The sequence below is a fragment of the Neophocaena asiaeorientalis genome, unplaced genomic scaffold, assembly GCF_003031525.2.
Source record: "Neophocaena asiaeorientalis asiaeorientalis breed wild unplaced genomic scaffold, Neophocaena_asiaeorientalis_V1.1 scaffold671, whole genome shotgun sequence".
Lineage (NCBI taxonomy): Eukaryota > Metazoa > Chordata > Mammalia > Artiodactyla > Phocoenidae > Neophocaena > Neophocaena asiaeorientalis.
Window position 1 is genome coordinate 348861 of NW_020175533.1, and position 144179 is coordinate 493039.

The window sequence follows — 144179 nt, forward strand, 5'->3', positions numbered from 1 at the left end:
ATTTATTTTTCTCAATTGTACATTTCACTTCTATACTAGGAAACATTTATTTTGCTTCAGTCTCCACCATTAGAACTTAAGACCCATAGAATCAGGAGTTTTGTCAGTTTCATTCTTCGCTAGATCTCCAATAGTTAAAATAGTGTTCAGCACTTAGTAGCTGCTCGATAAATATCTGTTGAATAAATTGTCACTCATACAAAATTGATATAACGTACATATTCTGGAACTTACTTTCTCATTGAAGGATATATCTTAGATATATTTTCATATTGGTACATACAGATCTCCCTCATTCTTTTTAACTACTATATAATTCTCCAGAGTGGTATGAACCCTAGTTTATTTAGTTTTTCGTTAATAGACATTTGAATCATTTCCAATTTGTTGCTGTTAGCAACAATAACATGTAACAGCATATCTATCTTCATGAAATTGTGGTTTTCTTATAGGACTTAAAATTTATTTTGAGATTTGTCCACTATATTTATTGCAAATATTTGTTTATTGCTTATACTTTCACTTTCTGAATGTGTTAAAACTTCAAACTGAAAATACATCTCGAGTGTCCCCGAGGCGGGAGGAGCCCGAGAGGGCGCGGGCCCCGCATGTGAGTGACTGGGGCCCGAGGCCGGGAGAGGGGAGGCAGCTTCGTGACAGCCTCGTCACCGCACCCGTCTATGACATCCTCGCGCAGCCCACCTTTCGGGGCCACTGCCACTCCTGTCCCTGCGCTGACCCCTTTTCTGAGCCTTTGGCGTTTTGCAGACTGACGGCATCCTCCTGCAACTCCCCCGGGGTCGATTCCCTTGTGACTTTTCCTCTTTTTTTTCTTGGCTCTGCCGGGGTGAGCAAAGCGAGTTCGACCCTAATTGAACTTGTTTCGCGGGCGTCATAAGCAGTGTCCAACACAGCGGTGCTAGCGAAGTCTAGATTTCACTGCCCTTTTGACAGATTTCTAATTTTTTTCTTTTTGGTAGGTTGAGAGTAGATTCCCCGCCCCCCCTCCGAAACATCTTTTTCTAATAATTGTTAGGGAGAGAATGCTTTTTTAAAGTGTGATCTTGGTATATGATAAACATGGCATCTCGGATTTCAGAAAGGAATATGACTTGGTTTATTAACCCAAGTAAATGAGCTGTTTGTAATCTCCTTTTAGAACAAGGAAAAAAAAAAAAAAAAAAAAAAGAAAATACATCTCTCTTTCTATCTCCCACTGCCCCTTACATATCTCAGAGATAGTGCATATAAAGCTTATGTAACGGAAGCAAAAGTTTCATAAAACATACCCTTTACTACATTCCATATACTTTGATACCTTCTGTTCTATTCTATTCTATGCATTTCATTTCATTAAAAAATGCTTGTAGAGACCCTCTAAATTGATATCAAATCACTAGTTCATTGAGACCCACGGTTTGAAAAGCTCTGCCCTCTTCTCCACTACCCTGGGATGAACTAATCTATAGAAGCAGGCACCCATTTGAGTTTCCCTGTCTGGCAAGCTGGTAGCCTGTTAAAACTGGAGACCTACCATGTACCTCAGCCCAATTAAGTAAGGTCTAGCTCTTATCCATCTTTTTTCCAAGAGTTGAGACCCAGCTACTATACCTGCCAAGAATGAACAGATGGTGTCAAACTAAACCACTGCTACAGATGGCAACCACCTGACTTGGAATGTCAGTGTTTGCTGCCATACCTTACCTACCAGGTTGGTATTAGCCCCACTCACACCCCATCTGCCTAGATAAACAGGGATATCATTTTAAGACTGTTTGCTTACTTCCAGTTGATACTTAAGGGAGGTCACTCTGTCAGATGGGAATTGTTTCCAGGCAATGCTAGCACTTAAAGTCAGGAAGGGACAGGATCATAACTTTCCAAGTTCACTTTATTCAAATCCCTGCCCAGCCTGAGTCTGGGAGTGCAGGGTGGCAGCAGTATGGGAATGCGCTGCTGGGATCCAGGTAAAGAGTTGGGACTCTAGCCAAAGGGACCAGAATCCAGGGCAGAAATCAGGGCAAACAAGAGGAGGTCAAGTACAGACGACTAAGCATGGCATGTTGGGGTATGCGGTAGCACAGTTACACTTGGGTTGCTAAGGCCCACTTGAGACTCACAACAAATGACACGATTGTGTCTAGGCCCCACCAGCTGATGGAGCTAGGCTCCTGCCTTGATCAAGATCAGCTCAGGAACAGGGTGACCCTTAGCATGTATATTAGGGGCATCCAGGCCTTGAACTGAGAGTGACAGGTCAGGCAGGGACTCATAGGAAATAATAAGAAAGATTCCTTGACTTCTACATTAAAGCTGGGAAAATAACTCCTCTCCTGGGCATTTGACTCAGGACCTGTGAGGTGATCATACTGGGTAAGCAATTTTAAATGCAAATTGATATGATCAGGATTGGAAGAACAGATCAGATCAGATTTCTCAATTAGGAAAAGAAGGAAAGAAACACGTTCTATTCTTAGAAAGAATTTTCTGATGGGTAAGTTTACTCATTCACTCACTCACCCACCCATTCATTTATTTATCATGTGGGACACACTTTGCTTTCATTCACTTTTGCACTGTCAGATATGCACACTTTCATATTTTCTCAGTCTCTCTGGACGTTACGGGCAGATGGGCAGGTATAAGGTACTTGCCCAACTTAAATATGCAGATTTCTCAGGCAGCATTATTTGACTTTAGTGTCAGTGGGCCCCTGAAGACAATTGAAAAGTGCTCAAAAGTCAGTTCTCATGAGAAGTAAATTTGTTTAATTGTGTTTTTCTCTGTTGGGTAGGTAACTCCTTTTACGGCAGCAAAATACAGATAGCGATAAATGACAAGCTCCTGAAAGTAGATTGTAGGAGATGAAAATATTCAACACCTAAACCCAGATGTCAGCAGAGATGACATATGTCCTTCAAGATGTAAGAAAGGGCCGGGCCCTTACCCCACTTCCTGCCTGCATTCTGAGGAGGCCGCACTGCACCCTGCCATCCTCAGGTAGCAGGGGCAGGAAGCTCATATTGTCATGCTCACGGCTTCAGTTCTCGTTTCCAATGTGTTGTTTTCATCTCCCCTTTGGCAGCTCTTTCCTCCCTGTGTTGTTCTGTCCGACCCAATATGGAGCTCACTTCTCTTGCTCTCTCTCTCTCCTTCTCTCCCCCACCTCCCAAATCTCACATGAGACATTTGAGTATGCGGTAGAGTCCACTGCAGACTTATCCTACATCCCTTCTTCCTCTACCTTTTGGCTCCCCAACTAAAACTCATGGACCTTCAGTCTGTGGGTGGGGGAGATGTTGGTGTTTGCTTGGTCTCATTAAAGCTCCCTAAAAGCTAAAAGAGAGTGGCCCTTTCTGCAATTAACAGCACCCAGTAACTGGTAGATGTTTTGACCTCTCAATCTTTCTTTCTTTCTCTTCTTATATCAATTAGAACAATTCATGCCACCCCATAAAAGGGGAAAAAATGGTCAGTTGGGTTTAAAACATACTTTAAAAATCATTATGCTAATAATATGGACAAACCCTATTTAGCTGTCAATGGATTGGATGTGGTCATAGTTATAATACTGTTTAAAAATACATAAAATTTTAGTATAGACAACTGCAAAGAGGAAAACAAAAATTGGCGCATAAATTTCCCAGATTGCCTCTGTTGATATAATACCCAGATTTTGATGATTTTTCTGCTACTTTCCTGTTCCAAGCTTGCTGGAATTATAGGGTACTCATTGGTACAAGGAGAAATGACACTTTGACCAAGAACCCTGACCAGGATCTGTCAATGGGACCCAAAACACCAAATCACAAGTCAGGAGCTGGCTAAGGTAAGGCAACAGAATAATTGAAGGTAGAACGTCTATGAGGAAAGAGTGAAATTAAAGGTGGTCCAGGACCAGAATTCAAGACAACCATAGAAGATGCCAGGCCCAAGAAAGGACAAGCATGGGAATCAAGATCCACTTGAAACTCTTAGATCTGAGCAGGAAGACTTGCAAAGAGACTAGGGAGGAGAACCAGAGTGGGTGTTACAGATCCAGATGTTGTGGCAGGAAGCGGTTGTCACGGCAGAGCTCTACTAGAGGCCCTCAGGTTTTCCCTATGGGTGAGCCTCTGCTGGTCCACAAAGCTTGGGCCTTGGTAGACAGCTTGCTGGTGCTACATTCAGTCAGGAGGCAGTCACTGTGGTTAGTGGAGTCCAGGATCTCCTGGCTCTATGAAATGATATTGGTAGATTTATAATAGGATCAGGCCAGCCTGGATCATTAAGGGTGGCTAGGAGGTCAGTCTGTATTCTTCAGTCTTTGAGGCCTAGGTGAGGTTGAAGGTCAGGAAGCCAAGAATAGCAACTGTTATAGACAATTTGAGTTGAAGTTTCTGTTACTTGCATCTAAAAGCACCTTAACTAATCGTGTGTGTGAACACATGTGCATATGTGTATTTTAATGTATATAGATGTATGAAACACATTCTGAATGGCTTTAGAAATGTTAAAGGATGTTATCATAAACGAGATTATGAGTGATTTTATTTTTTGCCTTTTCTCTCTCTTCTTTTTCTTTTTAATCTTTTTAAACAATGAACTTATATATATCAGCCAAGGTTCCTACAAACAATAGAGGCTAACCGACTCTGATGTAAGTGGAAAAGGAACTTATTTAAAGGATATTGAGAACTCACAGAACCACCTGGCAGTCTGTAAAACCAAGTTTAGGAGGAAGGCAATAACCAGGGACCCCAAACTGCACCTGGAACCATTCTGGTAAGGACACTACTGTTGCTGCCACTAACTCCTGGCCACCAAAGCTCACAGTGCTGCCTAGCTTTAAGTGCTGGATACCACTGCTGCTGACTAGAAGCTCTTCCGCCTTCACCTGTCACCAAAATGGACACATGCCTCTTTGTGACAATAACCGCTGCTTCAAAGTCCAGGGAGTTCACATTTGTTTGACATTTGTTTGATCTTAGAGCACTCTCCCATGCTCAAGGACAAAGAAGCTGGAAAGTGAGAATCTGCACTTCCACTTTCTATAGTGGAAGGCAAGATTTGCTCCCATCAAGACTCATAGGTAGGGAAAATATAGAAAGCAAAAAGTAATAAAGCAAAACAAAGCGAAAAACCCAACCCGTACCAAACCAAAGCAAACCAAACCAAAATAAAAGTCTAACATCAATGTAAGCACTTTAAGAAATACCACTATTTTTGTAAATAGGAAAACTAGATGCACAACATATTTTACACATTTGAGGAAAAAATTTATGAAGTCATCTGAATTTATGTACCTTTCATATTTGAAACACATTTATCTCACATTTTCTGGTTTTCTAACCAAAAGTTCAATTCAGAATACCTGCCATTTTTACAATCTCTCTGATGAATTTATTGTTACTAGAAGCTATTTATTCTAATGTACCAATAGGTAAATTATATATAGTCTGATGTTTTAAGCAGCTGAGCTTCCTATAAGCATGGTTAAGGGAATCACAAAGAGTGCTTCTCTACTCAGTATTTTTTTTTAACATCTTTATTGGAGTATAATTTCTTTACAATGGTGTGTTAGTTTCTGCCTTATAACAAAGTGAATCAGCTATACATATACATATATCCCCATATCTCCTCCCTCTTGCATCTAACTCCCACCCTTCCTATCTCACCCCTCTAGGTGGTCACAAAGCACCGAGCTGATCTCCCTGTGCTATGTGGATGCTTCCCACTAGCTATCTATTTTACGTTTGGTAGTGTATATATGTCCATGTCACTCTCTCACTTTGTCCAGGCTTACCCTTCTCCCTCCCCATGTCCTCAAGTCCAATCTCTACAGCTGTGTCTTTATTCCTGTCCTGCACCTAGGCTCTTCAGAACTTTTTTTTTTTTAGATTCCATATATATGTGTTAGCATATGGTATTTGTTTTTCTCTTTCTGATTTACTTCACTCTGTATGACAGACTCTAGGTCCATCACTCAGTATTTTTTTTTTGCCATCAAAAATATAAATTTTTTAATTGTCAAGAAAATATGTACTTGGTACATTCACTAGAATTAGCAATAACTATATTTAAACAAGCAATTTAGAACAAGATTCAAATAAATCAAGTTGGACTTATTCCAGGGATGCAAGTGTGATTCAACATTCGCAAATCAATCAGTGTGCAACACCACATTAACAAAAGGAAGGATAAAATTAACACAATCAATTCAATAGATGCAGAAAAAGCATCTGACAAAATTCAACATCCATTCATGATAAAAGCTCTCATCGAAGTTTGTATAGAGGGAACATATCTCAACGTAATAAGGCCATTTATAACAAACCCACAGCCAACATCACACTCAATGGTGAAAAGCTAAAAGCCTTTCCTCTAAATTCAGGAACAAGACAAGGATGCCCACTCTTACCACTTCTATTTAACATAGTATTAGAAGTCCTAGCCACAGCAATCAGACAAGAAAAAGAAATAAAAAGTGTACAAATTGGAAGCAAAGAACTAATTGTCACTATTTGCAGATGACCTGACACTTTATATAGAAAACCCTAAAGTCTCCACCCTGAAACTATTAGAACTAATAAACAAATTCAGTAAAGTTTCAGAATACAAGATTAATATAGAGAAATCTGTCACATTTCTATACACTAATAATGGACTATCAGAAAGAGAAAGTTAAGGGGAATTCCCTGGTGGTCCAGTGGTTAGGACTTGACGCTTTCACTGCCAGGGCTTGGGTTTAATCTCTGGTTGGGGAACTAAGATCCCCAAGCTGTGTGGTGCAACCAAAAAAAAAGAAAGAAAAAGTTTAAAAAAACTAAAAATGGAATTACTATATGATCCAGCAATTCCAATTCTGAGTAGAAATCTAGAAAAAAATGAAAACACTATTTCAAAAAAATACTTGCACCCCAATCTACATAGCAGCACCATTTATAGTAGCCAAGATATGGAAGCAACCTAAATGCCCATCAACAGACTGAATGGATAAAGAAGATGTGTGTACACACACACACACACACACACACACACACACACACACACACTGGAATGTTAGCCATAAAAAAGAATGAAATTCTGCCATTTGCAGCAACATGGATGGACCTAGAGAATATTATGCTTAGTGAAATAAGACAAAGAAAGACAAACATCATACAATGTCACTTATATGTGGAATCTAGAAAATAAAATAAACAAGCATAAATAACAAAACAGAAACAGCCTCACTGATACAGAAAACAAACCAGTGGTTACCAAAGGGGAGAGAGAAGGGGGAGGGGTAAATTAGGGGTATGGGATCAAGAGATACAGACTACTCTGTGTAAAATAGGTAAGTAACCAGGATATATTGTATAGCACGGGGAACTATAGCCATTATCTTACAATAACTTTTAATGGAATATAATCTGTAAAAATACTGAATCACTATGCTGTACACTTGAAACTAATACAATATTGTAAATCAGCTATACTTTAATAAATAGCATTTTAAAATTTATCAAGAACATTACAGGGGACTTCGCTGGTGGTCCTATGGTTAAGACTGCCTTCCAATGCAGGGGGTACAGGTTTGATCCCTGGTCGGGGAGCTAAGATCCCACACGCCTCACCGCCAAAAAACCAAAACGTAAAACAGAAGCAATATTGTAGCAAATAAAATAAAGATTTTAAAAATGGTCCACATCAAAAAAATCTTTAAAAAAATATGTATTCAATATTCACTAAAATTAGCAATAACTATATTTAAACAAGCAATTTAAATCAAGATTCAAAGAAATCCAAAGACCTAGGTACAATATTTGTCTTTATCTGCTTCAGATTTTCTCTCCTATATTTTCTGAATACAAACACCAGAACAATTTTCTTTAAAATGCCAATTTCATCATGTCATTCATGTGCACAAAATCTTTCAATATCTCTCTGTGCCTTTAGGAAAAATCCAGACTCCTGAGCTGGCATTAAGACTTCTCTTCAATGTGGCAGTCCCAATCTATCTTTCCAGCTGTATCTCCCACTTCCATAGTTAAAGCCAAACGAGCCAATGAACAAGCCTTATGCTTTCCTGCCTCCAGGCTCTGTTCATACAGTCTTCTCCATACACTAAGCTTTCACCAGCTCTTCCTACCCATATCAATTTTACTTATCTCTAAAAACCGGGCTCATACCTCATGTTCTGTGCAGAGACCTCTCTGACTCTCAGCTTAGTTGAATCAATACTTTGAATTCCTATAGCAAAAACCATCCAACTATCCAGTTTAAAATTTTAATTAATTTATGGCTGCATTGGGTGTTCGTTGCTGCACGCAGGCTTTCTCTAGTTGCAGCGAGTGGGGGCTACTCGTTGTTGCGGTGCACAGGCTTCTCATTGCAGTGGCTTCTCCTGTTGCAGAGCACAGGCTCTAGGTGTGTGGGCTTCAGTAGCTGTGGCTCATGGGCTCTAGAGCACAGGCTCAGTAGTTGTGGCGCACGGGCTTAGTTGCGCCGTGGCATGTGGGATCTTCCCGGACCAGGGCTCAAACCTGTGTCCCGTGCATTGGCAGGCAGATTCTTAACCACTGCGCCACCAGGGAAGTCCCAGCTTTCCATTTCTTAATGGTGATGTCAGGTTGTATCGCCATTTGTTACCACTAAGCATCAAAGCAGGAGATTGTAAATTTTAAAATAATTAACTGAAGCAATTTTAAGATTCTCTCCCACATTAACACCACCCTCCATCACTTGAGTCCCAATAGGCTTTCTAGATGGGGAGCTACCTTTCTGCACTGGTGATTACACATAACCATGGGTCTGCCCAGGTGTGTGTCTCACTGTATGATTCTAAGTGCGGTATCCCATCATTCACTCAGCCTGCCTTTTCACCTAGTACTCAGGGATCATGTTGGAGGCCCAGAGGCTTGTAAGACATTGAGAACCCCATGCAGAGATAAAGGCATGAGGGGGGGGCCTTTGAGATGACTCTAAATCTATAATGGGCATAGTTACCTATGGGGTGGAGATACTGGGGAAGGAGTTACAGTTTGTATGTAGAGACATGCAGGAGGTAACACCAAAACTTTCAGAACAGATAGGGGTAGAAGGATGGATGGGAAAGATCACTCTGTAACAGAAAAAACCTTGTTTGGGAAAACACAAGAGACCACCTCCACCCCAATCCTAGCTTAGGGACTCCCAGAAATAGGTGGGTGGACTTTGAGAGTGGTCAGATTTCTCAAAATTGAAGGTGACAGCAAAGCCTGAGAAATGCCATTTTTACCATTACTGTGACTCTATTTTATTTCAGACAGGTGTGGCCTGGGACAACATGGGTTATATTCAGATATGTTTGTCATTTTAAGGCACACAGGAATGATAGAGAGATAAAAATACCTGTATTTAGGTGAAGGGGTTATGGGTAATTTTTGTGGTTTTACAACAAAGTTTAAATAAAGAATAAAAAGTTTAATAACAACTATATATAGTTATTATTAAGCTGTTACCACACAATAAATATTAAAAATTAAAATGTTATTAAACTGTTACCATAAAATTTTACATATAAAATATACATATTCATATATATGTATGTATGTAAAATGTATACACATTGTTCACATTGGTCTGGGAACAGTTTCTGACAGGACACTTCATGGGTCAGTGACAGCTTCCACACGAGGGACTGTTGGCAGATTCTGTCAGGAAAGCCAATGGGTTGGAGACAGAGGAAGAAAGGGTTCTATTAGGACCTGAGTGGGAGAAAAGGGGCAAGCAGTCACTTCCTGCATACCAAGAGAAAGATAAAAAGGAGAAAGGAAACAATACAAGCTCTCTACACTCAAGGTCAGCTCAGGGTAAAATTGGGTTGTAAACAGAATAGGTCTTCAGTTCCAATCCCATTCTATTTTTATCTCCTTGGATCTCATTTTCTTCCACTTCTACTTTGTATCTTTATTAAAACTTATGAAAGTATGCTTCCTTTCTTTGCCCCACTTAGTTCTGTTTCTTGGAACTTGCTTAGCACAACAGCTCATTCTCTGCCTGTCTCCTGAGGACAGTTCTGGCTTTATTGTCAAGTCTGCACAATGCCTTGCAGGCCCTCAGGAGAGTCCTCACATTAAGCTGGCCATGAACAACACACTGGCTGCCTAACCCCCAGGCTGCCACCTGCTGTCCTGCCCTATAGATGTTCCTTTACCAGGGATGCACCCTGGCAATCTGTATACTTTCATGAATGGCATGGCCTCCTTTCCCAGGTGGACTCAATTCCTATCATCCCTGAGAACATGTTCTGCTCTGACCCCTTACTCATCTGACCTCCAGAAGGCCTGGGAACAGTGTGTTGCCCCAATTACAGAAAGCAGAGTGTGGTTGAGGTCAGCCCCAGGCCATCCTTGCTGGACTACTACCCTGTGGAGGATTCCTGGGGTTGACCACGGTTTAGTTAGGGGCCTCTTCAGACTCCATGAATATCACTCAAGTAAGCCCAGGCTGTAACTCTCCACAGGTCCCATGACTCCCTCACTCCCACCCCAAGTGGTCTGCTAATTCTCAGACTTGTTTGATACAGTTACTGAGAAAACCTCACCTGGACTGCAGTGGTTCTTCAATGCCTGTGAGAAAACCTTCATTTTGTCTTTACCTGGTCTATACGCTATGCCAGGTGACCACAGGTATCATGGCCTGGTTAATGTTGAAGAATATTCTGAAAGCCTGACAGAGACCATAGTCTGGGGTACAGGTTGCCACCAGTTGGGGCTTTATAGTTAACTCCTAATAAACTAAAGAAGTGTCCCGGCTGTTTAATGTCTGAACATTGCCAAATAACGGGCTTTCTGTTAAACACCTAAAGCGTGCAGAATTTGACTAATCCCACTGTGACCCTGACTTTTTGCGATGAGACAGAGCACCCCAGAGTTTACACAGACACCACGCCCACTATGAAATACTGTGGCCTCAAGGTATGCTGTAGATCAGTCTTCTTACACTTTATTGTGCATGTAAATCACCTGGGGATTTTTGTAGAAATGTAGATTCTGATCCAGCAGAACTGGGTGGGGCCTGAGATTCTGCATTTCTAGCAAGTTTCCAGGTGATATTAATACTGCTGGTCTGAGGACTATACTTTGAGTAACAAGACTCTGAAGGAAGCAGAGCAGGTGGAAAATATTCTAGGACATAATTCCAAATTGTGTCCTTCTATGGACAATTTTCTTGCAGCTAGAAAGGAAGTCAGCTTTGAGACAGACGGAAATGGCCTTCGTCCACTTGGCCACTTCTCCCAGACAGATGACATTTCCTTGTAAGCAAGCAGAGATAAGGGAACTGATTAGCGTCCAAAAGGAACCCAGCCATATGTCAGCATTTCCACACCACAGCGCATATACCTCCTCAAATCCTCACCTAAACACACCCCATTCCTCACCCACCCACCTAGTGATTCAGTTCTTTAGGCCCTAGGACAGGGCAGAAGAGATGACATGAAATTGCCCAGTGACTGGATAATGCTTAGTTCTGATAGCTGGGATTTTCAGAGAAGGTAACAGGGTTCTCTTCTCTTCAGTCTCCATCTGCTGTCCAGGTGGTGGTTGGCAGCTCGCTGGGCTGGGCATGATGAAAATCAGAAATGAATAAAACCTTGTCCCTGCTCTCTAGACACTTGCCATCGAGTAAGGAAGACACATGGGCAAATAATGATGGAATGATGAGTTAACGCTTTATAAGTCTTATGACAAGTAACTGTTTTGAACATATCTGGTGAAAGGGTGGGTCTAAGGTTTGGGAAAGGATGTAGAAAAGGCTTCACAGAAGAGGGGCATGGGAGCTAGGACTTTTCCAGGTGGAGAAGGAGGCACGGGAGGGTAGCCTAACCGGAGTATCCTGACAGGGCTCCTTGAGAGGAAGGCTGGGAAGAGAGGGCAGCTCCAAAGAGGAGTCCCTGGGACCAAAGTTTTCCAAAGCACACAACATAAGGAAGGCTCCTGCTTACTTATCTCCTACTGAGGTATAAGTGTTTTCTCTTTTCATTTTTAATGTTTCTCTGATTTTAGAAGTATTTCTAGTAAAGTTAAGGTAGATAAGAAAGAGTTGATTGCTGTAATGAAAGGGTGTTTATGAGCTTCTCAAAGATCTTTGTCCCAGAAAGACATGCAAGTCAGACTGCAGTGCTCCAGGAACAGGCCTGTTATCCAGGGCTACCTGCAACAGTGGAGAGGGGTATAATTGCCATGTAGTGGCCCAAACCCACACGTGTGAGCTCCATTCGAGGCATCTGTAGTCTCTTCAGGTGTGGAATCATTATGGCCTCTACAAGTCATTTAGCATAACTTCCTCTATCCTCTTCCAGGGCCTAGCCCCTTAGTTTGCTTACTGGAGAATATTGATTCAACTATGAAAATATCAAATGGGCAGTATACACAAGAAATTAATTCATACTAAAGTGTAAAGAATTACTGAAAACATGTCAAGCGGCGGATGCTGCGCCCATGCCTAATTTGATGGAGGAGAGGAATTGATGGCCAAGCCGTGGAGGGTAGGAAAAGCGGTGGGGTGGGGATGGGGGAATGGGTCCTCCCTGAGAGAAGAAACAAATACAGGAAGAGGCTGCTGGAGCAGCAGCTGCCTTTGATTTTACTTGTTTACCTTCTCCTGGGAAGGGGCAAACAGAAGCTACTCATGATACTATTTTTAGAGCTATTTTCAAACAGTGTGGCTAGAAAGGGTTGCTGTGCTCTTTGGCTATGAAGAATGTTTAGCATGCCTAATTTTCTTCCAGAAGGGCTTTGTCCCCGGGTGCACCAGCAACGTTAAACACTCTGAAGTGTTTAATCCATATCAGTGCCCCCGAATGATGTGAGGTGTCTCCTTTGGCACCGCGAGGGGCCCTGGCATGGCCTTCTTCTGGTGCCAGCAGGGGGTGGTCTAAATTACTGTTTTCCCCAGACTCCACTTCTCCAGGGTCCCTTACTATTTGCCAAATCCTTACATTACTCAGAGACCAAGGGCTCCTTTTAGCCTCCGAAGAAGGTCATTTCGGATGAGGACGCTATAGCGAGGTAGAGCCGTTACAGAGTAGGTGAGAGAGAGGCCAGGGAGGCTACGACAAGGAAGCAGAAGGGGCAGGGACCAGGGATTTGACAGCCAGACATCCTGGCTTCTTAGGACCTGCGCGACCATTTAGGCAAGTTAGCTCATCTCCCCGGCCGGCCTTAGTTTCCTCTTCTACAAAATGGAGGTTAAAAACAATTAGTGTTATTGTGAAGATTTAAAGGAGAAGAAGAAAGTTAAAGCAGAGAGTCTGGCACCTAGTAGGTGCTCCATCATTTCCTTTCAATGCCTACCTTCAAATCTCCCTTCTAGTCACCGCATTTCCTCCGCCGCTTCTCTTTACTTCTTGTTGGAAGGGTACCTCAGTCTCCTGTGTTGAGCCAAGATCCCCGCCTTCTAGGAGTTCTCATTTGGTGCTAAACAAAAGGATGTGCTACAGCTGAGACTTTGGCGCGCCGCCAGGGGGCGGGGCCTTCTTTCAGAATGTCCAGCTCTGGCTTTGGAATCACTTCCTCCCTCCCAGGCTCTGGGGCTGTCAGGGGCCCCTTACCAAAAGGGGTGGGTGGCTCAGTCTGAGCGAGAGATGCTCTTTCCTGGGGCACTGATTCTTTGGTGCCCTTTCCAAAGGGGGTCTTTTCACCTTCTGAGCGTTAAAACCTCGGAGGTCTAGGTTAAGCATCTAGGCTTGAGGGGAAGATCCCAGAGAGATCCTCAGCTGCTCTTAGTTTGGGCTGGGATTTCTCATATTTAAGTAAGGTAGAGGCCTCTCTTTTTAATTTGGTAAAATAGAAATAACATAAAATCTACCATTTTAACCATTTTAAGTGTTAAATTCAGTGGCAGTAAGTGCATTCATATTGTTGGGTAACCATCATCACATCTCTCTCCAGAAATCTTTCATCATCCCAAACTGAAATTCCACACCCATTAAATAATAACTCCCCATTCCCCCTTCCCCACAACCCCTAGTAACACTATTCTACTTTCTGTCTCTATAAATTTGACTATTCTAGGTACCTCACATAAATAGAATTATAAAATATTTGTCCATTTGTGAATGTACAGGCCTCTTTTTTTTTTTAAGCGGTACGCTGGCCTCCCACTGCCGCAGCCCCTCCCGTTGCTCCGGACGTGCAGGCCCAGCGGCCATGGCCCACGGGCCCAGCCGCTCCGCGGTACGTGAGATCCTCCCGGACTGGGGCACGAACCCACGTCCCCTGCATCAGCAGGCGGACTCTCAACCACTGCCACCAGGGAAGCCCTGTACAGGCCTCTTTTAAAGGAAAAATTATACATTACAGATAAACTCGGTTGCCTATTCTGATGTTGCATACACATATGTATGTGTAAAAGTAGGTATAGAATCCTATGTGTACAGCTCTGTTTACAGGTTAGGCAATTAGAAAACCAAATCATCAAACTGAACCTAAAAATCCACAAAATTCTATACAATTATTATTATTTTTTTTTCGGTACGCGGGCCTCTCACTGCTGTGGTCTCTCGGGTTGCGGAGCACAGGCTCCAGACGCGCAGGCTCTGCGACCATGGCTCACCGGCCCAGCCGCTCCGGGGCATGTGGGATCTTCCCGGACCGGGGCACAAACCCATGCTCCCTGCATCGGCAGGCGGACTCTCAACAACTGCGCCACCAGGGAAGCCCTATATAATTAAGTTTAATGTGAGAGATGATATTTTGTTTTAGCAAAACAAAAGTTTTAGACCCAAAGTTGTTTAAAAATAGAAAACGTTTTGGTTCTGGGTCCATGTTTAGTTTTTGTCTGCATTTTGACTTCATTTTAATGCAGAGAATAACTGTTTGCATAAGTATGTTATAGGGAATGTCACTAGTATCATCAAAGCTTGGTTTGATAGTTCAGAATAATCAGACCACACACTTAACCATAATGATGCCAGCAAGCAAGTCTTGAAGACCAATTTTAAAGAAGTTTTACTAGATAATAATGTAAAATTATCTTTGTTTACAGATAAGATTAGCATTGTGATGTTATTGAAATCTGAATTAAAGGAGGCATCTAATCTAACTCTTATAGCGTTGGGAATGAAAAAAAATCCTTTATTGTAATTACTTACTATACTTGCTGCTAATGAACTGTTGCAAGTTGGTACATACAAAGATAAACTCTGAGCATTAGAATCTGAATATGAAATCATCTGCTATGGCAAGGTCTTCTTGAATCCAGCATGCTTATAAAACTGTTTGAATCATCTATTGCTATGAAATAAGCCATCCCAAAATTAGTGGCTTAAGACAGCAACATTTGTTTTGCTCAGAAATCTTTGATTTGGGTTGAGGCTTGGTGGTGACAGCTTGTGTCTGCACCCTAGGACTTACCTGGGGGGGCTTGAAGACTGGGGGCTGGAATCATCTAATGCAGAGGTTGGTAAACTTTTTCTGTAAAAGATGAGATAGTAAATTATTTTTGCCTTTGCAGACCATATAGTTTCTGTTGCAACTACTAAACTCTGCATTATAGCACAAAAGAAGCCATAGACAAAAAAATGGGTGTGGTTGTATTCTAATAAAACTTATAAAAACAGGCAATAAGTCAGATTTGGCCTACAGGTAAAAATCTGCTAACCCCTGATCTAAAAGCTTGTTCACTCATGTGCCTGGCAGTTGACGCTGGCTTCTGACCCTTATCTGGGTCTTCCAGCCAGAATACCCACGTGTGGCCTCTCCATGGGGCCTGAGCTGTGTTCCAAGGGCAAGTGTTCATAGAGAAAGAGCCAGGAGGAAGCTCTATCTTTTTCATGACCTAGCCTGAGAAGCTATGCAGCATCACTTCAACCACGTTCTATTTGTTGAAGCAGTCACAAAGGCCCACTGAGGTTAAAGGGGAGGAAATATAGACTCTACCTCTTAAGGGGATAGTGACAAGGTTCTGGAACAGCATTTAGACCAGGAATATCGCTGAGCCCATTTTTGGACAATACAATCGTCTACATTTACTATCTGCCATGTGATGATTCAATTCTCCCACTAGTTTTTTTACATTCAAACCATTTCAAAATCCTCGCTTATACAGCAAGCTCTGACGTCATTTGAGCTTCATTTATTATGAAAACATTCACAAGCACAACCTTTGGTACTGAAGTTTCATGGAACATTCTAAAAGTCATCCAGATGATTCAAAACAAGCTAAAATTTGCTTTTATATTATCACTAAAATAAAAAGCCAAATTTCAAAAAAATCTCAAAGAGATCTTGAAAATATCTTCTCCATTTGAGAAACACTAATTCAAGCCTTAGGCCACAGGGGAAAACAAATTCCTTCCGGCCTTTACAGGATCCAGTCCAACTTCCCGGAGTGAAGGTCGAAAGTCCTGTAATTATAAGCTGTGTGCATTTGCTGCCAGAGTCCTCTCCCCAGAGCTCCCGGGGGAAGCTGTAGTCCAAGGATTTGGTCTCATTCCCTCAGAGACACTACTAACAGCCCCTCATTGTTTTTAACCATTTTCACTTGCACTGTGGTTCTTCAGCAGCCTCTTCACAGCAGTGAAAATGTTCTCTCCTTTATTATTGGCTGGAATTTGGATTGATATGCCTTAGCTTTCTGGATCATCTTCCAAAAGTTTCTCTTAGGGTTTTGCTTGGTGTCCAACCTGGAGAACTGAACATCTGCTCTAGATGGAAGAGAAAGCATGGGAACTCTTTCCTGTGTAACCATCTGACTTCTTTTTTTTGATTATCTGAACAAACAGATCTTAAGAATGCTGCCCCACTTTGACAAAGCCTTGCTAAGATCTTCATTCAACACTTTTAGTGGTGAAAAAAGACATGGGAAGCATGTCTTCAGGTCTGGAATACCCCCAATTCAGAGAATCTGAGGTGGTTGGACAGAGATGCCGTATCTGAAGTCTGTAGGGAACGGTGTAAGCACATAATAGAGCTCAGTGAGCGTCAGGCAGGATGGAGGTAACGGCTTACACCTCTCACATCCATGTGTCTTGTTTCTGGGTTGTTGGATGTTGAGCTTTTCACAGTTGGTCCAGGGACTGAGGGCGGGTGACTCAGCTGGTGTGGAGGTTTGGAGACCTTTACTGAGCAGCTGGAAGGGAAGTAGCAGCATATCCTGAAGGTGGGAAGACACTTGGTTAAAGCTAATTGCTGTTTCTATTGCATTTGGTAACTGAGAGGCTGAGCTGTGGGCCCTCCTTTTCTCCTGTACATCTTGGTAAGGGGTCTCTATCTTAAGATGCTCTCCCTCTTTCCTGCTGTTCATTCCCCTACTGAGAGCCAGACCTTCTCTCTGTGACTCATGTAGTTGCTGTAGAGATAATTCTGATGTCAGAAGCAGAGGCCATTGATGTGAGAGGAAGAAAGTAATGACTATTCAGAAACAAGTCTCCTCTCATCATGCAAATACCCCTAATTAAGAAATCTAGACAGATTCTGTGTCATGGAAACATAATTTCCATTGACTCAGAGAATTCCAGGAATTGCTGTAGGCTATCAACCTTTCTTGATTTCCTGAGTTAAATGGCTTTGCCTTCACTCTGGGTTTTCTTGAATAAAAGTGAATTCAATCTGACATTTGTGAAATAGCTTGCATGTGCCAGGAATGGTCCTAGTAACCTGAGAGATAGGTATGAACAAAGAGTTCCTGTCCTCAAGGAGCTTACAACTGAACAAAATAATCTTTAAGTGGTAAACTCTGTGGATCCTGATAGAAAGGTGAAATCTTTGTTTGGACACTGTAATGGGTTGAATTGTGTTCCTCCAAAATTTGTATGTTGAAGCCCTAACCCCCATACCTCAAATGTGACCTTAACTGGAGATAGGGTCTTTACAGAGGGAATTAAGTTACAGGGAGGTCATTAGGGTACACACTAGGGAGAGAGGCCTGGAACAGATCCCTCACAACTCTCAGAAGGAATCTTGCTGACATCTTGATTTAGACTTCTAGTCTCTAGAACTGAGATAATAAATTTCTGTTGTTTAAGTCACCCAGTATGTGGTGTTACCACAGCCCTAGCAAAATAATATAGACACTCAGTGGCCCCCTTCTGCTTTTGTACAAGCTGGTGAGGAAAACCCTGGGTGGATGTAAATTAAATGTTTGTGGAATTTGCATTTACTAGACATTTGATAAATTCACTCATTGATTTATTTATTCATCCATTTCCTATCTCTTTACCCTGGTTTAATTATTTTTTATTACACTTACCACTATCTGGGAAATTTTATCTTTTACTTACTTGTTCACTGTTTCTCCACCTGCTTTATGATAGAAGTGCAATAAATATTTGTTGTATAAGAATTTATCCTCTCTCATTCCCTTCCCTCTCTCTCTCTATTAATATTTAAGCACCTCTTATGTCTATTGTGTACACAGCATTCCATGCTTATCCCTGTCAGAGCATAAAGACATTCAAAGAATGGCTCTTGGACTTCCCTGGTGGCGCAGTGGTTAAGAATCTGCCTGCCAATGCAGGGGACACAGTTTCGATCCCTGGTCGGGGAAGATCCCACATGCCGCAGAGTAACTAAGCCCGTGCACCACAACTACTGAGCCCAAGAGCCACAGCTACTGAGCCTGCATGCCACAACTACTGAAGCCCTCACACCTAGAGCCCATGCTCTGCAACAAGAGAAGCCACAGCAATGAGAAGCCCGTGCACTGCAATGAAGAGTAGCCCCCACTCACCACAACTAGAGAAAGCCCACGTGCAGCAACGAAGACCCAAAGCAGCCAAAAATAAATTAATTAATTAATTTTAAAAAATGGCCATCTCTCAAACCACTAAAATAAAAAAAAAGAATGTCTCCGAGGAGTTTGTCATTTCGGGAGAGGGATGAATATCCATGCGAGGGGCTGCACGCCTCACATGAGTGAGTGTGTGCTGGGCAGCTGTTGGATCATTACTGTTGCAGAGGGAGGGCGAAGTGGGCTCTGGTGTGCGGGAAAGGGTCACGGAGGAAGAGGGACCTACACCTGAGATGAAGGGAGAGAAGTGAAGAGAGTAAGGGGAGAATAGATTGTTTATAATCCATCTACCTTCCTAACCCCTGCGGTCTATGCTTAGGAAGGGGTAGGATTGCTCCAGGCCAGGAGTTGGGCAAAGCGTAGGGATGGAGATGGTGGCAGGACCCAGAAGCTTCATTCTGGTGCCCCAGGAGATCAGAGCCAAAGCCCAGGGGCTCTCAACTCTGGCTACACATGAAAATCACTTTGGGAACTTAAAATACTAATGTAAAGACCCTACCTTGATCTGGGATGTCCTGGAAATTATAGGCAGGACTTCAGATGGAAGAAAGTTTTTAGCATGTGGCTTGAGAGCAGTGGCTTCTGTATGCAAGACTCAGGCCACTTTGGGCTAGTCGTGAGACTCCTGTAGTTCCAGAGTGACAGGGATAACTGTTGGAAATAAGACATCTGGCTGCATTCCACTGGTACGGCCCGGCCTCCTTTTCCTGAGTGTAAAAGTGCCTGCTTGTGACATCAGAAGAATGTGTTGACAGATCGGTATCCTGTGTCCGACTCTCCATTATATTTTATGGTGGGAGCAGTAGCAACAACAGCAGAAACAACCTGGTGTCCCTTTTTTTAAGGATCCTTCAGCTTTCTGTAGGTGTTCATAGATGGGAACAATCCAGAGGACTGGCTTTCACCGCTGCTGATTTTTATTTGTTTGTTTTGAGGATGTTGGGGAAATTGGGTCCAGAGTTTTAGGGATCTTACTACTTGGGTCCTGTTAGCTTGATTTCTTCCGGCATTATCTGCAAGCCTCTATCATAACGCTTGGCATGTAATGGACTCTCAACTAATGAGACAGCAGAGATCCTCTGAAATGCTATACTTCAAGTACAGTCTGAGAGAAAAACACTGCAAACTCCTGTTTGTTTGCTCAAGACCCACTTGGTACAAACAGAAAGGTGGGAACAAAGAGAGAGTTGGTCAGTCTTCAAAATAAACCTAGAAATGTTGATTGAGATCTATGAGGCATCAGGCACTGCGCAAGATATTGTGGACGTGCAATGATAAACTGGACATGGCTTTTGACCTCCAGTCCCTAATAATCTAGTAGGAGAAGCAAGAAATGAACATGTGAAAAGTTAACAATGAAGGACTTATATAACAGCTCAAGATAATAAATTCCGAGACCAGTTGAAACTGGTCAGAGGAACGCAAGGTCACTTTAGGCTGGGGTGGTTAGAGGGAGGGAGGGGCTGGTGTGAACAAAAGTGAGAGCCTGAGGTGGGTGCTGGCATGCTCTGCATAACGTACTGTAAACCCATTTGGCAGGAACCAGGAGGGGAGTTTTAGGCAAGTTGAGAATGGGGGAGGGTTGAGATCCATAAGCGAGGGCCTCGAATCCGAAACCAAGGTGACAGTTCATCCTGCAGGAAGTGGGAACAATGAAAGTTTTTCAGCAATGTAGAGACTTGGGTGGAAGAGATTCTATGGCCCTCCCCCAGTCTCTGCAGAAGCCCTGTGGTCTGCACCACTTCTAGTCATCATGGGGTCTTCTGGGACCCTTGCCTAGCATCATCTTTTTCTCCCACTTAAAGGGCATGACACTTGAGAAAACACTTTCAGCTTGGAGGACTTGGTTTTGTCTTTTTAAACAAGGGACTTGCTTGTTTTCAATATCCCGTGTGTTTGGCATTAACTTCCTGAAGGGGGCAGGAGTGACTGGGTAGCTTTAGAAAGTTCCCTTCCAGGGAGTGGCAGGACGTATTTAAAGTGATGAAAGGGAAAAACCTACAACCAAGATTACTCTACCCAGCAAGGATCACATTCAGATTCGATAGAGAAATTAAAACCTTTACAGACAAGCAAAAGCCAAGAGAATTCAGCACCACCAAACCAGCTTTACAACAAATGCTAAAGGAACTACTCTAGGCAGGAAACATGAGAAAAGGAAAAGAACTACAGTAACAAACCCAAAACAATTAAGAAATGGTAATAAGAACATACATATTGATAACTAATGTAAATGTAAATGGATTAAATGCTCCAACCAAAAGACATAGACTGGCTGAATGGATACAAAAACAGACGCATATATATGCTGTCTACAAGACCCACTTTAGACCTAGGGACACATACAGACTGAAAGTGAGGGGATGGAAAAAGATATTCCATGCAAATGGAAATCAAAAGAAAGCTGGAGTAGCCATTCTCATATCAGACAAAATAGACTTTAAAATAAAGACTGTTACAAGAGATAAGGAGGGACACTACATAATGATCAAAGGATCAATCCAAGCAAAAGATATAACAATTATGAATGTTTATGCACCCAACATAGGAGCACCTCAATACATAAGGCAAATGCTAACCATGAAAGGAGAAATTGACAGCAACACAATAATAGTAGGAGACTTTAACACCCCACTTACACCCATGGACAGATCATCCAAACAGGAAATAAATAAGGAAACACAAGCTTTAAATGACACAAGACAATAAATGCTGGAGAGGGTGTCAAGAAAAGAGAGCCCTTTTGCACTGTTGGTGGGAATGTAAATTGATACAGCTACCATGGAGAACAGTATGGAGGTTCCTTAAAAAACTAAAAATAGAACTACCATACGAGCCAGCAATCCCACTACTGGGCATATACCTTGAGAAAACCATAATTCAAAAAGATTCATGTACACAACGGTTATTGCAGCACTATTTACAATAGCCAGGACATGGAAGCAACCTGGGCGTCCACTGACAGATGAATGGATAAAGAAGATGTGGCACATATATACAATGGAATATTAGTCATAAAAAGAAACGAAATTGAGTTTTTTGTAGTGTGGTGGATGGACCCAGAGTCTGTCATACAGAGTGAAGTCAGTCAGAAAGAGAAAGACAAATACCGTATGCTAACACATATATATGGAATCTAAAAAAAAAAAGGTTCTGAAGAACCTAGAGGCAGGACAGGAATAAAGACGCCAACGTAGAGAATGGACTTGAGGACATGGGGAGCGGGAACGGTAAGCTGGGATGAAGTGAGAGAGTGGCATGGACACATATACACTACCAAATGTAAAACAGATAGCTAGTGGAAAGCAGCCGCATAGCACAGGGAGATCAGCTCGGTGCTTTGTGACCACCTAGAGGGGTGGGATAGGGAAGGTGGGAGGGAGACGCAAGAGGGAGGAGATATGGGGATATATGTATACATATAGCTGATTCACTCTGTTATAAAGCAGAAACTAACACACCATTGTAAAGCAATTTTACTCCAATAAAGATGTGAAAAAAAAGAAAGCTCCCTTCCAGCCGTGAACATGCTGTTCAGTGACTCAGCAATGGAGGGTTTTGCAATAGGCTTACAGAACCGGACCGGCTTGCTTTTCCTAAGGAAACCTTGGTGTCCTGAGAAAACCTCAGTCTGGGTCCCTGCCCTGCCAGGTTGAAATTCCTTCTGTCTTCTGGTAGCACGCCTGTAGCACATGCTCTGGAACCAGCGTTGGGGTGTCCTAAAAGGGCTTTGGAATCAAGTCAGATTTCAGTTAAACTTTGGCTCTGCCTCTAACGAGTTGTGTGACTTTGGGCCAGTTACCCAACCTCTCCCAGTTCCAGTTTCCTCATCTGTAAAACAGAAATAACTACCTTGTGGGGTTGTTTTAAGTCTCGAATAAGACAAGTATTAAGTGGCACATAGTAGGTACCCTATATATTTTTGTCTATTTTAAAGTGCATAATATTTCTGTAAAGGAAAATAGTTGTCTTTGGCTCCACCCTAAAAAATCAGATTTCCTGACTTTCAACTGTACTTTTCCCTAGGCCTGCCCTAATATTTGAGTCCTACAGGTGGATGTTCACCCCACAGTAAGTGAACCTGACCTAGAAGGGGTTCAGGGAGAAATTTCTGCTGTCCTAGAAGTGGGCTGAAGGGGTTCAGGGAGAAATTTCTGCTGTACTACAAGTGGGCCATCCTCACGTTACCAGATCTGTTTAGAAGACCCTTCCATCAGGAACAAATTGAACACAGGAATGGGAAATTTGGAATAAAGCAAGAAAACATAAAGAGGCTTTTAAAATATAAAGCTGTGTTTCCCAAACAACTTTCTAAGACAAACACTTATATAATGTTTACTATGTGCCAGGCAGAGTTCAAATCAATAATTAATATTAACTTATTTAACCCTCATATCTGTATGAGGTAGGTGTTATTATCCCAGTTTACAGTTGGGGAAACTGAGCTACAAAGAGGTTATGCAACTTGCTGAAAGTCACACAGTCACATGAGTGACTCTAAGCCCTGGCAGTTCATGGGGAAAATTACTGTACAAAATTTAGTGGAGAAGAGAGCCCATCTGAAATGCCTTCTTTTGAGAAAGGGTCCGGGCACTATCACAGAGCATTTAAACTTCAGTGAATCAACAGCACTGTAGTTCAGTCCGCGATGAGACATCTAAGCCCTGCTTCCCAGGTGACCTCAGCTCTTATGAGTGGCCTCCCTGGGGTCCCCCTTGAGACAGTTCTGGCGAGGCCACTCTTTTCTTGATTTCTTTTGACAAACATCTGCTGAGCATCAACCCATGCACCAGGCACAGTGCTGGGTGCTGGGGACACCCAGATAATTATAACAAGTTGCAGGCTCAAGAAGCTCATGGTCTAGCGGCAAAGTAGAGAAATGAACCAATGGTTACATATACACTAAAGAAAGGGCTCTGCAAGGGTTTCCCTGCCCTTCTTCATAGAAGTGAGCCCCACTTTCTCTCAGCTCAGACCGGAACCAGCACATTCATTTACAAGAGAGGCAATGTCCACGGACAAAGCTAAGCAGGGTGCCTTTGGTTCTCTGTCTTCCTCCTTCACCCCATCTCCCTCATCTCTCTCTCAGTTTTCTGCACTTCTTGCCCTCCTTCCCTCCTTTTTCCATGCCCTCTTGCTTTTCTCATAGTCACCCACAGACCTTTCCAGGGCCCTTCCCAAGCACTTATTCTCTGAAACTACATGTCTATTTAGACATCCAAAGGTAAGTCAAAGAATGAAAAGGGTTGGGAAGCATTGACCCCAGATCTTGTCAAACTCGTAACAGGTTATTTTGCCTCATGACACTGGCATTTCTTTTCTCTTTGTGACCTTGATAGTGAACCGAACATTCTAAGATGTTCCCTTATTCAAATGCAGTTCGGCTGGGGATGCTAACATCAGAAACAATTCACGGAGGAAGAGATCAGAGTGGGTACCAGATGTGAGGAAGAGCAAAGCTTGAGGACAAGTAACCTCTCTCTTGCTTTCAGTCCCAAAGCTGCCATCTCTGCATTAAGACCTCCCTTAACAAAGCCCAGAGGCTGTCACTGGGAGACATGCAGCAGCCAGAGGGAACAGAGACAACTGTTTTGTTTGGGGCTCTGGGAAAGGGGACTCAGGAAGATGATGGTGAGAAAGATGAACAGACTGTCCTCCTGCTAGTACTGCTGGCTACTTAGTTACAAGCCTGTGAGGAAAGCATCTTTAAGAGAACACCTTTAACACAGTAACTTTGTTTCTCTTCCAGTAACTCTGTCACTCTACCTCACCTCCCTCTAAGAGACGTAAAGTACTGTCTTTTTCAGAATTCAGTTACTTCTGGGTTCTTCAGTGATGTTGTTTCTTGCTCTTACCTCATCGAAAGGCAGTGAAGCCAGATGGCTCTGCCTCCCTTTTTGCTGCATTACAGGTTCTCTGCCTTCCTTTGTTTGTCTTCCTCTGTTTCACCCACTTATCTGCCCAGAAATCCATCCATCAAACATTTACTGGGCTCATACTCTGTGCAAAGCTCTCTGATGGCTACTCTTGAGGATACAAAGATGCAGAAGACACACTCAGTGCTTTCAGGAACTTGCAATCTGTGAAGGAGACACATCTAAATATAATAAAATAAATATAGACACAGAAGAGATTTTTGTGGAATGTGCATTGACTTTTCTCTTTACCGTTTTCAAAGTGAAATGGTTCGTTAAAAACATGCCTCCTACATCTGATGCTCTTTTCTCCTGAGCTCCGGGGAGGCCAAGTTGATCCTTTAAGGAAAGAGAGTTTGACCCGGGCCAGAGACAGGGGCAGACTTTGGGATCAGGATGGACACCTCCAACCCTAAGATTTCAATCAGCAAAGCAATATATACTTGGGTAAGAAGCAGGCTGGGCTTCATGCCAGACCTTATGACCAACAAAGACAGGCATAGCCCCGATGACAACAGCAGAGGCAATGTTTACTTCTCTAGGATTTCTTTGCACCAAGTTTCTGCCCTTTCTTCAAGAGCGTAACAATCAAGAGCAGGCCAGAAGTCATGGCATACTCATCCTTCCAAGAATTTCATCACTGGATTAGCTGGTCTTGAGTAAAAGATCTAGGGAAGAAGCTGGTGAGGAGTGGGTGCGGAGGTAGTACACAGCAATAGATTTGGAGACAGTTTTCTGGGGCAGGAAGTTGTGGTGCTTGGCATACAGTTTTCAAACCAAATGATAAATAAGGAAAATATAGGGTAGATTCTCCATCTTTTCAACAAAGTCTAGCAAGTGTTACAAAGTTATTCTAGGAAAAATGGATGCTAGAAGCTTCTATACAACTAAGTGTGAAGCATGGTCCCCAAAACATCTTTCTTCATTTAACTAGGGGATGTCATTTTTACCTGGGAATGCTCTACCTGAGCCTTGAGGGATGAGTCATTCACAAGATGCACAAAGAGGGGAAAGAAAGTCTAGATAGAAGAGAGATGGAGATGTGGAAGGGCTGGGATGAGGGAACTGAGGGTGTAGGAGCAGAGGGAGTGAGAGAAGCACTGCCAGGTTTAGAGCCTGCATATTCCACACTACTGAACAGTAGGCTGCTAGCGGTGACATACTGGGAGGAAAGGAGCTGAAGGAGGTGAAGCCCGACCACAGGATCCCCAGTGGGTGGGAAGAATTGAGGGTCTCCAGAGTTTCCTCTACCCACTGGGGCAGGTGTTTCTGGGATAGGAAGCTGCACGGGGAGACCACAGAAGAATCTGTTACAAATGGAGGTGTGGTAGAAGATACACCTGGAACCCAGGGTAAGCCAGCAGCAACTCTAATGGCTGCTGCATTTCCACTCCTTTGGGTGGTTCAGTCTTGTCTGTGCCCCTCCTCCCCAGCCCCAAACTACAATTTCTCTAGAGACTTGCCTTGAGAGCCATTTCTTTTATTAAGGTCTCACTTGGACAGCATACAAACGGCACAAGCAGAAACTACAAGCCCACACGCAGAATAAATTATGATATTTGTATTTAAAAGTAGACAACAGAAGAAGCTGTGTTACCAGGAGGGCCTCTTGGTCCAGTGTCTGGAGATTCACAAGGTGTCAGCAGCCACCAAGAGTCTGTGATACATCTTCTGTGAGACATTTAAAGCCATGTGCTCCCCTCCAGACATACCTAATGAGGCCCAAACTCCTGCACACAAGCATGTGTACACACACAGATGCACGCACAAGTGAACGGGCAGGGAACAGCCTGTAAACAACAACTAGCTCAGCAACAAGTGACGTGGACCCAGCTGTGTTCTCCGTGTGGCTCTGGCAGCAGATGAGATCCTGGCACTTATCTTTCACCAACTCCCCGGCTGCCGTGGGAGGCGTGAGTGGGCCCGAGGCAGTGAGGCAGTGGAGGGCTGCTTCCCGAGGTGAGGGGCCCAGTTTTGTCATCCTGGACTGCAGGGTGAGTGCACTGCAGCTTCCTACACTACCCCTGCTTTGCTGTCTGGCCTGCCATGCTCTGCCCGCCACTCCCAGAAGAACAAGGGAAGAGATGTGCCCCAGGGAAGTCTATCCACTTGGAGTCCTGTGAGCTGTGGCCAAGTCTCACATGGGCCTCTCCATGGGCCCCTCTCCAGCAATGTGACGCTGGGGAAGCTACCTCAGTTCTCTAAGCCTCATCATCTCCATCTGTAAAAGTGGGAACGAGAGTATCTACTTCATGGGGTCATCATAAGGAATTACCAGTACTTGATATTTCCAAGTACCATGCTAGACTCAAGGTAAATGTTCAAAACCTGTTTTCTTTCCTACCTTCTCCCCCATTTCTTCCTTTCTATTTTCCCATTTTCTGTTTTTAGGTTTATGTAGCCATCAGTGGCCATGTAGCCCTAGTTGGCCTCCTCTTGACCAATAGGGCCTCCCCAACCTCAACAGAGATTGTCAGCGCGTGCTTCCTGCTATTGCAAAACTGCACCACTGACAAAGTCAACGTGGTGGGCCTCCGGTGCCATCTGAGCCCAGGAGAGAGATCTGGGTCACCTGTGGCCCCATGGACACGTGACTCTCTCAGGGATGATGCTGAGGTGCCACAATGGTATAAAGACATGAACACCAAATGGAGGTGTACAGTTGGCTCTGAGCTGAGTCTGGCTGGAAGCTGGGACCTAGGGGTGGTGCTGTTCACAAAGCTGAGCAGAAACAAAACAACCCCCTGCCAAGAGTGGGCCACCCAAAGACGCAGGAGATGTCTTCCTAGCAGGTCTGCCACCAAAAAGCCAGTCTGATGGATCACAGTTCACAACTCTGGTTCTGCAGAAATTTTCCTTCCATTTCTCCATCTGTCTGTCCACCCAGCCATCCATCTGGTATATATGAAGAGTTCTGTACATTATAGGCTGACCAGGACAGAAGACCCTCTGTGCTCATTTAGCACCTTTTATCCAAGGGTATCCTTTATGGGCACTCGGCTGGAGTCTTTTACAGGAATGCGGTGAGGTAGGAACAAGACAGGCAATACCCCTCTTTGTATAGATCGAGAAGTGCTCCAGGTACCACAGTGCTCAAGCTAGCATAGCTGAAACATGGTAAGGGCCGGTCCAATGCAAGGCACTGGTCTATTCCCCGAAGGCCACAACAGGCCATGGTATGGCTTGTCCCGGACAGAGCTCTATGTCCAGACTTGCTCTGCTGTTCACACCAGTGTGGGTTTCAAGTCATCTTTGAAGTTCACGACAGGCTTCGAGCGGGCCCACAGCTTTTCCCAGGAAGCCAGCCTCCCAGCAGGCTCAGGGTCGCTGTCTGACGAGCCACTGTCACTGGAATCAGAGGAGCTCTGGAAGCAGATTTCACAGTAGGGCCTGTGGCAGCAGCAGAAGAACTCATCCGAGCTGCTGGATTCTGTGTCGAGGTAGCTGTGTGGAGGAGACAGGGAAGGGCAGCCTGGGGGCGCTGGGGACCGCTGCAGCCGCTGCTCAGGCAGGTCCGGCGAGGCTCTGGCTCGGCGTGGGGCAGCCGGGCACAGCACCCGGCCAGGACCAGAAGGCTGGTGAGAAAGGGCTGCGCGGCTCCCTTCGGCTCCCTGGGGCTCTGTCTGGCACTGTTTGCTGCCCTCCGGGGAGTCTGCCTTGCCTTGAGGAGCTGGGAGCAGTAAAGGCTTCCCAGAAGAGGGTCTTGCTACTCTGGAATCTGCAGTTTGGGGGTCCAGGCAGGGGCTGTCCCTGTCCTGCACATTTCGCCCAGTGCGTGCCCCAGAATCAGCCCTGTTTACCCGACGCCCCACAGAGGAGGGCACAGAACCTGGCAAGTGCGAGCGAGCCCGCTGTGCCGCGCCCCTTCTCCTCACCATGTACGGGCTGAAGCCCAGCTCCTTGGAGAGGGGCATCTTCTGGGGGCTGCGGCAGGCACTGCTCTTCCAGGGCTGCTGGGGACAGGATGGGGGACAGGGGACGGGAGCCTCAGGGCTCAGGCCCAGATCTTGGAGGACTTCCTGAAGCTTCTCCCTGATCACTGAATTCACCCTTGACGGTCGCGCTTGGGGCGCCTCTGAGTTCTCCAGCTGCCCCTGTCTCTGGGGAACAGAGCCTTCTCCACCTGGCGTGAGACCCTGCTGGAGGGCCATGGGTACCTGGTCTCTTCTCTCCACACCCTGGCTTTGCTCAGCCCGCGGCTTCTGGCTGCAGCCCAAATTTAAATGGTCAGAAAAGTCTTGGGAGGCAGCAATTTTCTCCTTCTGCCCTGGGGAGGGGCTGGTGTCCTCCACAGGCCCCTTGACGCCTTGTACACCTGAGGCGGGTGCTGAGGTACTCTGCGGGTCCTGGGTGGCCGGGCTGGTATCACTCAGAGAGTCAGGGAGACATTTCAAAGACCCTTGAGCTGCTAGGCTATGGGGAGGGGCTGCAGCCAGGATGTCCTTGCTGTGGGAAGAGGCAGACGGGACAGCCCCTTCGGGGGGGTCATAGGTGCACTCAGCTGACATCAGCCTCACCAGCTTCTCTTTGGCGTTGTTTACTTGTTCTTGCAGGCTTTCAATCACGGCATTTTTCTGTAAAACAAAAGCAAAACCATCAACAAAAGATGCTGCTGAGGGCTTTCACACTGTCTCCCATGGTGGAGAAAGGGTGGCATCAGAAGACGTTGGTTTAAATCCCAGTTTCTCCACGTATTAGCTGGTGATCTTAGGCTCTGAGGAGGTCCCTCCTTGAGGTGAAATGAGATGATGCATACGAAGCATTTGGCACAATAGCTGCCATGTGTGCTCAGTAACGGTTTACTATGATTTACTGTTGTATGATCTTAGTCTCCCCATTCATCCCCAGACTGTGGCACTGTCTGCGAGAAGGGCGGTCAGGGGAGGCACAGTCCAGCTGCCTGCTGGCTGCTGCAGCACCCGCTCAACTCTGCTCAGAACACAGGGGCTCCGGTCACTCTGCAGGACACCAGTCAGAGCAGTGTTGTGGATGGCCCAATTCTGGGTATATCATACTTCTGCAAAATACAGATGACCCTGAGGCATCTCTGAAGGGGATGACGGAACAGGGAAACAAGCATTTTGCCACTTGCTAAATAAACAGCCTAGAAAATGGGAAGAACAAGAAGGATGGAGATTCCTGGGCCAAAGTGAAAAGACTGGAGCCAGGGGTGGGGGGTGCGGTTTAGTGGGGAATGAGAATCTCAGGTTGGTGTTATCACCTCCCTTGGCTGGAACTTGTGGGTAGGAGGCCAAAGCTACCAATGTGGCACTATCAGCTGTCGGTATCTCCCAAAGGAGTGCAGGCATCAGAATTACTGGAGAAGCTCAAAAAAAAAAAAAAGGATTATTGGGCCTAAGTCCCTGATAGCTTGATTCAGTAGAACTAGAAGGGAGCCCAGAAGATAAATGAAGTTGGGCAGTTCTGCTAGTGAGCTGCCTACCTGCTGCATGGCTGTCAGTTGATAAACAGGCAGGGCCCGGGAGGCTGGCAGGTGACAGCTGCAGAGATGTGCCTGTTCTAACTGCAGGACCATGGGGCATGAAGTAGGAGGAAGAGTAACAGCAGTGGGTGTGCCCTGAGCATCCTTCGTCTGGTTTAGACCTGATGTCCACCTTCTGGAATTTCTGATGTTCAAAAGCAGTGGAGCAGGAGAGAGATCATCGTGGGGGAGCTGATGGGTCTTGGGGCAGATGACACGGGGTCGAGAGTTTGGAGAAGATAATAAGAAGTGCTTGTCCAAATACCAAAATGCTGCCTCTTTGCTGTCATCCTCTTTCGAAGCTGAGGATGAGCATTTGGGTGTCCATTTATTATGCCCTAGAAGTAAAAGGATGTTTCCCTCCTTTCGGATTCCTGATGCAACTTGCCTATGAATTGAATTTGTGGTTTCTTCTCAAGTAGATATGGAAGAGTTGCCCAGAAGTGAACCTTTGAGGGAACAGTAAACTAGGTAAACTAGTCCAGCAAGAGTCTTCTGGCAGCAACTCCAAGGCAAACCTACTGCTCCCTACTTATAAGCAGGAAGGTGATCTTTCTGATTATTGGTACTCCCAGTTTCATCCCGGTTTAGACTTCTCTTATCCTCAGGAGAGAGTTCCGAACCAGCGAGCCACTGGAGAATAAGCGGAAGGACTTGCAGCTGAGCACCTGCCCGCTCATTCTCCCTTTTCCTCAGCCACAGGGCGGTAAGGGCTGGGCGTTGCCGCGGAAGTGTAGGTGACTCAAGGACTCGCCAGGAGCAGAGTGGGTGAGTAACAGGAAGACATTCACTCAGGCTCTTCATGATATCTGGGTGGCGCCAGGTATCTCTCTGAGCATCTCACGGGGGTGACTGCGCTGGCTGCGCTGGAGGGACCCCACCTCTCTTCCTCCTCACCGCCCTTCCTCGTGAAGCCCACCTGGTACATTCTCACGCTGGCTTCAGGAGGCCCTACCGCCTCACAGAGCTGGGAGGGGGCCGTCAGCTGATGACAGCTACCCCAGCAAGTGAACTCTGAGTGCTGCCTTTTTTTCTTTTTTAAACATCTTTATTGGGGTATAATTGCTTTACAATGGTGTGTTAGTTTCTGCTTTATAACAAAGTGAATCAGTTATACATATGCATATGTTCCCATATCTCTTCCCTCTTGCATCTCCCTCCCTCCCACCCTCCCTATCCCACCCCTCCAGGCGGTCACAAAGCACCGAGCTGATCTCCCTGTACCCCCACTATGGAGAACAGTATGGAGGTTCCTTAAAAAACTACAGATAGAACTACCATATGAGTGCTGCCTTTTTGTGCCTTATCCACAAATTCCTTAGAGTATAGGAAAACAGTATAAACCTTGAGTTGGGAATACTACTCTTCTCTAGCAAACCAAACACCTGAAGCTGGCTGGTGACAGATTTAGAAAGGTCAGCCTAAGCAGTAAATCTCCCTTCTTACAGAAGAGGAAGTGGGACTCTGTTTTCACCATGGCCGCATAGTAATCAGCGTGGTTGGCCACGGTGAGACCAAAATCCGACTGACCATGGCAGCTGCACTGAAACGAGCTTATTAATGATCACTTTGGGCACACCCAGGGAAGCAAAACATCCACAGGCATGTTTCCTAAGGTGCAGGCCACAGGGAGAAATGGAATCTCCCCCTCTTTCTGTGTTTCAAGGAAGAAAAGTAAAGGCGAGTTTCCTCTGCTGCAGAGCGTAGAAGGGAGGTTCTTCAAGATCTGGGAAGCTGGCCTCCACACAGCTGGGATGTCAGGGGTGGGTGCTGCCCCAAACAGCCTTTGGGGACCATTGCCATGGGGAAAGGGAGGCAAGAATGAGAAGATGGGCTGCCCAGATGGTGCGAAAGTGGGAGGAGGACACTGGGGCAGCAGAGGGGCTGCAGAGGAGGGAAATGCAGCCGAGAAGCTGGGGTTACGGAGGCACGAGAGATCCTTGTGCTCATCCACTGGGCAGTGCTGGAGCTGGGGATTCAGATACCAGAAACTCTCTAGGCCTGCCGCAGGGCTCTGGGATGGGCTGCTCTGGGAAAGGTGTTCAGGTGTGGGGTGTCGGGGACAGGAGTCCAGCATTTTACTACCTAAGCATCTGCTCCCTATTAGGGCCCTGCCTCTGCAGACTCAAGGCATCTTTTTGGTAGAGCGGATTCAGTCACTGCATGGGAAACAGGGTAGCATGGCAGGAGTACAAAAAGAACGTCACAAATTACCATAAGGCTAAAGAGTCAGGCCACTTGGCTGTTCCAACATTAGCTGATTGTGAATGAAAACCATCCTGGGTGTTCTCGCCAAGTTTCTGGCCTTCTGTTTAGCTGAAAAAAAAAATGTTTCTTTGAAGACTTCAGAGAGTATCAATGGCAATGCTACTCCCTTGCCAGGTGGGAAGAAATCTGGCTCTGAAAAAAGGTCCTGAATGCTTGATAAATAGTAAAGAAATAGTAAAGAAAGGACAAGTATTACTCTGATGGAAAAAAAGGTCCAGAACCAAGGGAATGGTGCGAGGGACTGAGGGTGCCTGGGGAGCTGAATCCCTTCATTGGTTACGTTCCTTAGGTCCCCATCACACCATCCTTTCACATAGGGACTATTGGCACCCAGTGTCAGTCCAATATGAAAAAGCATAATTTCCCATATAGCACCTACTCAGGTATGTTCTCTACTAAAACAAAAATATGGAATATAATTTAGTTAGTATGAAAAAACTGGCTAATTCCTCTGGGCCCCATGCCTCCTCTCTGAGGCAGTGCAGCCTCAAGCTTTCCCATGTGCTTTCTTCAAGCCCACATCACTCTGTCCAGTTCTGGGAGAGGTGCCAAATCTGGCTGAAGAACAGAGAAGAAAGAGGACTGGGGGCTCCCTTGTCTCTGCCTTGGTGCTACTGCGATATTCAGAAGCTCTATTCATCCTTCCTCCCCATCTTTAGACACCTCTTAATTTTCTGGGCTGGTAGGATGACTGAGATTTCTAGTTAGCACCTGGAAAAGACAGTAAGGAGCCCCATAGGATCTTGGAAACAAGGGCACTACTCTATGTAAAGAAAGAATGTATCACACAGCAGAAGCTAGCATCCACTACTCCTCAGGGCCTTTACAATGCTGTTCCCCACACTTGGAATGCTTTTCCCTGCACTCTTTGCCTGGATAATTTGTAGTTAACCTTCAGCTCTCAGCTCAGAGAGTCTTTTCCAACCCCTCTAAATTAGGTTCCCTTGTCCTCACCACTCTTTCTTCCCACTCTGATTTTTCCCTTCATAATTCTTATCACCATTTGTAACTATATGGCTACTTGATCCGTATCTATTTCCTCCACTACACTGTGAGCTCCATGAAGGTAGGGACTCTGTTTGTTTTGTTCATCAGCACTTAGCACAATGCCTGGCACACATCTGTCCAATGAATGAATGAAGTGGGTGAGGGTCAGCAATGGGAGGGGCACTGGGGAAATGTTGAGGTTTTGCTTGCTGCTAAGGGAGACCAGAATGGCTAGGAATTGGGGAAATGGGAGGAGGAGAAAGAATGTTAGCAATGAGGCATATGGGGCCCACCAATGCATGACTGGAGTTCTTTATAGAGAATCCAGCAGGCAGGGTCTCGCTTACTTCTGTGAGGAGTCTCTCCATGGAGTTTTTCTCTCCTCTAACGTGGCAACTCTGCTCCTCACCATACTGGGTGTGCAAGCTTTTGCTGGGAGTGCTGAAATATTTGGCCATGCGTCTGATTGTTTGGTTTTCCTCTTCAAATGCCTTCCATTGCTTCAGCTGTTGGATAAAAGAACACATGTTATTTATTTAATTACACACCCAGAAACACATTCTCTCACTCTTCCTCAAAAACACCAAGGAATGACAGTATCACAGATAAATGCACAAACTATTCTCTCCTCAAAATGTACTTTACTCTGGAAAGTTCACAGACAGCAATGACAGAAGGTTTAGAGAATGTAAAGGTCATATCATTTAAAAAATGCCAAAGGAAGAAGATGACAGGTTGATGAAACAGAACCATCGGCTGGACCCATCTACCAACCCACTGCTGGACTGGGCAAAGAAAACCAGAGCTGAGGTGGACTTCTAGAGGCACATTCTCAAGCCAGAGTTTAGGAGCTGTAACAGGGTTAAGCGATCTAAACACTGTACTTCAGATGACGCTGGTTTTAGTTGTATGCAGCTGTTCTTAATTATTCTCATGTGTTGAGCGATGGTGTGCTTACTGCTATTGAAAGCCCAGGCCCGGGCATCCCTGGTGGTGCAGTGGTTGAGAGTCCGCCTGCCGATGCAGGGGACATGGGTTCGTGCCCCGGTCTGGGAAGATCCCACATGCCGCGGAGCAGCTGGGCCCGTGAGCCCTGGCCGCTGAGCCTGCGCGTCCGGAGCCTGCGCTCCGCAACGGGAGAGGCCACGATAGGGAGAGGCCCGTATACCGCAAAAAAAAGAAAAAGAAAACCCAGTTCCTTCTAGAGGACTCTTTTTTTTTTTTACATTTAATTTAATTTATTTTTTTATACAGCAGGGTCCTATTAGTTATCTATTTTATACAAATTAGTGTATACCTGTCAATCCCAATCTCCCAGTTCATCCCACCCCCACCCCTGCCTTCCTTGCTTGTGTCCACACGTTTGTTCCCTCTAGAGGACTTCTAACCCAAGGCTCAGAGAAACAGAAAACCACAAATGTCAGCAAAAATGAATAAAAACGATAGAACATCAGGTCTGCGATCTGTCTTCTTTCCTTGACAAATGAGGAAAGACTCAGAAGCAGGATGATTTGTCTAGGTCCACATGGCTACTTAGCATCAGAGTCACAGCTGTAATGAGGGCACTGTGCCACACTGCACGTCCTCAACACAGCTGACGAGAGAGACTGTCAACTGTGAGGGTCCTAGGGAACGGTTTTCGGGAGATACTGGTTTTGAGAACCAGTCTATGGATGCACAGGCTGGTTTCCTTTAACAGGGATGGGACTGAACAGAGAACATTCACAAAAAGGGACACGCTCCTGAGCCCGTGGGGCACTGTCTCCTCCTGGCGAATGCTAGGGACGTGATGCCAGGGGAGGCCACAGTGCTGAAGGCATCTTTTCCCTTAGGGATTCTCATAATTAAGAGCCCTAGTGATGGACGCTGGGCACTCTGGGACCTTAGCTCTAGAAATGATGCTGAGATACCTGTGGGGAACCTCACAGGGATCCTGGGATGTCTTTGTTCGCTCATCAAACATTTACTGAGCTCTGACTATGGAAAGTAACCTAAATTTGGTAAATCTCAGATAGGATTCTAAATCCTGCCATCAATTTCAATACCACATTCTGCCCAAGTCCTCTTGGGTCCTGTGTTAACTCAGCATGAGTCCTTCATGGTACCAGGAGTCTGTGTGACCTGTGCTGGGTCGGGCCAGGAACCGCCCTGTCAGATGCCCTTCTTGAAGGCCCCCTCCCCAGGGTGCTGTCCTCTCAACACCCTGCTCAGGAGCTACTGGAGCCCAGCACTACAGGGTCACTGTACAGCCATGGGTGGATGGCGCTGACCACCAGCGCTGCTCTCCTAGCACTGGCCCTAGCAGTGTTGCACTATCTCTATGTCTCCTCAGGGCCCCCTCATTTCCCTAGCAGCATAGCTTTTCCTTTCTCTCCCCCCACCACCTCCAGACCAAGCCCTCCCTGCAGAGCTGCTGGAGGAACTGCTCAACATTGGTGTAAGGGCACTTCCAAGGCTTTTCGTCTGTCTCACCCTAAGCTGGCTGGGTGGAGCCAGGGTGGCCCCTGACTAAAGCCCCCTAGCCCTCCAACCCCCTCCCCCTTAATTCCCCATTTGTGAAGGTCCTGGTCCTTAAGACTTGACTCTTCAGGATTTCTGGAATATGACTAGAAATGACCCTTAGGTCATAATTTCAGGACCTCCCCACGGCCCTTCCTTCAGAAGGACAGGGAGTCTTATTTTCTCAGCATCTGGGTATGTGTGTGTAGCAGGCAGAAAATGGCCCCCCAAAGACGCTTCCCTCCCAATCCAGGAACTTGTAAATATGTTACCTTACATGGCAGAAGGAATTCTGCATACGTTATTGAGTTTAAAACTGTGAGATGGGGAGATTATTCTGGATCATCCAGGTGGGCCCAGTGTCATCACAAGAGTCCCTATAAGAGGGAGGCAGGACGGGAGATGTGACAATGGAAAGAGAGGTCAGAAAGAGAGACTTGAAGATGCTGTGCTGCTGGCCCTGAACATGGAAGAAGGAGCCGTGGATCGAAGAAAATGCAGGAAAATGCACGGAAACAGATTCTGCCCCAAAGTCTCCGGAAGCAACGCGGACCTACTAACAACTTGATTTCAGCCAAATAAGACCCATGTTAGATCTCTGACCTCCAGAACTATAAGGCATTAAATGTGTATTGTTTTAAGGCACTCTGTTTGTGGGAATTTGTTATAGCAGCAATAGGAAACCAAGCAGTGGGATTAAGTCTCGGGTCTTTAATGGGGTGCACCGGGGCATTCAGAAGTTCACCCCATGTGCCTCTCTCACCTCCTGCCACTCTCCCCTTGTTTCAATTTGTGCTTCGAAAAGAGCAAAGGCTCATGGTGTTCCAAACACCTCTTCTTCTCTCTTATACCTCTCTGCCTCTGTCAGAGGGTTTCCCCCGTCGGAAATGCCACCCACAGCTCTTCCCCAGTCTGAGCTGTGAACATTTCTTACTCCTCATTCAAGGTGGGCCCAAGCACCTCGTTTTCTGAGACGGTTACCGAGTTCCCAGACAGGCTGGGGTACCCCTTCCTTGACATCGTGTAACATCCTCAAACACTATAACACAAGGGTTATAAATCCTTTCACGTCAGCTCCCAACTAGACCTAGAGTGAGGCCGTGTGTTTAACTGCCTGTTCCCAACAGTTAATATTTGGATGGACAGATACATGGACAAATGAAGGAAGCTTTCCTTTAGAAAGCTCATCTGTCTGGTAAGGTGCTGAGACATTTACAGAGGACTATAAGGCAGAGTAGAAAGTCATGAGTACCTTCCTGGAGGAGCAGATGAAACACTTTGCAGGTTTAGAGGATAAAATAATGTCCTACCTCAGGACCCACCTGCCTCTCAGAGGTGGAGGGAGGGGTGTGTGTGTGGGGGAGGATGGGTCACATCTAAGTCACAAAAGCAGAGGCTGGCTCACTACTGGTGATGACCTCAGCGTTTGGCGTAAACACTTAGGCATTTCCTGAGGGCCTGTGGAGAAGGCTACCTAGTCCACTTAGCTCTTCAGTCACATCGTCCATTTCACTCAGCTTTCTGGCACTGCCTACCTGCCCTTGAGGTGTCTGTGCCTTTGCTTTCATAAATCCCTCCCATCACAGTCCAGTTTGAAGGCTCAGTAGCAAGAAAGAAGCCTGCCTCCCTGCTCCCTTCCCTCTCCTTGTGGCTCTCCTCACACACTTCTCCAAATCTGCTCAGCTGTCCTACTGTCCTGGGAAAATCCAGTCTCTGGTCTCACAGGGAGAATATTTCTTCAACCAAAGGCCACAGAGTCAGAGGGGAAAATCAATTCAGGGGCACACAGAAAACCTGAAAAACCTCAGTTACTTTTATATTTTAAAAAACAATTTACCTCCTACACCTAAAATACAATTGACCATAAAATATATCTTTTTGTTTCAGATCATGGTCAGTTCAAGAGGAGGAAAAGCACGAGAGAGAAAATAGAAAAGATACAGTATGAGAAAGGAAGCTCAAGACAGCTAGGAGAACTGAGATAGAGAGAAGGAAAGAGAAAGGCCAACACAGTCCATCTGCCCGGTTCCGGTACCCCAGCCCCAATAATTCCATTTCCACTCCCACTTCAACAAACCAAGTGCCTGTCCTTAGTTCAAACCCGGAAGACCGATTCCAAGATCAACTTCATCTTGTATTTTTATGTCTGTGTATAAGATGGAAGTGCCCCTGAATATCACTATGGTCCCAGGTCCTGAGGATTTAAACACGGAGGAAAGTGGAAATCTTGTGTGTGAGGCTTAGGATACAAGAGGGACAGAGGCGAGTGTGGGGGGAGAGAGGAAACCCAAGTAGGGCCACATCAGGGAGTTTACTGATTCACTCAATTTTCAGATGGAGGTCTTGTGTTAGATCAGGAAAGCTTTCTTCTAATAAATAGCTCCTTGGTGATTACTTCTGCTCTAAATTATCTTGTTCTCTTTCAGAGACTCCTATTAGCTTTAAATCATATCCTTAGACATGCTCTCCATATTTTCTAGTCTCTCATTTTTTTCCTGTGTCCTTGTTTTCTGTTTCCTTAAATTAACCCACTAATTCAGTATTTTGCCATGTCCAGCTGCCTATTCAATGCTTCTATTGGCGTTTTAAATTTAACACAATCTTTTTCATCCTTATTCAATATTTCATGATCTAAGATTATGTCGTTTTCATAATGGTTTGCTTTAGTCAAAGAGGGGCAATAACCTTTGAATCCTATTGATAAGACTAATCAGATACCTTCTAAAAACATTCTATTTTACTTCAGAGGAAGGTAGCTTCTCTAAATCTTCAGAAATTTGTGGTCCTTTTATTGTGAACTGCAGAATCTCTTCATAGATCCTTTCCCCCTGAATTTATAGTCTTACGTGGGAAAAGCTATAGTTTCCTGGTATATAATAAATACATTCTCTTGGCTTTTCCCTCATCATCACAAGACGGCTGCCATAACTTCAAGCATCAAAAACATTCAAGGTAGGAAGAAAGTAGAAGAGGCGATGCCAGCCACCCCCATAGCTTCTTTTTAGGAAAGCAAAAGCTTTCTCAGAAGCCTCCCAGAAAACCTTTGGTGTTCAAAACTGTGTTACGTGGGTACACCTAGCTATAAAGAAGGCTGGCAAAGCAAGTGTTTAGCTCTTTCAGACTATATAGTAGAGATGAATCGAGGAACAAAGGGTTTGGCAATGGGTGGATGGGTTACCAATCAACAATGTTGGCCCCAGGGCCTAAGGAGTGGGCTTCCCAAAAGTCTCCTCTCCACTCTCTTTTACCCATCTCCCAGGGAGGAACAGCCCTGGCATTTCATAGTCCTTTTCTGCTACATCCTAGACAAATAAGACTCAGCTCTCAAAGGCTTCCTTCAATCCAGTTCTTATAACATTAAGATTCAACAAAAATTCCTCTAGTTTCTGGCTCAGAGGCAATGCTCATCCTTGATTTTTTTTTTTTTTTTTTTTTTTTTTTTTGCAGTACGCGGGCCTCTCACTGCTGTGGCCTCTCCCATTGCAGAGCACAGGCTCCGGACACGCAGGCTCAGCGGCCATGGCTCACGGGCCCAGCCGCATCACGGCATGTGGGATCTTCCCGGACCGGGGCACGAACCTGTGTCCCCTGCATCGGCAGGCAGACTCTCAACCACTGAGCCACCAGGGAAGCCCCCATCCTTGATTTTTAGTGCTGCTGCTACAGATTTTTCCATATCTGTTCATCCTCTTGAGTATTTTAATGAGAATTTATGAAAGGGAAAAAGAGTAAAGGGCCTCTGCCTGTGCCATACTATCGCGCCCCAAAGTGCACTCTTCACTTTTATAAATACACTGCCACCCTCCATCAGGCAACACTTTAATTACCGGCTAGCTCCCTCATGGAGAAGTCATACATGGTCAACTGGTAACTGCACTGGGAATAAGGAAAGGGTAGTGAGGGTGTCGTGGGATGAGGGAAGCCTCGGGAGGAAGAAAAAGAGAACTAGAAGGGACACAAAACACTGCTTAATGCCAAGCTCATTAACTTGGATGTATGTAGCTCAGTGGTACCCTGGGGCATAACGTGAATAATTTAACATCTCTTTCCTTTCAGAGCTTATGGATTCCTTCACCTTTCTCTCTGACTCCCTTTCTTTCTGTTTGCTGTCTGGATATTTCTCCTTCTATCTTCCTCCCTTGTTTGATTTTTTCTTAATCCTCATAATAAGAAATACATTTTATTTTATTTTTTTAACATCTTTATTGGAGTATAATTGCTTTACAATGGTGTGTTAGTTTCTGCTTTATAACAAAGTGAATCAGCTATACATATACATATATCCCCACATCCCCCCCTTCTTGAGTCTCCCTCCCACCCTTCCTATCCCACCCCTATAGGTGGTCACAAAGCATGGAGCGGATCTCCCTGTGCTATGCAGCTGCTTCCCACTAGCTATCTATTTTACATTTGGTAGTATATGTATGTCCACGCCACTCTCTCACTTTGTCTCAGCTTACCCTTCCCCCTCCCCGTATCCTCAAGTCCATTCTCTACGTCGGCGTCTTTATTCCTGTCCTGCCCCTAGGTTCTTCAGAACCTTTTTTTTTTTTTTGATTCCATATATGTGTGTTAGCATACAGTATTTGTTTTTCTCTTTCTGACTTACTTCACTCTGTATGACAGACTCTAGGTCCATCCACCTCACTACAAATGACCCAATTTCGTTCCTTTTTATGGCTGAGTAATATTACATTATATATATGTACCACATCTTCTTTATCCATTCATCTGTTGATGGACACTTAGGTTGCTTCCATGTCCTGGCTATTGTAAACAGTGCTGCAATGAACATTGTGGTACATGCCTCTTTTTGAATTATGGTTAAGAAATACATTTTAAATTTAGTTTTTACTTTTTCCTTATTGTAAAAAGAAAAGGAAGGTTCTACATTTTCCTCTTTTTATTAAAAAGAAAGAAAAGGCATTTTAAATTTCATAAAGACCCAAATGCACTTTTCTCTGAATGTGCAATTGCAAACAGGAAAGAAGGAAAGGTTCCTCACTGCCAGGCTAGTACAAGAAATGACATTATCAGGATGAAGGGGGAACTGGGGATGCATGCAGCAGACTGGAGGGTGGGTAGAAAAGCAGGTCTGTGAGGCACCCACCTGGGCAGAAGCGGTGCCACTACTTGGCTACTCTGGTCAGCCCTCCTTACCGACCGGGAGCAGAGTGGCTCCTTCAGGACAGCGAGGAGGGAAGAACAGAGGGAGCCAGCTCACTAGGAACCCCACCTTCCTTCTGACTCTCTCATCAATGGCACCCAAAAGTCTCAGTAGGAAACAAAGTGAACAATTTATCACACCCAGCAAAGTCTGTGGAATGATGGGGTGGACTGGTCCTCCAAGTTCTCCCTAGAGCATACCTGGGGAATGAAGATGAAGCAGTTGATTGTGGTTGTGCAAACAAAGATACTTCCAGATGTGAGTCCATAGACCAGGTTGGGCCAGGAGTGCAAGTATCTGGTGACCACAAAAAGAAGCCCCGCAGCCAGCACCACGAGGTTGACCCCAACCATGATGGTTAAAGACTGATTCACAGGAGGAGAGCTGACATGGTCAGTCAAGCCAGCCAGGTAGGCCCCATAGAGCAGCAGCAGGCCCTGGACAAAGAGGAGAAGAACCAGAGGCTCAGAGAAGTGAAATATCAGGCTTGGGGTCCAAGAGCAGTAGGGCTGGGACCACTTTCCTTACCTGTAAAATAGGGATAATAATACCTACCTTAAAGGGTTGCTATGAGGAGGATTTACTAAGATAAGCACTTGGGACTACCCTTAGGGTCGTCCCCTTATACCTCATGTATGCGTGATAAATTTCATTTTCCTCTCCTCTGAGAATTAGTTTATCAGAGGTCAGCAAGTCAGCCATCAGAGAGGACTCTGCCAGGATGAGGTACAGGATAGGATGGTACATGCAGGTCGGAGCCCTACAGAAAGGACTGCCAGGCACTGGGAGGGCAAGGGGTGCACCATGCTGCTGGTGGTGAGGGCTTCCGCATCCACTGTGTGCTTCTGCACTGCATGGAGCTGAGGGGCATGCAGAAGCTGAAATAGCCCTGTGGTCCCCTTGTCAAGCCATGTGCCACGGCAGGGGAAGCACTGGAGGAAGGGGCTCTTTTTTCTAATGTTCCCAAAGGCACCATCTGCTTGCCAAGCCCTGCACCTGCAAGACTGCATCTGCCCAGAAGGGATGCCTTTTTCTAATTCACACAAAGGATCTCTATAGGCTAGCGGCAGCTCTGTGCCAGTGGGTGTTTATGGGAGACGAAGAGTGAAAAAAGAAGAGAACAAAGGCAGGCTGGGACCTGGACAGGACCGTGGGACAGGCACAGGCAGCAAAGGCCTCATCTATACCCTTCACCCTCTTTGTGACATTCCCTGCCCCGCCCCCCCAGAACCCAGGGCCCTATTCTTTCCTCTTTGTCATGAATGTAAACCCGCTCTCAGATTTCTCATATGTACTACACAGAAAATGGCTCACAGCTTCTTAAAGTGCTGCCTCTCCTAGAAGGAGCTACATTTAAACAGAAATCAAAGCTTTAATCAATAATACATAATATATAGATTCAACATATGTTCGCCTGATTCGGGGCAAAGCTCTGTGCTGGGGTAGGTGTAGGGCAGGAAGCAGTGTTGCCAAGTGTAAGTCATGGTTCTGGCTTTTAAGAAGCTCAGTCTGGTTGGGAAATTTAAGGCAAGCACCCAAATATCAATGTTTTATGACACAGGATATGAAGCTGCCACGGGGGATGAGGTGGGGTGGGAACTACAGGGACTCAGAGGGAGAACTAATAATAAAAGTAAGGTCAGGTATCAGCAGGGTACCTGCCAGTGGCCCTGAAATCACACGATCTGACCAACTCCATCTGCAGGGATGGCCCTTAAGACAACTGTTTGGAGGACTGGCTGTGCCTACAGTGAAGGAGTAAGCACAGCAGAGATGCTGTCTGGGTGCCCCGAATGCTCAGTGTCCCAAAGGGGGCCAAATGTGGCCGCCCTGAGATCTTCAATGACTAGAGGACATACAAGTCAGCAGGCCAGTGGGGCCTGACTTTTGGATAACTGACGCCATCAGGCGGCATTTGGCAGCGTTAGATCATTAGTAATTTAATCAAAGGCAAATAAAATTAATTCTATGATTCCGAAATGCTTAAATCTGATTCTATTAAAACGCTTTAACTCCATTAAAATTCTTTCCAAAAGTGAATCAGGTATGAGTAAAGCATCTATACATGCATGACTCGTGTCTGAGTGAATCACATCTGATATTTGTGTGTCATTCGCCCTCACTGCTAAGAAGCGTGGGGTGGCGGGCGGTCCAGGGACTTAATGTGCAGATTTGGGGTCCTCCTCAGGAGCTGCCCGAACAGGGAGCCCATGGGGGCCTGGCTCAGTCACCTTCCTGATGGCTCAGCACTCTCCCCTTTTTCTTTCTTTGTCCTATAGAAAGATATTGCAGTGAAATAAAATGGAAATGGGATTATATAAAAGGCAATGGAGAAAATAAATCAAGTTGACTTGCAGAGGGAGTTGCTATGGGGGAAGTGCTGAGTTTCTGTGCCGGGAAGGACGTGCTCTTCTACAGGGGCTCGAAGAATGGGAAAGGCACGGTGCTTTCAAAACTGTCTGGGGGCAGGGGTGGGCAGTGGAAGATTAATAATAAAAGCATCTAACATGTATTTAGCTCTTACTATGGGCCAGGAGTGAACGAAAACTCAACATGCATTAATCCTTTCAAAACTCAGACCCCTTCTGAGAGGATGTTATCATCATCCCCATTTCACGTATGAAGGAATCGAAGCTCAGGGAGGTCAAATGAGGTTCAGGGTCAGCTAGGAAGGGGCTGAGTCATTATTCAAACCCTGTTCTGTCATATTTTGAAACTCATTTTCTTAATCACTAGTAAGAAACTAGAGATCAAAAGCTATTCACTTCCTACCATTTTCTCTTAAAAATATTTCTATCAAAGTAATACATGCACATGGTTAAAAAGCAACATTTCCCTGTCCCAGCCCTGCCCATCCTCAGGCCTATTTCTCAGAAGCAACCACTTGAACACTTTCCTAGTGGTGAAGTGAGTAAAGTTTACCTTTAGAGGCCATCTATTTCTACAAGACCTCCTTTTCCTCTGCCAGCAATCAATCAACCAGGCCCCTCTCTCCTAATACTCAACAGGCAGCCTCCTGCCATGCAGGGCTCGCCTGTTCATTGAAACAGACCTGCCCTATGCCACTCCCCCCCTCCCCCGCCCCAAGCCAGATTCTCTGTCCCTCCAAGCTGAAAACCAGCTAACAGGATAGTTGGTTCTCCTTTAGTGCCCTGTATAGTATCCTGTACCCTCTGGAAATAATATCCTCCTTTTGCCATCTAACAGAGATAAATGAGTCGAATGATGGGAGATTCAGGGCCGTACAGGAGACACTTTGAGGCAGCTGGAACCACTCAAAGGACACCATGGATGTTGCCATTTGTCTTAGGGCCAACCATGCTTCCAATCAGAGCAAGAAAGTTAGGCAAGTGGAAGGCAGCAGGTTACCTTGACACAAATCTTGAAGAAGGACCCAAGAGGAGTAATAAGGGCACTTAAGAGAATAGGTTAAGCTGGCTAGAATGTCTCCTTATAATTCCCCTTGCAGGTAGTTGGGGAGAAAACTGGTATTGACAAATCAATGAAAAAAACAGACCAAGAAATGGGAGAAACAGTGGGTGAATTCCACATGATTTGGGGGAGGACTCAATGAGGGAGTCCAAAGATTTCGAAACGTGACCCTCAAAACAAATAGAGTACAGAAATAATAAGGGTCATGGCTTTGAGATGTATGCATCAATAGAGGTCTCTTCTGATTTCAGTACTCTTTGCAGAAATCACCTCATTAATTCCTATAATTCCTCTTTATAACCATTTTGTTGGTAACAGAGAGATAGTATCCCCAGGAGATGAAGTTACCAACCTTGCATCCCAAAACGAGAGCAATCCAAACATCAGAGTACCGGGAAGCACAGAAGTGTGTGCTAGTCAGAGAGCAGGACACGTCTCTACCTGTCACCTAGAAGGGACACAGAGTCAGGAATGAGGGCACCCACAGTTACCAGGAACACACATATACAGCAGATCTTTGTAAACATTCTAGTTTGTGAAATCCTCTATAGCATATAATTTCTCCCTTAATATGTAAAAACTATAACATTTAGGTGACTCCATTAGAATCTAAATGAGAGTAACCATGAGTTGGAGGAAAAGACGACAAAGTTGGGCTGACATGTGGATTCTTGGTGCCAGCAGGGCTTACCCCTGTTATGTGCTTTGCTACCACAGTGATTCAAATTAGTGCATCAGCAAAATTACAAATTATTTCACATCCTCTTTCTGCTATTTGTTAACAGTTAAAACCTTCAATATTGAATCTGCACTGTCAAGATTCCCCTGTATTCCTCAGCTCCTTTGTTAGGCTGGAGATATAATGCTTCCTATTAACTGAACACTATATACTGGGCACAGTTGAGTCCTTTACCTGCATTGTTTCCCTTAATCTTCACCACAGCCCTATGAAATAGGTAGTATTATTATCTCCATTTTACCTATGAGGAAATAGAGACTTAGACAGGTTAAATAACTTTCCCAAGGCTGGTAAGTGGTAGAGCTGGGATTTGAATTGGGGTTGACTGACTCCAAAGAACACCTCAAAATACTACCTTTACCTTTCAACAGTTAGGGTAAAGAAGCTCTCTGTAGCTGAAAACTCTCATTACTGATAAGGTAGAAGCAGAGATAACTGCCAGGCAGATCTCTGTTTGCTGACATCTCAGCGGTTGCTGCTGGAAAACACTTGGGGCGGGAGGAGCAGTGGGAGCGGAGCAGACCCTGCAGACAACAGGCAGGTGTTCATGGTGGCCACAGCTCCTGACTCGCCAGCCTCTTTGGGTCATTTATCTTCTCGTTGGGAGGATGTCCACACAGTGAATGCTACTGGGAGAATGACCCCCGTGTACCCACAGAAGCCAGTCCCTCCAGTTCAGGAACTAGATTCTCCAGGGATTGGGCCCCTCACCGTCATACTGACACTGAGAATCTGGAGGCACTGGATGGGATCAGTCAGCACCCACGTCATGAGCAGGATCACATCTGCTACCACCAGGGCTGCCACCAACCCCAGGAGCTGCAGGTCTTTGATTATCTGAAAAAGAGTCAAGGTCATAACTTTCCTTTGCTCACTGGCTATACAACACAGGGGCTAGAGAGTCCTCTGTGCTCTGAGATAGAGGCTCCAGGGTTAACCTTTCAAAGGGGCTTCAAATCCAGCCATCAAAGATGAAACAGACACTAAACACATGCAGTGATTTCTATGTGCATATCATCATTAGCAACATTAAACATTTTCATTTGTTTGTCCCTTCCATATCCTGCCTTTTCCCACAAAGGAATTCAAGGGATATTATAAAATAAATACACTATTATTTCTATATATTTATATAGCACATAGATAGATGTGGAAAATTTTACATAAAACTATTAACAACCATTAACCTGGAGGGTCAGACTGAGAGATGATGGTGGTGGAGGAGAGATTACTAGCATTTTCTTTAAACATATGTGAAGCATTTGACTTAACACAAAAAGAATGTGTTATTTTTGTGGTTACAAAAATAAGATTTAAAAAAATGTATGCAGCAACAGGATGAAAAATATTAAGGAAAGAGACAATAAGGAGAATTATGATGAATGCTCAGGTGAGGAGAGCACATACCATTCAAGAATTGGGGCAGAAACATGGGTCTGCATTTTTGACAACCAATGAAAAGAAGGAAGCACAACTAATTACATGATTCATGGTGTTTGTAAGATAAAAACAAATCAGTTGCTGAACCAAAATGCTCCAAACCAGAGATAAGGAGAAAATCTTCAGATCAACTAGCAAAAAATGACACAGTACGTATAGCGGAACAAAGATAAGGAGGACATCAGATTTCTCATGAGATACAAGGACAAGTGAGAAAACAGTAGAGGGAAATCTTCAGCTAAAGAAAATATCAACCTAGAATCTTATATCCAGAAAAAATATCTTTCAAAAATAAAGGTGAAATAAGGACTTTTTCAGATAAACAAAAGCCAAAAGAATTCAGCATTAGCACACTTGCATGAGAATGTTAGATATCCTTGAAGTAAAAGGAAAATAATACCAGATGAATATAGGGATATATACGAGGAAATTAAGGGCTCTGGAAATGTTAACTTCATAGAAAAATATATGATTGATATTTACTATTTAAATATCTTTAAAACATAACTGATTGTTTAAACAAAAATTAATAACAATTGTGTGGGGCTTATAACATACGTAAAAGTAAAAACAACACAAAGATTGGAGAGTGGGGAACTGGAAGCACACTATTGTAAATGAAATACTTATGCCATAAGTAAATGACAATTATATAATTATACACAGATTCTTCCAGAAATTGAATTGGAGGGAATACTTCCCAATTCATTCTACAAGGCTGCCATTACCCTGTTAGAAAACCAGAAAAAGATTTTATAGGAAAAGAAAGCTGCAGAGCAACATACCTTAAGAACATGAACACAAACATTATAAACAAAATTTTATGAAAATGAATCCAACAATATAAGAGGGTAATACATAATGACCAAGTGGAGTTCGTTTCAGGAATGCAAGGTTGGTTTGAGATCCTAAAATCATTTAATGTAATTCACCATATGAGCAAGCTAAAAATGAAAAATCATACGATACAGAAAACACATTTGATAAAACCCAACATTAATTCTTTATAGAAACTCAGTAAAATAGGAATAGAAGGGAACTTCCACAATTAGATAAAGGGCATCTATGATAAAACTACAGCTAACATCATTCTTAGTTTTGACTAAGATAGGATGTTTTCCCCATATGATCAAGAACAACTCAAGGATGTCTGCTCTCAGCACTTCCATTGAACACTGTACTGGTGTTTCTAGCCAGTGACATCATACAAGATGGAAAAGAAAATTTCTTTTACAAAAGATATGAATCTATATAGAAAATCTGATGGAATCTGCACAAAAGCTACTAGAACTAATAAGTAGTTTTGCAAGATTGCAGCATGTAAGATCAGCTTACAAAAATCAATTGTATTTTTATATATTAGCAACAAAAAATTGGAAAGTGAAATAAAAAACAGTAACATGTATAATAGCATAAAAAATAAAGTACTTAGGAATAAATTTGATAAAAGATATGAAAGACCTCCACTGAAAACTACAAAAAAATTGCTGAGAGAAATTAGAAAAGACCTAAATATATGAAGAATTATACTGTGTTCATGGGTTAAAAGACACAACATTGTTAAGAAATCAGTTCTCCACAATTTGATCTACAGATTCAACACAACCTCAATCAAAATCTCAGCAAAAAATTCGCAGAAATTGGCAAACTGATTTAAAAATTCATATGGAAATTCAAAGGACCTAGATTAACCAAAACAACACTGAAAGAGAAGAACTAATACTCCTTGACTCAAGATTTAACATAGGACTTCCCTGGTGGCACAGCGGTTAAGAATCCGCCTGCCAATGCAGGGGACACAGGTTTGAGCCCTGGTCTAGGAAGATCCCACATGCCACAGAGCAACTAAGCCCATGCACCACAACTACTGAGCCCACGTGCCACAACTACTGAAGCCCATGCACCTAGAGCCCATGCTCCGCAACAAGAGAAGCCACCGCAATGAGAAGCCTACGCACCACAATGAAGAGTAGCCCCCGCTTGCCACAGCTACAGAAAGCCCGTGGGTAGCAATGAAGACCCAACACAGCCAAAAAAAAAAAAAAAGATTTAACATAAAGCTACAGTAATATGGTATTGGTGTCAAAATAAACAATGACATCAATGAAACAGATTCAACAAAGGTGCAAAGGTAATTCAGTGAAGAAGGGACACTCTTTTCAACAAATGGTGCCAGAACAATTGGATATCCATATATTAAAAATGAACTTCAATCCACAGATCACATCATATTTCAAAATTAACTCAAAATAAATCATAGACCTAAATGTAAAAACAAAAACTCTTAAAACGTCTAGAAGTAAACATAGGAGAAAAACTTGGCGCCTTGGGTTAGGCAAAAGTTTCTTAGATCTGATACCAAAAACATGATCCATTAAAGAACAAAGTAGTAAACTGGACTTCATCAGAATTGGAAACATCTTCTTTGTGAAAGACATTCTTAAGTGAATGAAAAGTCACAAACTGGAAGAAAATCTTTGTTTGATAAAGGACTGTATCTGGAATATAAAAAGAACCCTCAAAACGCAATAATAAGAAAACAAACAACTAAATTAAAAAATAGGTGAGAGATTTGAGCAGATACTTCATCAAAGAAGGTATATGGATGGCAAATAAGCATATAAAAAGATGCTCAACACTGAATCAGGGAAATGCAAATTAAAACATAATGAGAATCTACCATACATACCTATTAGAATGACCAATGTGAAAACGACCAACAAAGTCTAATGTTGGGAAGGATGTGGAGGAAAGGGACTGACTCATACACTGTTGGTGGGAATGTAAAATGGTGCAACCACTTTGGAAAACAGTCATGCAATTTCTTTAAAAGGAAAACATATACCTACCACATGATCCAATCATTCTATGCTTAGGTTTTGTTTTTTTGTTTGTTTGTTTTGCGGTACGCAGGCCTCTCACTGTTGTGGCCTCTCCCGTTGCGGAGCACAGGCTCCGGACGCGCAGGCTCAGCGGCCATGGCTCACGGGCCCAGCCGCTCCGCGGCATGTGGGATCTTCCTGGACCAGGGCACAAACCCGTGTTCCCTGCATCGGCAGGCGGACTCTCAACCACTGTGCCGCCAGGGAAGCCCCTACGCTTAGGTTTTTAACCAAGAGAAATGAAAGCATATGTCTACACAAAGACTTGTACACAAACATTCATAGCAGTTTTATTTTTAATAGCCCCAAACTGGAAACAAACCCAAACATCCATCAATAGGTGAATGTATAAACCAACTGTAGTTACATCTACACATTGGAAAATTATTTAGCAATAAAAAGAAAAGAACCACTGATGCAAGTAACAACATAGATGAATCTCAAAATAATTATGCCAAGTAAAAGAAAGATAAAAAAAATACATACTATATAATTCCATTTATATAAAATTCTGGAAAATGCAAACTAATCTATAGTAACAGAAAGCAGGTCAATGGTTGCCTGGGGACAGGGACAGGGGATGTAAGAATTGGACAGGAGAGGGAGATGACAAGGGTGCATGAGGAAACTTGTAGATTATATCCCACATTTCACCGTGTATACATATGTCAAAACATATCAAACAGTAAATATGTGCAGTTCATTGGAGGTCAATTATACCTCAATAAAGCTATTTTTTTAAAAAGGAATTAGTGTTCTAGAGGGATGAATGAACTTACTGTCCTTTAGGCAAACTTTTTCATATGTATGGTTACTCACAGTGGAGCTTTTGATTCACCATAATTTAACAATGTTTGCTAAAAAAAAAGTCTTGTCAGTCCAGAGAAGTAAACTCCAACTGAGTAATATGTTAGGTCTGGGCAGGGCCTACATAGACAAAGGGTTTGATGATCTGGCTTTGAGGCGTGGGCAGCTCTATCAGGAAACCTGAAAAAATGGGGGAATGTGGTTAGGATGACACCTGATGTCAGGCAAATGTAGGTGGTCTGGCTGCCACATAGCTTCTAGGGTTGATTCTGTCTGCTGAAATGGGTATGCTCTTCCTTGCTCACTGCTCCAGGCTCATCCTTCTTAGTGCAGAGAATGGCCTTCTTAAATTGAAAAGAATCAGGCTCCAGAGAGGGAAATAACTGCTTATCTGCTATAGCTTCTCTGTAATCACTCTCCCTCTGTCCACTTTCAGCTCACACCTGTGCCAAGCAACAGCCTCTCTGGGCATCTTGCTCTCCCTCAAACTGGTGCCGGATATGGGCCAGCTCACACATCCCCCAGAGCAGTACCAGGGCCTGGGGTGCATATGAAGCAGAACCTTTGTTTAAAGACCTACATCCCAATAGCACTGACACCGGCCATGTGACTCCAAAGTTTGAAGTAAGGAGCAGGAACTTCAGATCATCATAAAAGGGCCAGACCCAGTAATCTGGCACAAGTTTCTCTAGCTTTTAATCAGTAGTAGAGCTGCTGTCTGTGATCAGGCACTGTGTACTTGTTGCCTACTCACCACTCTCTTGTCTGGAACCCTCTGGGTAAACACCTTGTAGAGTCGCCAGCTCTTTCCCAGAATGGGGCCAAACACAAGGGAGGTCCCAATGCACAACATGGACAGTCTTACCTATAGGCGGAAAGGGACAGAAGCAAGAGGCAGGAGAGAATCCTTTGTGGTTCTCCATACATTCTGATCTGTAAAGCCTCAGTCCACAGAGGACCTGGGGCAGAAAGTGGACCTCACTGACTCAGCGTTCCAGGGATTGCCTCTGAAAGTGCCCACAGCAAGGATAAATGTAACCACCACCCGCATCATATTCAAAACAAAATTGAAGACTTCACCTACCTGAATGAGAGTTTCCATTGACCTTCCTGCTAAAGCACCTTGATGGTGAATCCCAAAGAGGTAAGCGCTACTGTAAGTCAGACAACTGCCCAATAAGGTCACAATGTTCAGATTGGGACTGGACATCTTCACAATCCTACAGGAAACCAGGAAGAAAGACACCTACAGTCATGTCATTTGCCCTGGGAGTGGGCCAGAATAATCTCCAATGCAGCCTCAGAGTAAAAGGCCATAGGGGAGAAACCACTTTACAAATCTGTGAAAAATTTAAATAAAATTTTTAAAAAATTAAATAAATATGACTTATTTAAATTTATTTTCAAAAAGAACTAAATTCTGGTATTTCTTGCTTGTATAACTCCAAGTCTTTTAAAAGAAGGTCACTTCCTAAAAACAGGTGGTATCAGAGAACAGTTAGCATTTTTCCATGAAGTTTATGGTTGCTAAGAGACTGCTCTATGCAGCCTAGTGAATAAATAACTAGCAGGTAGATACCTAAAGAGATACAGTTTGGAGCCTTTAAAAATGCACTGTAAGGTAAACTACTAATTAAAAAAAACAGACAAAGATACCACCAAAAAAGAAAATTACAGGCCAATATCACTAATAAACATAGACGCAAAAATCCTCAACAAAACATTAGCAAATCGAATCCATCAATACTTTAAAAGGATCATACACCATGATCAAGGGGGATTTATCCCAGGGATTTTTCAATATCCGCAAATCCATCAGTGTGATACACCATACCAACAAACTGAAGAATAAAAACCATATGATCATCTTAATAGATGCAGAAGAAGCTTTTGATAAAATTCAACAGCAATTTATGATAAAAACTCTCCAGAAAGTGGGTATAGAGGGAACCTACCTCAACATAATAAAGGCCATATATGACAAACCCACAGCTAACATCATACTCAAGGGTGAAAAGCTGAAAGCATTTCCTCTAAGATCAGACAAGGATGGCCACTCTCACCACTTTTATTCAACATACTTTTGGAAGTCCTAGCCTCAGCAATCAGAGAAGAAAAACAAATAAAAGGAATCCAAGTTGGAAAAGAAGAAATAAAACTGTCACTATTTGCAGATGACATGTTACTCTACATAGAAAATCCTAAAGATACTACCAGAAAACTACTAGAGCTCATCAATGATTTTGGTAAAGTTGCAGGATACAGAATTAATACACAGAAATCTATTACATTTCTATACACGAACAACGAAAGATAAGAAAGAAAAATTAAGGAAACAATCCCATTTACCATTGCATCAAAAAGAATAAAATATCTAGGAATAAGCCTACCTAAGGAGGCAAAAGACATGTACTCCAAAAACTATAAGACACTGATGAAAGAAATCAAAGATGACACAAACAGATAGAAAGATGTACTGTGTTCTTGGACTGGCAGAATCAATATTGTCAAAATGACTATACTACCCAAGGCAATCTACAGATTTAATGCAATCCCTATCAAATCACCAATGGCATTTTTCACAGAACTAGAAAAAATTTTTTTTAATTTGGATGGAAACATGAAAGACCCTGAATAGCCAAAGCAATCTTGAGAAAGAAAAATGGAGCTGCAGGAATCAGGATCCCTGACTTTAGACCATACTACAAAGCTATGGTCCTCAAAACAGTATGATACTGGCACAAAAACAGAAATATAGATCAATGGGACAGGATAGAAAGCTCAGAAATAAGCCCACACACATATGGTCAATTAATGACATGACAGAGGAGGCAAGAATATACAATGGATATACACCCTCTTCAATGGGTGATGCTAGGAAAACTGTACAGCTACATGTACAAGAATGAAATTAGAACATTCTCTAACACGATACACAAAAATAAACTCAAAATGGATTAAAGACCTAAATGTAAAACCGAATATCATAAAACTCCTCAAGGAAAACATAGAACACTCTTTGACTTAAATCACAGCAATATCTTTTTCCATCCGTCTCCTAGAGTAATGGAAAGAAAAAGAAAAAGAAACAAATGGGATCAAATTCAACTTAAATGGTTTTTCACAACAAAGGAAACCATAAACAAAACAAAAAGACAACCTACAGAATGGGAGGAAATATTTGCACATGATACGACCAACAAGGGATTAATCTCCAAACTATACAAATACCTCATACGGATCAATAACAACAACAACAACAACAAAAACCAAACAACATAATCAAAAAATGGGCAGAAGATCTAAATAGACATTTCTCTACAGAAGACATACAGATGGCCAAAAGGCACGTGAAAAGATGCTCAACATCGCTAATTATTAGAGAAATGCAAATCAAACTACAATGAGGTTATCACCTCACACCAGTCAGAACGGCTATCATCAAAAAGTCTACAAATAATAAATGCTGGAGAGGGTATGGAGAAAAAGAAACCCTCCTACAGTTGTTGAGAATGTAAATTGATACAGCCACTATGGAGAACAGTATGGAGGTTCCTTAAAAAACTAAAAATAGAGCTACCATAAGATCCTGCAATACCACTCCTGGGCATATACCTGGAGAAAACCATAATTTGAGAAGATACATGCACCCCAGTGCTCACTGCAGCACTATTTACAATAGCCATGACATGGAAGCAACCTAAATTTCCATTGGCAGATGAATGGATAAAGAAGATGTGGTATGTATATACGATGGAATGTTAGTCAGCCATAAAAAAGAATGAAATAATGCCATTTGCAGCAACATGGCTGGACCTAGATGATCATACTAAGTGAAGTAAACCAGACAGAGAAAGACAAATATCATATGATATCACTTATATATGGAATCCAATTAAAAATGATGCAAACGAACTTATACACAAAACAGAAATAGACCCACAAACATAGAAAACAAATTTATGGCAACCAAAAGGGAAAGGTGGGGAGGGATGAATTAGGAGTTTGGGATTAGCATATACACACTACTATATATAAAACAGATAACCAACAAGGACCTACTGTATAGCATAGAGATCTATACTCAATATTTTGTGATAACCTATAAGGGAAAAGAATCTGAAAAAGAATATATATAATACATATATTAATATATACATGTATGTATAACTGAATCACTTTGCTGTATACCTGAAACTAACACAACATTGTAAATCAACTATACTTCAATAAAAAAATAAAATTAAAAAATAAAATAAAATGAGCTGTAAGGTAAACTACTTTTTGACAAAACTTGGGGGAAATTTTCATCCACTATTTACTTTATTTGACATGTAAATTGTTTTCATCTCTCTGTTTGACCAAGAGAGGAAGAGAAAGCAGGGATTGAAAGCAGGAAATTTGGGAAGGGTTGTTTCTTAAGTGGTTTTTAAATGAGGTTATAGAGCACTTTGAAGATTATAGGGAAATGTGGACAATCATGGTCTGACACAAATCCTGGGCACCAGTAGAGACCTGGGACAAGACAGAAATGTGTGAATTGGTTAACCTAAGGAGAAAAGCAGGTTTACATTGGACTGTGATTGATAACAATTAAGAAATAAAAATAACTAGTAACAGTTAAGAAGTAATGTAACTGTACTTAAGAGTTTTAGTCTAAATAGTGTATTCTGCATAAATGCAATATTTATACAACTAGTCATTTGGTAATTATACATTTATTTTTTTCTTAAACTCACCTACATTTTCTTTAATTAATTAATTATGGCTGCATTGGGTCTTTGTTGCTACGCGCGGGCTTTCTCTAGCTGCGGCAAGCGGGGGCTACTCTCCATTGCGGCGTGTGGACTTCTCATCGCGGTGGCTTCTCTTGTTGCAGAGCACGGGCTCTAGGCGTGCGGGCTTCAGTAGTTGTGGCACACGAGCTCAGTAGTTGTGGCGCATAAGCTTAGTTGCTCCACAAGATCTAAGGGAAGATGTGGGATCTTCCTGGACCAGGGCTCGAACCTGTGTCCCCTGCACTGGCAGGCGGATTCTTAACCACTGCGTCACCAGGGAAGTTCCCTATATGTTTATTTTTAAATAGTAACAAAGGGGGAAAGCATTCTTATCTATGTACCTGGATTACCTGGCTGATCACCTTAAAGGCCAGAGCGAAGGCAAAACCAGCTACTTAGTACAGCCTACTTTAAAGACAGGCAACGTACCTAGGAGGCATTAAACAAACAGTTTGGCAATGCTGTACTTAGAACCATCACAACCACCATTGGCCCAGCTTGATTACTTCATAGCCGGCAACATAATTACGTCCACACATACAAGAACACCAAACCTCTGCCTGCGACTCAGGCCCCAAGTATGGTCACCGTAAGCCAATGAGTCCAGCTGAGCCTTACCCAGTCTTGGAGCAAAAATCTTGACTTTTTTCTCTTCCTCTAAAAGTGAGAACAACTGCCTTGTAAAATGGGGATAATAATAATACACGCTCCCCTCCTGCCCAAACCAAAGAGTTGTGAGGATTCAAAGGGGCAATGTAGCCAAGTGTGTGGCACAGGGCCCAGCATGTAGCAAGCATGTTGCAAGCATGTTGCCAACACAGCTGATGATACTGTTAACCTCATCATCTTCCAGGCTTTAGAAACCTGGGAATCAACTTTTCCCTCTTCCTTTTCCTTCTCCACCTCTACCCAATCAATTGCCAATTTCTTTCACTTGTTATTTCAAAAGCTCTCTGAGCTATCCCTCACTCTCCATTCCTGCTACCACATTTATCCAGGACACAGTCGTGTTAGGAGAAATGGAACTGGAGTCGGTATGAGATGGGAATCCTGGCTCAGCCAGTCACAGCTGTGTGACTTTCATAGCCTCATTTAACTAGTCTAGGTTCCTGCTTCCTCATTTGTGAAATGAAGATAATATCTTCTTTTGTATCCACCCACAGGGTACTGTGAGGATCAAATGAGTGTGTGCTAAAACTCTTTGGCGATGCAAAAATGTTAATCTTTAGATTTTTTGGTGTAAGCTTCAGCTCTCTGTAACACCAGTTTTTCCCTGTCCTAATACATCTTGCGTATTGCTTTCACACTTATTTTCTTAAAATACCACCTTCATCACTTACCAAGAGAGCTACATGTATAAAGAACAATTTTCTATTGTTTACCTTAAGTCTCCTGTATCCCCATTTAAGATTTAGCCCTATCCTACCTATCCACTTCTTCCTTCAGGATTGCTTCGTCAGTCATCATGTCTTCAAACTGTGGGCTTAGAGTAATCTTCCCTAGTTTCTTTGTCTCTTCCCATAAGAAGGGGGAATATGTGCTGAATATTGTATACCAAAATAACAATGATTATCAGCAGCTTTGCAAAGCATTTGTTAAGAAAAGTATACATTAGAGAGACCAGTGCTGACACTGATTTAGAAAAGAGGGCACCGCTGACCGGGACTGGCCACTCAGTGCAGCCAGAAGCTTGGGCAGTGGTAAAACCACTGGGTGGGATCCTGCAGGACCAAGAACTGAGGCTGTTCTTCCCCGTGGCCTCTCACAAGCTCCTAGGCATCAGCTATGAATATCTGATGATGAGGTTCTCACCAAGCAAATGCCCAGGTTTCACAGCCACACGTCTGTGTTGTCTAGATCACTGATGTACGGTAGGTTTCTTTCTCAACTCCTCTCTGGACCATTTAATTTGAACACCACTGTACAATCAGGTCTCCTTTGTGTAATTCAGTACTGCATGAATCCTGATTTAGAATTCCTCCCCCTCCTGATTTAGTTAGGAGGAACTCAATTTAGTTTTTTTAAAAAACAAAATATACATTACATAGTCTTCACATCTCAGAAGTTGATGCAAATTAATTTTCAAATGGACATGTTATGGACTTATATATGTATGTTTTGATATTTTTCCTAAACAATGATACTGAAAACTTGCCTCAGAAAAAAAATGAATAGAAGATGATTTACCTATTGTGTTTGGCCAAGTTAACACCTGTGAAGTCACTGAAAGGTGAATCATCTCCAATTCAGCAGGTGAATTATGTAAGTCTGGAGAATGTCTTTGCTACTTTGATAGGAATTCAACCACCTATATCATTTATATTTTTCTATTGAACTAAAAGATGAAGACTGCATATGCTGAATATTTTAATAACCACAAACATAATTTCTACAAGGGAAGAAGATTTAAATATTATCTACTTATAAATAGCTAGGCCCATCTAGATTACTTGTGTTTCATTTATGAAGAGACAAAAAGCCCAGACTGGGTTACTGACAGTCAGAAACAAGGTGGCATTTTTTTTAAAAAAAGGATTTTATAGCTACCTCGTTATCTTTTTTACTTCCTTTACTGATTGGCAATATAAGGCAAGAGTTTTCTTGATTTCTCTCTTCTCAAGTAAGGTTTCAATACATAGAGATAAATATCCATCTATATCTGCAGAACCTATATAAACCTGTATTATCATTTCAAAGTCTTTAATGAATTCAGGTGCATAAATGACATCTACCAGTATGATGTTTTAAAAATCTTTATCAAATATCAGTTTCTGAACTTGGTCTTTCATTATACTTGGAGTTATAGAGACACTGGTATCCTGTTGTTTCTTCTTAATGATGTTAAGGACAGAGTTTGGAAACATAGCCTGTGAATGGGGCTGAGGGTACTTCTTGGCTTGCTGTTACTATTAGAAAACTTTCCTAAAATGTCACAGGGCCATGCTTTCTAAAATGCTACATGAGTCGATATAAATAGTATCATTGAGCTTTAAACATATCTAAAAACATACCCAAAAAGCTTTTTAATAAAACAATTAAGATTAAATTGTGAAATTTATTGAATTTCTTTTTCAGTCCACTGTTTTTGATCCACGCTACAATGGGATTATAAATCTAACTCATCTGGATATGTTCCAAACAGTTTTATCATAATTTTGTCTGGTGTGTTTCAGCAAATGTGATCACTTATCATTTTGCTTATTTCTAATGTATTAAGTTCAATTCAAATTCTGAACACCTCAAACTAATATTTGTGTGACCTGTAGCTATTTATATTCAAACTTTGTATTTTAAGGGTGAGAGCAGCCTGGCGCTGCTTCTTCCTCTCCTGCCTGGGCCACCATCCTAGGAGACCGTCCTAGGAGATTTCATTAACCTTTCAACTTCCAGAGTTTAAATGCTTTAATCATAACAACTTCACTTTATTCCACTTTCAGACACCCTGGATCACACCCTGGGTCTTATGATCATTCAGAATGGTTCCACTTCAGAAAATTTAAACGCCAATATCTCTGATTTCAATGCATCCAAAATTTAACTCCTGGTCTCCCCCCTCAACCTGTTCTTACATCCTTCCTCAGTTCAGATAATGGCAACTTCATCTTTATATTTGCTTGGACCAAAAATCGTGGAGTCATACTTGACTCTAGCTCACCTCCCACATCCAATCTGTCATGAAATCCTATTGGCTCTAACCTTAAAACACATCCAGAATCCAACTACTTCTCACCACCTCTGCTGCCATCACCCTGATCAAAGTCTGACTTTGCATTTCTCATTTGGATTATTACACCAGCCTCCTAACTGGTCTCCCTGCTTCTACTCTGGACCCTCCCGACTTCTATTTTCAACATAGCAGCCACAGTGATCATGTCACTTCTCTGCTCAGAACCCTGCAATGGCTTTCTATCTCACTCGAAAAAAGCCAAAGTCTTTACCAGGGTCTACAGTGCTTACACATTTGGTCCCCGTTATCTCTCTACCTCATTTCCTACTTCTTCCCCTTGCCCACTCCACTCCACACACCTCCTTGCTATTTCATGAAAACACCAGGTGCTCTCACACTTCAAGGCTTTAAAGTGGCTGTGCTCCCTGCCTGGAATATTTTAATTCACATATGTGCATGGTTCATTCCCTCTCTCCCTTCATATCTTTATTCAAATGTTACCCTCTCAACCAGGGCTATGATGACAATCCCACTTAAAATCACACTCTTCCACTAGATACTAAATCCTTATTACCCCACACTATTCTCTCCATCCCCATCCCACCATAGTACTTATTACCTCTAACATGTTACATAATTTACATATTTATTATTCTTGTTGTTTATTGTCTTCTCCTGCCAATTAGAATTGTTCATGATGTACTCCCAGCACTATAACACCACCTCACATATTAAAATCACTCAATAAATTTTGCTGTACAGCAGAAACTAACACAACATTGTAAAGCAACTATACTCCAATAAAAATTAATTTTTAAAATCACCCAATAAATACTTGATGAATGAATGAATGAGTCTCCTATCCTCAGCCCTCTACTCTCATAGGCTTACATCTAATACACTTGCCCACTGACAACCTCCAGACCTTCAGTTCCTTGGTTCTTTAGCTTTCTCACAGTCTCTCTTCCTTCCTCTACTCAATTTCAAACCTCTGGTTGGTTATTGGGACTGTTCTCTCAACAACACCCAATTCCCTTTCCAAACAGGCCCTTTTGTTGCACCTGCTCGACAAAACTCGCATCAAAAGTTCAATCCATTGATGTTACTCAGCCATAAAAAGAATGAAATATTGCCATTTGCAGCAACGTGGGTGGACCTAGAGATTATCATACTAAGTGAAGTAAGTCAGAAAGACAAATATCATATAACACTTATATGTGGAATCCAAAAAAATAGTACAAATCAGGGCTTCCCTGGTGGCACAGTGGTTGAGAGTCTGCCTGCCGATGCTGGGGACGCGGGTTCCTGCCCCGGTCCAGGAAGATCCCACATGCTGCGGAGCGGCTGGGCCCGTGAGCCATGGCCGCTGAGCCTGCGCGTCCGGAGCCTGTGCTCCGCAACGGGAGAGGCCACAACAGTGAGAGGCCCGCGTACCGCAAAAAATAATAATACAAATCAACATATTTACAAAACAGACTCACAGACATAGAAAACTTATGGTTACCAAAGGGGAAGCGGGGGAGGGATAAATTAGGAGTATGGGATTAACAGATACACGCCACTATATACAAAACAGATAAACAAGGATTTACTGTACAGCATAGGGAACTGTATTCAGTATCTTGTAATAACCTGTAATGCAGAAGAATCTGTACACTGGAAACTATCATAAACTGTAAATCAACTACAGTAAATAAAAAAAAAATTACAGTTCACTGTCTGCTTTTACATCCAGGCTGCTGACTGCTGTGGGGGAAGATTGTAAAACCTTGTAGACCGTTGCCACCAAAATCAATCAGTCAAGCTTACTGTACTACCAGTCAATCTTTTTATTTGTTCTATGAGTTATTTCTTCATATTTCCTTTGAGTGACTCACTTCATTGGATTCAAAGAAATAAGAGCATGTGTCTGTCTGGATGATGCTCTCAGTCTAGGCTTGGTGCCCTCCACGTCCTTCTACTACCCCAGGGTATATGTGCATCAATACATTTGTGTTATATTACACGACAATTGTATTGATTTTGTTGTCCCACTAGACAATTTATACTCCTCAAAAGCCAGGATGTTTCTTATTTGTCTGTATTTCAGCCCCTAGCACAGGCTTTGGAAAATGGCAAGTGTTCCATAATCATTTGTTAGATGGATGAATGAATGAATGAATGAACTCATTAATGGACATGGAAGGCCCATTGTTTCTTCCTTTCTTTGTTGTCTTCCCTAATCTCATTTTTCCCTGGCAATGCTCTCCTCTGTTAGGTGGAGGAAGGAGGCTCTCATCCCTCCCAAAGTGTGCCAAATGGCCATAAAGTGGCAGAGATCCTTGACAGTCAGAGGGAGAGTCAAGAGCCGGTTCAATGGGTGCTAAGGCAAGAGGGGTACATTCTGGGTAATGGTAGGAGCTTTAGGAGGATCCCCTTGGTCCCTCTTAGAACGGCTGGAAACTCCCTGGCATTACTGAACACAAAAGGGCCAAGATATTTTACGTGCCGTGGACTTCCACAGACATAGGGTTTTAACCACCTGGCAAATCCCCAGCCCCCAAACCCTCACTGAAAAGCCGCGTCATCTGGGTGACCCCCTCCTCTGCTTCCTCTCTCAGCATGGTGCCTAGGGAGTCTAAAAATAAATGAGAGAAAGGATCCTAATGGGATGCTTGTGAAGCTTTTCGCTCTCCCATTCTTTGTTTCTAGGAAAGCGCAGCATCTTGGGGATGTGTATACTCACACAGGCACACATGCATATGTGTTCACTTGTCTCCAGTGAAATCAGGCCACTTGAAAGATTCCTTTCCATTGGCTGAATTCATCTTGGAGAATCCCCCCGGGAAATGCCTTTGTCGAATATGTCTCTTACATCATGTGTCGAGGGCCATGTAGGCCCAGTGACATGACTGTTGTTGAGCAATTGATGGATGAAACCTCATCTTCATGACCACATAGGCTACAGGGTCTCAGGTGACATCTGCTCAGAGGTTAACAACACGCATCCCATTCTGACTTCAGAAAATCCGCTGATCCTGATTTGCTGCTTGCAGCTAGGCTGCAATGCATGCCTTCTCTTTACATCCTTGCAGGCAGTAAATGATGTTTTGTCATGAACTAAAACACTAAGCCCTGCTTCTTGTCCTGAGTGGGCCTGGCCTCTCTAAATGTGCCTGCTTTCCTGTAGCCATTAAGCGCTTGCAGAGCCTTGTTTTACACGGAGAGACCAAGGTCCCTACCAACTATTCTGTCAATTCAGGCCTATAGCCCTGAAGCTGGGGAGGAACTAGATGAATAGGGACATTCTGCCTGCAGAAGAGCCAAATGGTTAGCAGTAGTTTGACTTGATGAAATCTAGGGCCCCTTCCAGCTCTTCCCTTCTCAACTTATTCCAGAAGCAAATTTCTTTTCCCTGCTCTGGTTTATTAATAAGCCAGTCACACTTTGCATTTCTTTTTTTCAAAAGATTTTTTTGGGGGGGGGGTGTGTGGTTGTTTTACAATGTTGTGTTAGTTTCTACTGTGCAGTCCCTGTGCTATAGAGCAGGTTCTTATTAGTCGTCTACTTTATACATATTAGTGTATATATGTCGCTTCCAGTCTCCCATTTCATCTCACCACCACCCCCCGCTTGCCCCCCTTGGACCCTTTGCATTTCTGCTTCTCTAACTTAAGCAGGAACAATAGGCTGACCTGGTTACCAGAGATGCATTCGAATTTATGTCTCAATCAATGCATCAAAATATTTAGCGATTAAGTGCAAAAGAAAACTTGGTATACATCCTGCCCCTAAATTTCCCTTTAACAGATGATCTTCGTGTCTCCATGTTTTATTCATTATTATCTTTTTAATAAACTTTCTGCATCAGACATTAATTCAACAATTCTTAAATATCTACTTGTCAAGGTATTAAGAAGAACTGGAGACAGGAAAGCAAATGAGATCTAATTTCTGTCCTCAGCTCATTAGGATTCTACCTCTCTGGTTTCTAATGTTTTCATGGCAAAGACAATTTGCTTATTCTGTCACCTTTTAAAATAGAATAAAAATCTAATTTAATATTACCAGTTATTTTCTCAGTATACACTGAGCACTTTAACAAAATCTATGTATATGAATGTATGTTTAATATGGATATTTTTATGTGACTATGAATATAAATTTCTAGTATACAAATTTCAAAAGGCACAGCTCTCACGGAATATAAAAAGGCCTAAGGATCAATTTTAAAATGCAGCCTTGCAAATATTTTTAAAGCTGAAATGGGAATATTTAGATATAAGACCCAATGCCCATTAATTACTTCATTATACCAGCTCAAGTTTAGGACAGTGGTGAAAAAGCATACTGATAGATTCAAGATAAGCTGGTGATGAGAGGGAAAAAGGGTACCAAAGGGTACCCTTACTAGAAAGGAGCTTGTATGGTTTTAATTAGGAGTATTATGGCCACATTCCACACAGATTTTTAAAAAATTAGTTTCTATGTCTCATGCACTTGTAATATATTTTAAATGTGTTTTTAAATGCTGGTGAGGGGGAAACACTAGAAACACAAAAAGTCCTCTTCTGTCATATAACCTCAGACCCTAGAGGGTAGGCATGTGCTATAATTTATGAAGCAGTGATTTCAACTTCCTTTCTCCCCTTAGCTGTGGGAAAGGCCTTGAGCAATTCCTAGCAGGAGACTTGTAGCACTTCCCAAAGGACAGAGCAGATGCCCTGATTTTAAGTAGAGCATAAAGCACAGCACAATTGGCCACGTGAAACACCCCATCACAGGGCGTCTGCTGTGAACCAGAATATTATCATTTACCAGGTGACATGTAAATTGATCTCTCTGAGGCACCAAAGACTGGCCTGCCATCTTGGGGAGGTTTCCTTTCCCTCTTTCCCTTCTTTCTCATCCTCAGGTTTGTGGTGTTAGAACTTTGGGCCTTAGTGAATCTGAGTGAAATCCCCAACAGCTACAACTGCTGGAATCATTCCCCACTGGGCCACAATCTGGGAATTCATGATGTTGGGACTGGGTTTTACTCAGCTTTGTCTCTATCAGCACCATCTACAGGGCCCTGAACCTGGTGGAAACCTATTAAATGTCTCTTATCCTGGATAAATCATGAGTCTTGGAAGAGTACTCCAAAGAGAAAAAGGGAGACTTCTAGAAAGGCAGGACCTGCTTGCTCCCCACCACTCTGCCCCCCACAAATTACCTAGGACAGGCTTTGAGTCTTAGGGTTCTAAGGAACATGGCTTAAACCACTGAGTGAACCTGATTCCCTTATTTTAAGATGAAGGGACCAGTATGCAGTTTTACAGCCAGACAGGGACCACGTGGGGACAGCTAATGTAGATGTCCTGACTCCTGGTTCCTTCTGGTGTTCTCTCACTTCCCTCCAGTCTACCCCAGCCACCTGGGATCTGTGTCCATCCAACTGATCAACGAACTTCTGCTAGGGCCTTCCTGACCCTGGTTTCTAACGTCCTGCACTAGCTCTGGCAGGCCCAGGGTTTTCTTTTCTTTCTTTCTTTCTTTTTAAAATATTTATTTGTTTATTTATTTGGCTGTGCTGGGTCTTAGTTGCGGCACGTGGGCTCTTCATTGCCACATGCAGAATCTAGTTCCCTGACCAGGGATCGAACCAGGGCCCCCTGCATTGGGAGTGCAGAGTCTTAACCACTGGACCACCAGGGAAATTCCAGGCTCAGGGTTTTCACCTCTGCCTTCTCACCTTTAGCTGGAATTTACCATCAAGAGGAGATAGAGAGGTAGTCTGAGTTCCCTGGAGTGCCTTCTGCTGGGCATTGCCTGCCTCTTCCAATTCTGATTGCCGGCCTGGACCTCAGACCTTGGCAGCGTTCCCTACGACTCCTGGCTCGACCTACTGGCTGCAACCCCAGACTGAATTCTTGCTACAGCTGGCTTTGGGCTCTTGGTTTCCATCATTGTCTAGTGTTCAAGTCTTGGCCCCAGCAATGGCCTGGAAGTATCTGCCTTAGGCTGACAGGAGTTGCATATTCTGTCCTGTAATCTGATGTGAAAGGAACAAGTGTTAGTCTGTGTGTATGTTTAAGCAGCTTTCACGGATTAACACTGAGGTTAATACTGAGGTTAATACTGAGGTAACATAAAGTTGTGGAAAAGGCGTGGCTTTGAAATTGGACTGACTAGATTGACTAGCTGTGTGTGATGGGTGATCTGTCTCACCATGCCAAGGCGGTTTCTTCATCTCAGTTTATCCTCCTGAGTGCTATATGGGTTAGAGATAATGTACCTAAAGTAAAAAGCAGATAAGAAGCCTGTGATAGAAAGTAACAACTAGCACCTTTAAGTTAAATTGTCTGTGTGTACACATACAGGGACTAAGTGCTCATTTCATGATGTTTGAAGTAGTGAAGGATCCTGAAGTGCCTCTGGATCATCAAAAATTACATTATAGTCAGAATCATATGAATACATGTTTTCTATACTACTTAGAATATTGATAATTATACAGAATAATATTAAAAAGAGTAGGCAACATCAATTATATATTTAATATGTGCTAGGCTGTGCTCTACATAAACTACCTAATGCAATCTTCATAGCCTTCTGAGATACACAGTATCACTACTCCTATTAAAAAAAATTTTTTTTTAACTTATTTTTAGTTTTATTTTTTGGCTGCATCACCCGGCATGCGGGATCTTAGTTCCCCAACGAGGGATCGAACCTATGTCCCCTGCAGTGGAAGTGCAAAGTCTTAACCACTGGACTGCCAGCGAAGTCCCATTACTCCTATTTTTAAATAGAGAAGTGGGATTTAGCAAAGTTCATTAAAGTGATCAAGTCACATGCCTAATAAGTGATGGAGCTGGGATCTGAGGTGGAGTTTGATTCCAGAGCTTGAGTTCTTATGCCATTTAATCTTTCACTGGGCACACCTTTAACCTTGTTAAGGGATGTTAACTTTTTTTTTTTTTTTTGGCCGGACCACACGGCGTGCAGAACTTCCCTGACCAGGGTTGGAACCCATGTCCCCTGCAGTGGAAGCAGAATGTCTTAACCACTGGACCACCAGGGAAGTCCAGGACGGCAACATTTCTTAACCCCTCTTTCCATTTTCCCACCTAGGCCTACTGAGGAAAGGTTTTCCTCCCACTCTCCCCATGTGGGAAACTGCTGAGGAGGAAGCTTTCACCTCCCTCTCCACCCCAGTACTCACTCTTCCCCGAGCGAGCAGGAGCCTGCAGTCACACTGGAGAGAGGTAACAGGCCTGGGCCACGTCCTACCAAACAGTCTCCAAGACAGGAATTTCCACTCCACTTCCCTCCTTTCCCATCTCCACCGGGCAACGAACTCGTCTCCCTTCCTGGGGCCCATTTTAGAGTTGTGTCAAGCAGCGCTTTCTAATTTAGCTTTCACCAGAAATCCCTGTGCTTTCTTTTTCTCAAAAGACTTTTTCTTTTGAAATTATTTGACTCACAGGGAATTGCAAAACAGAACTGAGAGTTTCCGTGTACCCTTCGCCCAGCTTTCTCCAAAGATAACATGTTACATAACTAGAGTACATTATCAAAACCAGGAAATCAACACTGGTGCAATACTATCAACTAAACTATAGACCCTATTCGAATCTCACCAGTTTTTACATGCACTCTTTGTGTGTGTAGATCTATGAAATTTACCACATGTATAGATTAATGCATTGATAACTACCACCATAATCAGGATACGAAACTCTTCCATTATGCAAACAAAATAAAACCTCCCTCCAACTACCCGCTCCAAGTCACACCCTTCCCTCCAACTATAACCCCTGGCAACCTCTGATCTGTTCTTCATCACTATAAATTCATCTCCTGAGAATGCCATATAAATAGAATCATACAGTATGTAACCTCTTGAGACTGGCTTTCTTCCCTCGGCATAGTGCCCCAGCTTGTTCCCTTTTATTGCTGGGCAGTGTTCCACTATATAGATGTACCACAGTTTGTTTATCCATTCACCTGTTGAAGGATGTTTGGATTGTTTCTAGATTTTGATTATTACAAATAAAGCTTCTATAAACATCTGTGTACAGTTTTTTTTTTTTGGTGAAGATAAGTTTTGATTTCTCTAGGGTAAATACCCAGGAGTGTGATTGCTGAATTACACAGTGAGTGTATGTTTGACTTCGTACAAATCTGCCAAACTGTTTTCCAGAGTAGTGGTACCATTTTACCCACCAGCAATGTATGAGAGATCCAGCTTCTTTGTATCCTTGCTGACACTTGGTCTTGTCAGTATGTGTGCTTTTGGCTAGTGTGGCACATGTCAGCTTTTAAGAGTAGAAACCTTGGACACCTTCTGATTATCAGCGCTGTGTGTTTGTATGCACTCTGACTGGACCGAATCCTGGAGGGGAGTAGAGTGTGCTTAAGGTTCCAAATTCTTATCAAGCGTCTCCTGTATGCCAGACACTGGCAGGTGCTAGGAAATAAACAAATATATTGTATTTGAATTTGAAGACTCAATATGAGGCAGAGGAAATAGATAAGTGGATGGGTAAATATGATTATGAAACAATGGAGCAACTACCATGGTATATGCAAAGTGCTGTGGATACTGATAAAGGAATTGTGCCTTAGAACAGTGGTTCTTAAATTTTAGAATTGGTAAGAATCACCTGAAGAGCCTGTTAAAGTACAGATCTGGTCATCATCCTCCAAAGTGTCAGATTCAGTAGGGTCTACTGTAGGGCGCCAAGAATTTGTATTTCTAACAAGTTCCCAGATGCTACTGATGCTGCTGGTCCAGGGCCCACATTTTGATGGACAAGAGTTTGTCTTAAAGGATGAATAGGAGTTTATCAGGTGAAAAATGAGAAGAGTCATGAAACAAGGAAGAGCATGAGCAAAAGCTGGGCGATGAAAAGTGCATGGTATGCTCTAGGAATGGCCATTATCTTGTATGATGCAAGTACAACTTAATTTAAAGGGAATAAACAGAAATTGTAGATTAAGGCCAGACTACAAAAGATCTTAAGTGCTTACCTTAGGAGTTGGGTAGGCAATAGAAGTCTATGTTTGAAGAAAAAAATGCTGGCAAGAGGGCAAAGGCTGAACTGGAAATGGACAAGACCAGTTAGGGGGCTCCTGCAAGAATTCAGATGAAGAGTAGATCAGTACTACACTTGGGCAACAGAGGTGGATAATAGGAGAACAATTTTAGAGACATTTCAGAGATTAAACGTCTAAGACTTGGTGACTAACTGGATGTGTAGGGAGACAAGGAAATCCAGAATGAGAAATGTGGATGGTAGTGCTATTAATGGAGACAGGAAATACACAGAGGTAGAGAAAGATTAGTGGTAAGGTATGAGTCTGTTTTTTGGTCACCAAATCTGAACTGACTGAGGAACATCCATCTAACAATATCAACTATGAAGTTAGAATGTGGGATTTGAAAAAGGCAGGGCTTCGGGATATGTCACAGGAGGGATTAAGACCAGGTGATGGGTATAGTCTAAGAAGTGAATTAAGACTGGAACCGAAGATGATATCAACATGAAATGGGTAGGTGGAATACAGGAGCCAGTGAAAGCAGCTGGTAAGAAGCAAAGAGCTAAAACCAGGACAATCATGTATGGTAAAGTGAAGAACAGAGAAGTTTTCAGAAAGGAGGAACAGAGGAGATGGTTAAGTGTTAACGTGGCTTGAGGCTAAACAGGATGGCATCTAAAAAGAGATGAGTTGATTTAACGACGTTGTCAAAGGCCATTTCACTGGAATCAGGGCATGGGTTGAAGAATGCACTGGAGATGAGGAAGTGGAGGTGGCTGAATACCACTCTTCTAAGAAGCTTGGTGGTAACAGGAAGGAGAGGGCCAGGGCAATAGCTTCAGAGAAAGGCATGACTAAGAGAAAAATTTCTTCTGGAGGCCTTCAAAAGTCTCAAGATGAATGTCAACAGTTTCCAGTGGCTAATCAATATTTGTCTACCTGACTTGAAATATGCAAAACAGAGAAAACTATTTGATCAACTACTACTGATTCATTCATAGGAGGCAATTTGAATGTGGTAATCACTCTGGTATCTTTCTCAAGAAATTCAGAGGCACATAATTAGTTTAGACTATTGTCTTTTGGTCTCTGAGCACTCCCTGTGCCCCACTATTAACAGCAAAAGATCCCACTGTTATTCTAAACGTCTTCCTTTTAATAGATTTAAATAATCCCTTTATGTGTTTTGGACTCTCTTCAAAGGTGCTTCTCAAAGTCTTTTTTCCTATTTTGTACCTAACCTGACATACTCTGTGGACTCCCTGATCTCTTCTGGGTAGCTTTTTACAGTCTTTGAGAGATGTCTTTTTCCCACCACAATAACCATTGTGACTATCACATTTTTAAGTGCTTGGATTTTTTTCTTTTTTAAAAATTCTCAGTTACTCTTTTAACTGGAAGTACTCAGTTACTTCCAATAGAATCTCTTAAAACAGTCTCCAATCTTCTTATGACTTTCAAAGCCTATGTTTCAATTTTCTCCTAGCTAATACTCACATTTTGTCATAGTTTCCCTTTGAACACTGAATGACTGAGATAAATTTTCTGGGCTTATGGATTGAATGTGTCATGATAACTCACCTTAATTGGCTCACCCATGGTTACCTCCTAAGACCAATGCCTAGTCACAAGGCAAGAACCACAGCCAGGACATTTTTCTAACTGTAGGTGGTTTGAAACCTCCTGTTATAGGAAAGGTCATTCTATCAAAAATCTCTGTTAAAAAGCTCACCTCTACCTCTTGACCTGATTAGACTTTTTACAATTCACATTTAGTGCAAGTTTTAATACCTGGCATAATTTCTAAGTTTCTAAATCTTTAACATTTGTATATTGGTATCATCAGCTTGGTCATCTAGTCTAAGGCACTGGTTCTCAAACACTGGAATCACCTGGAAAGTTGGAAAAAACTGCTGCTATTGTCCCACTCCCAGACATTCTGATTTAACTGGTCTAGGGTGAAGCCTGGATATCAGGATTTTTAAAAGCTCCCTAGGAGATTCTAATATAAACCAAGTTTGAGATATCACTGGTTTATATTCCTAAGATAAATAATCTAATTTTTTAAATTGTGAAAGGATTTGAATAGACATTTCTCCAAAGAAGATGCACAAATGATCCATAAGTATGTGAAAAAATGCTCAACATTATCAGCCATCAGAGAAGTGCAAATCAAAACCACAAAACCACTTTATACACACTAGGATGGCTAGAATAAAGAAGACAGATAATAACAAGTGTTGGCAATTATGTGGAGGGAACTGGAACCCTCAAACATTGCTAGTGAGACTGTAAAATGCTAGAGCTACTTTGGAAAAGAGCTCAGCATTTATATAAACACAGAGCCACCACATGACTCAGAAATTCCACTCCTAGACATACACCCAAGATAAAGGAAAACATAATGTACAACAAAAACTTATACATGAATGTTCATAGCAGCATATTATTCATAATAGACAAAAAAAGGGGAAATAACCAAATATCTCTCAGCTGATAATTGGATAAACAAAATGTGGAATATTCACGCAACAGAACATGATTCAGCCATAAAAAGGAATGAAGTGCTGCTTCATACTACAACATGGATGAACCCTGTAATCATTATGCTAAGATTATGCTAAGTGAAAGAAGCCAGATACAAAGGGCCACATGTTGTATGACTTTATACATATTGTCCAGATAAGGCAAATTTATAGAGATAGACGTTAGACTAGTAGTTGCTAGAGGCTGGGGGAGGGAAGAAATAGGGAGGGAGTGCTAACAGGTATGAGGTTTCTTTTCAGAGTAATGAAATTATTCTGGAATTAGATAGTGATGATAACTGTCCAATCTTCTGAATTGTACACTTTAAAAAGATGAATTTCTGGGTTCCCTGGTGGCGCAGTGGTTAAGAATCTGCCTGCCAATGCAGGGGACACGGGTTCGAGCCCTGGTCCGGGAAGATCCCACATGCCTCAGAGCAACTAAGCCCATGAGACACAACTACTGAGCCTGCGCTCTAGAGCCCGCAAGCCACAACTACTGAGCCCATGTGCCACAACTACTGAAGTCTATATGCCTAGAGCCCGTGCTCCACAGCAAAAGAAGCCACCACAATGAGAAGTCCGTGCACCGCAACGAAGCGTAGTCTCCGCTTGCCACAACTAGAGAAAGCCCGCAAGCAGCAACGAACACCCAATGCAGCCAAAAATTAATTAATTAATTTAAAAAAGATGAATTTCATGGTGTGTGAATTATATCTCAAAAGAATAAGTATATTCTTATTGTTAACTTATGTGTCTGAGGAATTCTTACCCATGGAGATTTGAGAAAGACTCTCCTTGCCAATAACTTTTCTATTTTACTACTGTTTGCTGTATATCTCACACAAAACTAGGCCACCTCCTTCCCTTTCTGGTAAGAATCTAAAGCCCAGGGTAAAGTATCACAATGTGCCAGAAGGAAACATCTGGCTTTCGTCACCTTTACTAAAGAAGGATATGAGGAAAATAAATAAATTCTGGAGAAGAAAAGCTGAGTGGCAGAGTCTCTAAAGAATGAGGACAAACCACTCTGCAGCCTGGAAAGGAGAAGCCCAATGGGGATGTCATAGAAACCTATTAAATCACAAAGAGATCTTGTGTATACTAGAAGGAAATCCTGGAATACTTGAAAGAGGTGATACCATTTAAAGGTTCAGAAATGTAAAGTTAGGACATGAAAAATAAAGTAACAACTTCACAAAACAGGTAATGATCTAAGGATGATCATTATCATTATTCCCCTGAAAGATAGTACAGGCAATAAAATACAGTTTTAAGGAAATGGCCCTATAGTAGAGTATTTTATCAAAATAAGTTACTACTAATAGGAGTTTTAATTTTTCTCTTTAAAATTTAAAACGATTTTAATTGTGGTAAAATAAAAATAAAATTACATACAATAAAACAACATAAAATTTACCATCTTAACCCTGTTTAAGTGTACAGTTCAGTAGTATTAATTATATTGACATTGTTGTGTAACCAATCTCCAGAACTTTTTCAACTTGCAAAACTGAAACTCTATACCCATTAAACAATAATTTCCCATTTCTCCCTCCCTCCCCTCAGCCCCTAGCAACAACCATTTTATTTTCTATTTCTATGAGCTTGACTACCCTTGATATCTTGTATAAATGGATGCATACAGTATTTGTCTTTTTGTGAGTGGCTTATTTCACTTAATGTCCTCAAGATATGTCCATGTTGTAACATATGTCAATTTCCTTCCCTTTTAAGGCTGAATAATATTCCATTGCATGTACATCTCACATTTTGTTTATCCATTCATCTGTCAATGGACACTTGGATAGCTTGTTTTTTGGGGGCAGGGGGGAAGATGGGACCAAATACTAAGGTTGATATCCAGAGGATTAACCTGTCTTCTCCTAATAAGGTGCTTGGTATCACTATCAGAGACAGAAAGCTGCTAAGAATTGGGGCTCAAATGGTGGCCAAAGAGGTTAGACCAGAATTCAGGAGTCTAGGCAGACTCATAGGATTAAGACACACAAACCAGATACTGGGAGCATGAAAGGAAGAAGAAGCAGTGGTAATTTAGGGATTGAACATGCAAGGATGTCTAAAACCAGGAGATCTTGGTACAACATTGTGAATCAACTATATTTCAATTAAAAAAATGTTTTAAAAAAGTAAAACCAGGACATCACTTTGAGGAAGAGAAATACAGAAGAAAGAGTCAACAAGGGACTTCCCTGGCAGTCCAGTGGTTAAGACTTTGCCTTCCAATGCAGGGGGTGTGGGTTCAATCCCTGGTCGGGGAGCTAAGATCCCACATGCCTCATGGACAAAAAACCAAAATATAAAACAGAAGCAATATTGTAACAAATTCAATAAAGACTTCAAAAAAAATTAAAAAAAAAAGAAAGAGTCAACAAAATAGTCAAGTATGAGTGAGAATCAAAGTCCGCCAAGCAGGGTCAGGAAGTACAGAAAATTAGCAGAGGACCCAGTGAGTGAGGGGTTGTACCAGAAAGGGAGGATATACTACAGGCTAGTGTAGGTATCTAAGGGAGAGGTCTAGGATTCTAGCAGGCAGTATGCCACCAGGAAAGGAAAGAACAGACTCTAAATAGACACTGGCTGCTCCACTCTGGCCTCTGCCCTAGGGCATGTTGATTTGATAAGAGAGAGGGGGAAAATGAAAATAGATAGGCCATCCAGAGAAAACCGTAATTCAAAAAGATACACGCACCCCAATGTTCACTGCAGTGCTATTCACAATAGCCAGGACATGGAAGCAACCTAAATGTCCATCAACAGAGGAATAGATAAAGAAGTTATGGTACATATACACAATGGAATATTACTCAGCCACAAAAAGAACAAAATAATGCCATTTGCAGCAACATGGATGGACCCAGAGATTCTCATACTGAGTGAAGTAAGTCGACAGAGAAAGACAAATATAAGATAGCGCTTATATGTGGAATCTAAAAAAAGACTACAAATGGACTTATCTACAAAACCGAAATAGATTTACAGATATAGAAAATAAACTTATGGGAGCTTCCCTGGTGGCACAGTGGTTAAGAATCCGCCTGCCAGTGCAAGGGACACAGGTTCAAGCCCTGGACCAGGAAGATCCCACATGCCGTGGAGCAACTAAGCCCACATGCCACAACTACTGAGCCGTGCTCTAGAGCCTGCAAGCCACAACTACTGAGCCTGCGTGCCACAACTAGCCCACGTGCCTAGAGCCCTTGCTCCGCAACAAGAGAAGCCACCACCATGAGAAGCCTGTGCACCGCAACAAGAGTAGCCCCTGCTCGCTGCAACTAGAGAAAGCCCGCGAGCAACAATGAAGACCCAACGCAGCCAAAAATAAAATAAATAAATTTATTTAAAAAAAAAAAGAAAAGAAACTTATGGTTACCAGGGAGTGGGAAGGGGAGGGATAAATTGGAAGACTGGGATTGACGCATACACACTACCATATATAAAATAGATAACTAATAAGGACCTACTGTATAGCACAAGGAACTCTACTCAATACTCTGTAATGGCCTATATGGGAAAAGAATCTAAAAAAGAGTGTATATATGTATTTGTATAACAGATTCACTTTGCTGTAACCTGAAACTAACACAACATTGTAAATCAATTACACCCCAATAAAAAAAATTTTTTAAGTAAATAGATAGGCCAGATCTAGGAAATTTATACTGCATTCTGGAGCTGACTCTCAACATCCAAAATGGTGTGTCTACTTTGATTTCCATCCAGACTAGTGTCAATATTGGCATGGGTTGGATTTGGTGAGGCTGCAGGGATATCTACACAGCGGGGATGCCTGGGGTCCAGAGAGTGTTAGTTATAGTCTGAAAGTTGTTAGTGGGGCCTGCTATAATATGAATTTAGTGCTAATTTACACCACTTATTTTCTTGTGCCTACAGCCAAACTATGCCCAGATTCCAGGGGTGGGACCAAACTGATAGTTGAAAGTTAATGGGTGGGGGGGCAGATACAAAAAGAAGAAGGGTATAGAGGTTAGAAGACAATCAGTTCTTTGCAATCCTAGGCTATACAGTAATGTTACTGGTCCACTGTGAAATTTCTCAGGATGAGACATAACTGTTCAGATATTACATAAACAATATTACCAGTTTGTTTTTCTTTTCTCTCTTTCTTCTTCTTTTAAAGAGTTTAGAGTACATAAGTACGATGTGCAGGAAAAACATGTTTCTAGAAAATTATATTCACAGATAAGCTTCTCTAATTTGCCAGTTCTACTCTGCTGAGGCATGTTTTCCAGCAAACAAAATGCACTAATAAATCTATCAGGGACAGAAAGGCAGTGGGGGACAGCTGCAGCCACAGCATCCAGGAGTGACAATGATTAATTCCTACATCTGCTCAGTCAGATAGAAGCAAAGGTCACTGTGCATAGATTAGCATCCTGATCACCACCTCCTCCTAACACACACACACACACACACACGGGTGCGCGTGCATGCACGCACACAGGAATAGCATCTTCCTCCATTGATCACGGCAAAGTTCAGAATATGAACTGAAATATGTCTACTGTCTGAAAACTTCCCTCCCCCCAGAAAGCAAGCTCTTTAGTGGGACAGAGATGGAAGAAGGAATAGAATAGGATCAGCAACTGATTAATGTCAGATTACTGTCTAACCTTGTTAACATCCAAATTAAGTGAAAATCTGATGCTCAGCTACATTTACGAAAGCCAAGGGAACAGGAAATTTAAGAACAAATCCTGATGCAGGAATCTGATCAAAGTAAGAAAGGCTATTATGGTGAAGCAGCTGAACACGTGGACATCTGGCATTATGTAAGGAAGGTATTTAGAAGCTGACTCTTTGTCCTCATGTTCAGCAGTCTCCTGAAGACATTGCCACTTCCTGTTCATGACTTCTACACTTATAGATACCTGAGAGGTTGACTTTTTAAAAAAATAATCTTGGACCAGGAAAGGTATTTTTTAAGTGCACAAATTATAAATGTTTAGCTCAATGAATTATTACCAAGAAAACATCTATGTAACTATCATCCAAGTCAAGAAAAAGAACATTTCAATACCTCAAAACCTCCACTCATAATTATTACCCTTTCCTTCCTCCCTAAAGGTACACCACTATCTTGACTTTTTTTTTTCCACTAGCTTGACTTTTAACACTATACTTTAGTTATGCCTGCTTTTAAAATGTATTTAAGGGGAAGCATATAGCACATGTTCTTTTGTGGCTAGCTTTTAAAATTTGTTTATGAGATTTGGTCATGTTTCTGGGTTTTAATAACTTGTTCATTTTCATTGCTGAATAGTATTTCATTGCAAGAATGTACCATAACATTTATTCCTTCTACTGTTAAAGGACAGTTGGGGTGACTACAAATAATGCTAGTGTGAATATTCTTTATACAACTTTTGGTATAAATGTGCATACATTTCTCATGGGAATAATTTAGAAGTGGATTTGCTGGATCACAAGGTATATGAATTGTTAATTTTAGAAAATATGCCATATAAGAAAAATAACTACTAGGGATGTAATGTACAACACGGTAAATATAATTAACACTGCTGTATGTTACATATGAAAGTTGTTAATAGAGTGACTCCTAAGAGTTCTCATCACAAGGAAAAAGTTTTTTTCTATTTCTTTAATTTTGTATCTATACAAGATGACGGATGGTCACTAAACTTACTGTGATAATCATTTCACGATTATGTAACAAATCATAATGCTGTACACCTTCAACTTATATAGTGTTATATGTCAATTATATCTCAATAAACCTGGGAGAAAAAAAACTTTCACAGGAAAAAAAAAGAAGATATACCAAATCACTTTCCAAAGTGGTTGTACCAATTTGCACTCTCACCACGAGCAGACAAGAATTTCACAGTTTTGCATCTTTATCTTTAAAAATTTAAGTCATTTGGTGTATATCTCACAGTATTAATTTGCTTTTCCCTAGCTATAGGTAACCACTAACCTACTTTCTGTCTTTATAGATTTGTCTATTCTAAGCATTTTAATAAATGGAATCATAAAATATATGGTCTTCTTCTCAAAAAGGGAAAGAAACCCAAACATAACACTAAAGATAGTCTTCAAATCAAAAGGGAAGAGAACAAAAGAAAAAAGGAACAAAAGAGAACTAAAAAAAAACACAAAACAGTTAACAAAATGGCAATAAGTACATACCTATCAATACTTTAAAGGAACATGGACTAAATGATCCAATCAAGCTGCACAGCACAGGGAGATCAGCTTGGTGCTTTGTGTCTACCTAGAGGGGTGGGATAGGGAGGGTGGGAGGGAGATGCAAGAGGGAGGAGATATGGGGATATATGTATATGTGTAGCTGATTCACTTTGTTATAAAGCAGAAACTAACATACCATTGTAAAGCAATTATACTCCAATAAAGATGTTAAAAAAAATGATCCAATCAAAAGACATAGACTGGCTGAATGGATACAAAAACACCACCCATATATATGCTGCCTACAAGAGACTCACTTCAGATCTAAAGACACACAAAACTAAAAGCAAGGGGATGGAAAAAAGAACACTCCATGCAAATGGAAATCAAACAAAAGCTGGGGCAGCAATACTTATATGAGACGTAATAGATGTTAAAGCAAAAACTGTAGCAAGAAACAAAGGAGGTCATTACATAATAATCAAGGGATTGATACAAGAAGATACAGCAATTATAAATACATATGTGCTCAACATAGGAGCACATATAAAAAACTTTATATTTATATATATAATAAAACATTCCATCCCAAAGCAGCAGAATACACATTCTTTTCAAGTGCACATGGAATATTCTCCAGGGTAGATCATTTGCTAAGCCACAAAACAAGTCTCGGGAAATTTAAGAAAACTGAAATCATATCAAGCATCTTTTCTGACCACAATACTATGAGACTAGAAATCAATTACAAGAAAATAACTGCAAAAAAACATAAACATGTGGAATCTAGACAATATGCTACTAAACAACCAATGGATCACTGAAGAAATCAAAGAAGAAATTTTTTTAAAATCTGAAGACAAAAGAAAATAAAAGCACAACAATCCAAAAACTATAGGATGCAGAAAAAGCAGTTCTAAGAGGGAAGTTTATAGCGATACAAGCTACTTTAGGAAACAGCAAAAAATCTCCAATAAACAACCTAACCTCATACCTAAAGAAGAACAAACAAAACCCAAAGTTAGTAGAAGGAAAAAAATCATAAAGATCATAGCAGAAATAAATGAAATATGGACTGAAAAACAACAGAAAAGATCAATGAAACTAACAGCTCGTTCTTTGAAAAGACAAACAAAAGTGATAAACATTCAGCCAGACTCATCAAGAAAAAAGGAGAGAGGGCCCAAATCAATAAAATCAGAAATGAAAAATGAGAAGTTACAACTGGCACCACAGAAATACATTCTTGCTGGGTATGGCCACAGGCAAGGCCCTGACTGCTCCTTAACTAGACTATTTCTCAGGGCTGTGTTTGCAGTGAGCAACCTTGAGAGATGAGGTAACATACCCCACCCCCCAGACAAAGAATAGGCTTGTTACGATTCACTATAAAAGTGATGAATTCCCCAGGCTTAGGTTCCTTTCCTTTAATGGTAGCCCCCTGTGTGTGCAAGTATCATCCATCATGGGCCCTGCATCATCCCCATGGGACTGATGGCATGGGAACCAGCACAAACCCAACACGAAGCTCTGACTACTGCTTTCTACCATGAGTAATGAAGTACTTTGTTTCTGACCCAAGAGTCTTGTGTCTTTTGCTAGCATAAAACAGTAACAGGCTAAGTTGTTAACTTATAAGTAGGGCAAAATCTCATACCCTACACAATTCTTTTTTTTTAATTTATTTATTTATTTTTGGCTGCATTGGGTCTTCATTGCTGCGTGCAGGCTTTCTCTGTGGTGGTGAATGGGGGCTACTCTTCGTTGCGGTGTGCGGGCTTCTCATTGTGGCGGCTTCTCTTGCTGCAGAGCACAGGCTCTAGGTACACGGGCTTCAGTAGTTGCGGCACGCAGGCTTGGCAGTTGTGGCTCATGGGCTCTAGAGCACAGGCTCAGTAGTTGTGGCACACGGGCTTAGTTGCTCCGCAGCATGTGGGATCTTCCCGGACCAGGGCTCGAACCCGTGTCCCCTGCATTGGCAGGCAGATTCTTAACCACCGCGCCACTAGGGAAGCCCCCCTACACAATTCTTATTACTCAAACTTTTTGATTTCCCAGGTAGTAAAACCCCAGCTACTGGGGATTATTGTGGGAATGCTACTTTCAATTCTGAGAAGTAACAATATGTAAATAACTACCATCTAAATCATTATCACAAATGGCAGTGAGATAAGGTCTTAGAATAAAAGATAGTCCTTTAATTGAACAAGTTTATGTTCATGCAAAACTTATGACATTGCCCTTGTTTTGTGCATTTCAGAGGAGGCACCAGGAGAGCCTCCCTTTTGACATGAAAGGTCTACTTTGCTCCAAGAGTTAATTTGGTCCTTATTAAACTGCATGAGGAATCTAGGAAAAAAGAGTGCATTCTCCCATATCAGTCATTAATACCTAGTACACTTCACAGATGGGTTTTAGGTCACCTAGCAGGGCCCTTTGGAAAAGAACACCAAATATGGTATACTTTTTCACTCACGAGAACCTTCTCAAAAAAATAAGAATGTTTATGGACTACATTTTTAATAGCTTTAATGAGTGTAACTGACATACAATAAACTGTATGATTTTTGAGGATTATATGATTAAGTTTTGGTATATGTATATACCTGTGAAATATTCGCCACAATGAAGGTAATGAACCATCACCCCCAAGTTTCCACATGCCCCTTGGTCATCCCTCCTTCCTGCTCTTCTGTGTTACCCCTGACCTGCAGGCAACCACTCATCTGATCTCCATCACTACAGATTAGTTAACAATAGATTAATTTTCTAGAATTTGTATAATTGGTATTATATAGTATACAATCTTTTTTGCCTGTCTTCCTTCACTCAGCATAATTATTTTGATATCCATCCATGTTGTTCCAAATATTAATAATTATTTTAATGTTGAGTAGTATTTCATTGTACGGATATACCAAAATTTGTTTATCCATTCATTTGTTGATGGATATTTTTTATTTGCAGTTTTTGGCTATTACAAATAAAACTGTTATGAACATGGTATACAAGTATGGTATATGTATAGCTTAATTTCTCTGGGTAAAAACCTGAGAGCAGAATGACTGGATTATATGGTAGCCATATGTTGAACTTTTAAAGAAACATTCAGGCGGTTTTCCAAAGTGGTTGTACCATATTACATTCCCACCAGCAGTATATGCCAATTTAGCCAGTCTTTTAAAATTTCAACCATTCTAATACATGTGTAGTGGTATTTCATTGTGGTTTTAATATGCATTTCCCTATGACGAATGGTGTTGACTATCTTTTCACATGTTTATTTGCCATCCATATATCTTCTGTGGTGAAGTGTCTGTTCAAACCTTTCACTCATTTTTTTGTTGTTGTTGGATTGCTTCTTTCATTATCAATTTTTAGTATTATTTATATATTCTGGATACAAGTTGTTTATCAGATACATGACTTGCAGATATTTTCTTCCAGTATGTGGCTTTCTTTTCATTTTCTTAAGTTTCTCTTTAGAAGAGAAGATGCTTCTAATTTTGATGAAGTTCAACTCATCAATGCTTTGTTTTATGGATTTTACTTTTATTGTTGTACCTAATAAATCTTTGCTTATTATAAGGTCACAAAATTGTTATACTATGCTTTCTTTGAGAAGTTTTACAGTTTTAGATTTTTTTAGATTTAATAGATAGGTCTATGATCCATTTTCAGTTAATTTCTAAACATGGCACAAGATGTAGATCAAAGTTCATTTCTGCATATGGGTATCCCATTGTTCCAGCACCATTTGTTGAAAAGACTGACTGTCCCTTCTCCACTGAATTGCCTTTGCACCTTTGTTGAAAAGCAGTTTCCCATATATGCATAGGTTTATTTCTGGATTCTATCTGTTCTGTTGATGTATATGTCTATCTTTACCCAATACCAAACTGTCTTCATTACTGTAGCTTTGTTAACATCTTGAAATCAGGTGGTCCTAGTCCTCCAACTTTATTCTTCTTTAAAGTTGTTTTGGCTCTCCTAGGTGCTTCATATTTCCATGTGAATCATAGAACCAGCTTGTCAATTTATACAAAAAAAGGCCAGCTGAACTGTGATTGTGATTGGGTTTAGTCTATATCAATCAGATCAATAAGGGGAGAATTAACAATATTGAGCCTTCTAACCCATGAACACAATATGTCTCCATTTATTTAGAATTTCTTTAATATCTCTCAGCAATGTTTTGCAGTTTTCAGTGCACAAGTATTTCACATTGTTGGTTAGATTTATCCCTAAATATTTCATATTTTTTATGCTACTGTAAATGGCATTACTTTTAATTTCACTTTTCAATTGTTTTTACTATATAGAAATACAGTTGAGTTTTGTACATTGATCTTGTACCCTGCAAACTTGTTAAACTAATTTATTAGTTCTAATTGTTTTTTTTAAAAAATAGATTCCATTGAATTTTCTATATAGATCAGGTGACCTGAAGGTAAGCCATTTTAGTTCTTCCTTTCTAAGTCAGGTGACTTTTATCTCTCTTTGCATTGGCTAAAACCTTCACTGTTGAATAGAACTGGTGAGAGCAGACATCTTACTTCTGGTCACAGTGGGAAAGCATTTAGTCTTCTACCATTAAAAATGGTAGGGAAGGGGCTTCCCTGGTGGTGCAGTGGTTGAGAGTCCGCCTGCTGATGCAGGGGACACGGGTTCGTGCCCCGGTCCGGGAAGATCCCACATGCCGCGGAGCGGCTAGGCCCGTGAGCCATGGCCACTGAGCCTGTGCGTCCGGAGCCTGTGCTCCACAACGGGAGAGGCCACAACGGTGAGAGGCCCGCGTACCGCAAAAAAAAAAAAAGGTAGGGAAGGCAGCTATACTCACCACTATACCACCAACGCACACCAAACATAAAATAGGTAGCTAGTGGGAAGCAGCCGCATAGCACAGGGAGATCAGCTTGGTGCTTTGTGACCACCTCGAGGGGTGGGATAGGGAGGGTGGGAGGGAGGAAGAGGCAAGAGGAAAGAGATATGGGAACATATGTATATGTATAACTGATTCACTTTGCTATAAAGCAGAAACTAACACACCATTGTAAAGCAATTATACTCCAATAAAGATGTTTAAAAAAATGGTAGGGAGTTCTTTTCTATTTTACTTTGTTGAGATTTTATCAGGAATGGATGTTGAACCTTGTCAAATGCTCTTTCTATGCCTATTAAGATGATCATATGGTTTTCTTTTTTAGTTGGTAAACATGGTGTATTATATTGATTGATATATGGATGTTAAAACAACTTTGCATTCCTGGAATAAACTTCACTTTGTCATGATGAATTATCCTTTTGATATTGGTTGTACCCAATTTGTTAAAATTTTGTTTAGAATTTTGGATCTATGTTCATGAGCCTATAGTTTTTTTCTCTTCTAAATTCTTTGTTTCCTAACTCATTAGAGTAAAGTTAGGAAATGCTTCCTTATTTTCAGTTTCTTAGAAGACTTTGTGTAGAACTAGTAACATTTCTACAATACAGGCACAGTTTAGCAGGGTGCCTCTAGCTCAGGGTCTCTCACAAGTATACCCCTTGGTGAGCCACGGCTGCAGTCCTCCAAGGCTCGACTGGGGGAAAATCTGCTTCCAGGCTCACTCACACTGCTCTTAGCAGGACTCAGAAGATCTATTTTGAAGCTCACTGACATGGCTGTTAATAAGCCTCAGGTCCTTGATGGCCACAGACTGGAAACATCAGCTCCTGGCCATGTGGACCTCGCTGCAGGGCAGCTCACAAAATGGAAGGTGGCATCCCTCAGAGTGAGTGAGTGAAAGAGTGAGAGGGATCCAAGTTGGAAGCCATAGTCTTTTTGTAACCTTATCCCAAGTGACTAATAAGCAAATCAGTCAGTCTAGCCCATACTCAAGGAGAAGAGATTTCACAATATTGTGACTACCAGGAGGTAGGACTTATTGGAGAACAATTTTAGAGACTGCCTACCAAAGTTGTTCATGATATTAACTTATTTTCCTTCTAATATTTATAGAATCTTTAGTGATGACAGCTCTCTCTCCCTTACTTGGGTAGTTATATATTCTCTTTTTTTTTTCCTGGTCACTTGGTCTAGAAGTTGGTCAATCTTATTGATCTTCATAAAGATTTTGGTTTTGCTGTTTTTTTTTTTTGTGGGCCTCTCACTGTTGTGGCCTCTCCCGTTGCGGAGCACAGGCTCCGGACGCGCAAGCCCAGCAGCCATGGCTCACAGGCCCAGCCACTCCACGACATGTGGGATCCTCCCAGACCGGGGCACGAACCCGTGTCCCCTGCACCGGCAGGTGGACTCTCAACCACTGCGCCACCAGGGAAGCCCGGTTTTGCTGTTTTTATCTGTTGCTTTTCTGTTTTTCATTTTATAAGTTTCCACTTTGATTTTTATTATTCCTTTCTTCTGTTTATTTGGGGACTCGTCTGCTCTTGTTTCTTGTTTTGTAAGGTGGATCTTTCTTCTTTATAATATGGAGTTTAGTGCTCTAATTTCCCCTGAAGTACTGCTTCAATGGCATCCAAATTTTTTTGACATATTGTGTTTTCACCTTCATTCAGTTGAAAATACTTCCTAGTTTCCCTTCTGATTTCTTCTTTGACCATGGGTTATTTTAAAGTGTTCTATTTAGTTTCCAAATATTTCAGAATTTTCCAGAGATCTCTCTGTTATGGATTTCTAATTTAATTCCATTCTGGTCAGAGAACATACTTTGTATAATTTGAATCCTTTTAAATTTAATAAGATCTTCTCTATGGCCCAGAAGATGATCTATCTTGGTAAATGTTCTGTGTGTACTTGAAAAGAATGTGTATTCTGCTGCTGTTGGGTGTAGGATTATACAAATGTCAATTAGGTCAAGTTGGTTGATGGAGTTGTTCAAGTCTTCTGTATCTTTACTGATTTTCCCTTGTAGACTACATTTTAAAATGTTATCAAAAATGCAGTATTGGTGACTGAACTTGAACATTGCTACATTATTTTTATTTTATTAAAATGTTTTTCTTACTCTGGCACACACATGCATGTGTGTGCACACACAGAGTCACATTCACAAATTTAGAGACCACAGAACCGGAGTGAAATGAGGCATCTAACTGTGATGCTGCACCTTTGAACAAATTTTACTATTTAAGAAAGCACTTTTGAAACTGGGTTATTTTATGTTTCCTTGTCTGACCTTGTAAGCTACTTAACTGCAAAATGTGTTTTTACTCACAGTGCCTCTTAATATGTTATTTTTTATGCCAAGTCATGCTGCCGCTGCAAGCAAGACAAGGAACAAAATCTTTAGTAGAATGAAACAAATATAGGTGCTTCTACTATAACACTGTTTACAAGTGTTCAGACATATAAATGCTTTTAAAAAAACCTCGCATTCTACAAAATTGTGGATAAAAGTAATGGCTTATGGGAAAAATAATGTAGGGCCATAACATATGAAACACATTTAACTTTGTAACCAGAATACTAATAAAAAATAATAATTATCTCAATTAAAATACTAGTACTCAGTAAATGTCCACTACCACTTGTACCCAGGATCACAGCTGATTTTTACAGCCTTAAATCTGCAAGACATAGGTCCTTAAGGGCATTCACCTCCAATAGATAACATTGTCATCAAAATCTAATTTGGATCTCTGTTTTCTTCAGCAATCAATTGTTTTTAAATACGAGGGAAATGTCTTCTTCATGTCTTCATCTACTCCTGCAACTTCATCAGATAGCGTCACATCGTAGGTAGAATACCAGTTCTTGAAGCCATTAAACCAGCTACTGCTTGCACTGCTATCACAGTATTCTTAGCTTAAGGCTTCCTTCTTTAACTGTAAGAAAGCTTGCCCCTGGATACTTTAAACTATTGATTAGCTGGGGAAAAAATTACATATGAACCAATGATGTTATTTTCTTATTTGCCAGTTGGGTACTAACTTGCATTATAGAAATGTGTTGTAACTGAAAATAGTATACGCCATAGTTTTCTAACCTTGGAATGTGTGATTTTCCTAGTCATTTTCTTGGCAGCAGCTACTGCTGGGATTTAAATCTCCTTACTCCCAGGATCACTGAAAACATATTTACTGAGCACTTACTACGTTCCAGTCTGTTCTAAATGCTGGAAACAGTGGTGAGCATGACAGACAAGGTCCTTGTGTTCACAGACTTTACATTCTGGTGGGGGATGCAGACAATAAACAGGTAAATCAATAAATATGGTATTATCAGAGAGTGATACTTGCTATGAAGAAAATAAAACAGGGTGATGGGATATGGCATGAGACGTAGGGGGCTGGGTGGCCATTCTGTAGAGACGCTACCTTAGATAGGATGATCAGGGAAATCCTCCCTGAAGAGATGACAATTGAGACAAGACCTATCAGATGAGAAGGAACTAGTCATGGGACGATCTGGAGAAGACTGTCAGGCAGTGGGAACAGTAAAGTGACAGTAAATCAAAGGCCTTAAGATGGGAGTGGGCTTAGTGTATTTGAGGAACAGAATGAAAAGTGGCTGGGGCAGCTTCAGGGGTGCACCCAGGGCCAAGTGCCACTCCTCACTGCCATGCTGAGGTTGACCCAGCAGATCAAGCCACTGCTGCCTAACAGTTCCATGTCCTCCAAGCCTCAGATGGCCAGTGGCACCCCAAAATGCCTGCAGACAAATCCAACTGACTGACCCTCATCTGAGTGCCAAACCCAGGCAACGGAGCGTAATACACTTGATCACCACAAAGTTTCAGGCTGCTGTGGGGACAGGCGAGTCTGGCATCTCTGAGGGGGTTGTTGAAATCTGACATGGGCTGCATCCAGAAATCACCTGTAGACCAGGGAGAGAAGGCTGGAGCAGGGCTTCTCAGGAGGGAGCCTGGGATAGCCGGGGCAGGAGGATGGCACAGAGTGGGAGAGATGGGGTGGGCCTTGAGGGAAGGACTGGATACCAGTGAAGGAAAGATTCTGCAAGTCCCTTCAGAAAAAAAGCCATCACTTTGTTTCTTTTGTCAGTCCTGGGTGCCATACGCCCTTACCTGGATGAGCCAGCGACTTTCCAACCCGTCACAATTGCCTAGCAGAATAGCCAGGTAGTGGGGCTTCACTATCTTTACGGAAACCTTAGCTTACCCAGACTGGTTCCAATTGTGCTGCCATAAACTTTAATGTTGCCTTGGAATATTTCTCTGCGTGCTCTCTATTTTTAATACAAATACCTCATCGTCTCGGAAAGATCTCACCATCCTTTATGAGGAGAGACTCTTCATTCTCTTCTTTGGATATCCTTGTAGTAGTTAGCACAAGAGTGGGCCAGACCTTTCTCGTTCTCAAGAGGGAATTGTACTGCAAGGCCAGGCCTCCTTCAGGGACAGCTTCTCACATAGTTTAATGCCACAGTAGAACACAAGCTTTGCTGATACCAGCCAGCAGCTCATGCTGCCAAAATGACACTAACACTCTGGGTTTCATGTTTCAGGCAACGAGATATGAGAAACTAGGCATGGGGCTGCTTACCTGTTCTTCCTGCAGCGAATTGTGAAGCCAAGAAAGAAGGCTATCAGCAGAAGTCCACAGCTGAGGAAAGTCCAAACAACACCCAAGAGGACAGGAGATAATGAAGAAATGGTCTTACTGCTGTGGTGGGAAGAGGTCTGAGAACAGAATGAAGAGAAGCTGTTAGGAACGAAGGCTCTTCAATAGATCAAACATGAACTGCCCCCATCACCCCCAGAGCTGGGACATAATGTCCTGCATAAGCATTTCCTCCTCGTACTTCTCCCCCCTCCACCACCACTACCATCATCAACAATAATAACAACAACGTGTACATCTAAGCAGCCCTGACACCCCATGGCTGCTCACTTACAATTGTTGTCCTGCAGAGATCATGAAGGGGTCTCCGCTCCAGCTCCTGGCCAGGAAAACCATCACAAAATTCAGAGCAGTTTATTTCAGGCTCCATGTCATCATATGCCCCTCTTGGTATTCTGTGCTTATTCACAGTCTTGGTTACCCACCAGTAGATAACCAGAAGATCTTTGAGTAAAACAGAAGAGCAACTCAAATCTTTTCTTCAGAGGTGCCATTTTGAAGCTGGCTCCTGGTGCGGAATCTGGGACGAACAATCCATTCAGGTGGAAGTGGAGAGTTATTTCACTAAGCTCCTTCATCAGACACCCTCCAGGCTCTCCTCGTCCCCTGCTGCCAGTGCAGACCATGTGAGTCAAGAGTGGGCATCTTAGTAACCATGAAGTCACACACGGCGATGATTCTGGCTTGCCACCAGATGGCAGTCGCTGCTCCAAGTACTCTCACACAGGTCTCAAAGGAGAAGAAAGCAATTAAGCCTGTTAAAAAACAAATGTTATTTATATATAACACACACAAATAAACCCAAACACACACATATATGTAAATGGCTTATTACAGAGGTTTAAAATATTTTACACATTTTAACTATATATTTTTATTATATGTAGTTATATACATTATATATAACAAAGGTTTAAAATACAGTATATATTTAAATAAATATATTTCAAAACCTCTTTAATAAACAATACTTTAAAAACAAAGACAAAGCACACCTAACAATTTATAGATATACAGCTCTACAGTCCCTCTTCTGATCCCTTTTATGGTCCAGCACTACAAGAATTTTAGTTTCAATATGTGAACACATCTTCTTTTTTTCCCTAGTGGAAACCCCCCCTGCCCTTCAAAGATCTTTCTATGCAACTTAGGGATTAAGCTCTGTCTGATCCTGGGTGGTGGTAGGCTCAGGTGTCCCATACTGTCTGCATACATTGTCTGTCGGTTGGTCCTGTTCACTCCTGTTAGCTCAGTGAAGGGAGGAACATTCTATGCCCAGTCAGCTGGGATCTCAAAAGGATATGCAAGCCCTTTGCCAAGAGTTTTCTGTTTGTTTATTTTTTAACTGTCAGACTACTAGAAGTGGGGTAGGCTACTCAGGTAACAGGGAGAGAAACTGAGGGTTCTAAGAATTCCCACAGAGTGAGCAAGTGGCCAGAGGATGGTGTTATTTCTCTCAGAAGATGATTGCAATATGAATACTGTGATCTAAAAAAAAGCTCTACCTTGCAGAACAAAAGTAGAAATGCTCAAAAGTAGAGAGGCTTAAATTAACTCCAGCAGAAAAGGCAGACATGTCCCCAATACTTTGAAGCAATCTACCCCGTAACAGAGAAACAGATTTGAAATTTTACCAGTGGGAATTTAAAAAAGGATGCCACTTCTGCTTTGTGTTTCTGAAACAGCTTAGCACAGTTTTCTTTTATTGTGGAGGAAACTTGGAAGAGGAAAAAAATCAATTATTATTATCCCAATGGCCACTGAATACAGGATTTGTGTTTAAGTCAGAACAATAGTGACTGGTGTAGAATGCCATCTTTGGATTCTGCATGCTTAGACAGGAACAATATAGCACCAGGTGCTGCCCATATATTGGCCTCTCATATCTTCCTGAATTATTTACCAGGCTCATTACAATGAAATCCCAAGAGAACTAAAAGCCACTACCTCCTGTCAAGACATTTAAATTCTTGTGAAGTCTGATCAGATTACTGAATGCAAAATTAAGGAGTAAATATAAAAATCTGACTATTTGCATCTTAATTTAGTTGAAAATTTAATTGCTAAAAAGATCATTTTTTTTTCTTAAAAGTTAGACATCCCCTATTGTGCTTTCTAGCATACAGCAATACTGGAAGCCACAGGGAGGACTATATGATGGATTGAAAAATATATTTTTCCTATATTGCCCTTTTAATCATACTGGCAAATAAGTACACTTACATTTAAACCATTATTAAGTCCCTGTCTGTGTATCCTTACATCATATAGATGTGTGTGTGTATATGTGTAAAACCTCATTTTGTTCTCACAACTGTGTCATGTGAGGTAAACAAGACATCTCCTCATTTTCACATAAGAAAACTGAAGAGCAGAAAAGTGAAGAATCTTGCTCCAAATCTGCAGAGGCGGGACTCAAATCCAGGAGTTTAACTGAAAGGTCAATGTCCTCCCAGTTAATACCCTGCATGGGGTAGACACCCTGGACTGACCTCACCCCAAGAAGACACCAATGGCCTGTTAGGTTTCTTCATGTTTAGTTCCCAGAGCTTCACATCTATGGGATCTCTGGAGTGTGGCCCACAACAGTATGTCTATATCAGTAACTCTCAACTGGGGCAATTTTGCACATCCAGAGGACATTTGGCAGTGTCTGGACACATTGTGGTTGTCAAAACTGAGAGGAAGGTGCTACTGACATGTGGTAGGTAGAGGCCAGGGATGCTGTTAAACATCCTGCAATTCACAGAATGGTCCAAATAACAAAGACTTACCCAGCCCCAAATGTCAGTAATGCTAAGGTAGAGAAACCCTGTTCAACACTGTGGATTTCAGAAGGGCTAACAACCTTAAGCCCAAATCATCTTTGGGAGATTCTGTGAACATGATAGGATTGTCCAGCTGAACATAAATTTCTGAGTACATTCTAAAGGTCACCTTGGACAGACTGAACTCACTGGCATGGAACTTTGAATGCTTAGGCACCCCTCCAGTCCATGGATATCCAGTGTATGAACTTTATAAACCATGATACTAGGCTCTTCCACGGGGCAGGCATTCAATTATAACATTAGCACACATTTACAGAGATTCACACATGAAGAAGTGGTGAAACAAGTGAATGGCTTAGTTATTGAGACGACAGAGTTGAATGATTTCAAAAAGTATTGAGTGATTGGGAAAGTGGGTGGGAAGTAGTGTGTCAGAGGGGATAATAGTGAGGCATTTGACCATAAGATAGATACAGAATCCAAGGCACGAAGAGAAAGGCCTGCCAGGCTCCTCCAAGAGCAATTCCTGCCCCCACCAAAGTCTATAGAGGTCAACTGTCTAGTCCACAGACAGTAGCAGGCCCAAGAAGATGAAATGGTAGGGTTTACATTTTATTTGACAGAATCCTGCCCGGTGATTAGGATCAGCAAAACAGATACTGCATCAACTACACTGTTCCAAAGAGCAAGATGGTCCTTTACAGGTTCACAACTCTCAACAGCCCCCATATCTTTCCACAAAAATCTACCCTATTCTTCTACACATTATTTCTGGCTATTGAAAAGCTAGTCCTACAATTACTGTCTTTTAAAAATTTGTTTTGTAGTTGGTACAACTTCTGCTTCTGTTCATGAAGAATTAACTGCTACTGGAATTGCCGTCCTGCTGTAAACACCTCGAAAACCAGACAAAATATACAAAGCAACTCTTACCAGATATTGGATAACAGATTTCACAGGACTTTGGAAAACAAATGAGGTGAACCTACAGTTGACTGACAGATATAGAGTGAAATATAAATAAATAAATATATCCTTCCAGTGGCAATAATTGATCCCCAGTTACTGCCTGAAGGCAGTTCCCAGGCCACAGCACAAGGAGGGAAACCAAGAGAGCCCAGAAGTCTTGCTGAGGTAAGGAGAATAGATTGCAGTTTAGGGACGTCAGGCAAACAAATCTGTGAGGCAGAGTAATGAAGAAGATGGAGATACCAAGAAAGAGAGTGCTTTGGAAACCTGCAGGGGATCCTCTCAGTCTTTTTCTGAGTATTGATCTAGGCATGAGTGAGAGGAAACTACTTGAAGTGAAAGAAATAACCACTGGTAGGCAGTAGCTGAACATTTCCTGGAGTTCACACAGGGTTGGGAATACTTTGTGTTCCCACCAGCCAGAGTGGAGAGACCTCATAATATACAGGACATTGGACACAATTCTCAGAAAAAAATGGGACTAAATAAACCCTAGACTAGAAACTACTCTGGACCTTCCCTAATAATGCTCAAAAGTAAGCCTTAAAAGGATCAGATTGATCCACAAAAAGCTTAACTGCATTCCAGAACAAAATACAATGTTGGTTCAAGGAATACAAGAGCCAGCACTCAACAACATAAAATTCAAAATGTCCATCATCAATAAAAAATTACCAGGCATGCAAAGAAGCAAGAAATAACAATACACTTTAAAAATTCAATAAAAACATACAGAGGGACTTCCCTGACAATCCAGAGGTTAGGACACCGCACTTCCACGGCAGAGGGCATATATTTGATCCCTGGTCAGGGAATTAGGATCCTGCATCCTGTGCAGAGCAGCCAAAAAATAGAAAAAAAATACAGAAATAATATAATTGGCACATGAGGCCTTCTTTTTATTTATTTATTTATTTTTTTCAGTATGCGGGCCTCTCACTGTTGTGGCCTCTCCTGTTGTGGAGCACAGGCTCCGGACGTGCAGGCTCAGCGGCCATGGCTCACCAGCCCAGCCGCTCCATGGCATGTGGGATCTTCCTGGACCAGGGCATGAACCCATGTCCCCTGCATCGGCAGGCAGACTCTCAACCAGCAGCGCCACCAGGGAAGCCCACATAAGGACTTTAAAACAACTATTATAAATATGCTCAAAGATATAAAACAGAACATAAACAAAATGAAAGGAGAAATGGAGAATATATTTTAAAAACCCAAACAGAATTCTAGAGATTAAAATGCAATAACAAAATTAAAAATATAGTAGATTAGATACTCCAAAAATAAAATACTGGTGATCCACCAGAGGGGAGACAGCAGAAGCAAGAAGAACTACAATCCTGCAGCCTGTGGAACAAAAACCACATTCACAGAAAGACAGACAAGAGCAGAAGAAGGAACCTCCAAACTCATTCTATGAGGCCACCATCACCCTGATACCAAAACCAGACAAAGATGCTACAAAAAAAGAAAACTACAGACCAATATCACTGATGAATATAGATGCAAAAATCCTCAACGAAATACTAGCAAACAGAATCCAACAACACATTAAAAGAATCATACACCATGATCAAGTGGGATTTATCCCAACGATGCAAGGATTATTTAATATATGCAAATCTATCAATGTGATACACCATACTAACAAATTGAAGAATAAAAACCATATGATCATATCAATAGATGCAGAAAAAGCTTTTGACAAAATTCCACACCATTTATGATAAAAACTCTCCAGAAAATGGGCATAGAGGGAACCTACCTCAACATAATAAAGGTCATATATGACAAACACACAGCAAACATCATTCTCAATGGTGAAAAACTGAAAGCATTTCCTCTAAGACCAGAAACAAGACAAGGATGTCCACTCTCGCCACTATTATTCAACATATTCTGGAAGTCATAGCCATGGCAATCAGAGAAGAAAAGGAAATAAAAGGAATACACATTGGAAAAGAAGAAGTAAAACTGTCACTGTTTGCAGATGACATGATGCTATACATAGAGAATCCTAAAGATGACACCAGAAAACTACTAGAGTTAATCAATGAATTTGGTAAAGCTGCAGGATACAAAATTAATGCACAGAAATCTCTTGCATTCCTATACACTAATGATGAAAAATCTGAAAGAGAAATTAAGGAAACACTCCCATTTACCATTGCAACAAAAAGAATAAAATACCTAGGAATAAAACTACCTAGGGAGACAAAAGACCTGTATGCAGAAAACTATTAAGACACTGACGAAAGAAATTAAAGATGATACAAACAGATGGAGAGATATACCATGTTGTTGGATTGGAAGTATCAATATTGTGAAAATGACTATACTACCCAAAGCAGTCTACAGATTCAATGCAATCCCCATGAAATTACTAATGGCATTTTTTACAGAATAAGAATAAAAATCTTAAAATCTGTATGGAGACACAAAAGACCCCGAATAGCCAAAGCAGTCTTGAGGGAAAAAAACGGAGCTGGAGGAATCAGGCTCCCAGCTGCTCAACATCACTAATTATTAAAGAAATGCATATCAAAACTACAATGAGATATCACCTCACACCAGTTAGAATGGGCATCAACAGAAAGTCTACAAACAACAAATGCTGGAGAGGGTGTGGAGAAAATGGAACCCTCTTACATTGTTGGTGGGAATGTAAATTGATACAGCCACTATGGAGAACAGTATGGAAGGTCTTTATAAAACTAAAAATAGAATTACCATATGACCCAGCAATCCCACTACTGGGCATATACCCAGAGAAAACCATAATTCAAAAAGACACATGCACCCCAATGTTCATTGCAGCACTATTTGCAATAGCCAGGTCATGGAGGCAACATAAATGCCCATCGACAGCCGAATGGATAAAGAAAATGTGGTACGTATATACAATGGAATATTACTCAGCCATAAAAGGGAACAAAATTGGGTCATTTGTAGAGACGTGGATGGATCTAGAGACTGTCATACAGAGTGAAGTCAGAAAAAGAAAAGCAAACATCGTATATTAACGCATATATGTGGAACCTAGAAAAATGGTACAGATGAACTGGTTTGCAGGGCAGAAACAGAGACACAGATATAGAGAAAAAAGTATGGACACCAAGGGGGGATAGTGGCAGGGGTGGTGGTGGTGGTGTGATGAATTGGGAGATGGGGATTGACATGTATACACTAATATGTATAAAATGGATAACTAATAAGAACCTGCTATATAAAAAATAAATAAAATAAAATTCAAAACTTCAAAAAAAACAAAATTAAATCAAAGAGAAAATAAATATCTAAAAATTAGAAAGCAAGCTGAAACAAATTATTATCATCAAGTTAATGACATAACCACATAGAGAATTATTATTTTAAGTAATTTGATTATATACCCGAAAGACAAAAAATAACCACAAAGAAATCTTAAATGGCATTAAGTGGGTATTGTCCTTATTTTATATAGATGGATATAAATACATATACACATACACACATCTACCTATTAGATAAAGCAAATAAGTAATTATGTTCATGTCAATGGGAACTAAGAATTTCAAAGTAAGAGAAAAAAATATGCATATAAAATAAAATAAGTTAAAAATCTCTCAATCTTTTATTTAAATGGGAAATATCAGTATGGACTCAAAATTTTTCTTTTCCTAAAATATTCATATTTCCTAGTCTGTTAACTGAAGTTTGGAAGTAAGTACAACACAGCAACAATAAGCACTCCAAGTGCCCAGATTGTAGTGTCTAAAACCATTTTTCACTAAAAGGAATCAGGTTTCTTTAGTGAAATAGTCAATTTAAGTTATGGAGCTGGAAATATATGAGATGAAACTGGGACATTTTGTCATACTAGAGCATGAAAAATTATCAGACTACAGAGAGTACAGAATCATGTCAAAGGGATGCAGGAGTCAACAGGCTTCCACTGGTCAATGACAGGATAATTTGAGCATCAAAAAGAACAATAACTGTAACGCACTGAAACATATATGGCACATAGTAGGCATGCAATAAATGATTATTGAATAAATGAACAAAATTAGCATTGTAGGTATTAGTAAAATATTGTCGAAGGTGTGGTCTACAACACTGACTTAGTGGCTCCTCCATGAGGACAGATGGTGGAAATTTCTCTTCCTTTCAAATACCAGGAAAAGTTGTCTTTTTCTGGAACATTTTCATGTCATGAGTAGTACATTTCTTTCTCTTTTGGCTGCTGGGAAGCTTGGAATCAAATATGTGGTTCACTTATAGCAACTGTGCAGTGTTAGGTATTTCTGGCTCGTTTTATTATCCTATGACTATTTTCCTTTTTTCTGGATTTCCTTATTCCTTCATTTTTCAACCCAATACATGCTTTATATTAAAAGCAGAAGGGACAGCTGAAGTAATACCAATGTTTCTACCCAATGTGAGCAAATAGATACATTGTTTGAAGTATCTCAGCCTCAGGTTATCCATGAAGAAGAGGTAAGTCAGAACCACATGCAAATTAATAAAAAATATATCTATTCAAACCACCACCAATAGCATTGACTAGATACTAACGTTCCTTCTGGCATTAGTATTGTCTCAAGTGTTACCTCCACATTACCTATGTTAATATAGGCAGCAGATACATGGATAATTATAAACAGCAGGGAATGTAAAATGCATTTTAATTGTTTTTGAATGCACTGTGTTATGTTCTGGTAGCAGATTTACAAACATGCTGCATATGGGTCACTTATACTAACAGTAAAATTCATGTCTCTTGCCTAAGCATACACTGCTCTTTGTGGAGGCAGCAGACAAGTACACACAGGGCGGAGGGGATTAAACCTCCCCTAACAACCGCCCACCACAGAGATCCTCAACACAGAAGATGGCTTACAGTTGTAAATTCTTTCTAAGAGAGGATGAGCATGAGATTAGGGTGGAAAAGTACTGCGTGTCTATGAACAAGACAGTTCAGTCAGGAAAGTACGTGAAGTCACAGAATATTGGAGATGGAAGCAACCTCAGATATAATCAAGTCCAGTCTCCATTTTATGGGTCAGAAAACTGCCCCACAGAGGTTGGGAGGTTCAGGGATCACATGGTGAGCCTAGGAAGAGAATCTTGGTGTCCCAAGTTCAGTGGTCTTTCTATACTACTTTAAAGGTCCTTTAAAGGAAGTTATGATTGGCCTTTCACGCACTTGAAACATCTGGGGCAAAGGCCTGGGCTTGGGGAAGGGAAGATGGAGACTGTGTGTGTACAGGGGAGTGCCGGATGGGAATAGTGACCAGCAGGAAGGCAAGTTTGATGTGAATACACAGAATGTGTGCAGGGCCAGTGGAGGCAACTGGAGAGAGCAGGGCCATAGGGGTAACAGCTCTAAGGCTGTAGTTAGAAGTTTGTGGAGGAGGTCCGAGAGAAAAAAGGAACACTGTGGAAGGGGAAAGAATATTCTCTTGGAAGAGTATAAGTTTTGGAACTTGCACATTTTCTCCCCAACAATGTAAAGTGTACTGAATTAATCTGCTTCTCAGAACCTCAGATTTGCCTTATAAAAGAGGGAGAAATGATAAAAGTTCTCTTTTAAAGCCTCTGAAGTGCCTCCAGTTAAGTTTTCCACATACTTTCATGGTTTCTGAATAATCATCCCCAGGACCCTGGAGCAGGGCTCGTGCAGGGAATCTTGATTCACCGGAGGGAAGATCAAGGGGAGGAGAGACAGCTGCTCCAAATACATCCCTCTTAGGGGAGTTTAGAAGCAGAAGGGAATCACTGTCCCTTGACAGGGTTGGGAAGAGGACAGGGTGGGGTGAAGGAGAGTGGACTTGATTCACCACTTTAATGTGAGTCTTAGAGAAAACGAACCTTTCGGATCCTTGGGCTCTGTATGAATTCTTGGATTATCCCACCATTCTTTCCTAATCCCTGTGTTCTAAAGCCTCTCCTCTCCAGAGTTTCCCAGCGCACAGTCAGTGATTTTTTCTGCAATCTGTAGGACATTTTTGTTCAACATTACAGAAGGCCATACTCAACCTTTTAATTTGATATTACTTGTAAATTTTCTTCTATGAAATCTGACTTCTCCCTCTGCTTACAGTGTTTAAATATTTCTGGCTGCTTGGTAGAATTAAAGTGAATCAGACTGTCTATTGGAGTGGGTCCCCCACAGGATCTGAACAACAGTGTTGTAAGCAGTAGGTTTACTGTAAACAGTAGATCAACTGAACGCAGGGCACACCTCAGGGTCCCGGGGTCAATTCAGCCTCCATCCCAGTACATGGAGTTTGGCTTCATTTCACACATCCTAGGACCATTGGGTATAATGAGTGATACTGCAATGGACAAAGCCCAGGCTGAATTTAACTCTCAGCTCCATCATTTTATATCTGTGGTGTCTTAGGTTAGTCCCTTAACTTCTCCAATTCTTAGCTGCCTCCTCAGTGAAATGAGGATAATACTATCTACACCTCACAGGTTTTGTTATGATTAAATCATATGATGTCCAGGATGCATGCACATGGAACTGATATACTAGATCGTCAATAAATATTGGCTTCTTTCATTTCCACAATAGAGAAGGGTCGTCTATACAAAAGACTTGGATCATATAGCCAAGGTTATCTATCTTGTTTCTCTAAAGTTTCTAACAGAATCCCAAGTTCTAAATCATTGTTTCTTCTAACATGAAGAGTAACGGTCTTTATATTGTATTTAAAATCAGATTTTGTAAGGATACTGAATTATAGATCCCCAGTGGTAGAGACCATGATCGTTAATTCAATAAATGTTGACTGACCAACTATTATGGGCTGGTCACTAAGACCTAGGGATGCAGCAGGGAACAAGACAACGTGGTCTTGCTCTACCACCTAGCACAGGGCCTGGTGATCAGTACATATTTGGTGAAGTGAACCCAGAGATGTTTAGAAAACATTATATAGGATAGGAGTCCTATACTCCTGGGAACAATCCTCAGGACAGTGAGATACTCCTATAACTCAGCAGAAACAGGAGATTTGATTTATAAAGGAGGGCTGGAAAATCCCCCTGACTACTGTGGGAGCATCTCCTACTTTCAGAGACCTGCCCTGATGTGTTTTGTGACCCTCTGTACTCTCAGGTATAAACTGGCACAACCACACGAACTGGGCTGTGAGCCACTACTGCCTTATAGACGGATCCTAGAGACATGTGAATATTCCACACTACTGCCAGGGATTGGAGTTGGGAATGAAACACACAAAAAAACAAAAAACTCCAGCAACATACAAAAACCCTCACCAACTTCTCAGAGTTGCACTTAGGTACTATCATGCAAATTATATATGCATGATTTCCATAAAAACCAGTCACAAATGTCAATTAGTGTTCATTAATATGCAGTAAAATTCTCACCTGAAAATTATGAAGGGCCAAGAATGAATTCCACTTGGCTGCCCTCCTTTAATGAGAACTGCTGTGAAGTGCTCTGTGCTATTTCTCATCAGCGAAACAGTAAGGTGTCACGACAAATCAAGCTTCAGGCAACAGAAGGACCAGAGAGAATGATTATTTGAAGGTTTCAGAGGCTGCTTTTGGACAGCTCAGGTTTTAGGCTGCTATAGCTGAGACCTCAGTCCTGTTGGATACCCAGAACATAGGCTGAGTGAATTCATTAATCTACCTTTGCCAACGGAGCCATGGTGATACTGAGTACTTCTTTAAAGGATGCTTGTGAGGATGCCGTACAGCTAGAAAAAGGTAAATAACACTTCGTTCCTGAGGTTCAGTCTGTTGAGGAAACAATGTTCTACTCCTCGAAAGCAGCAGTGATCCAAGGCCCTTGGAATTAATGGGACTCATTCCCGAAAAGCCTTCTGGTTCGAATTTTTATGAGTGAACTCACACGCTGTGTCTGCAAATTCCAGTTTTATCTGGACATTGGATTTCTGTGAACTGTTGCTCAGTGTTGCTGTGCAACCCAAGACACTGTGTGACAGTGATTCAGGCTCTTTGAGGATAAAGAGATGGAAAATATAAGCTATTGACACTGGACTGTTCATTCTGCAGCCACTTCCTTATCAAAATGTCCTAAACTTGGCCTGAAAGCAGGGGGTACGAAATAGACTTTTCTAAGAATAGTTTCACCCAGTGGTTACCAAACTTTAGTGCACATCAAACTCACCTGGAGAATGCCTTAAAAAATACTGATTGCAGGCCCTTTACTGCCAGAGTTTCTGATTCAGTAGGGCCTGAGAAAGTCCATTTCTAGTAAGTTCCCAGGTGATGCTGCACCTGTTGATCTGAGAATCAGTCCATGAGAACCTGAGTCTACTTAAGGAAACATAAGGCTTTCATCAGATTGTGTGGAACCACACAATCCTTGGAATAACCTTTAACTTGCTACTCCAAGCTACTGTGATGAGGCTCATGTACATACATACAGATCACATCACTTGAATCATTCACTAGAAATTAATTTCAGAGAAGTACTAAGAAATTAGACACCTAGAATATACAATGGAAGAAAGACAGTCTCTTCAATAAGTGGTGCTGGGAAAACTGGACAGCTACATGTAAAAGAATGAAATTAGAACACTCCTTAACACCATACACAAAAATAAACTCAAAATGGAATAAAGACCTAAATGTAAGACCGGACACAGTAAAACTCTTAGAGGAAAACATAGGAAGAACACTCTTTGACATAAATCACAGCAAGATCTTTTGTGATCCACCTCCTAGAGTAATGGAAATAAAAACAAAAATAAACAAATGGGACCAAATGAAACTTAAAAGCTTTTGCACAGCAAAGGAAACTATAAACAAGACATTAAGACAACCCTCACAATGGGAGAAACTATTGGCAAACAAATCAATGGACAAAGGATTAATCTCCAAAATATATCAACAGCTTATGCAGCGCAATATCAGAAAACCGAACAACCCAATTAAAAAATGGGCAGAAGACCTAAATAAACATTTCTCCAAAGAAGACATACAGATGGCTAAGAAGCACATGAAAAGCTGCTCAACATCACTAATTATTAGAGAAATGCAAATCAAAACTACAATGAGGTATCACCTCACACCAGTTAGAATGGGCATCATCAGAAAATCTACAAACCACAAATGCTGGAGAGGGTGTGGAGAAAAGGGAACCCTCTTGCACTGTTGGTGGGAATGTAAATTGATACAGCCACTATGGATAACAGTATGGAGGTTCCTTAAAAAACTAAAAATAGAATTACCATATGACCCAGCAATCCCACTACTGGGCATATACCCAGAGAAAACCATAATTCAAAAAGACACATGCACCCCAATGTTCATTGCAGCACTATTTACAGTAGACAGGTCATGGAAGCAACCTCAATGTCCATTGACAGACGAATGTATAAAGAAGATGTGGTACATATATATAATGTAATATTACTCAGCCATAAAAAGGAACGAAATTGGGTCATTTGTAGAGACGTGGATGAACCTAGAGACTGTCATAAAGAGTGAAGTAAGTCAGAAGGAGAAAAACAAATATTGTATATTAACGCATACATGTGGAATCTAGAAAAATGGTACAGATGAACCAGTTTGCAAGGCAGAAATAGAGACAGATATAGAGAACAAACATATGGACACCAAGGGGGGAAAGCGGGTTGGGGGGATAAACTGGGAGATCGGGATTGACATATATATACTAATATGTATAAAATAGATAACCAATAAAAACCTGCTGTATAAAAAAAAAGAAAAGAAATTAGACACCTAGTGCAGCACTCAATTTATTCATTCTTCAAACCACGATTCTTAAATAGTTTTTTGGACATGAAATACTGATGAAAACTACTGATCCTCTCCTGAAAAACATATATAAATATGTAATACTTTACATACAGAATCAGGAGGGGGGAATCATAGCCCACCCATTAACCCCTCCTACAAACCCCACTCATGTCAAGCGAAGAGGCTCATTTCAAACCACAACTCAGGTGAAGCTAGGGATAAAATTTTTTTTAATTAAGGTTTCTCTTTATATTGGTCTCATAAATCAAACATTTCTTTGTGGCTACCCACAAGTAAAGCATGGTGCATTAAAATGATGAAGGCTGGGCTTCCGTGGTGGCGCAGTGGTTGAGAGTCCGCCTGCCAATGCAGGGACTATTAAAAACTCTGTCACCAATTATAACATTTTAATAATCCTTTTTAATATGTCTGTTCTTTATCTAGTACAATAATCTTTGTCTTTTAATTGGAGTATTCTATTCGTTCTTTTTTTTAAACATCTTTATTGGAGTATAATTGCTCTACAATGGTGTGTTAGTTTCTGCTTTATAACAAAGTGAATTAGCCATACATATATGTACATCCCCATATCTCCTCCCTCTTGCGTCTCCCTCCCACCCTCCCTATCCCACCCCTCTAGGTGATCACAAAGCACCGAGCTGATCTCCCTGTGCTATGTGGCTGTTTCCCACTAGCTATCGATTTTATATTTGGTAGTGTATATGTGTTCTGGAGTATTCTATTTATTCTTAAGATAATTACTGATATAAATGAGTTAAAATCTATTATGTTACTATTTGTTTTACTTTCTCAATCTGTCCTATGGGTTTTTTGGGGTATTTTAGAATATTTTGTATTTGTATTTTATCCCATTTTCCTAGTAGGCTTTTAAATAAACGGCTCTATTGAGGTATAAATTATACACCATAAACTGCACATATTTAAAGTGTCAATTTGATAAGTTTTGACATATGCATAAACCTCTGAAAACACTCTTGCATTCAAAATAACGAACAGAGAGCAATAATCCTCCAACTTTGTTCCTTTTTTGAAAGCTGTTTTGGCTATTCTAGATACTGCACATTTTCCCATGAATTTTAAAGTGAGGTTATCATTTTTACAAGAAGGTCATCTGGGATTCTGATTGGGATTGTATTGAATCTATAGATCAATTAGGAGAGAATTAACATCTTAACAATATTGAACCTTCTAACCCATTGTCTTTCAGCTCACCTGCTATAACAAAATACCATAGACTAAGTGGCTTATAAACAACATAAATTTATTTCTCACAGTTCTGAAGACTAGAAGTTCAAGATAATGGTGCCAGCATGATCATGGTCTGGTGACAGTCCTCTTCCAGTCTGCAGATGGCTGACTTCTTGTTATATCCTAACATGATGGAAAGAGAGCTACCTAGCTCTCTGGCCTCTTTTTATAAGGGCACTAATCTCATTCATGAAGGCTTCCCCCTCATGACCTAATCATCTCCCAAAGGCCCTGTCTCCAAATACCATTACACTGAGGACAAGATTTCAACATATAAATTTTGGGGAGGACATAAACATTCAATCAATAGCACCCATGAACAAGGTATATCTCTCCATTTATTTAGGTCTTCTTAAATTTCTCTCAATAAGGTTTTGTAATTCTCAGTATATAGGTCTTGCACAATTTTTATCAGATTTATCCCTGAGTATTTCATATTTTTGATGCTATTATTTTTTTAACTTCCAAATTTGATTGTTCAACATTGGTATTTATATGCACAAATGATGTCTGTATATTGATACTGTATTTTTATGCTCAACTCATTCATTAGTTCTAGTGGCTCTTCTGTAGATTCCATTTAATACTCTAAATAGATGATCAGGTCTTGTGCAAATAAAGACAGTTTTACTTCTTCCTTTCCAAACTGGATGCCTTTCATTTCTTTTTCTTACTTTACTGCACTGGCTAGGACCTCCAGAACAGTGTTGAATAGAATTGGTGACAGTGGACATCTTTGTCTCGTTCTTGATCTTAGGAGCAAGGTCTTTTACTATTAAATATGATGTTACATGTAGGTTTTCCATAGATTCCCTTTATCAGGTTAAGGAAATTCTCTTCTAGTTTGCTAAGACTTTTTCTTTAATAGATGTGGGCTTTCACGAACTCTAAGACATATTTAATACACTTTGGTAGTTTGTGTCTTTCAAGGTATTTGTTCTTTTCATCTAAGTTGATGGAATTATTAGAAGAAAGCTGTTTATAATATTTATAGAATTTGTAGTGTTGTCACCTCTTTAATTCATGGCGTTAGTAAATTGTATCTGTTCTCTTTTTATCTTGATCAGGCTCACTAGAGGCTTACTGATTTCACTGATATTCTCAATAAATCAGCATTCACTTTGATTTTTTCTACTTTTTTGTGTATCTATTTTATTGATTTCTGCTCTGATATTTATTATTTCCTTTCTTCTGCTTACTTTGGGTCTCATTTACTCTTTTTTGTTCTAGTTGCTTGGGATGGAAGTTGAGGACATTGAGACTTTTCTTCTTGTAAGTCCTCAGCACTATAAATTTCCACCTAAGTACAGGCATACCTCAGAGATACTGAGAGTTCAGTTCCAGACTATGACAATAAAGTGAATATTACAACAAAGTGAGTCAAATGAATTTTTTGATTTCCCAGCACATATAAAAGTTATGTTTACATTATACTATAGTCAACTGAGTGTGCAATAGAATTATGTCTTAAAAAACCAACGTATATACCTTAATTTAAAAATACTTTATTGCTAAAAAATGTTAACCATCATCTGAACCTTCAGCAAGATGTACTCTTTTTGCAATTGTAACATCAAACACCACTGATCACAGATCACCATAACAAATATACTAATAATGAAAAAGTTTGAAATATTGCAAGAATTACCAAAATGTGACACAGAGACACTAAGTGAGCAAATGCCATTGGAAAAATAGCACCAATGGACTTGCTCAAGGCAGGGTTGCCACAAACCTTCAATTTGTAAAAAACTCAATATCTGCCAAATGCAATAAAATGAGGTATACCTATACTGCTTTTTACATGTAACTTTTCATTCAGTCCAAACTAATTTCTCATTTCCCTTTTGATTTCTTCTTTGCCTTAAGAGCTATTTTGAAATGCATTACTGTTTTCAAATATTTGAAGATTGTTATTATTGATTTCTTAATTAATTCTACTGTGGTCAAGAACATACTTTGTATGACTAGAATCCTTTTAACTGTATCAAGACTTGTCCTACAGCCCAGAATACGGTCTCTCTTGATAAATGTTCTGTGTGTACTTGAAATGAATGAATATTTTGCTGTCAATAGGTAAAATGCTCTATATCAATATCTAGAGTTCTATATCTAGATCAATGAGGTCGAGCTGATTATGTTGTTTCCTTCTTCTATATCCTTAATTATTTTGTTTTCTTGCTACATGCATTAAAGAAAGCTAACGAAATTTTGGACCACAATTATGGATTTGTCTACTTCTCCTTGAAGTCATATCATCTCTACTTCATGTATTTTGGAGCTCTGTGATTAGGTGTATAATATTCTTTGCTCTGCGCTCTACTTTATCTGATACTAATATTGCTACTCATCTATATTTTGATTGGTGTTAACACGGTTAAACGTTTCCACCCTTTTAATTTATTTTTGTCTTGATATGTAAAGTCTGTTTCTCATACATAGTATATAATTAGCTTTGCTTTTTTATCCTATCTGGAAATTCCTGCCTTTTAGTTGAGGTGTTGAGATCCTTTATATCTAAAGTAGTTATTGGTATATTGGTATTTTTAGGTTTAAATGTATCATATTGTATTGTTTTTTATTCTTCTTTCCCTTTTCCTCTTTTGCCTTTTTTAAAGTGAATTATTTTTTTTTTTTTTTTTGCGGTACGCGGGCCTCTCACTGTTGTGGCCTCTCCTGTTGCAGAGCACAGGCTCCAGACATGCAGGCTCAGCGGCCATGGCTCACGGGCCCAGCCGCTCCGCGGCATGTGGGATCTTCCCGGACCGGGGCACGAACCCATGTTCCCTGCAACAGCAGGCGGACTCTCAAACACTGCGCCACCAGGGAAGCCCTGAATTGAGTATTTTTTATGATTCCATTTTATCTCTCTTTTGGCTTATTAGTTATACTTCTTTTTTGTGACTGTTTTTGTGTTTATAGATACATCTTTAACCTATTGCAGTCTACCTTCAAGTGATATCACATGACTTCACATGTAGTATAAGAATGTGACCAAGAATATATTTCCATGTTTCCACTAACAGCCTCTGTACAGTCATTGTCATACATTTCCTTTTAAATATGTTATAAACCCCACAATACATTGTTTTTATTTTTCTTTAAACTGTCAATTTTACTTAAAAGAAATTTAAATAATAAAAATCTTACATATTTTCCCATGTAGTTACCATGTCTGGTGCTCTTCACTTTTTTGTATATACCCATATTCCCTCCTTGTATCATTTTCCTTCTGCTGAAAGCACTTCCTTTAACATTTCTTGTAGTGAACATCTGCCAGTAAAGAATTCTTTCAGCTTTTATATATCTGAAAAAGTCTTTTGCCTTTGTTTTGAAAGATATTTTCACTCAGCATAGAATTCTAGGTTGAAGGGTTTTTTTTGTTTTTTGTCTTTCCAGTACTTTAAAGATGTTGTTCCATTGTCTTTTTGCTTGCACTTTTTCCTGATGAAATCTCTATTCCCAGCCCTGTGTGACTGGCAAGTACTGGTTCCTCTAATCCTTTTGAGTGGTTCTTCTTCCCTCCCTAGGTAGCTTCCTCACACTCATGTGCTCATTAGTACTCAGCTTTGTACTTGAGGTATACTCTGTGAGAATCTCTGGAGTTCTCTCTGAGCAGCTTTCTCCTCTTCAATACTCCGTTTTGCAAACTCCAGCTGCCTTTGGTCTCCCTAGACTTGAAACTGTCTTCTCAGCTCAGGGACTCTACATTCTCCCTTTCTGCACCGTATTCTGGAAAGAATATCTTGGTATGCCCCCTTTTGTTTTGTTTTGTTTTATTTCACTTAATATCAGAGACCATATGTTAAGAATACAGAAGCTCTGGATCATTTTCTCTTTTCCAAAGGATATGTTTTTAGCTTCTGTTAGGGTGTTAGAATAAAACTGATTATCTTTTTTTTTTGCGGTATGCAGGCCTCTCACTGTTGTGGTCTCTCCCGTTGCGGAGCACAGGCTCCAGACGCGCAGACTCAGCGGCCATGGCTCACGGGCCTAGCCGCTCTGCGGCATGTGGGATCTTCCCGGACCGGGGCATGAACCCGTGTCCCCTGCATTGGCAGGCGGACTCTCAACCACTGCGCCACAAGGGAAGCCCCTATCTTTTTTTTTTTTTTAGTTGGAAGAAAATGTTTATTTCGTAAAAAGGTATGAAGGTAGAAAACCAGTGAGAATAGGGAAAGGAGAACTTAACAAGTGGGGGATTTTGAGGCAACTAGGAAGTGATTTGGACAAAACTTTCATTGGCAAGAGAGCTTCATATACCATAACCACTACACTGAAAGGCATCTAATAACCAGCCAATTTTATTTGTATCAGTAGTACTAAGAACAATTCTCTACACTTCCACCTTTACTAAGGAAAATGTAATCAGTTAAGACCTAGTTGGCTTTAATATTTTCAGTGTGTCTCGAGTTATCAAAGATTAACTGTAAGAGAGTAGGATGAAGTAGAAACCTGCATTTTTGTGTTGAGAAAATATTAACCTTTAATTGTGCAACTTAATTATTGGGTATGCCTTTGCTGTTTGATTTTTCTTTATTCTTTCCTACAACATTAGCATGATGGAAGTATAATTACTTGGTCACCACTTAACATTTCAGTTCTGTTTTTCAACATGTAACCAAGGGTACAATTAATTTAAACACTTTTAACAGTAAACAATTGTGTATATGGTAAAATAAGTTGGCTTTTTTCAAATTTAAAGGGCATAGTATCAACTGAAACTAACTCCACTCAAGAAATAATTGAGTGTCTTCTATTAAGCAGGCACAGTGCTGGTGGTATTACATGAATATTACCTCCTACTAATCATTCTAAGAACTTTAGAAAAGACTTGTGAAACCAGAGAACTACCAGAGGACTAACTGTAACCCTTCACACCCTGTGGTCTATTTTTCTTGCCATTACAAGAAGTAACATGAAGTATGGCCACTTTGTAAAACCAGAGAGATAAAATCACTGTCATATGGCTAGAAAGTAGCAGACACTATAACATGAACCTAAGGCCTTGATTCCAAGATCAACTCTTTTATACTGCCATTATGATGCCTTTATACAATTCTTTAGCAGACAGTTTTCTCCACCTGGCAGTCATTTACTTACTTTAATTTTTTATAAGGAAAACATTGTGAAGAAGCAAAGTAAAAAACTGATTTAATCCTTGGCAGTACAGTGGCAATTAAATAGCTGTTTTTAAAAAAGTGTTTTGAGAACATGCCCAGGATTTTTGAGAACATTTCTACTGGACACCTTTGCTCCAAGCTTATCTTCCATTGAGAGAGGGAGGGGACCGTATTTAAAAACAAGAATAGGGTGGTCCAGTGGTTAAGACTCCATGCTCCCAATTCAGGGGGCCGGGGTTCGATCCCTGGTCCGGGAACTAGATGCTGCAACAAAGGGCAAGGTCATTAAATGAGTGCAGTGCAAGGACACACGGTTTGATAGGGTTTGCCTTCCACAATGTGGGTGGGCCACATCCAATCAGTTGAAGGCCTTCAGAGCAAAAAACAGAGGTTTCCTGGAGGGCTCTGGCCGAGGGGCCGGGCGAGGGGGTTGGGGGTTGTGCAAGAAGGCCACCGGGCCACCCACCGCGGCCCCCATGCTCCTGCGCCCACTCCAGCCGGAGCCAAAACTGATCATGTTAATCCAGTCAGTGGCTAATCTGATTGGGGACTGGATTTCAATTGTTTATAAGATCAGGTCTATTTCTGGGCTAACTCCTCAGGCACAGTCCTTCAGGAGTCCCAACCAAAAGCTTAGGGTATTTGTACTAGTCAGGGTCCTCCAGAGAAACAGAAGTAATATTTTATATATAAATTAAAAAGATTTATTACAAGGTTCTGGCTCACACAATTAATTATGAAGGCTGAGAAGTCCCATGATCTGTCATCCACAAGCTGGAGACACAGGAAAGCCAGTGGTGTAGTTCAAAGGCCTGAGAGCCAGAGAGCTGATGGTGTAGGTGCCAGTCTGTGTCCGAAAGCCTGAAAACCAGGAGTGCCAAGGGCAAGAGAAGATCGATGTCCCAGCTCAGTAGTCAGGCAGAGAAATTTCAACCTTCCTCAGCCATTTTGCTCTATGCAGGCCTTCAACAGACTGGGTGATGTCCATCCACATTGAGGAAGGCCAACTGCTTTACTTAGTTCCCTAATTCAAATGCTAATCTCTTCCAGAAACACCCCACAGATACACCCCAAAATAATGTTTAACCAGATATCTGGTCATCCTGTGGCCGACACAAATAGACACATAAAATTAATTGTTGCAGTGTTTTTCAGGCCCTTCCACTTTGGTGGGCCTAACACTCCCATTTTAATCTCCCCAGCACAGTAAGACTGTAATAGCTCTGGTTACCTTAGCTTTTCAGCACCTGCTTTCTGTTTGGCTTTCTTACCTCTTGGTCTGTGCTACTTATACATTGGTGAATGACTTATAAAGAAAATGGTTCAAACTTATCAGGCTGATTCCTCTGTGCCTCTTTTCTTTCCATGAGCATGGCCTCTTACGTCCCGGCTCACTTAGTATCCTTGAATTCCCCCTTTTTTCCTTCCCCAGCCCTATCAGGCTGCAGAATGTTCTGCTCAGCTTCTCTGAGTCTTAGCAGCTGCTTTTTGCTTGGGTTCTTAGCTTCTCCACACATGCTACTTACTAAATGGTAAACGTCTCAAGGAAAAATGCAACCTAGAATGTAGGGCACTCAATGAATTTCTCTTCTTTCTAAGGTCTTAGCTCTCGAGCACTGGCTGCCTTGGTAGGTCTTTTACGCCTTCAAATAGATTTTTGAAATCCAGCTTTTCTAGATGTCCCCTCTGGGAGCAATTGTCTACTTACCAGGTGGACCATTATGGCCAGAAGCAGATGCTTAATGTCTTGTAATATGTTTAACCTTAAATTATTTTTACTGTCAAGACCAAACTGTTTAAAGATAATCTTTACAGATGCAAATCACAGTGCAAACAGTATAAGACATAACTATCCTTACTATTACCTGTGAGACCAGTTAAGATACATTATAGAATCCCTAAGTTATAAGAGACAAACCTATAATAGGGATTGGTTTAACTATCATTATTTTACTCCATCAGTGCATACTTGAAAATAAAAGCTGATGTTAAAAGTATTAACACAAAAGATGATGCTTATGCTTCAGGTTTATATATGTCCAACCTAAAGTTAAAATTTCTCCTTAGAAATTAATCACAATAACTTCTATTCTGGTTTTCATTTCTTTCTTTAGTTTTCAATCTAGGACATAAAAATCCATTTCAAAGCTACTGAGCAAAAACTGCAGCATGTGTTATAGAAGCCAACAGCAAAATGTCTGCCACAGGACTTCATGATTTTATTCCCTCCACTTAGCTTATGTTTGCATTCTGAACACAGAATCACAACTGGGTTTGTAATATAGATTAGAGATCACAGATTTCCATAGGGTGTCCATGAACTCACAGGCCTACACAGCAGCCTTCAGCTGAGGATTAAAAATCTCATACTTCTTGCTACTTTGTCAGTTCACCATTTATATTTCACTTGTTCATACTCACCAGCTTCCCTTAATGCTTCTCTGATATTTTCTCCAGCCCTGGTATGGTGAGGAATCCCACTCCTCTCCAGTCTTATGGGCTAGACTGAATTTTTACATGCAAACAAGAGCAAAAATAAAAATGAAAGCCAACTAGTCCTGGGAAGCTCACTACTAATACCAGGTTGAGTAAAATCATTTGTTTAAAAATGTTCGCATCTGTTGCTTGGCACTGATCCTTAAGCTCCGAGACCCCTACCTTTTCAACTAATTATCCTCATGTCAAGTAATCAATTGTAGTTGATTGACTATATACTCATAAAAATCCCCAGATCCCAAATCCCTCAAAATAGAGGGAGAAGACCGGGATGGAATCAAAGAACTTTTCTCAATCCAACTATTAAGGGAAGGACATAACAAAAACATTAGCAGATATCGCGTTGTGAGAAAGCATTGTAACAGCTTATTCTCTCTGAAAGCGGCCCCCTCCCCACTGATCATGCTGCTCCTGCCACAGATGAAGACCATGTATAATTCCTCAGCATGGAATAAATGAGCGAGGGGAATTGTAAACAGTCTGGCCAACCAGAAGCAATAGAGACACAATGCAACCAAGACACTACAGACCCTGCTCCCCACTGAGCTGATATAATCCACACTTGGCAAGGATGAGGTCTCACTGCAGGGCCCTCCTGCCTAAATACACAGGCTCCCCTGGAGAAAGGCGGTGGGAGAGGGGAGAGCAAGACAGAAGGAGGAAGGGAAACAACTGCTGTAGGGGAAACCCACAGTGAGCAGTAAAATTGGGTATGTTCCCTTTGACCCAGAAATGCCAATTTGGGGGATTTTCCTATGGAAATAAAAACCAAAATGTAAGGATATATGTAGAATGTTTACTGTGGCATAGTTTGTTGTATAAAAAAACAAAACAAAAAAACACTGGAGGAAAATGCAGAATATCAATACAAAAATAATGGGAAAAATTACAGAACTTTTCTGCAAAGGAATATTATAAATGAATAAAGGAATATAATAAAATGAAACAGAATAATTTGTATTATATGATCCCATTTACATATGAAATAGAAAATGACTCTACCTATGTTTGTTTGAAAATAGAAAAGGGGTGAAGAAGTGGTTTTGTCAGGAAGACGGAAAGGAAAGTAGGTGGAGATTAGTAACATTTTCTTTCTATACTGCTATTTACTAGACTTGTTATAATGAGTGTGTATTACTTTTATAATTTAAAAAAGTAATAAATTAAAAATATAAAAAGGATTTATTGAGACTGTAATATTACAAGTAATGCCAGACCCCAGAGTTCAGTGGGGTATATAGTTCTCTGGCATTTGCTTTAAATTGATCCTGGTGGGTAAAGGTAGACAGCAACTTCTGCTCCTGGACAGAGGCCTCACCACGTGTCCCTTAGTAGAAGCCAATTAAAGCACAGACTCAACAGTGCCTCTAGAAAAGGCCAGTGGTTGTGAAATGAAAACTACATCTACCTCTCCAAAGGCTCAGCTGCAGACCTTCCCAAGGGGTTGCCTGAGCCACTGAGCAGCAGGCAGAGGCGTGGATGAGAATAGAACAGGGTTTTGTCTGGGAAAATCCCATTACTCCAACTACAGACAGCTTTTGTTGGTCCCTGTTCCATATTCCAGAGATGAGATGCAAAAGGCTGGCCTGGCCATTGCAGGAATAAATATTAAACTCTGTGGAAAAGATGCTGCCACCCAGGTTGAAGTGTTCTATGTTAGCACCTTGGTCGACATCTTTAAGTCAGTTGTGGGACTTCCAATTGTCACCCATAGGATTGCATTAAGGCCTTGGAGGTACGACACTTGGCTTAGTATTTGCAATTTGGTTTCATGCTAATAGAAGCTTCCAGATCCTTGGGGCAGGGGGCAGGAGATATGATATTCAATAATGAACAAAAAAATATGCAGAAGTTAGCAGCCTGAAAAGAATTAACTGTTTTGTTCATTCATCTTCCAACATTTTTTTTTCTATTCTTGCACAATCCTACTGTCCTCCATCTATGCCTCTTCTTCTTTCTCCCTACTTAGACCCTTAAAAGATATTTTTACTTAATGTTTTGCTGATTATCATAGAAATCCATACTTATAACAGCAATCATGGAAAATAGGGATAAGTTTTAAAAAAAGAAAAGGAATCATTTATAATCCCACTGCTGGTAATATTTTAGAATAGTTTCTTTTTATCTTTATACTTACTTTATAAAGTCAGTCTGCATTTGTGTATCTTTGCAAGTACAGCTGAAATGTCTCACATACATAACTAATATTATGAATGAATATGAGAGAATGTGATGGAAGCACGAAGGGGGTTTGGACACTGTATTACTGCTGGGATCTGCACGGTTGTGGTGTGGCTATGTGTTCTGGTGTGTCAAGCCTGTATTAATATTCCTCAAACTGACTGAAAGCAGCCTCATGTCTCCACCCTTCTTTTCTCCTCACAGCTGCCTTGGAAGGCAGCAATATTTGCACATAAAGATTCCCATGGGTGGTTATTTGATGTTCTTTCATCCCAGTCTTTCATTTGCAGATAACTGGCTGCCTAGGACCCCAGCAGGTCACTACTCTCTTCCCTTTACTGTCTCCTGCCATCATCTTTCTTGCTTCCTCTTCACTCCAATCTCCTGGGTTTATCTAAACAGCATCCAAAAGCAGGCAACCATCACCAGCCAGGGCACAACACAGAATCACTGAAATGTCCATTTGGAAAAGGCACTCAATTAAGGATGTACATTGTTCACCTGTTCAGAGGAAATACTACAGCTAATGTGGCCCTTGGAAGATTCCACTTCATGCACAAAATCAGGAATGTCTTAAATAAGAACCAAGAAGGACGTTGTTGGTCCGGAGTCTTGCCATTTCCCTAGTTAAGACTTTCGCTTCTGCCTCCTCTCCCAAGGTCTCCCCAGTCACCCTTGGAAAATCAGGATGATGAGCTGACAGTGCTGATCGATAGTCTGACATTGCAGCATAGACAGACGGCAGTGGGAAGGCTCAGAGAATTCTTTCTTGGGTGTTCCCAATGTCACTCTAGAACAGGTACCCACAGCAGCAAGAGAGCAGTTCCAAATAGCAAGGTCCTGGGTAGAATCATGAAGTTTCTCTAAGAGGTCCTCCCATGCCTTATTCTGTCCTCACACCAGGAAATCGCTTCTCCCCATCAGAACTCCAGAGCTCTCCAGCTAATCTACACATATGCAAAGTTCCTCACCACAGCACTGAAGACTGACTATCCCCAGACCATCACGTCTACAATTCTCTCTTCCTTATCACAAACACCATAAAGTGGAGATGACCGAGAGGTTTCACACCCCTCCTGACCTCCTTATTTTTATTACAGATTAAAAATAAACATCCTGAGGCACTTTTGAATAGGAATCTGTGATCTGACGGGAGAACACATGTGGAAGGTGGCCGAGCAGTCCTGTCTATGGTTTGTCAATCTGCACGGCCTCAACCCTCTACTGCCAGTTGCCTCTCTAGTCACAGCCCAGGAACCGGGTTGAAGTAGGCCTTAATCTTGCAGAGATGGTCTGCCGGCCTCATCGCTTGGTCCTCTGTTGCTTGGCAACCCAGCCTGAAGTATACTGACCCAGATATAGGTTCAGGTGTTAAAGGGGTACTTAGACCCTCTCAATTCCCTCCCATTGAGGCAAAGTGGCCATGAAAGAGATCAGAGGATGCAGCATACAGCCCATGAATTCAGTTTGACTTGGAGCATTCTGAGTATTTGTGTGATGGGTGAGATCTGTCTCTGGTTAATCCCAGGAGTATACTGAATGAATCTGACCTTCTCTTGTTTACATCCCTTAGAGTAGATTGTACAAAGTCTCTAGACTGAATTGGACACAGGAGAATATTCTGGAAATGCCTTGGACATAAACAGACCTCAAGGCCTTGCTTGGGCTGGAGGCACTGCCCAAGAATTGCTCAAAATCCGACCCAATCAAAAGTTACATGGCTCCCTACAACGAACAGACTAAAGTCCAGGCCCCTGTGTCCTTTACCATTGGCCTTTAGCTCTCCTGCTCTACCTTTTACTGCAACCTGCCCTACCCCTCCCTGACCCCCGTCTTCACCTCACTCAAAGCCACACCAGCACTTTGGCCCTGACTCAAATGTCTGCTTAAGTTACTCTGTCTGTCTGGAAATGCCCTTCCACACCACAGCTGCCAGTCAGAGAGCCACACCTCCTTCAAAACTTGACTCAAAAGGCACTTCTTCCTTGGATGAAAATAACAACTCCTCCTGAAATAGCTAGTTTTCTCCCCCGGCCCCCCCACCCCTGGAAACGCTGGCTAGTCTCCACTCCTTCTCCCATATTTTCATAGCAGGTGTGATAATTATAGCACTCAGCACAGCTGCCTTATACAGGCCTTGTCTACATTGCTGTCAAAGGAACTGTGCCCTTTAAAGGCTGATTTCTTTATTCTTCTATTTGGAACGAATGCATTCCATCTTAATTAATCCCTCCTCACGCTGACAAGCTCTTTTCCACCATCCCCTCTGGACTCACACCCTCAGGGGCACTCCATTAACAGGCCCTGCTTTTCCCAAGTCATTGTTGTCAGTGTTTCTCCCGATCCAGATATTATTAATGCTCATTCTTCTGAAGCCTCATTTGTCCCCATCCCTAGAAAGCAAGATGGGTTCAGTATTACCAATGTTCTCTGGCTGTATCATCTGTCTCTGTCTGAGCAGCTCATGATTATGACAAGTGTCTCCAAAAAAACACCTTGAGAAGTCTAGATGGAAACCAATGCCCCATGGAAACACATAAATATTTTATCAGGCTCTGAACAAGACTCTTACTCATAAATATTTAAACCCCTCGAGAACAGAATGCTCGATGGCTAATTAGAGTCAACTTGTACTGGGATGGGGAGCTGAGAGGAGGAGGTGAATACAACAGCAATAGCGGCAGGCGTTCTACAGTCTCTTTTAAGGATCTAGAAACACTGAAAGTGCACCGGAGGGCTCCCCAGTTTGCCTGCGCACTCCTTTTCCAAGTGCTTTCCCTCTGCAGTGGAAGTCAGCACCCAGTGGGGCTGTCTAGGAAGGGCACTGTTGGGCTGCAGGCAGGCTGCCACATCGGTCATAGCCACCATAACCTTGCCATACTTCTCTCAGCACCGGTGGCACAAAGATTTTCAAAGAAGTACATAGAAGCCAAAATGAGGCAGACTCTATAAGAATGTTCATGGCAGCTTTATTCAAAATAGCTCCAAACTGGAAACAACCCAAGTGTCCATCAATAAGAGAATGGATAAATAGAAGGTAGATATTCATATTGTGGAATACTATCTTGAAATAAAAATAAACAACTTTTATACTCAACCACATGGCTGAATCTCACAGACATTGTGCCAAGCAAAAAGAAGCCAGACACAAAAGTACATACTGTGTGAATGCGTTTATATGTTCAGGAACCAGCAAGACTAATCTATGATAAAAGAAATCATAACAAAAGTTGCTTCTGGGGATTGGGAGTAACTAGAAAGGGGCAAGGGGTAAATTTCTAGGATTGAAATTTTTTATATCTTGTTTGGGATAAGGGTTTGTCAAAACTAGCCCAGCTTCTAACACAGGATTCAGCTTCAAAGCACTGTGGAGATAAGAGTGGCCACTGATCTCTAGGATCACCATCTACCTATAAAATATTGATTAACCTGAATTACTTACAAGGACTTCTAATATTTTACCAAGGGTTCTGTAACCCTTATGGGAGGCAATGTCTTGTCTGTGTCATTTAATTATCTAATTAGTTCAACAATTATTTATTAATTGCCTACAATATGCCAAACAGGAACATAGCCATGAATAAAACAAAAAATTTCGTGTCCTTACTGAAGCTTACATTTGAGTGGGGGCTATATGGATGATTAATAAAGAAACAGATATACTATTTAATGCTGGGTAATGGTAAGTACAGTGAAGAAAGCTAAAGCAGGGTCAGAGGACAGGGAGTGACAAAGTGAAGTTTGGGATCAGGTGGTCAAGGAAGACCTGATGCAGGAGGTCACATTTGAAAAGAACCCTAAATGAACTGAGGAAAGAAGCACTGCCAGTATTTGAGGGAAGAGTGTTCAGGCAAAGAAAAGCAAGGAAGACAGTAAAGTGAGGGGATAGTGACAGAATAGAAGGGCAAAGAGGACAGATCACATAGGGCTTTGCTAAGTCCTGGTAGAGAGTTGGATTTTCTTCCAAGTGTGAGGGATTTTATTCCATTGGAGGGTGTTAAGCAGGGGAGTGAGATCATCCAACTGATGTTTTAAGAATGGGAAAAAGGAAGCAATGAAGAGATGTGCCTAGGATTCTTAGGGAAGAGTCAGAAGAATAAGATCCTCCCCCCACCCCGAAATGTCAATATCTTTCACTCATCTATTTCTTAACCACCTTCTGATTCGAGTTCTGTACGTCTGAAATTTTTCACAATAAAATGCTGGAGAAAAAAAAGAGAGGTAGGAACTTGGATCCTTTATCAGGCAAAGCTCATCAGTAACTAAAGGTAAGTGTTATGGTTCTCAATGCCTTTCTGCAAAATAAAGGCTCTGATTTTTAACTAAATGTGGAACATTCGTTTCAACTTTCAAATCCACCTTCTGGGCCCAAGTCAGTCCACGTTCCATTGTCTCTGTGGAAAGGCAGAGCCTCAGTGCTTCTTTCTTCTCTCTCTCCCTGCCCTCACTTACTCTCTGAAAACCTACAAAGGAGTTGAAAGAAATACAAATTTGGGAAAAGGAGGGACTTTTCAGAGAAGTTCTATACTCTCCCAACTCCATCTGGAAATGCCCTTATGGTCAAACAACAAAAAGGAAATAGTAAAACCCTCAGCAGGAAACAAACTGTCTAGCACCTACTGTCCTCCCCAGAGAATCTCTTTCCCTCCATCATTACCCTCCCACTCTTTTGAGAGCCTTCTAGGCTGCAAGTCTAGGCTGGAAGTTGCTTCACCCCACCCACCCCGAGTCTCCCCTAGGCCACAACTCTGCTTTCACCAGACTTGGAAGTTCTCTATCCCCAGGTCACCATAACTCTGCCTCTGCCAAGCTCATTACTAGCCTTTACTGGGGAACAGGGAAAAGCTAAAAGCTGGAGGGGGAAGAGAAAGGGGAATACAGGGAGCACTCCAGAGACAGTGGTGGCCCTGAAGTGGAATTAGGTTGGCAAAATGGGGACCAGAGAGGCACCAGTCCCCTCCCAAGAGATCCCTAACTCAAGCAAAGGCTGCCAAGGCATTTTCTTCTCCAGACTCAAACTGCCTTACACTATGTACAACCACTTCCTCAGCCATTTATCTCCATTTATTTAGCCATTTACACATTTGCTACAACTGCAGCAGGGGAAGAAGCTACTGTTTTGCAAGGCTGGCTGCTACCCAGCCTGCAGGGAGACCTTCTATGCTGCATTTAGCCATTGGTGGAGAAAAATTAGTTTTCCTTTGCAGGCCTTGCTGCCTCATACAATTATATCAACAAATTTCCCAGCTTTTAATCCCCACCTGAAAATCTTTCACTTAGGGGTGCAATAATTTAATGTTGCCCTCCATATCCTGGTTAAAGGACTACACCAGCAAAGACATTTCATTATAGGCTAGGACATAATTTGCCTATTATTCATGCACGCATGTACCTGGGAAACCAACAAAGGGAAGAGTAAGAGAGCAAGTAATGACGTCTCTCCCCCACAGATTCCTATTCGAAAATGTTAACAACAAATCTCAATTTTAAAGAAAAACCTCACGGTTCATATTCCGCAGTGTAGCACGTATAACTAGACATACACCATCCAAGTTCTAACAAGTGGCCTCTAGTTTCGGAGACAGCTACAAGGATGCGGCAGCTCCCGGGCGACTCTCCTCTGCCCAGAACAAGGCAGCTCGACAGACCGCAGTACAATAAAACTTTCTCTGTTCAGGACCTCACAGTGCCCGTGAGGGAGTCCACCCTATCCGCCACCCGGCACCCTGGGGTGCACGTGCCCCCGCCCTCCGCCACCAGTCAGGTTTGGGGACAAGCTCGGTGAGGAGGCTCTGGGAGGTCTACACGCTGTTCCCGGATCCCTCCGATTCAGCAGACTGTCGTTCGTTTAACAAAACAAACAGCCGTAGCCCCTCTTCCCGACAAATACCAGTAACCCTTCTCTTCTCAGGAAGCTGCCACGGGCATCCCTGGTCAGGGACCCCGGCTCGCCTCCAATTTCTAAGATAGTTTCTTTACCGTTTCCAAAGAAGCTGCCCAGATTCTGGAGAGGAGAGAACGCCCTTTCCCCCTTTCCACTTTAGAATTTAAGTGTTTAATGTTTTGTGGATATATCGTGTCCACAGAGAGGTCCTGCAAACTCCCGAATTTGGGATCCTCCAGGGCGCGCTGCTCACCTCACCAGGTCCCGGACCGCCGAGGAGCGCCAAGCCCGCGGCCGGCGGCGGGACGCCCGGGGTGCCCGGGTCTCTCGCGGGTTCGCGGGGCCGGAAGGGACGGGGAGGGGCGGGGGCAGCACCAAAGGGCGCCGCGCCCATCTCCGAGCCAGGAGCCGGGAGGCGGGCGCTGAGGCGGTGGGACGGCGGCGCCGGGCCCTGAGATCCGCACTGGGTGCACAGTGCCTTCGGGGCCGCCCCTGGCCGGCTAGGGCGGGGCCGGGCCTCCTGCCCCTCCCCTGGCACCGCCCCGCGCGCCTCGCCGGACCCGGCGCTGTGGCCGGGAGGGCGGGTCGGCCCCGTGTGGCCCCGTACGGCTCGGGGCCGCGCGGACTCGTGCGCCGCGCCGGGCTGCGCGTGAGCGGGGCTTCTCCTGGGGACTCCGCGGCGGAGCGGGGAGGAGGACGCTTAGGCTCTGTTTCCCAGGAGCAGGAATTATGTCCGAGATTTTATCCAGGACTCTTCCCAGATCTCTCATTCGATACGGCCAGGCCCTTTCATTTGGAACATGCGGACAGTGAACGGAACCAATTTGATCCTCCTCCTTGGGGGCTGCTTTAGTTAAGAAGGCACGTGGGTTTATCTTCTCCTTAGGACAGCTGACTTAAGAGACCAGAACCAGGGCTTCACTTCCGTGGTTCAGATTGAGGATTTGTCCTTCCCATCTCTGTGGGGCTTTTATTTTTCCTCAGAATTTCTCCTTGCTTTTTAGCCCATTATTCTCACCATATTCTGCAAGATATTGGAATTTTTCTTCCAACGTGGTCCCCACCTTCAGTCCCAGTGTTCTTTTTCTCAAATTGAAGTATCCCCAAGCCCTCAGTTGGCCAGGCACAGAAGGTTTTCCATCTTCCACCAAGGCCTGCCCTATTTACCTCAGAAATGTTTCTGGAACCTTTCCCCTCCTCTGCATTCCCATATTGCTGCTCCTGTTAGACTTTGATTACCTTGGCCCGAATCATTTTAAGTTTCCTTGCCTCCTGTCTCTCCCCACTCCCAAAACAGAACTAAGAATGTTGCTCTCCTGACAAAATAAGCAAAACATACCTCCCCTCCTCTGCCACAGACCTGCAGTAAACCCCCTCTGCAATTGGAATACAGTCCAAACTACTTTCCCAATTGGAAACCAGCTTACCTTTCCAACCTTCGGTCCACTCAACACCTGTGTTCCAGTTATACTGAGTTGCACCAATTGCCATTCTTTGAATATACCCTGGTTGTTTAATGCCCCTGTGTGTTTTGGTCACTCTGTTCCCTTATCCTGGATTTCTCGTTATCCCCTTCTTTACCTGCTGAATTGCTCCCAAGCCTTCAAGACCCGACTGCCTTCTCCTTTAATGAAGTTCTTCCAGATCTTCCCAGTCAGATCTGGGAGATCAAATAATTCCCTTTCCCAGCACTCTGTGCTTCTGTTACAGCACTCACTAAGTTGGTCTGTATGCTACAGCTGGCCGTTGTCTTCTTGTCTCCCCACTGTCAGAGCTTGCAAGGCAGGAGGTGTTTCTGACTCAACTTCATCCCCCATGGCGATTGGCCACACACGTTTTAAAATAAATAACCATTCTTTGGTTGTATATAAACTGTGCTTGTTGTAAAAATTCAAATACTTAAATGTATAAGGAAGGAAGTTAACCCGCAACACACTGAAATAACCACTGTTAATGTTTTGATGATCGTATTTTCATGAATATCTTTATGCATATGTCCCTCCACCATATATGCACAAATGGAATGATTTCATGTATGCTGTGTTTAGGACACCCTCTGTTTTAGTTTTCTCCCCTCACTACTCTCCCTTATTCTCAACTATTTAAAAAGTTAAGCATGCTAATATAACCATATATATTGATATCTATCTATATATTTTACAAAGTAATTATACTGTAAACATTTCTCTGCTTCTTGCTTTTCTCATTAAACAATGTTATATAAATCCTTCCAGTTCAAGTGGTATAGCTCTGATTCGTTCTTTTATTTTAGAGACTGCATAATGTTCCACAGTATGGATGTACCAAAATTTATTCAAGTTTCCCTATTCATGACATTCAAATTCTTTTTAAAAAAATTGTCACTGCCACCAACATTTCAATAAACATCCTTCTGTGTATATCCAAATGCCCTGGTACTTTAATTTCTGAGGGACTGATTCCCAGGTATGAGATTGGTCTATTTAAAATGTTAATAGATTGCCTTCTTAAAGACTGTAACAATGTAGTTTGCGTAATTTAGCCATTCTGGTAAGTGAATAGTGATAATTTGTTGTTCCTTTAATTTTTATTTTACTGACTACTAGTGAAGCTGTTCATGTTTTCTCTTTCTTTCCCCTTTTGGATTTTCTGTTCTGTAAATTGCTTAATCATATACTTAGTTCACTTTTCTTTTTGAGTTACTGGTCTTTTCAAAGTGTAAGAATTTCTTGTATATTATAGATAGTAATCCTATATATGTTGTATGTTAATATGTTGTATGTTTTGCAAGTATTGTACTTTCCCCAATCTCTCATTTATCTTTTAACTTTGTTTGGAATTTAAAAACCGACTACAACTAATTCCAGTTGGTGTCAAGTTAATATCACATGTCTTATAACAAGTCAACATAGCACTTAGGAAACTAAAATAGATTTTGCTGTTTCAAACTTCCTTGGGAAACCAATCTTCTATTTCAGTATTTAAAAAATTTGACATACCATCCTACTCTGTAATCCCATACTCAGTCACTATTAATCACATTGCCCCATTCACAAATATACTTCTGTTTATAGTATAATATAAATTTGCTATATATTATTATCTGGCAGAGTCACATTAAATAGACCATTTTGATTCACTAAAATTATGGTTAACAAAATGTTAACTCATTTAGTGGTCACCACTTATTTATTTATTTTTGCCCAAACCTACTTATTTGGGAAAATGCCTCCCATGTAATTCTAGAGGTCTGCCAATCTTGCAACCCCACTCTTTTGAACATAATAGTGGGCATGACCCACACTAGAACAGATAGACTCTATGTCCCAGGAATTTGAATCTTGAATTTTATTTTTTATTTTATTTATTTTTTGAATCTTGAATTTTAGATTGACACTCTCTTAAAATAACTGTCCTTAGTCCCAGCCACTAAAATCCTCAGATTTGCCTTGCTTCTTTCAATTGTATGTATTCAGTAATTTTCTTAGTGGGTGCCTTGGCATTGTAGTTAACATCTGTGCTTAAAATAATCTAATTTGGAGTAAGACCAACTTAATTTCAATAGCATACAAAGTTTTGCTCCAGTATAGCTCCATTCCCACTTTTGTGATATTATTTTCACACAAGTTATTTGTATCCTTTTTGTACTATAAGCTCATCAACACAGTTTTAAAATTAATTACTTTTTTCATGCAGTTTATTTAAAAATCAAATAGGAAAAGAGAGTTACAAACAAAAATATATTTATACTGTCTTTTGTATTTATTTGTGTAGTATGTTTACCAGTGCTCTTTATTTCTCTGTGTGGATTTGAGCTAGTGTCCTTTTATTATAGCCTGAAGGACTTCTTTTAGCATTTGTTGAGGTCAGATCTGCTAACCACAAACTCTTTCAGTTTTTGTTTTCTTGGAATGATTGAATTTCTCCTTCACTTTTAAGGACAGTTTTGCTGGATATAGAATTTTTGGTTGACAGTTTTTTCCTTTCATTACTTTGAATATGTTATCCCACTTCCTTCTGGTCTCCATAGTTTCTGATGAAAAGTCAGCTGTTAATTTTTATTGAGGATCCCTTGGATGTGAAGAGCCATTTTTCTCTTTCTGCTTTAAAGATTCTATCTTTGGTTTTCTAAAGTTTGACTATGATGTGTCCAGGTATGGATCTCTTTGTGTTTATCCTACTTACAGTGTGCTGATCCTCTTGGACGTGTAGGTTAATTCTTTTCATCAGATTTGGGAAGTTTTAAGCCATCATTTCTTCAAATATTGTTTTTGCCCTTTTTCTCCCTCTCCTCTCCTTCTGGAACTCCCATTATGCTTATGTTGGTACACTTGATGGTGTCACACAAGTCTTTGAGGCTTTCTTCATTTTTCTCTTTTCTTCTTTCTGTTCTTCAGATTGCATTATCTCAAGTGACTTATCTTCAAGTGTGCTGACTCTTTCTTCTACCTATTAAATCTGCTGTTAAGCCCCTCTAATTTGTTATTTCATTTGTAATTTTCAACTTCAGAATTTTAACTTGGTTCTTTTATTTTAATAACTTCTGTCTCCTTATTGATATTCTAGGTTTTGTGAGACATCATCCTCATTCTTTTTTTTAAATCTTTATGTGTGATTTCTTTTAATTCTTTGAACATATTTATAATAGCTGACTTGAAAATTTTGTCTAGTAAATCCAAAATGGATTAAAGTTAGCACTGGAACTCTGACCAAGTTAAGCCCCTAAAGGTTCCCCTTCCTGTCGTTCATGCTAATCCTTCTTAAGAAAAAGATACCCTCCATACTTCACCCTCTCAGCTCCTCATCTTGACTCCCTTTTAATTTTGTTCCACAAGGAATTTAAAATAAGGTCCCAGAATTTTTACCTTGAAATTGACTTGAAAGCCACCAGAATTTCCAGGCTTCCCACACTTTAACCAACTAGTAGCATCAAGAATTACGACTCAGAAAAAAAAAAAAAGAATTAAGACTCAGCATCCAGCGCAGTTCCCTAAGATGCTCCCTGCCTGACCTCAAATTGACCTCCAAGGGTTGGCTCCAATTTGCACTACCATGTAGAGGGCTGTGGCTGGTTTGTGAATGGTACATTCTAAAAATGGACTATTATCAGAATGGCATGCATACTTTTTTTTTTTTGCAGTATGCAGGCCTCTCGCTCTTGTGGCCTCTCCCGTTGCAGAGCATGGGCTCCGGACATGCAGGCTTAGCAGCCATGGCTCATGGGCCCAGCCACTCTGCGGTATGTGGGATCTTCGCGGACTGGGGCATGAACCCATGTCCTCTGCATCGGCAGGTGGACTCTCAACCACTGCACCACCAGGGAAGCCCCATGCATACTTTTGTTATTATTTTTTCAACAACTACCTATCAAGTGTAGGAGATAACAGCCTCTCCCTTTCCGTAACTTCTTGCCTTGGTCCAAAACATAGTTCTGCTCTCTCAGAAGTGTTAAGGAGAAAGTGTCAATCCTTTGCTCTTTCACCTCCCACTTGTTTCTTACGGGAAATACGATGATTTGTGTGATTGTTATTTTAGTAAAAGGATCTTTGCATTTACATAGCCAAGTCCTTCTTTGACTTTCTGTGGAATGATCCTGCTCACAGGAGGTATACGTTCTTCTTCATATGGTAGACTAACTAGAACAGACCCTGCTTCTTTAGATGGCCTGTGTTTGTACAAGTTCTGCCTGTGCTTGGGTGGTTCAGTTCAGTTTGGGAGGAAGGAGTGTGAAACACATTTTGATTTCTAATCCAGGCTGTGTTCTCCAATCTAACATTACCATAAAAAGCTGATATTTGGGGAATTTCCTGGCGGTCCAGTGGTTAGGGCTCCACACGTTCACTGCCGAGGGCCTGGGTTCGATCTCTGGTTGGGAAACTAAGATCCCACAAGCTGCACAGCACAGCCAAAAAAAAAAAAAAAAGCTGATATTTGAATTATAGTCTGGTTCCTGGATTTATATTTCTATTTTTCAGAACTCAGAGGCAAAAGGGATATGATTCTCCTTCTAGCACTCCAATTATTGGTGTTCATTTTGTACAATATACTGCTAGGAGCTATGAGGAATTCAAAGGATTATGTACATGGTCCCTGCCCTTTAAGAAATTTGTAGTTTTGTAGTACTGTAGATCTAAGACATAAACAAATAATAACAATTCAAATGAGAATATCATCATAAAATATTTTGGATTCATTTTCTGGTTTAAGGTTTTGTGATAGGTACTAAGGATACAGATATGTTATGGTTTCTGCTTTCAAAGACCACACAGAGCAATCTTCACAGAGAAAAGGGAATTTGACCTCATTTAAGAAGGATAAGATTTCAAAGAGCAGAGATGGGAGAAGATATGCCAGGTAGAGGAAATAACATGAGCACGAACTCAGAGGCAGGAATCAAGGCAAGCAGTCCATTTTTGTTAAAACTGGAGGGATATTTGAGCAAAGCAATGGAAGATAACTAGACAGGTAATTGGAACTAGATTGTGTGGTTTCTTGATTTCTGGCCTAATCAGAGGCATTAGAGCCTAATGGTTAAGTGTCAGTGGCTCCAGGTAGAAAGAAAGGCTCCCAATAGAGGCTCTAAATGTCTTAAGAGGAGGAAGATGTCCCCCAAATAAATACTTTCCTCTACAATTTACTTGGTACACAGTTATAGAATATCAAAACTGGCAATGACTTTAGAAATGTGCTAGTTCAACATTCTCATTTTTAAAATGAATAAAGAAGCTCAGAGAGATGAAGTAAATATTCATACCTAAAAAACTTAAAGATGATGCTGATGTCAGAAATCTATCCCAAGAAATAAAACCAGCAACAGCATCATTATTGAAAAAGAAGGGCAGATGCTCTCCAGAATTCCAATAACACAACAGGTAAGAACTGTTTCAGGAACACAACTTGAATGATTTCCTATAAAGCAAGTGGGAAGATTTCTGGTCCTTATATTTGTGGATACTGGTCTTGTGTGAACCAGAGGGACTGAGTCACAGTAATTAGTAGATTATTTTTAGTTTTTTTTTTTTCATGTTATAGTCATGCCCCTAAATGACTCTTAGGTTAACTTTTCAATCTCCAGTAAGCCTTTAAAAGGTAATAGACATCTTTTGTTGGTGCTTGCTGGGATGATGGGTGGCCATTGGAAAGGGTTGCCATTATAAGTCTTAGCAGGGAACCTGTCTCCTAGGCGTTACTTGTCAAACAGTCAGTTCTGTGGAACAGGCAGGAACAAGATACAGAGAGGAACACCTGTGGGAAACAGAAGTAAACACTATATTAAGAATAATTAAATTAATAAAATGGACATTCTGCAAACTACTTTTGTCACCAAATGTTTAATGCACTGTGGCCCCACATAGCCAGAGGGAGAGTTTTAATGAGCATAATAAGACTCCTTGAAACTAGATGTCCAGAATCCAACACAGTTGACGCAAGCTGCCAGTCCTTTGAGGCTGAGAAGCTTTCTGGTTGTCCAGCACTTCTTGGGGATAGAAGTTGAGAAGGGCTCATCCTTAGTGCTCTTAGGCAAATGTCTTTTTTGCTTTTTTAAAAAACAAATTTATTAATTCACATAACATACAATTTACCCATTCAAGCTTTACAGTTCGGTAGTTTTTAGTATATCCACAGATCTGTACAACCATCATATCATCATAGTCAATTTTAGAATAATTTTATTACCTCAGAAAGAAACCCTAGATGATGAGAATGAAATGTAGAATTACTATATGATCCAGCAATTGCAATTCTGTGTATATGTCCAAATGAATTGAAATCAGGAACTCGAACAGATATTTGTATATTCGTGTTCATACTAGCATTATTCACATGAGGCAAAATGTGGAAGCAACCTAAATGTCCATCAGCAGATGAATGGATAAACAAAATATTGTATACACATACAACAGAATATTATCTAGCCTTATAAAAGAATAAAAGTCTGATACATGCTACAACATGGATGAAAATATTATGCTAAGGGAAATAAGCCAGTTACAAAATGACAAATATTGTGTGATTTTACTTATATGCAGGATCTAGCATAGTCAAGTTCACAGAGACAGAAGTAGAATGATGATAGGTGCTTGTGGTAAGGTTACAGAAACAGTATGGAAATATAAAATTTAGAATGTATTTCATAATTCCTCCATACAGATATATCTTCACTTAAGAATATATCATGACATTTTTCATGTTAGCTCACAAGAATTTATTTCATTGTTTTTAACAGTTGCTCAGTACTGTAGTCCATTATATGAATGTGCCATTATTTGTTTTAGCATTCTCCATTGATAAAATTTGTGTAGCTTCTACTTTTTCACTGAAATGACACAATCAAGATATTTACACGGGGCTTCCCTGGTGGCGCAGTGGTTGAGAGTCTGCCTGCTGATGCAGGGGATGCGGGTTCGTGCCCCGGTCTGGGAAGATCCCACATGCCACGGAGCGGCTGGGCCCGTGAGCCATGGCCGCTGAGCCTGCACGTCCGGAGCCTGTGCTCCGCAATGGGAGAGGCCACAACAGTGAGAGGCCCGCGTACCAAAAAAAACAAAAAAAAACCCAGCTTTGCTTTAAACATTACTTTAGCTAAATCTTTGCACGCAGCTTAAAATTATACTCTTAAGATGAATTCTTAGGTATAGAATTGCTCATTCAAGGAGTATGTACACATTTGTGCTAGTGTTTCCTGGAAGTAGGATTTCTGAGTCAAAGGTTATGGAAATACAGTGTTGTGTAACCTGCTTTTTTTTTTTTTTTTAAAAAAAAACCTATTAATATATTATGATCCTCTTTTCAGGTCATTAAATATTTAATTTAGCTGCCTAATATAATTTATGTATGTATTAAATTTTATTTTTCCGATCTCCTAACATTAGAAATTGAGTGATTTCTAGAGCTTCACTAGATTGTTTGATTATAAAAAACTTTGCTTTAGGAGCTTCCCTGGTGGCGCAGTGGTTGAGAGTCCGCCTGCCGATGCAGGGGACACGGGTTCGTGCCCCAGTCCGGGAAGATCCCACATGCCGCGTAGCGGCTGGGCCCGTGAGCCATGGCCGCTGAGCCTGCGCGTCTGGAGCCTGTGCTCCGCAACGGGAGAGGCCACAACAGTGAGAGGCCCGCGTACCAAAAAAAACAAAAAAAAAAAACCAAAAAAAACAGCTTTGCTTTAAACATTACTTTAGCTAAATCTTTACACGCAGCTTAAAATTATACTCTTAAGATGAATTCTTAGGTATAGAATTGCTCATTCAAGGAGTATGTATACTACAGAAATAATACATAGTCATTCTAGATTAGAAAAATATAGATAGGCAAGAAAATCAAACATGCATAACCTCATCACCCAGAGGTAACCATTGGTAACGATGTGGAGGTAACCATTGGTAACTGTTTTGTCTGCATACTTTTTCTTTACACAAATGCAAATAGAGAGTATATGCTGCTTTGAACTACCTATGATAAGCATGCTTTCATTTATCTGCATTACCACTTTTAACATCTGCACAGTGTTCTAGCTTATAAATGGGCCAAAATGTATTTGCACAGTCCTTACTGCTGGGCATTTAGGCTCTTAATGTACATATTTTGAAAACTTTTCAGGTGAATGCAGTACACACAGGGGCAATCATCTCACTGTCAAGAAGCTCTGAACAAAATGTCCCTGCCTTTTTGTGGATCTGTGAGCCAGGGGGAAGGAGAGAGAGAGAAGGGCTAGTAGTGCAAAGGTACTGACTCGAAGTAGAGAAAAGTGCTTCAGCCAAGGCCCCCAACAAGGAGGACTCTGAATGGAGACATCTGGGTTAGGAATGTAGATATGTGTATGACCATGGCTGGTTGGATTAGGCAGAAGGAAGGCTGAGTCCTTGACCACAACCCCTCCAGAAAATTGCAATGGATTGGCAGTGCATCAAGTCTGGTGTGGGGAGGGCAGCTTCGCCCCGTGAGGCCTGCCAGGTAAAGCCCTGTAATTTTCAATGATCAGTTCTAAACTATCACACATACGATTTTGGCCTGGAGCTGGACTCTTCAATAAATAATGACAAACTGCCGAAACTTGTCCAGTATTCCTTCCCACCAGAGTATGCGAGAGTGCCAGTAGAAATGGTAGTTTGTCAGGGACCCAGTAGAGAAGACTGAAATGATTTCTTTTGGGGTGTATAAACTGACATCTGAGGGCAGGACAAAGAGTTCCAGCATGACTGGGCAATGGAATGAGGCCAAGAATCCTAAGCAGGCTGAACCAGGATCTGATGTAATGGGTCCACTCCTTTTGGGAGATGAGACTGAGTCATCTCCATTGTCCACTCAGCAGAGGGCTCTACTTTTGGAGTGAATTCTAAGCACATGTTGTGTGAATGCTTGGCTCTGCTCCGTGACCTTAGAAAGTTATGATAAATTTCCTAAATTTTAATTTTTCTTAAGAAGAACGTAGGGGCAGGACAGGAATAAAGACACAGACGTAGAGAATGGACTTGAGGACATGGGGAGGGGGAAGGGTAAGCTGGGACGAAGTGAGAGAGTGGCAAGGACATATATACACTACCAAATGTAAAACAGATGGCTAGTGGGAAGCAGCCACATAGCACAGGGAGATCAGTTCCGTGCTTTGTGACAACCTAGAGGGGTGGGATAGGGAGGGTTGGAGGGAGATGCAAGAGGGAGGAGATATGGGGATATAACCAGAAACTAACACACCATAGTAAAACAATTATACTCCAATAAAGATGTTTAAAAAAAATAAAATAAATAAAACAGACAATCAACAAGTATCTACTGTATAGCATAGGGAGGAACTCTATTCAGTATTCTGTAATAACCTACATGGGAAAAGAATCTGAAAAAGAATGGATATATGTATATGTATAACTGAATCACTTTGCTGTACACCTGAAACTAACACAGCATTGTAAATCAACTATAGCCCAATATAAAATAAAAATTAAGTTAAAAAATAAGAAATAAAAGAAATAATCTATTTTGGTTTGTCCCTCTTAAGTTTCCTCTAAACCTTATAGATATTTTTAGCTTGCACTATTTCACTGAGTAATGGATTCTCTCATTCCATTTCCCACTGTGTATACTTCATGCTTTCAATTTTTCTGCTTCAAGCTTTAAATACTTTGAAATGTAATGGAGAGTAAGCATTGTCTGGTTATAATGGAGAGTAAGCATTGTTTGGTTATCTCATCCACAGCCTTCATGATTTCATAAACATTTTATCACATCTCCTTTCAGTCTTCATTGTTTTGGCTTGGTCTATTCCTTTTTTTTTTTTTAATTTATTTTTTATCTTTTGGCCAAGCTGTGTGGCATGTGGTATCTTAGTTCCCCGACCAGGGATTGAACCCATGCCATCTGCCGTGCAAGTGTGGAGTCTAGCCAGTGGACCACCAGAGAAGCCCCTGTCTATTTCTTTTTAACCCATTAGATGGATGATTCTCAAGCCCTCTGGCTACCAGAGGTGGACCTTCCTGTTTCACTAAATTATTATTACCAACACTATTATTATTTTAAGTATCTATCATAGGGAAGCACCACTGTAGGTTCTCAGAGAGGGACACATAGTTGAATAACTTATGATCCCTGATGAACCTACTATTCTCTTTGCTTGGCCTGTAGAAGTAGCCCCCTGGGCCAAGTGTTTAGAGCAGAGATAAAAGAAGACATTCTAGGCAGATAATCTCTTTGCTAGGCCACAGAGCTGTTTGACTCTTTAGTAATGAACATAAATAGAAATTAATTTTCTTAACTCTTTTTGTCATGGAAGTAGATTCTCCGCAAGGGTGAGGGTTCTAGTTTTGCCTAGAGAGTCTCCCTCGGTGTACGGAGTTCTGACACCAACTACCTAGAGTTAGTGCAAACCTCACAGGTTAAGGGTACAGTCCCCCATAAGACTGTCTTTACTACAAACACCAGCTGCAAATTGGTGTTCATTAGCATAAACTATCAGGTATGATCTGGGGAGCCAACCACAAATAACAAAGACACTTTTATCACTCTGAAAATTTCAAGGATTTGGAGGTGGATTCCCAGGACTTGGGGAAAAAGGCCAGTTAAATTTTAAAAAATACAACCCCCATGGGGGTCTCTCCCTAGGCAACTAAACATTAGCCTCAAGGGGTGCTAGCTTCTCCTCTACCCTCCAGGCTCAGTATTCACAACAGATCCACTGCCTTCTGTTAGTACCTGTTCTCAGGGCTGACAGAGGCAAGACATTACTCTGTAGCTAATTATTAGAGGTCAAGTATATCCACATAAAATAGTCCAACATCTACACAGCAAATACTCATATGATAGCAGGGGAATTGGGGCTGTGTATTCCCACTCCGATTTCTTTTTCTTCCTGCTCCTGCAGAAGACAAAGTAAACTGAGAAGTTTGGTTCTACCAGGAGTTTTGGTCTTCAAAGATGTTGAAGGGAGTATTAGGGAGGGTTTGGTAAACAGGCATTCCCATTTGCTGTTGACTGTAGTGTAGATCAATATAACCTTTTTGGAGAGTAATTTGTAAGTAGCTAAATGCATGTAACAAGAAATTGAGAGGGACTTTTTCTCTTCCTAAATTGCATTTAAAACTGTAAGCTTACACTATTAGACACTAGATAAGAAAAACTATATCTATATATATATATATATATATATACATTTTTAAGACAGCCATCAACTGATTACCTTAAGATGGGGTCAAATACCTCCCTAGGGCTTCTGGAAGGAAGCAAAACTGGCAATACTATCATCAACACACCTCAACAACCATGCTGAGTCAAGTTAAGAAGACTGGAAAAGAGTGGGATGAATGATGAGTGGTGGTCTTGTGAGAAAAGACTACCGTAATCACCATGAGAGTCTTTTCCCTTCTTTGTGAGAGGAAAGGAGGGATGTTTTCCCCTCCCTGAATCCAAATGAGTGTGGACCCCAAGGTGGCAAGGGGACTTTATTGTTCTATGGATTGAGAGGAGAGGACCCTATACAAGGTTTCTGGGCTTGAAATATCTTTCCAGTACTGCATCCAAGAAGGTTACCCATTCAGGGAGCAACAGCTGTGAAGTGGACCCTAGTGGTCCAGTGGTGGGAGCTCAGGAAGAAGCTGAGCTAGAGCCATGTCGCCCACACTGGGGACTGTGCAACAGAGAAGGAGGCCTCACAAGACACACAAAAATCTTGATGCCTGCCATACAAATAACATCAACTATCTGCCTGGTCAGCCAGAGAAACAGCACAGCCAACAAGATACAATTAAAGTCAAGAAGTGTTTGCTTTGTTCCCACCACCATTCTTCCTCTGCCTCTCTCATTGAAGGAGCCCTTCCAAGTATCTCAAGGAAAACGGAGAGCTTTGAATCAACTTTGAAGTTTTAAATGGACTGGAAAGTTATGGAATCTGCTCAAGATGCCTTAAAAGCCTGAAGGGTATTCAAAATAACAGTTGAAAATGATGGTTTGAGAAGCAAAACCATTTCACGTTTATACTCTACAAAGAAGAGAGACTTTTAAATAAACCAGTTACATGCATATGCTCTTTGATTCTGGAATTCCACAGTTAGGAATTGAGACTAAAGATATAGTAGCTAATGTATGACACATTATATATACAAGGATGGTTACTGCAGCATTATTTGTAATAGCAAAGACAGCAGTAACAAAAAGAAAAAAACAATAGCAACAAAAAACTAGAAACAATATGATGCTATCAATTGGATATTGGTGAGAGAAGACAATGTGAGGATGAAAGGAGAGGTCAGAGTGATGTGGCATCACAGGCAACCTCTAGAAGTGAGAAAAGGCAAGGAAATGGACTCTCTCCCGGAGATTCCAGCCCTGCCAACCTGGTCTCGTGTTCTGACATCCAGACATTAAAATAATAAATTAGTGAAAAAAAATCCTACCAAGATTGGTTCAAGATAGCGGAGTAGAAGGATGTGCTCTCACCCCCTCTTGTGAGAACACCAGAATCACAACTAACTGCTGAACAATCATCGACAGGAAGACATTGGAACTCACCAAAGAAAGATACCCCACATCCAAAGACAAAGGAGAAGCCACAATGAGACGGTAGGAGGGGGGCAATCACAAGAAAATCAAATCCCATAACTGCTGCGTGGGTGACTCACAAACTGGAGAACATTTATACCACAGAAGTCCACCCACTGGAATGAAGGTTCTGAGCCACACGTAAGGCATCCCAATTTGGGGGTCCAGCAGTGGGAGTAGGAATTCCTAAAGAATCAGACTTTGAAGGCTAGCGGGACTTGACTGCAGGACTTCGACAGGACTGGGGGAAACAGAGATTGCATTCTAGGAGGGGACACACAAAGTAGTGTGTGCATCAGGACACAGGGGAAGAAGCAGTGACCCAGGAGACTGAATCAGACCTACCTACTGGTGTTAGAGGGTCTCCTGAGGAGGCAGGGGGTGGCTGCCTCTCACTGTGGGGACGAGGACACTGGCAGCAGAGGTTCTGGGAGGTACTCCTTGGCGTGAGCCCTCAGAGAGTCCACCATTAGCCCCACCAGGGAGCCCGGGGAGGCTCCAGTGTTGGGTCGCCTCAGGCCAAACAACCAACAGGGAGGGAACCCAGCCCCACCCATCAGCAGACAAGTGGATTCAAGTTTTACTGAGCACTGCCCACCAAAGCAACAGCCAGCTCTACCCACCAACAGTCCCTCCATCAGGAAAATTGCATAAGCTTCTTAGATAGCCTCATCCACCAGAGGACAGACAGCAGAAGCAAGAAGAACTACAATCCTGCAGCCTGTGGAACAAAAACCACATTCACAGAAAGATAGACGAGATGAAAAGGCAGAGCGCTATGTACCAGATGAAGGAACAAGATAAAACCCCAGAAAAACAACTAAATGAAGTGGAGATAGGCAACCTTCAGGAAAAAGAATTCAGAATAATGATAGTGAAGATGATCCAGGACCTTGGAAAAAGAACGGAGGCAAAGGTTGAGAAGTTGCAAGCAAAGTTTAACAAAGATCTAGAAGAATTCAAGAACAAACAAACAGAGATGAACAACACAATAACTGAAATGAAAAATAGACTAAACTATAAAAGAGGAAATCAACAGTAACACAGTAACAGTGGGTGACTTTAACACCTCACTTACACCAATGGACATATCATCCAAACAGAAAATTAATAAGGAAACACAAGCTTTAAATGACACAATAGACCACACAGATTTAACTGATATTTATAGGACATTCCATCCAAAAACAGCAGATTACACTTTCTTCTCAAGTGCACATGGAACATTCTCCAGGATAGATCACATCTTGTGTCACAGATCAAGCCTCAGTAAATTTAAGAAAATTGAAATCGGACCAAGCATCTTTTCTGACTACAACGTTATGAGATTAGAAATCAATTACAGAGAAAAAACTGTAAAAAACATAACCACATGAAGGCTAAACAATACGTTACTAAATAATCAAGAGATCACTGAAGAAATCAAAGAGGAAATCAAAAAATACCTGGAGACAAATGACAATGAAAACACGATGATCCAAAACCTATGGGATGCAGCAAAAGCAGTTCTAAGAGGAAAGTTTATAGATATACAAGCTTACCTCAAGAAACAAGAAAAATCTCAAATAAACAATCTAACCTTACCTAAAGGAACTAGAGAAAGAAGAACAAACAAAACCCAAAGTTAGCAGAAGGAAAGAAATCATAAAGATCAGAGCACAAAAAAGTGAAATAAAAACAAAGAAAAGAATAGCAACGATCAATAAAACTAAAAGCTGGTTCTTTGAGAAGATAACAAAATTGATAAACCATTAGCCAGACTGATCAAGAAAAAGAGGGAGAGGACTCAAATCAATAAAATTAGAAATGAAACAGAAGTTACAACAGACACCACAGAAATACAAAGCATCCTAAGAGACTACTACAAACAACTCTATGCCAATAAAATGGACAAGTTGGAAGAAATGGAAAAATTCTTAGAAAAGTATTACCTTTCAAGACTGAACCAAGAAGAAATAGAAAATATGAACAGATCAATCAGAAGTAATGAAATTGAAACTTTGATTAAAAATCTCTCAACAAACAATAGTTCAGGACCAGATGGCTTCACAGGTGAATTCTATCAAACATTTAGAGAAGAGCTAACACCCATTTTTCTCAAACTCTTCCAAAAAATTGCAAAGGAAGGAACACTCCCAAACTCATTCTACGAGGCCACCATCACCCTGATACCACAACCAGAAAAATATATCACAAGAAAAGAAAATTATAGACCAATATCACTGATGAATATAGATACAAAAATCCTCAACAAAATAGTAGCAAACAGAATCCAACAACACATTAAAAGGATCATATACCATGATCAAGTGGGAGTTATCCCAGGGATGCAAGGATTCTTCAATATATGCAAATCAATCAATGTGATAAACCATTTTAACAAACTGAAGGAGAAAAACCATATGATCATTTCAATAGATGTAGAAAAAGCTTTTGCCAAAATTCAACACCCGTTTATGATAAAAACTCTCCAGAAAGTGGGCATAGAGGGAACCTACCTCAACATAATAAAGGTCATATATGACAAACCCACAGCCAACATCATTCTCAATGGTGAAAAACTGAAAGCATTTCCTCTAAGATCAGGAACAAGACAAGGATGTCCATTCTCACCACTATTATTCAACATAGTTTTGGAAGTCCTAGCCATGGCAATCAGAGAAGAAAAAGAAATAAAAGGAATATAAATTAGAAAAGAAGTAAAACTGTCACTGTTTGCAGATGATGTGATGCTCTACATAGAGAATCCTAAAGATGTCACCAGAAAACTACTAGAGCTAATCAATGAATTTGGTAAAGCTGCAGGATACAAAATTAATGCACAGAAATCTCTTGCATTCCTATACACTAATGATGAAAAATCTGAAAGAGAAATTAAGGAAACACTCCCATTTACCATTGCAACAAAAAGAATAAAGTACCTAGGAATAAACCTACCTAGGGAGACAAAAGACCTATGCAGAAAACTATAAGACACTGTGGAAAGAAATTAAAGATGATACCAACAGATGGAGAGATATACCAAGTTCGTGGACTGGAAGAATCAATACTGTGGAAATGACTATAATACCCAAAGCAATCCACAGATTCAATGCAATCCCTATCAAATTTCCAATGGCATTTTTTACAGAACTAGAACAGAAAATCTTAAAATTTGTATGGAGACACAAAAGACCCCGAATAGCCAAAGCAGTCTTGAGGGAAAAAAACAGAGCTGGAGGAATCAGGCTCCCTGACTTCTGACTATACTACAAAGCTACAGTAATCAAGAAGATAAAGAAGATGTGGTACGGGCTTCCCTGGTGAGGTTATCCAGGACTTCATCCTTGTTCTGCCAGAAGTAGGTCTGAAGGATGGTCATCTTCTCCTGGGTGTCCTTCTCCACTTCAGTGCTGCAACTGCCGTGGGATCCCAGAGCTGCAGCTTCCTTGGCCTTGAACTCCTTCTCCCTCTGCAGGCGGTACTGTTCAATTTCAGCCAGAGTTAAAAATGTAATTACAGTCATACCAAAGCTTGTCATAGGTATCTAGCAATCATCTGATTCGTTTTTATCCATTGGTCATTTACACACATCTTTCTTTTATGAGATGCTGCCCTCAGCAGAAATAAAAAACAGATAGTTTGTTTCAAAGCTGCCTATTGACTTATCCACTACAACGAACCCCTGGAAGTAATCTAAAGGGTAGAATTTTAATTGCAGATTCAGGGGCAAAGTTCTCATTATTCCACTAACACTGCCCCTGGCTGCTTGTGCACTGGTTTAGGAGGAAAGATTAAAAGACCCAAATAGAGGTGATTAAAAAGGGTGGGGTGAGTGAAGCCAAGAACTTATAAATATTTGAGAGCTACAAAAATGGAAAGGAGTTTTGAACACAGATAATTGTAGACTCAAAGTAAGGAAAAAACTCAGAGATCATTGTTGAGTTTACAAACAGGTTAAAATTACAAATAATGACAAAATTCTAAAATTGTAGAAGCTTTCTAGCTGTTACATAAGCTTAATTTCCAAGAAGTTAAACTTATTTCACAGATCTTTATTTAATTCAGCTTAAAAAAAACCCAAAGCAACATTAAATCCTGTCTTTATTCATAGAAAGAAAATACCCATAGTAACATTTTAAGAATATTTTTTCTTTGAGTTTCCATGGCATCATGAGCAAGTTTACTTTTCCATTTAAGTCTTCCATGTATTTACAGAGGTCTTAAGATTGCATTACTATTCAGATTTAAGCAATGAAATAATCATGTAATCTTATAGCTAGACCTAAAAGAAACTGGGGTAGAAATTATGCATAGTGCTTATAAAAATGTGTAGTTGAATTGAGCTTTTCTTACTGTTTCTTAGCAAGAGAATCTATGTTTATGGATGAACTATAGTGTTTTCTTCTAGGCAGATGTCTACATGTTCTTATCTTTCATGGTAATGTCAACTTGTTCATCACCGCTGCTTAGGATGTTAGCCATTTGTTTACCTGTGGTCAAAAGAAGCAGTGTATAGCGACTTGATGAGGTTTTCCTCACCCATGGAAAGGCTGTCTCCTGCCTTGTGGCTTTATCCTGAAATATTTGACCAAGCCATCCTTTTACGAATGTTTCTAGTCACGTTGATCTGTTTTGCTGCTTTTGTGCTCCATGATTCGGCAGGTACTCCAATTTAGTTGAAGCTGGCTTCAATACAGCCAATTCAGTATTCCACTTGAATATACCATCTTATGTCCAGCAAACGTACATCCATCTTACATTTTGGTTCAAGAAAAGGTAACTGACAGGGAGAAGCAAAGAACATTGGATTAGTAATCAGCGCCTGGTCTGAAGTAGGCATTCAATTAAAAAAAATTATTTTTTAAAAATAGATGAATGGATTATAGCTCCAGCTCTGTCACGATTTACCTTAAGAGAACCTGGGCAAGTCACTTAATCACTTTGGGCCCATTTCTTCATCTGTAAAAATCCTACTTCACTGACCTCAAGTTATCATGAAGGGATTTTCACAAAAGAATCATCATCCTTGCTGGGTAACTGAGTCACAGAGAAGAGCTCAGTGGGCATCAATAATTATTGATGCCCAGACTCCACCTCTAGAGATCAGGTTTCAATTGGTCTGGGGATGGGCCCAACTTTTGTATATTTTGAAAGCTCCCATAGTGATTCTAAAGTGCAACCAGGGTTGAGAACAGCTGCCCAGAAGAAATCTTTTTAGATCTTTTTCCACCCTGTGGGAGAAATACTAATTGGGCAGCACTACAAGGCTTAAGATTTGACTTGACCTCCTTTGGATCTGTGGTGTGTTAGGGTCAGTCTTGTGAAATGCTGTCTGGGAGTAGAGGGAGTCTGATTTTGGTTGGTAATACTCAATTTACATAGAAGTTCAATTTGGATTTGATAAAGCTGATATTTATATCCCTTTCTCAAATCTGTGTCAATTTCTTAATTGATTTCAAACTCAGAGGAGGGGAAAGGGTGTGACAAAACCACACCAACAAATTTCACCAAGTCTAGTCCTACCTCAGTGTCATGACGATTAAATAAGGTAGACTCTTGAGTATGCTTTGTAAACATAACGAGCTACCCAGATATTTACTCTTATCTAAGGTTTCCCACTAGATGTAAAGTTCTGAAGAGATGGTGCGGACAGCATCACTTTGATGCCCGTTGGCAAATTACGATGCGGTACCCATGCTGTTACTGATTTCCTGTCACACGACAGAGTATTAAAGAAAGCAGCATACTGTAGTGGAGACAGCACTGACCAATCCAGAGGCTTGGATTCAAGATTCCACCATGTGAAGTCTTTTCTTTTTAACATCTTTATTGGAGTATAATTGCTTTACAATGGTGTGTTAGTTTCTGCTCTATGACAAAGTGAACCGGTTATACGCATACATATATCCCCATATCTCCTCCCTCTTACGTCTTCCTCCCACCCTCCCTATCCCACCCCTCTAGTCCACCATGTGAAGTCTTGAACACATCTCTCTGGGCTTAAATTTTTTCATCTCTCAAACATGAGTTACCTTCAGACCTTTGAGGTTTCCTTAAGCTCTAACATTTTAGGGCATGCTGATGGAACTGCTCATGAAGCTGGCAATGACTGATGTTATGAACGGGACACATCCAAGTCTTACATAGCCCCTGAAATGTTCTGGCGTCCCATGTAGTATTCTACAGAGTTAGACAAGCCATTAAAGAAGTTTCTTCCAACACTTGTTCTAAGGAGAACATCCACAACAGGGCAGGTTAGGGAGCAGTTTTATTCTCAGGAAAGATCAGTTACACCCAATGTTTCTTCTCCTCTGCCCTCAAATTTCTGAGCCCATCTTCACCAAGAGGACTTCCTATATACCAACCAGGGAAGTGCTGAGCTTTTTCCATTTCAGCAATTCTGAAACATCAGCTGTTTTGCAGAGTGTGTCTTTCCTACCCACTCTGTTTACCTCAACTCATAACCAACCATGATATTCTTCCAAATTCTGGAATCTAGAAATATGTCAAGTGTTCTAGGGTCACCAAAATAATGGCACTAATTAAGTACTGCAATATCAACGTGCTCAGTTAATACTATACTACTTTGCATCAAGATTGTATGATTCTGGACTAAATGCAAGAAGTAACTGACCCTCAGTAGCAATGTGACCTCACCAATTTTTTTTTAGAGTATGCATCCGTAAGTCTGTTAAGACTGTGGAAGCAGAAGGAACTATGGTAGAAAGGATCTGGTCTAGTTCATCTTTCATCCTTTGCATCTAGCACAGAGAGTATAAATACTAATACACGCTTAATGCATTATTCATGTATTGAAAAAATTCAATGAATAGATGAGCAATGGTATAGCAAGTAATCAGGCAAAAACCAAACAGTATAAGGATTTTAGATTTTTTAAGTAAATGCTTGTCAATTCAAACTAAAATACTTTTGCTTTTCCAGAATACAGAATTAGATTCCAACAAAACACTTTTAATAAAATAAGGCACAATGTTTGATAAGGCAAAATTCACACAGAGGGTTAATATTAAATCACATTCTTCTGTGTATCCTGGGGGGAAAAAAAGGAGGTATAGAATTGAAGTAGCTTAAATACTCTTTTTAGAGCATTTACCATTACAAGGTAATACATAAATTTGATGCAATAAACTATATCTTGTCCCTAAAATAAAATGTAATTGAGTCACACTGCTGAATTACATTTATTGTTACAATTGTTTTAAATATATATATATATATACCTACAGATACAGATATTAAGTCACAAGAATGCAAATACAGAAAATTAAGAAATCAGGTAATAAAAAATAATTTGACTAAAGTAAAAGTACATATATTTTTGATATCCTTTGTTGATAAAGTCTCAAACTTTATAAAAAGTTAAAATACTGGTTAAAATATTTCTCCCATTATATTTTTGTTTCTCATGAATACAAAGTGGGCTCAGAAATGCAACAGACACCAATTGCAGGCACACCATTTGCTCCATAATTGTTGTAAAGTGATCGTTGAGGTTAATAATCCTTCTCAGTAACACATCATTGTCAACCATTTAAGTTAGTGAAAGGATTCTCTTAAAACACCAGTTGTAGACAGAAGAATTAACCAATTTAGTAATACTTTTGTAGTGCCAGCAATAGTGATGTCAAGCTTATCCCCAGTTTCTTCCCATAACTGGAATTGAAAATAAAAGAGTTTTACCCAATTTATTCACAGCAAAAGGAAGAAAGTAACTTCTGTTGAATGCAGATAGTCCCTCCAACCATGGCTTTCTAGTATAATGGTATATAAATAATCTTCATACTAACAAATTTTAATATTAACTAGATTGAATACTGTCCCTTACGATAAACTGAGACTGACCAGCAAGTGCTAGGTAAAAGTCTAGTAGCACCCAAATCAATATTACCCTGTGAGTGTTCAATAATGTGTCATGTTTGTTGTTAGTGAACTGTTATTTTCTACATCAATTCTTAGCAAATATGAACCAAGTAGAGACATAAAAAGAATGGGGATATTTACATGCAAAAATATTAAACCATACCCCCTTTTTAACCTGGTATTACAAAGAAAGCACAAAACGTGCTAGGCTTCATGGCAATAATATCTTTATATGATGCTATTAATATGAATTCGTTAGGAACTTGTCATCCCTTAGTGGTAGCAGATATATTTTCTTTATATGAAAGAGAATATACTTTTTCACTGATTTTATTTCAGGGACTCTAATCCTTCTATGACAGTATGTATGATTGGGATTCCTTCTCCAAAAGCCCTAGACTCAGAGACATTAGGTCTAGTTTTAGTGGAAGGAGTCCTTCAGGATCACAGTCATTCTCCTTCAACTCAAAGCAAAGCGTCATGAGGCTGTCACACACAACTTATTAAATGACATAGTTCCCCAAACTTTGGCTCCAGCAAGGAAGATTTAAGGCACATACTTTCAAAGCACAACTGAAGGCACTGCTACCTTTAAAAAGATCATGACTATAAAATACAAAATTGGATGCTATTAAATTCATCAGATTAATGTTACATAGTGCTTAATACAGGAACAGTGAAGGTCAAATACTTCTTTTCTGTACAGCGGGGATCAGAACTATGAATTCCAGGTCACGTTGCCTAAAACCTATACAGCAGCCTTTACTGTTGTTAAATGCTCAACACAACTTCAAAACTGACTATTTTGGACTAAATGGGGAGTGATAGTTATACTGTCATAATGAAATCTCTACTTTGGATGAGAATAAAGGGAGTCATTTAGGTAAAAATTAGGTATTTCTAAATAAATGCAGCTTAACTAATTTTATATACTATATATACATATTATAACTGATAAAAAGTTCTGCCCACTAAGGGTCTTATTTAGAATAACTTTCTTTTCATAAATAGCTACTGCTAAAATGTTTTTTAAGATCAAACTTAATTTGCAGTAATCATTTGCTTAGTATTTTTTCTCTTTTACATAGTGAAAAGGTAAACATTAACCAAAGGTGTACCACAAATTCCAGGTTAATGAGGTATTACTTTCTCCCTTTGGAAAGAGCAAGGCTGGGTGTAAGAAAATCCAATGATTTGCTAGCCCTTCATTATGGAGGGATGTGGACAATCTCCCACTAGCAGAAACTGAAGAAATTTAGTGATAAACAGGCTTTCAGATGGTAGTTAGTGGGCCACTTAATTTCAAAACAATTCAGTATTACTTTAAAAAACTTTCTTGGCTCAGGGATCTCCTTGGGTGTCTGGTGACTTCTCTTTCCCTGCCTTTTGTGGGTTTTAAAGATTTATTTCATTTTACACTCCAGCCATCAGCCTTTCCCTTGTCTTCTTTTGTTTAAATTGGTATTTACAATGTTTGGTAGAACTGGTCTGCAGTATTACCCTGCACTAGTGTGGACTGCTTTTAACTTTACATTAGTACAAAAATTTCTCAAGTTTGAGGTACAGTTTATAATACAAGTCTTTACTTTTACATTTGTTAACTTTAAGTTCCAAATATCAAGAATTTTAGAGTAAGAGACTCCCCCAGGAAGCATTTAGAAGTAAAATATGAACAGTAACCCTCAGATCTACCTCTACTACACAAATACAGAGAATGCTGAGAACCCTGACTAGCTTATCTTCAGGTCAGCCAATCCCTGGCACCATGGAAGCAAAACGTTATAGTAGCTAATCTTCCTATTTCCTAAAATCCTAGGACCATTTCACCGACTCAGTTTGGTGACACTGAGAGAATTGGATTCTAGGAATAAAGATTACTAAGAATGTTCAAGGTATCCATTTCAATTCCAAATATTAGCACTGAAGAATTCCATTCTAAACACATTTATGCTTTGGTTAAGTAGTTTTATCCACAGAAGTTTTGGTCACTAAAATTGTCCAAGTAGAGCAGTATCAAAAACTTACACACAAACAAGAGACTCAGCAACTAGAGAGACTTTCAATTTAAATACATAGTTAGCTATATGACTCTGGAACTGTAACTCACTTCTGGTTAATTTCTACAGTCACCAGTTATGAAAACAGGGAAGGTAGAGAAAAGAAACGGGAAAGCTTAGAAATTATTAGCAGCTCTTATAAAAGGTTAGGTCAAAGATTAAAAAAAGATAAAACTAACAGCTAAAATGTAGACTTCAGTAAAAGTCACCAAAGAGAGCTGCATACTGATCAGAGATTTTCAAATGTACATATAGAGAAGCATAACAAACATTTTGTTGAAAGACATTTTGCTGTATACAATGTATATATCTACATTACATAGCAAAGGCTAGAAACTGTTTCTGGTTGGATCTATTTACATCTGTAAAAGATCAATCAGTGTATCTTCTGGCAAGGTTAAGCATCTATTTACATATCTACCTGTTTATTTCACAAAGACTAACTCTTAGAAGATTACCCAAGCGGTTTCTTAGATCAAACTGGTAATTAATTAGGAAGTAAACCGAGGAGTTTAAGCCAGAAAAATTTGGTCCTATCAATTTATTTTACTATGAATACATTATTTATTTTCTATGAAAATATTTTATGTATCTTACCTAAATCACTTACTTACAAAACACTTTGGGCTTTGTCATTTAGGTACTGCCTAAATCATCTTTTATCTTTTATAATTTTGTAATACACAGCCTGCTGTGGCTCAAATGGAGAAGTAAACAAAGACTTTTTATTACTTCCATTTTATGATATAATCACCCATGTACTACTTTGCTAGGCAGTAGAAAGATACTACATTACTTCTACAGTCAGAAAATTTCTGGATCAAAAGGAGAAAAGAATCTTATTACAACAGAGTGAAGGGATTCACTCTATAGCAGCGTTTCACAACTGCAGTCATGAAACTCTCATGATGTTTCATGAATTAACATATAATAAACAAACAAACTATCCTACAGTATATTTTCTTCTAAAATAAAAAATATATGTGACAAAAACCTAACATATGTACATATCATTATTATACAACTTGCTTTTAGGAAATGGTGTGCCCCAGTCATGAATGCCAGAAGTCAGAAGGGAGATCATCTGATGTTCCAATGTGTTTCTGACCTTTGTATTACTCTACAGGTAGTATTTACCAACAGACCATTACGTTATTACAGATTAGTTAGCTAACGATTGCTAATGTGTGCTATGTATTTTATTTTACAATGTCAACTTACAGTTGTACTGTTACTCAATTTTTACTACATACTAGTTAGTAAACATTTGTCATTTCTACTGGCAATTTGTGAAACCATTTTTCTGCTGTACTTTAAGGGTATATTTAATACATTTAAAATATTTTATCAATATATTATTTTCAAAAACTACTCCATGGTTAAACTTGTTTTGGAAACTCTTCTATTGTGTAAAAACACAATGACTGCTGTGCCCAATTTTATTTCACTTGTAATGTTTCTCTAGTTTTTCTTTAAAATTAGAGGAAGTTACAGTTCAGTACACACAGGCAAAGGAGTCATACTGGACTGCTAAAACCTTTAAAATCATTTTCCCACTCCTTTAACGCAAGACATAAAGAAGTTTCCTATCTTACATCTCTTTTCTGTTAAAAGAAATCTGACAGATTTTTCCATTAAAAACTATTATTCTGGGCTTCCCTGGTGGCGCAGTGGTTGAGAGTCTGCATGCCGATGCAGGGAACACAGGTTCGTGCCCTGGTCCGGGAAGATCCCACACGCCGCGGAGCGGCTAGGCCCGTGAGCCATGGCCGCTGAGCCTGCGCGTCCGGAGCCTGTGCTCCGCAATGGGAGAGACCACAACAGTGAGAGGCCCGCATACCACAAAAACAAAACAAAACAAAACTATTATTCTGTCTTATGATGAACAGACTGATCAAGATTGTGGCCTCCCATTAATTATAAAAGTGATTTGTTTAAACAAAAAATGAAGTTAAGGTGGCTATGAGCTCAGATGTCAGATATACAGCTGTTTACCTAGTCCCGTTAAAGCATATTTTAAAGTGTTCTGCATAGTATGTCAGGTTATAGGCTGCTCTGGTATCATTTCTTGAATAAATTTCTAAATCCTTGTTATGATTAAGGCACTATTACAGTCATTGCTGGATTATACAAGGGTAACAACAATCATATAGAACAAAGGAGCAGAAGTGAAGAGTTTTAAAACCCCACATGAAAGTTATATCCCTTACTTTACCAGTCAGTAACTGAGAAAGGTTTAGGTCCTATGTAACCATCTGTGAGCTTATCTGAATAACTCTGTAATCTAGACATATGGGCAATACAAGAATGTAGGGCTAATCCTGTTACGGTATAGTGTTCAACCTAAACTCAAGGACAACTCTGGTAAAGATGACATCTTTGATCATTTCTATCTTCATATCAACTATCACAAGTTAACACTCATGGTTTATTATAGCACTGCTCTTCAGGATGTTCCATTCTGCTGTGTGATTCATGCAAAACTTGAGTGAAAACTGCAAACAATCAGCTAAATCTGAAACTGCCATTCAGAGTGAATTATATTAAAAGAATCCAAACATGGAACTGGACTCATTCCTGCTGAATGGCTAGAAACACAAAATCTTTTACACCATCTCCAACTCCGTCATGGACATTTAAGATGAAGGTACGGTTTCTAGTGAACTTCCAAGTCTATTCTCTTTTCTAACCACCTCTGCTCAGTCTTTTAGTGTTTCACACCGCCCTGCTTCCCTTTTCAACCAAGAAGAACCTTCTGCATTCTGTGTGCAGCCACACTGGCTTCATCTTCTGAGTCAGATTCACTCTGGGATGTGGAGCTGTGAGAGGCAGAGCTGCAAGGGGAAGAGCATTCCGGTGAACACAGGTAGTGCATCAGGGGGAGACGGTATTTCCCACAGAAGTCCACAAATTTAATTTGTCTGACGCAGCAATCAAAGTAGACTCCTGGAGAGAAGAAGGAATAAGGACAAAGTAATCATTACAAAGCAAAGAGCCACATTTTCTTTTTCAACCCTATCTCCAGCATTCTGAAGAAATGTCTTATAGTCTTCTCTTTTGAGAATCTTAAGCAGAGGTAGTGGCTGCTCCCATAATTGTTTATAGAAGTACTGGAAGGTCTTAGGGATGGACTACAAAGAGAAGGCTAGGAGATTTATCTTAAAGAGAGCTGGCATTAAAAGGACACTATTGGGCTTCCCTGGTGGTGCAGTGGTTGAGAGTCCGCCTGCCGATGCAGGGGACACAGGTTCGTGCCCCAGTCCGGGAAGATCCCACATGCCGTGGAGCGGCTAGGCCCGTGAACCATGGCTGCTGAGCCTGTGCGTCCGGAGCCTGTGCTCCGCAACGGGAGAGGCCACAACAGTGAGAGGCCCGCGTACCGCAAAAAACAAAAAACAAACAAACAAAAAGGACACTATTTACTTGGCTTGTTTTCTCTGGGTGACTTGGTGGACGGTGGCTGATGGAGATTACAGGATACCTAAAGTGCCCTTTCTCCATCCCCCAAGCCCCTCCTTGGTACTACCCTAGAGTCTTGATAATGATCTTAAAGAATTAGTTGTTATACCCAAAATTTGCAGAAAGGAGACGACTTTTAGTACCCCTGTCTTTATGTATTGGGAAGGAAAAATTAAAAGTAACAAAATGTCATCCTATTTCCACAGGGTCTAAAATCTACAGCTTCAAAGCTGTTTCACTACTGATCTCACTT

At 41.2% G+C, this 144179-nt stretch overlaps 2 protein-coding genes and 1 non-coding gene across 5 annotated transcripts in view; all 3 read right to left on the reverse strand.

Annotated features, from left to right (window-relative positions):
- Positions 1-27877: 27877 nt before the first annotated feature.
- Positions 27878-86473, reverse strand: GPR156 (G protein-coupled receptor 156). Of its 2 annotated transcripts, none has more exons than XM_024769334.1 (9): positions 86378-86473; positions 86026-86162; positions 51441-51576; positions 51111-51221; positions 45951-46064; positions 44841-44936; positions 41257-41493; positions 33738-33896; positions 27878-29227 (listed from the first exon to the last, which is right to left on the reverse strand). In XM_024769334.1, the coding sequence occupies exons 1-9, from the start codon at positions 86471-86473 to the stop codon at positions 27878-27880; spliced, it is 2436 nt and encodes an 811-aa protein (XP_024625102.1). The 2 variants fall into 2 exon arrangements, with proteins under 2 accessions (XP_024625102.1, XP_024625101.1); XM_024769333.1 differs by having other exon boundaries at positions 45939-46064.
- TRNAG-CCC (transfer RNA glycine (anticodon CCC)) lies at positions 64405-64477 on the reverse strand. The gene has a single exon. It is a non-coding gene; the product is annotated as a tRNA-Gly (tRNA).
- Positions 86474-142235: 55762 nt separating the features above from the next.
- Positions 142236-144179, reverse strand: part of LRRC58 (leucine rich repeat containing 58) — a 16345-nt gene continuing 14401 nt past the window's right edge. For both annotated transcript variants that reach the window (XM_024769282.1, XM_024769281.1), the window contains one exon: positions 142236-143413. In XM_024769282.1, coding sequence (XP_024625050.1) covers positions 143205-143413 — 209 coding nt within the window. In that variant the 3' untranslated portion in view covers positions 142236-143204. The remainder of the gene's footprint in view (positions 143414-144179) is intronic.

Excerpts from the sequence above, each read along its gene's own strand:
- GPR156 (XM_024769333.1), bottom strand. The coding sequence starts at position 86,473 with ATGGAGCCTGAAATAAACTGCTCTGAATTTTGTGATGGTTTTCCTGGC. Across the intron at positions 51,222-51,440 it reads CAATGGAAACTCTCATTCAG|GTAAGACTGTCCATGTTGTG; the intron begins GTAGGTGAAGTC and ends TTCCGCCTATAG. Across the intron at positions 33,897-41,256 it reads GCTTCATCTTCATTCCCCAG|CTGAAGCAATGGAAGGCATT; the intron begins GTATGCTCTAGG and ends TTTATCCAACAG.